This window comes from Dermacentor variabilis, unplaced genomic scaffold (genome assembly GCF_050947875.1).
Source record: "Dermacentor variabilis isolate Ectoservices unplaced genomic scaffold, ASM5094787v1 scaffold_12, whole genome shotgun sequence".
Classification (NCBI taxonomy): domain Eukaryota; kingdom Metazoa; phylum Arthropoda; class Arachnida; order Ixodida; family Ixodidae; genus Dermacentor; species Dermacentor variabilis.
The window spans coordinates 38,508,874-38,634,850 of NW_027460280.1; the positions used below are offsets into that span (position 1 = coordinate 38,508,874).

The 125,977-nt window shown below is 44.6% G+C and overlaps 1 protein-coding gene and 1 non-coding gene across 6 annotated transcripts; one reads left to right on the forward strand and one right to left on the reverse strand.

Moving 5' to 3' along the window:
• Positions 1-1,443: 1,443 nt before the first annotated feature.
• Positions 1,444-66,614, reverse strand: LOC142566150 (DNA polymerase lambda-like). Of its 5 annotated transcripts, XR_012824985.1 has the most exons (10): positions 65,883-66,614; positions 65,716-65,790; positions 65,545-65,652; positions 59,725-59,904; positions 53,959-54,087; positions 53,725-53,893; positions 44,069-44,160; positions 28,542-28,703; positions 19,881-20,034; positions 2,308-2,407 (listed from the first exon to the last, which is right to left on the reverse strand). XR_012824985.1 is itself a non-coding variant. In XM_075676976.1 (9 exons), exons 1-9 carry the CDS (start codon positions 66,318-66,320, stop codon positions 2,300-2,302), a joined length of 1,407 nt encoding a protein of 468 aa, XP_075533091.1. In that variant the 5' UTR covers positions 66,321-66,614; the 3' UTR covers positions 1,444-2,299. The 5 variants fall into 5 exon arrangements, 4 of the variants coding, with proteins under 4 accessions (XP_075533091.1, XP_075533090.1, XP_075533092.1 ...); XM_075676976.1 differs by lacking the exon at positions 19,881-20,034 and having other exon boundaries at positions 1,444-2,407; positions 53,779-53,893; XM_075676975.1 differs by lacking the exon at positions 19,881-20,034 and having other exon boundaries at positions 1,444-2,407.
• Positions 66,615-118,455: 51,841 nt separating this feature from the next.
• TRNAS-GGA (transfer RNA serine (anticodon GGA)) lies at positions 118,456-118,530 on the forward strand. Its single transcript has one exon. It is a non-coding gene; the product is annotated as a tRNA-Ser (tRNA).
• Positions 118,531-125,977: the final 7,447 nt, after the last annotated feature.

Sequence of the window (125,977 nt, forward strand, 5' to 3'; positions counted from 1 at the left end):
GGCCCTCGCAATAATAGTCGACCTTTGAATCTAGAGGTTCGGTATTTCGAACAGTCTCCAAGAAAGAAAAACTTACGTTTTCTGATACGTTCAAATTAAGCTATAACATCTCAAGCTCATACACCTACTATAGTTTGCGGATAGTTTAAGAAACCAATTACGAATTAATTAACATAATACTTGTCTAAAAAAAACTTCCTAGTTTTTTTCTACGTGCCAGAAATAGACGTCAGCAATCTGTTGGAATTTTCTTTGATGTATAACTGTGTTTGGGCATTACAACACCTAGCCTAATCGCTAATAAACAGTCAATAGTAGTGCTTGTGTCCATGTCTGACATAGATGTATGTTTCATTAGTGCTAGTTCATCTAAAAAATTATGCAAGACCTATAAACAGCCAGCCTTTTGCAGGACTTTTGCAGAAGGCATAAATTTAGTGTTTTGGTGTATTGCTTTCAACGCTGTTAGGGTTGGCGTCTGACACCACGTGGCGACAGGTCATTCACCCGACCTTCCCTGAACCGGAGCCCACGTGCACCGGAGGGGTCATTCACCCGACCTTCCCTGAACCGAAGCCCACGTGCACCGGAGGGGTCATTCACCCGACCTTCCCTGAACCGAAGCCCACGTGCACCGGAGGGGTCATTCACCCGATCTTCTCTGAACCGGAGCCCACGTGCACCGGAGGGGTCATTCACCCGACCGGATTCGTCGATGAGAGGATCGACCTCTCCTTCCCGTGCTTGGTATTGCTGGAGGAGGGGCCCTCTCTCCGTGCCTGTCACGTGTCATCAATGGAAGCAAGATCCCGCCCACACTTGTAGAGAGCTATTTAAGGGGCTCCGAAATGTACTTTGAAATACTTACTTGAGACTTCATACTTCATGCTTTTCTTATTTTCTTTCAACTACTTTGAATAAACCGTGCAAGTTTCGCACTAGCAAATCGTCTCGCCCCTGCTTGGTCGCCATGATCTACCGGATGCCTGCAGCCCGCCGACAACGCCACGCTACCCAATAAGTGATGTCGGTCGAGTTTCGTTAGGCAGGCGCCGCTACTTCTCGGCAGCAGTATGGTACGCTACCCTGGAGTACGCAACAACGCACATGTACTGAATGACCATTCTTCAGTTGCAGGATTCCCACAATTGGCATTGTCTAGCCTGGCAAATTTTAGTGATACCAACTTTTGTTTTGGCAGATGCCTCAGAGATGGTGGTAGCAGCCAAGCAGTTAATATACTGCTGTTGTGTCTAACATATGGCGCGTGTGTGAGTGTGTTAGGTTGCTGCACGCAGATCTTGCCTTGCCTACTGCTGGAACCTGCCTCACCACCATATGTGCCTCCACCATACTCCTGTGACTAGTCAGTGACCACATATGTGCTTCCACTTGATAGTTGAAACAACCTCTGCAGTAGCAGCATGGACATCAAAGAGCCAGTGCAAGCCCATCATGATTTAATGAGACCGACAACAAGATGCACACAACAATTAACACGCATACAACAAGCCTTTCATGTTATTAGGTCAACTTCTGAAATTGGAATGAAATTCTGTGTTCCTTGATGACTTCTTGATGTACAGCAGTGAACAGAGGAGAAACATTTCTAATTAAGAGAGGATAAAAATAACTGTTCACACTTCTGGGGGTGTATTCTGTAAGTTTTTACCTAGTGGACAAGTCCATTTTGTCGGCTTCTGATGTGCTGATTGGGTGGGGGCGCCTGTCTCCTTCGCATGCCCAGCCGATCGGCCTCGCCAATCCGAACTTCAGCTGCAGACAAAATTGACATGTCGACCTACAGAATACCCACTCATGTGGAGCAGTCTGGTGCACATGAATGTGTACCATGCTGCCATGCATTCAAGCACGCACACACTCATTTGCTAACTCACTCACATGCACGCATACACACAAGAGCCATTCAATACAAGTGAATAGGAATTACTGCAACACCCAGTAAATCTTTTCTCACCATGCTGAGATCATGCATCTTTTCACATTCATTTGGCTTTTTACATGCTATCACGGCATTAATTGTGATGCAATAGCACAAATGTGTTCATTCAAGTGTTTTCTTGCAAATAATAGCTCTCCGACTGAACTTTAACATCTACTGACAGACGCATATACTTGCGTGCTCTCTCAATACATAATATATAAATCTTCTGTATTTTATAAAGGCTCATTGATAAACAAATCACACATTCTTTCAGAAATCCACTTCTAAGAATATAAATTTGCAAGTGAATAAATAATAAATTTTAAAGACATAGACTCTATAAAATCTATATAGCTAGTGGTCTCGCTCTTCAGGAGGTCGGTATTCAAGCCCAAGGTGTTCAAAAATAGATTCCTCTGTTGGCGTGGGAAGCCGTTTTCCACGACTTATCTTTTCTTCCCCCTGAAAAAAGACATTTGTAATAATTTAAATCCTCTCAGATAATTCTGCATGCATCCTTTAATTTATCTAGTTCCAATCTGCATAGAAGTACATGTAAATACTATAAAAACCAACCAAAATGTAAAAGACATAAATATGTGTCATTCTTACAAACTGCATAATAGCACACACATGAGAAAGTTGAAATTTCAATGAGCATGCATCTAGTTACCTTTACAGCTGATTGTGTCCTGTGCTAATCGATGCAAGTAGTAGAATATGCAGCCACAATATACCACCTTACTGCAGTCTTGCTCGCTCACAAGGACATGATCAGTTAAATTTAGATCACCAGAGAACAAGCTTTCTTTTTTTTTTCCAGTTGGATGTAGCAAACACTGTGGAGGTAACTGTACTACTTACCTCACTGCATAAGTTAAGAAACACAATTAATTTAAAGAGACAGCAGTCACATCATTTCTCACACACACCACGTAAATACTTGTTATATAATTACTCAGTTTATGTGCTTATGTATTACGTCCCTTTTAATTAACACGCAAGTTGTGTCATGTAAAGAGCTCTTAAACAAGCAAACTGAACATGAAATTTGTCACTTTTTATCCCATCCATTCCAAGCGGCACAACATATTTTTGGCCATCACATAATTATGTGGTAGAAAGAAGCCAATCAGGAGGGCTGAATCAGTCAATGAATTCTCAAACACAAAAAACTTAAAGCTAGACTTCAATTGATGTTTTACTGCTCCAAAAGTGTACACAAGCCTGACAAGACGTGTTTGTTGGGTGAGTTGGTTCTTAATCATAGAGAAATTAAAAGAGCACAAAAGAAACATGAGCAAAGACACACACATGGACAAATTAACACTACTGCCTATCTTGTCTGGATTTCTTTTTCTGCTCGTTTAGTTTTATTAGGATATGCAAGTCATGGGATGCAAAAGCCCTCTTACAAAAACAGGACTCACAACCTGATAACGCCACCAAAAGCACTGGTATAAAAACGAAAACACAAACAACAGCAACAACAAATCACCACCCGCTTGCCCGTGTACCATGACCACCACATAAAGTATGATATATAAGGTGTGAGGAATTCACTTATACATGCTATGTGTGTAGCACAAGTAAGCATCGGAGGTCATCCCTGAATTTTCTTTTTGGAGAGATGCAAGAAAGCATACAATTATTTTCTGTTGTTTGACATACTTGAGTATATTAAACACAATCTATTTGTACAGTTACAAAAATGCACAGGCAGTTTACTATTTTGAAAAGTTAAGCTATGGAAGCAAGAGGGAACCTGCTGCAGTAGCTATGTGGCTAGGGAGCTGTGCTGCTTAGCTCGAGGTCATGGGTTCAATCCGTGCTGTGTTGGCAGCATTATGATGGTGGTGGAATGCAAAAACGCTTGTGTGCTTAGACTTATGTGCATTTTAAAGAACCCCAGGTAATAAAGTTAACCAGAGAGTCCTACTACAGTGTATTTTATAATCAGATCATGGTTTTGGCCCGCAAAAACCCCATAATGTTTTTATGCAGGAGGACAATTGTTCCAACAAACTGCAGGAAGGGAAAGAAAAGCCTTGCACCAAGAAAAGGAGGTAAGGTTGATGAGAGGACAAAGATGGATGAAATAAAGAGAGAGGGAAACCATCAAATATTGTGTAATAAAAAACTTGGTGATGGATAAAGAAAAAATATAAAAGAAGAACATAATTCATAGAAGACTTGAGCCCTAGGGAAAGAATGAGGACTAAAATGGCAAAATATGTAAGTGTGTATATATATATATATATATATATAAAATTGAGACTGAGATGCCGTAGAAGTCGCAAATCTGGGTAACATTGTTTTGGCCAGATGAAAGCCTTTGAACTTCAATGATTGCCTTATGTATTCTTGTTACTAGCATATTGTAAGGACTGCAGCCTTCTACTTCGTGCCCACTGACTATAATGTATTGTGTGTGAGATATATTCTTACTGCATTACACTTTCCCTCTGCCTGCATGTTAAAGAACCCCAGGTCGTCTAAATTTTCTGGAGTCTTCCGCTACGGTGTGCCTTATAATAAGACCATAGCTTTGGCACGTAAAACCCCATAATTTTTTTCTCCCTCTGCTACCTTTTCTTGAGTCTGACCTTCCTTTTCATTCCACCAGATCTGTCTGCATATTTTTTTACTTCTTGCTTCAACAACCTAACTTGTTGAAATAATAACTGGCCTCCACTACATGTGCATTTTCTTCCTGCCACAGTTCTCTCTCCTGTTTCAATGAAGCCAAATGGGCAAGGACCCTTGCTTGCAGAGCTACATTTTACCTTAATCGTCTCTTCATAAAGATACAATAATTGCCTCTACAGCAAACATTCCTACTTGTCCCTTTTACCGGTACCATCTGCACTCTCCAAGCCTGCCCTTCTATCAAGGTTGTAGAGAAAGCACAGCCCCGAAGTCCTGGCACCATTCCCCAGCCATGGCGGGAGCATTCCTTATGTTCCTCTACTACTTCCACTAGCCACGATCTCATCTGTCCTCTAGCGCAGATCACAGTAGCAGTTCCCACACTGCCTCTCTCTCAGTGGAGGCGGTATTACTGGCTTGTGATGACCTGAAGCAATGGCACGGTACCCCACCAGTGAAAAAAAAAAAAAGAAAAAAGAAATGTGGGCTTCTGGAACCTTGAATGTAAATGTGGCAGACCAAGCAATAGAGAATTCGAGCCACCAAGGCCATCCAAGAGTCTTAGGGCCCAAACTCTGTTCGCTTCTTAGACATACACTTAGGTTCCTTCCCAGACCTCGTACTACTGAAAAGTGCCCACAGCAGTTAGCTGGTACATGCAGCTGCTTACCTACATCCCTATCACCACTAGGAGACTAGCCAGCCGCCTTGGGGTAGAAGTTCCGTATACAAGCTATCACCAAGCCGTTGCCAAGCCAGAATTAAGATGAAGCTTCTCCCGGCAAGCGTTTTATTTCAAGAGCAGTGGCTCCTCGGAGTTATGAGGCGGGGCTATGCCATTGGCTGTGCCATTAGTATGTGTCTATGATGGCAGTGATACCTTGACAACTAGCTCTTGAGATCGTGGAACTTGATGTCCCAGGTCTAGCAGGAACACTGCTCACCGACGCTACCTGCTGTGGAACAGATGCCATGGCCTCCCCAAGTCCATCCATGGACAAAGCTGGGGCCCTACATTAGGCACCAATATGGAGAAGGTGCGGCCCTGAAGTCCTGACTAGCAGATACCTAGCCATGGCTGGAGCATGCCTTGTCTTCCTCTGCTGCTCCCGTTAGCCACAATGTCACTGTGTCTGTCCTCTAGCATGAATCAGGGCAGCAGTTCCCACAAGGTATAGCTTTTGAGGAAGGCGAGTTCTCTTCTTAAAATATTGGCACCAGAAAGAGGCATCCCCTTCCCCTGTTCTCCCATATTGCTTGTTCATTGATATGTGCAGTTTAATGGACATGTGTCACAGCTTACAGCCCATGATTAAGCCCAAACCCCACGAGAGAGATTTTGCGTCGACAGCTTCAAGCGGTGAAATGGGCAATTGCGTGAACAGAGCGCTCGTTCTTGTCGCTCAATTGCTTGGTTTTGAAAACCTAGAATTCATCACTCGTTGCCTGGAAATGCTATGAGTGACTAGTCATAGTAGCCAATAGCATAAAGCTGTAACAGGATGTACAACAGGTATACTACCAGTTGTCACACGAAACAAGAAAACTGAATTTTTACAGGCACAAGGATAAAAAAGCCTACTTTATACTGCTAAATACTTTATGCTGCTCTGTACAGCAAAACAAATCAACTTAAATTATTACAGCATGCATCACGCCAGTTTCAGCATGTATTTGCTGCCTTCATACCGGCAACACCAGGGAGATGTCGCTCAAAGTCGTTGCTCGCATGGGGTTAGATTTGTAGGCGATGAACGGACGCGACGGCCATCTCCGTTGCGTCGCTTGTCATCATTACGCACAAGATCGCTTGTATAGGGTTTATACTTTAATCAGTACCACTGGTGGTTTCTTATGTGCACTTTATTTGATGCAGAGGAGTTTTTGAACTTAGCCTCTAATGGAATGAGGCTGCCATGCCTATGAACTGAAGCTCCAGCCTTGTGAAAAGTAATGCAATATTTTGTCCACAGTGAGGCATAAAATGCAAGAGTGAACTAAAATGACTTTTGGATCAAAGTAAAGTGAGGTGCAAAGACCAGAAAGCAAGTAAGCCTGGGCTAAGAGATACTGAAGCCTCGTAACCTTATGCTGTTTTCTTTTAATTGTACCGAGAACAAGTTCATCGCCTATAATTTTCAAGGCATTGAACATGCTTAATAAAGGGAAAATCAGACATTCACCCGTTCTTAGCAATTGCTACAAAGCAAACCCATATGGGTTCCTCGAAAGAATCGCATTTGAAGAAAATTCGTCCTGGTCCGGGACAGCAGCTCGGATCAGGACGAATTTTTCTTCAACTGAGAGGCTTTTCTTCTGAGGAACCCTTATGGGTTTACTTTGTAGCAATTGCTATGAATGGGTGGATGTCTGATTTTCCCTTTATTAATTACTTCTCTCCACCTTGCGGATTTTCGCAGAGCTATTACGTCAAACCATTGAACATGCGCAGTGCACTATGGTCGAGTATATAAATGTAGCGCATACAATCAACTGCAATTTTTTCTTGTTCCGGATGTGAGAAGTGTATGGGTAAAAGTTTGTCATGGAAACTGATCACAAGCCACTCCTTTTGATGCTATCAAAAGGGATTTGTGGCATGCCATCTCACTCGCAAATATTTTTCCTATAGCTCACGAAATGCAACTATTCCTAGAAGTTCATTCCCACAAAGAATTTTGTCCTAGCAGATATGCTGTCATAGTCGTCTCCTACTTAGTACGGAAGCCGAGAATGCTGGGAATATGGGAGATGTTGACGTTCGTGTTTATAGCTAATGGGCTGCATCGTCACCAAAGCAACATACAACAAATTAGCCAAGTGGTTTGTGATGACTATCTGAAAGCAGTTACTACCAGCATGGCATCCATGTCTCTAACCGTTTTCCTGCCAACTTGGGTAGCTGGTTAGTCAATGGTCTAATGGGTAGAGCATCATGCTGCTGTGCTGAGGGAACCGGGTTGGGTTTGAAACCAACTGTCAAACCAACTTGGGTGACTGAGTATGTGACATTGGGCATGTGCCACTCCTTAAGCAACCTATTTCATTCGAACTTGGATTACTGGGTATGTGCCAATGAGTATGGATGCTCTTCAATGAACCTCCACGATACCAACTTAGGTCACTGAGTATGACACACTGGGTATACATGCTGCTCATCAATGAAACCATTTCACACCAACTTGGGTCACTGGCCGCCAATGGAAACTGACCCTGTAAACCTTTAACAGTCGAACTCTATCGAGTAAGGCTAGCTTAGCAGGACTCTTTGAGGAACTATTAGATGTTGCTTGGGATATTATCGGCCTTAGATTAGAAGAACTGGTGAGGCTTATACATTGCTGCCATTATCCATATGCTGCCCGGTTGCCATTATCCCTCAAGGGAAAAGTGCATAACAGCTGTGTCTTACCAGTACTCACTTACAGGGCAGAAACCTGGAGGCTTATGAAAAGGGTTCTACTTAATAAATTGAGGACGATGCAACGAGCTATGGAAAGCAGAATGATGGGTGTAACGTTAAGGGGATAAGAAGAGAGCGGATTAGGTGAGGGAACAAACGCGAGTTAATGAAACCTTAGTTGAAATCAAGAAAAAGAAATGGGCATGGGCAGGGCACGTAATGAGGAGGGAAGATAACCAATGGTCATCAAGGGTTATGGACTGGATTCCAAGAGAAGGGAAGCGTAGCAGGGGGCCGCAGAAAGTTAGGTGGGCGGATGAGATTAAGAAGTTTGCAGGGACAACATGGCCACAATTATCACTTGACCGGGGTAGTTGGAGAAGTATGGGAGAGGCCTTTGCACTGCAGTGGGCATAGCCAGGCTGATGATGATGATGATACATTGCTGAGTAATGGCCATGTCCTCTGGTCCTCTGTCCTGATAAGAAGCAATACGGCGTAGGATTCCTAATCCATAAGGACATAGCAGGCAACATTGATGAATTCTACAGCATTAATGAGAGGGTAGCAGTAGTCATAACCAAACTTAATAAGAGGTATAGATTAAAGGTAGTACAAGCCTACACTCCAACATGTCACGATGATGAGGAAGTAGATCAGTTTTATGAAGATGTTGAATTAGCGATGAAAAAAGTGCACACTCGGTATACAGTAGTAATGGGTGACTTCTACGCAAAAGTGGGGAAAAAGCGGACGGGTGAACAAGCAATTGGCAACTACGGCGTTGATTCTAGAAATGCTAGAAAGATGCTGGTAGAATTCACAGAAAGGAATAAGCTGAGAATAATAAACACCTTTTTCAGGAAGCGTAGCAACAAAAAGTAGACCTGGAAAAGCCCTAATGCTGATACAAGAAATGAAATTGGTTTCATACTTTCTGCCAATCCCAGCATAGCGCAGGATGTAGAAGTGATAGGTAGGGTAAAGTGCAGTGATCATAGGTTAGTGAGGGCTAGGATTCACCTCAATTTGAACAGAGAAAGAGTAAAATTGGTCAAGTAGAAACAGGTCAACTTAGAGGCAGTAAGGGTAAAAGCAGACAAATTTAGGCTGGTACTTGCAAACAAATATGCAGCCTTAGAACAGAGAGATGATGATGATGACATAGAGGTAATGAATGAAACCGTAATGAGGCTGGCTTCAGAGGCAGCAACTGAAGTGGGAGGCAAGGCACCAAGGCAACCAGTAGGCAAGCTCTCCCAAGTAACAAATAACCTAATAAAGAAACGACAAAGAATGAAAGTGTCCAACTCAAGAGATAAGATAGAATTTGCGGAACTGTCAAAACTGATCAACAAGGCAAAAATAAGTGATATTCAAAATTATAACATGAGAAAGACTGAAGAAGCCATAAAAAATGGACGCAGCCTGAAATCAGTGATAAGGAAACTTGGCATAGCACAAACCAAGATGTATTCACTGAAAGATAAGCAGGGTAATATCATCAGCAATCTCTGAGATATAGTAAAAGCAGTGGAAGAATTCTATACTGACCTGTACAGTACCCAGAGGACTCAGGAGAACTCCATTCGAAATAATAATGAACAGGATACAGAAACTCCTCCTATAACTAGAGATGAGGTCAGAAGGCCCTTGCAAGACACGAAACAGGGAAAAGCAGCAGAAGATGGAATAACAGTCGATTTAATCAAAGATGGAGGAGACATAATGCTTGAAAAACTGGCGGCTCTCTGTACGAAGTGTCTATCGGCTGCAAGGGTCCCAGAAAACTGGAAGAATGCAAATATACTAATCCACATAAAGGGAGAGGTTAAAGAATTGAAAAATTATAGACCCATTAGCTTACTCCCAGTGCTACATAAAATATTCATCAAGATAATCTCCAATAGAATAATGGCAACACTGGACTTTAGTCAACCAAGGGGAACAGGCAGATTTCAGGAAGAGATACTGTACAATGGATCATATCCATGTCATCAATCAGGTAACTGAGAAATCCGCAGAGTACAATCAGCCTCTTTATATCACTTTCATAGATCAAGGAGTACAGACCGCTTACGTAAATACTTTGGAAAATATCTACAGAGATTCCACAGCCACCTAAATTCCACACAAGAAAAGCAGGAAGATAGCTATAAAGAAAGGGGTCAGACAAGGAAACACAATCTCTCTAATGCTATTCACTGCGTGCTTGGAAGAAGTGTTCAAGCTGTTAAACTGGGAAGGCTTAGGACTAAGGATCGACGACGAATACTTCAGCAACCTTCGGTTTGCCGGTGACATTGTTTTATTCAGCAACACTGCAGACGAGTTACAACAAATGATTGAGGACCTTAACAGGGAGAGTGTAAGAATGGGGTTAAAGATTAATTTGCAGAAGACAAAGATAATGATGAATAACCGAGCAAAGGAACAAGAGTTCAGGATCGCCAGTCAGCTGTTAAGAGTCTGTGAAAGAGTACATTTACCTACGTCAATTAATCACAGGGAACCCTGATCATAAGAAGGAAATTAACAAAAGAATAAAAATGGGTTGGATCACATACGGCAGACATCGTAGGTTCCCGACTGGAAGCTTACCATTATCATTGAAAAGGAAGGCATACAATCAGTGCATTTTACTGGTGCTATCATATGGGGCAGAGACTTGGAGACTGACAAAGAAGCTTACGAACAAGTTAAGGACCACGCAAGCATTTCAGAGGACTTCTCTCCTAGAATCCAATCAATAAGAAAAAAGCTTTGGACCTGGACAAAGCAAAACTGAGACAGAGGCGACAAGGTATTTCTATCCTTCGACAAGGTTAGAATCAATGGCAATATGTTCAGATAGGACGAGGCATTGGACGGGGCAGTTCCCTCAGCAGCAAAGTGACATACCCGGTCTAATTCCAGTCAAAAACAGCACGAAAGTAAAACTAAATCTTATTTGTTAGAGTTACCCCACATCTTCAGTCCGCTAACTGTTTTAAATGTTAACGCCCGGAGCGTTGTGAACAAGTCTGATGACCTTGAAAGCCTACTTCTTAGTTACAATCCCGACATCACGCTTCTGACGGAAACATGGCTTCATGATGCTATCCCCGATTCTGACATAATACCCGGCTCGTACAACATAATTCACCACGACCGTGGCTCGAGAGGGGGTGGTGTCCCGACCATAATAAAAAAGGGCATCCCATTCACATCCATTCCACACAATACTTCTGCTGAAATGGTTTAGATTCTAGTGCCGTCTTTCAAATGGAAGGTTCTTATTGGTGTAGTATACAGGCCTCTGAATGCAGATATCTCAATTTTGAAATCGTTGCATGATTTTCTTTACGCCCACAGTAAACACTATACTCATATTATCTTATGCGGTGACTTTAATCTACCCATGATAAACTGGGACTTTTAATCTTAACTAATTAATTTAATTTTAACTTTTAATCTAAAACTAGTAGGAACACCTACACGTGTTACTTCAAGCTCAAGAACTATCTTCGACCTTGTTCTTATCTCTGAAGCAGTCAGTGAAACAGGATTTACTGTAGAAGTTTTACCAGGCATATCAGATCATGAAGCGATCCTGCTTAAAAACAATCTACAGCAAAAAATTATCCATTGTCCATACAAAGAAGTCTTGGATTTTGGGAGAGCAGCTGATGAAAATGTACTCGACTACTTAGAACAAGAGTTCGACACTTTTCTTCAAAAATCAATTCAAGGTGTAATTAGTGTCAATGATTTATGGTTGCATTTTAAGGACACAGTGCAGGAATGTATGCACAGGTACATTCCAACAAAATGCAAGAGAATGGCCCGCAATAACTCTTGGATCACTCATTACATACTGAAGCTAAAGCGCCGCTTAAAACGCCTGTCACGCTCCAATAGTTGTGTCGATCGTTCTGTGCTACCGTCAATGCGTACCGAACTTAGGAAAAAAATTTAAGACTCAAAGTATCATTTTTTTCAATGTTAAGCCACATAATTTTTTATTTAACGCCCCAAGAAAGTTTTGGATGCACATAACCGAGAAAAAGGACCCGGTCACGTAAATTAGATTGAATGATACCGAGACCAGTGATAACCAGAATATTGCGGAAGCGTTCAACGAGTACATTGCTTCAATATTTCTACGTGGTACTGAAGACGATAGTCTAGAATTTTCAGGTTCTGGCTGCAAACTTACGAACCTTTTTGTTTCCTAAGAAGGTATTCTTTCGTCCCTATTAAACACAGACATAAAGAAATCTGCTGGTCCTGATGACATACCAAATAATTTTCTTTATAGGTACGTGGAGTGGTGCGCAAAGTATCTGTTTATAATATTTAACGAAAGTCTAAAGCAAGGTGTCCTTCCTAACGATTGGAAAGCAGCAAAGATAATTCCCATTCATAAGTCCGGAGATAAACTCAGTATTACGAATTACAGACCCGTCTCGCTTCTCTGCACCACTAGTAAGGTGATGGAGCACTTCGTTTTTAAGCACTTGAGCAGCTTTCTGGAAACCAATAGTTTTTTCTCGGAAAAACAGCATGGATTTCGGTGTGACCTATCTACAATTACTCGGCTTCTACATATTACCAATGAAGTCATGGCAGCGTTGGACCGCGGCGGGCAGATAGATGTTTTTTTTTTATTTTCAGAAAGCAATTTGACTGTGTTTGCCACAAAAGACTAAAACTGAAGCTACAATGTGCGCTGAAAAATGAACAAATTCTTCGCTGGCTTGACTCTTATTTAACTAATCAAACACAATATGTCCATATAACAAACTCGATTTCTTCACCTGCTCCCGTACTTTCTGGTGTACCGCAAGGTTCAGCATTTGGATCTCTTTTCTTTTTTATTTATCTGAATGATTTGTCCTTTGATTCCCCGGTACGATGCCGGTTCTTTCGGTACGATGCCGGCATTGTGTACTACAACATTCAATCACTCCATGATTAGACTACTATACAGGATTACCTTAATGCAATCGATAATTGGTGTCAGTCCTGGCGTATCAACTTAAATGCCTCAAAATGTACTCAAATGATGATTACAAGAAAGAAAGCACCATCAATTTGTACATATAAAATCAATAATGTAGCAATTAAGACGGTTGACAAATTTAAGTATCTGGGTGTAGTCACTGACTCAAAACTAACCTGGAGCGCTCATGTCCAATACGTCGTTTCGGCGTCGCTAAGGAAGCTATGGCTAATTAAACACCGGCTCAAACATTGCACTAGTAGGACTAAACTCGCTGCCTACACGACACTCATTAGACCACTGCTTCAATATGCCAATGCTGTGTGGGATCCCCACACAAAGACTGGTGTCAACAACATTGAAAGAGTGCAAAAGAAAAAAATATCTCGTCTACTATAAAATTTATAGTAGACGAGCCTCGATCACTGATCTCAGAACATGGTCAGGCCTCCCATCGCAAGAATTTTGGCGCAGACTGCATCGCTTACAAACTTTGTATAATATTGTTAATAAACAAACACAAATGGATCCCAACATCTACATCAATTTTAATAAAACAAGAGAAACCAGACACAAGCACAGCAAAACGATTGTGATGCCACAGACTAAAACTACTGCTTATTGCTTCTCATTTTCCCCTCGAACTATAGCAGAGTGGAAGGCTCTATCGCAAGAAGTCGCTTGTATGTCCTCGGTCGAATCCTTTGTGTCTGCCGTGCAATCTTTGCAATGAAGCGTGTTAGATTTAGAATCACCAGTTTCCTATTTTTGTAATTTTGTACAAGCTGCCTTTACCGACGCAATAGTCTGTATCTTTAAGCATTTTTTTTTCATGGTTCCTTGTAACTCATGTTTTTGTTATTTTGACTTGCAGCGCCGACTTTGTACTCACTCGCTCCTGCCTGGACTGCCAAGAGGCAGTTGGCAGTATCTAATAAATAAAATAAATAAAGAGCAATGGAACAAAGAATGCTAGGCATAACTTTAAGAGACAGAAAGAGAGCGGTTTGGATCAGAGAGCAAATAGGTATAGACGATATTCTAACTGACATTAAGAGAAAAAAAAATGGCTGTGGGCAGGTCATGTAATGCGCAGATTAGATAACCGTTGGACCATTAGGGTGACAGAATGGCTACCAAGAGAAGGGAAGCACAGTAGAGGATGGCAGAAGACTAGGTGGTGCGACGAACTTAGGAAATTTGTGGGTGCTAGTTGGAATCGGTTGGCGCAGGACAAGGGTAATTGGGGATAGCAGGAAGAGGCATTTTTTCTGCAGGGACATAAAATAGGATGATGATGATGATGGATCACTGGTTACGTGCCACTGGGTGTATGCCACTCTTCAATGACAAAAAAATTCCTTTAAGATTTCTCAGGTGCTGGGCGGAATTGAACTCGTGTCATATATACTCAATCTTGTCTGCATGTTACTTTGTGGCACCGCTGCTAGATGTTGCAGTGTGTCCAGAGGGAAGCGTGAAAGAGGAGCCCAGCTGCATACATGCCTCAACATGACGCATTTCGCTGGCGACAATATGGTGTGTCGCTACAATGCTTCAATGCTAACCAAATTAATGTGAACCTTATAATGTCGACATAACAGGCAAAACATTTCAAGTTAAACTGAAACCCTTTTCCTTGGAACTGACAGTGGTGAATGGAGTCTTGCTTAAGGATACCAAAGTCGTCTTGCCAAGGAGCATGCGGTGGGAAATCCTCGCAAGGACTCCTGCCAGCCATTTTGGCTTGTGGAAATGCAATGAAGAGTCAGAAGTCTTGTTTTGTGGCCAGGGCTTAACGGAAGTATCACCACTTTTATTTAGAGCTGCCCCACATGCAAACAGTATATGTACCTAAAGCAATCGCAAGAGCCGTTTCTTATGCATACTGCTCCAGCATGTGCATGGCATCAGGTTGGTGTAGGTATCTTTCATTTTGGTGGAGAATTGTATATCATTGCATTTGATGCCCTCTCAAATTTTCCAGAAGCAGAGCAACTGCGTGACATGATAGGACCACAATTGGTCCTCTCGACACAATATATTCTCCTGCCATGGCATTCTAGTACAAGTTTGCATGGACAATGGGTCACAATTCTCCTGTAATGAGTTTTTGGTCTTTGCAAGGAAGTACTACGACTTCACGCAGATCGCATCAAGTCCCGCCTACTGATGGAGAAGGGTGTGCAAATAGTCAAATGCATAATGAAAAAATATGTGGGCCGAAGTGAGAACTTCTGGCTAGGTACTTAAGCCTACCACTCAACACCTTTGGAAGATGGACAGTCATCAGGAGAGCTCCTGCAAGGCAGGTAGCTTAGAAGCAATGTTCCAGACTTCAACAATGTTTCAAAACCAGAAGCGAAAAAGCACTGATAGCAAAGAAAAGCAGGGTGTCAAACCGAAACCGAACCCAAATTTTTGCCCGGAACCAGAACTGAACCAAACCCGTATTTTTTCTGCCATTTTGGAACAGAGCCTGAACCATAATGAACCGAAGGAATCATTCCGAACCGGTTCAGGGAATGGAGATTTAGAGCAGAGCAGTTTTATATGGGAGACGCTGCCGAGAGATAATGCGGCAGCATCAGCCGTCCACGCTCTGCACATCCTGATATAACCATCATAAGTCGTAATAAACAAGTTGATTTTTATCAAGTTATTAGCCTCTTATGGTCACCATTTGTCACAAGAACTCGGTGCACATATGAAAAAAACCTATGCGGCTCGAATAAACACACTGGCGCACACCGTAGAAGCCTTCAGAACAATGAAGAGAAATCGACTTGCGGCTCGCGGAGAGCGTGTAGCCTTTTAAACAGTGCTAAGTGGATCCATCTCCACTTTTTCTCATGGGTGGTGGCACCGCGTCGGAGAGAACCGATTCGAACCTTCTGGAACTTGTTTACATGCCTGACCAATAGTGACGTGCACCCCAGCGGGAGAGTGAGAACGCTGTTGTGCAGTGGATGCTATGTGTATGTGCATCACTGCTTTCGGATGAAGTGATGAACAGACGTGGCGCGCCGTATAAAAGGACAACTAGTGCTGTTGACCAGCCCGTGCCGAAGTCCTAACTTTAAGACTTTGAGAAAATGCTTCTGCTCAACTCCTTGGTCAATGCCGCTGTTGGGAGCCACAGACCTGCAGAAAGCGCGTGCCTGTTCTAAGTATGGCCACATCACAACCCTCCATACATCAGACTGACACAGTGCGCAGTGAGCAAATCATGTTGTTTATGTTTGCCTCTCTCGTGTAGCAGTGCGCTATTGTTGCAAGATCTTTCTGTGTATTGTGGTCTCTGTGAAGTGTTGTATTGCATGCGTTGCATTGTTTTGGAGAACATTGTGTGTATGTTGTTATGAGTTCAGTGAAATTCCTCTGTATCGTCTCTTTGCTGTAAGTAGCTTGTTTTTGTATGCGAGCTTTTCACTGTGATCCATTCTCTGGCTTGCGATCAGTGAATGTCGGGTACCATATGAGCACCCCTCTTTGTCACTTGGTAGCTTCGTTTCGGCTGAGCTTGTCACGCTAAGTTGAGGGCATCGCCTGAGAGACTGGAATCACTACCCCGACATGCTATAAGGGTGTCTGGGAGTACTACACTACAGCACGAACGGTTACACCATTGGAAACGTTACCCCTCACCATTTACAAGTGAAGGTGTACTTGCCGTGTACTCTAGTTTTGCTTTCCCCATCTCAAAGTCGCCCCCAACTAAGGCTGAAGTCTCAAGATTGTTTTGTGTATCTGTAAACTTTTCTCACTCCCAATAGGACCCCCTATAATATAGAAGTGTGGGTACACATGCCGCTTCTTTTGGCTGTGTCTCACTTCTCTGCTGTGAAGTCACCCTAATCAGAGCAGAAGCTCAAGAGTAGTTGTCTATTAATTTTTCTCAGCTGAAACATGGTGGTCATGCAGTGCAGAAGTGAACCAACTGTGTATGTGCCCGCTGTTTTGTGTGTGAATTGAACCATTTATTTTTCCAGTGTGCACGAGTGCCCTCTCTGTCGGTACTTTATAGCATTAAAAGAAGGCCGAATCGCCACCTGAGCTAGTCCGCTCCTCAGGGCTGCTGCTGAATTCTCCGTTGAACCCGAACCATCATCGATGCCGCATCTGCTCTTCGTGTGTTGTCTAGGTGAGCGAACTATCGATGCACTCGTGTCACTGTATATTACATTCTCACCTTTTGTATTCCTTTGGAGATTTATTGGGTTATGCTTGGGCGATAGAACCGATTTCTGTAATTGTAATCACTTGTTTTCAATTGCGTTTTTATGCACACCTCGCGAAGCTTTTAATGACTAATTATTATAGTAAATTAAATGGTTTCCTTGGTAATTATTTCCCTTCTACATTTGAATTTTAATATTTACGTTGTTGTTAATCGAACTTCATTGTTGTCTCATTACTCTCACTGAAAACGAACCTCGTAATATTTACAGAGCCCCTCTTCCCGCACTCCCCATCTAGATATTTTCTGAGGGAAGCAGCATTTGCTTTCATGTTTACAGCAAGAAATTTGAAGTGCATTGTTCAAATAGGCTTTTTTGTATAACAGAATGAACCAGTTTCTTAATGTCTCAATATAATCAGCGATGACTCTTTGTCAAAGCATGCTTTTGAGTGAAGGGCGAGAGAGGGATGTCGGGCAAGATAGCTAGTTCTGCATTTTAGTCTTTGCTTTTTGTGCACTCTTCCCTTCAAGTAGTGTTCTCTTCAAATGTCACTTCCCACTAACTTCCATTCGGGTCCTAGGGTCCTCATAAGCATTTGCACTCTCCTTTTTGTAGTATGCTATTGCGCTATGTCACAATTTTTAAGTGAGCTAGTGCACCTTGTTGCAGCCCAGACTTTAACAATAACAAGAAATGAAATGAAACTACAGACATTATGAAAGCACCTGCTTGAATATCTTTGTTTTTGTTAGGTAAAGAAAGAACAGCCAGAACGCATTATTTTAACACTGCCTGTGGGGCTCCATAATAGGAACCGATTGCTCATGCCTCGCGCCTATTTTAGACCCTGCAAAACAATTTTTTTTTTGCTTGTGCCCATAATATTTGGGGTCTTAGGCACAAGTGTTTCTACAAAGGTAGTCGTACAGCGACTAACTATTCCTGTATTTTATTTTTGTGTGCCACCGGTGCTGCTGATTCCGAAGATAGGTCACTTCATTCATCGTCCAGTCCACAAGCATTTCCAGTTTGATGTCAAGAAAGGACAGTCTATATGTCAGAATGGAGACTGTCAGACTAGGCTATTGGGACAGCATGCTGCTAACCTTAAACGTCATGTGCAGCAGCATCACAGCTCAGAATACCAAGCACTAGTCCTGCAGAAGCCGTCGTGTAGCAAATCCTCACAAGGGTCTGGCAGTGAGCAGGTTTTCCCTACTACGGAAGGGCAAGGAAATGAAGGTGAGCGTGGGTGTGAGCGTAAACATAACCGGAGAAGCCATCATGAATGCTTGCATCGAATTGGTCACTATGAATGACTGACGATTTTGCATGATTGATGACTCCAGGTTTCAAAAAATAACTGACCGTATATTGCAGGGCTTTAAGAAAAGAATGACTGCGAGTGCTAAGAGTGTTTGATTACGAGTGGCTCAAGAAGCAAAAAAAAAAAAAAAAAAGCAAGAAAATTGATATCACAGTCACTTCAAAATCATCTTGTTTTGCTAAAAATGGGCAGTGCTACAGGCCTTGATCGAGCAATCCTTGGCATCAATGTACAATTTATTGAAGATGGTAAGATCTGCCTGCAAACACTGGCTATGAAAGAACTTTTTGAGCGGTACACCGTGGAAAACTTAAAGCACGAAGTTCTTGGTGTGCTCTCTGAACATGGAGTAGCACTGGACCAAGTGTACAGTGTAACGACAGACAATGGAGTGAATATGGTTAGAGCGGTTGCTCTTCAACCTCATCCTGGCTAGTCATTGAATGAGGTTGAATGTGGCACGTGCCCACAGTCTAAGGATGAAGAGTGGGAAACGTCAGATAAAAATTTAAGCAAGTGGCCTTGAAATGAGTTGGAAGGAGACTTCATGTTTTTGGATTATGGACCACTCCTTCAAGGGATGAGGTGTGCCGTTCACACACTGCAATTTACAGTGCAGGATGCTCTGAAATATTCAGCAGTGAAGGACCTTGTTATCACAGCAAGCAACATAGTGAAAAAAATGTGGGCACCAGCAGTGATGTCCCTCCTTTGCGAGCTAAAATTGAAGAAACCAATTTGGACTGTCTGACACGGTGGATGTTGACAAGCGCCATGCTTAAACGGCTGCTGGAACTCCGAGAATTCTGCGATGACTTTTTTAGCCATGAAGGTGAGCTCTCTCTTACAGAAGACTGGCAGGGCATCGAAAATGCAGTGGCTGCACTGCCTCCCGCTGAGAAAGCCACTGTTTAACTGTAAAGGGCTGGCTTAACTGTCACCTAGAGGTTTCTAAAATGGACACCTCGATAGCCAGCAACACGGTAATTGCCATGAAAAGGCACGAGAAGCTGTTGCTAGGCTGCAACCTTTTCTGTGCAGCTATTTATCTAGATTCTTCTTACCACATAATGTTGATTAGTGAGGAAAGGCGCCGATCGAAACAGCATCTGGTGACCACATGGAGGCGGCTTTGTGGGATCGTAGGAGGTGATCAAGTACAATTAATAGCAGTAGCACAATCTCCCTCTAGGAGCTTATGAGCTGAGGATGAACTTGAGGCCTTCCTTATGGAATGAGAAGAGGACTGCCTGCATCCAGCTAGCGACAGTTCACTCAAAGTCGAAGAAGTACCCAGCCTACTCGATGCCTTCGAGAAGGTTCCTAGAATAAGCAAGGATTCGAATGTACTGGACTAGTGGGAGAAAGAAAAGTCAAGCTGTGCAGACCTGTATTCATTTGCCACAGTAGTGCTTGCCGTGCCAGCCTTACAAATTGGCATTGAAAGGGCATTTTCAGGACTTAAGTACATCCTGTCTAGTCAGTGAATGAGGTTGAATCCAACAACCCTTGACGATGTCCTCTTCCTTCACTCTTGTTAGTCTGCCAAATAAAAATTTGCATCATTCACTGGGCACATAATGAAATGTTGTTTGGAAGCGGCAAAGGTGTCACATTATGCTTATTGGTAATCATACAAGCCAACACTGCACTCTAACCTATGAGTCGTTGCGGGAGAAGATGCATTGGAAGATTGTTCTTGGAGCTTAAAAAAATCAGCATGGAATAAAATTGAAAAAGGTAATACCTGCGAGATCATTATGCCGTACATCTGATAAAATTCTGCAGGAAATTTTTACTCCTAGAAATGCCCATTGAAACATGCGAAAGATATGCAATGTGCCCATTCGAAGTAGAAGAAATGCACACAACTGATAAACGTAAAGCACTCAGTGAGCATGCGAATAAATTTTGTAAAGCCCTTGTATCTGGCTAAACAGGGTGGTAAATTCTCCCTAAAAAAGCTTTAAAATTTCTGAACATGGATAGAATGTAGCATGAGTGTCAATACTGAATTGCGCAGTTTGCTTTTATAACCCAGGTTTCCTAGCTGCGTTATTCCCGAGCATAGGTAAACCTTTAGCAGCTCTTCAAAACTGTAATTTCTAGTTTTTTATTATGGTGCTGTACCTTGCGCCTCAAGATATTTTTGCCACTCACCCGACAGCACCATCAAATATTATACATAGTCTGTAGTTCCACAGACCATCAGGTTCTCTTCTTATTATTAACCTCAATTTAATGTAAGGTTGTCCGCATATACTACCAGTTTGCGTTAAATACTGCCCATCTCCCCCAATTTTCTTTTGCATTTAGAGTACATTAAGTTAGAACGTATATTCCGAGGTAACATATCATGGTTTATTTTTCATTGTTTCTATATGCATACTGTTTACTATTGTGTAACATTTTCAATGTGTTGTTAATTTGAAGGCATCCCCGCCCCCTTGTGAAGGCCCCCGCCCCCTTGTGTGGACGTCACTAACAATAAATCCATATCTTCCACTTATTCTGGTTGAATAAACTGTTACATACAAACAGCAGTGAGACACCAACACTCACAGTCCTCTACGTCACTGGCACTTCTTCTTGTGCAGTGACATTGTGTCCTTTGTTTACTGCTCTAAGAGAGCATGATAACTAAAAAAACAACAACAAGCTCGACACCCTCATACGAGGGATCTACAAGCAAGCACTTGGCCTCCCGCATTGCACCAGCACTGAACTCTTCAACCAACTGGGAGTTCACAACAACCTTTCCGAACTCATTGAAGCCCAACAACGCTCTCAGCTTGAACGGCTCACCCTTACTGAAACGGGACGCTTTATTCTATCCATGCTTGGCTTCACCTACCATCAGCAACAGGGCCCCAAACAACCGATCCCGACCGACATCCGTAGCTGGATCTACATAGACCCTATCCCCAGAAACATGCACCCTGAATATAACAGGGCCCAGCGGCAAGCTCGGGCCGGAGCTATCATAAAAGCACTTGCTCACGTACCTGGCGTCACATTTGTTGATGCAGCCCAATACTCCCATGGCACGCGATTTGTGGCCGTCGCCACATGCGATAAAGTCCTACACCAAGCCTCCAGAGTCACTACCCTCCCTGCCGAGACGGCTGAAGAAGTGGCCATCGCCCTGGCCACTTTAGATCCCACCTGTCACACCATCGTGTGTGACTCTTGCTCAGCCGTCACTAACTTCAGCAAAGGCCATATTTCTCCCCAAGCTCTTCACATCCTCTGCCAGGCACCACACTCTAAAGACAGCATAATCTCCCTAACATGGATCCCGGCCCATGCGGGCCCTGTCCACCCACACCTCCCCAATCTCAACGAGGTCACCCACTCCATTGCGCGAGACCTAGTCAACCGCGTCGGAGTCACTGGAGATGAGTTGGACACCAGGGACAATCTGACAACTTATAACGATCTCGTTAAGGCCTTTTACCTCAGTTGCCGAACGTTCCCCCCGCCTCACCCCAAGTTCAGCCGGGCGCAGGCTACCACCCTGCATCTGCTACAAACAAACACGTACCCTTCACCCGCCCGCCTCCACTTTACATTTCCAGACGTCTACACTACCCCCAACTGCCGGTGCTAAAAGACATGATGGCCGGTGCTGTGGCATTCACCTGGCTACGCTTCCGCATATGCTGTGGGAGTGCCCAGCACAGCACATACAGACTAACACCACGACTCTCTCGTCGAGGTTGCATGAGGCTCTGCGGAGCTCTGCCCTCGACGACCAAACCTGGGCGATCCAGCACGCCCGCGAGGCGGCGGCGAGGCAAGCCCTCAACGTCCCTTCAAGGGAGGCTTAGGCCCGGCCATCATAAAGTGCTGGTTGTACAATAAAAGTTTATTCCGCCTCCTCGGGGCCTTCTTAACTCCACTTTTAAAGTAGACGCGACAGCATTTCCATATCATCTTGAATCTGCTCAACCTTAAAATTAAGGGGCGCATGGATTAAAGCTGATTAATGTAGATTAGCGGGTAGACTGGGATGGATTAGTGAGAGGAGTGGGTGAGATAATGTGAATCAGTGGGTTGGTGTGTTGATTAATTTGGATTAGAGGAATTAGCAGGTCGGTTAAGGTGGATTAGTGGGTCGGACCAACCTTAATATTTTTGGGGTCCTTGGCATTTGCAAATTTTGCGGCGCTATCACTCTTGACCAATCAGAAAATTTAGTTGTGCACAAAAAAGCCGCAATTTTTTTAGGTGACTACAACCTAAAGCTGCAAAATGTCTTTCTTTATGCCCACATTGTGTTGTTATGCTGTTTCTAGTGCAAGATTGACATCTTGCACTGAAGTTAATAAACGATTGCCTAATGCATATTTTGTAATCATCCAAGGGTTTTCAAAACAAGTATCTATATGAGGTAAGAGTGTAGGAGGCAAGTAAACTGAAAGAAAAAACATGAGGGGCGATCAACTGGTTTGATGCAAAGGATAAATCCGATAGCATTCTTCAATACCTTCTCTTCCTTTGTGCTACCGTTCTACAGCCTTGGAGTACCAGTGACCACTACTACTGCTTGTGACTTCACTAAGCTACTATTTTTACTAGAACCCCATTGCCGTTAACTATTATTGAAGCGTCATTAGCAAGTTGCTGTCGCTGGTGTTTCCCTAAAGTGAGTGAGTCATTATGGCCGTTCCTTCCTTCTAGCCGGTCTGTTAGCAGGTGGAAGGTGGAGAGAATGAAATCCCTCTAAACGCCACCTGCCACACTTGACAGGTGGAGGCTGACGCCGACACTGGACAGTTTTCGACTTCTAGCACTGCTAATGCTCTTGTGTTAAAGCTAAAACGTCATGAAAAAGTGCAGCAGACCAACCAATTTTCCTTTTTTCAAGTGTGTGCGCGTGCGCGCGCGTGTGTGTGTGTGTGTATGCGCATGCGCGCAGAGAAGTTGCTGCCCAGCAAAGAGGCTGCCCGCTTGCCAGTAGGCTGGCTGGCTGGCTGGCTGGCTGGCTGGCTGGCTGGCTGGCTGGCTGGCTGGCTGGCTGGTTGGCTGGCTGGCCGCCTGCCTGCCTGCCTGCCTGCCAGCCAGAAGATTCAGGTGAGGCCGCATGATTTGGGGAGGGGGCAGCACCGGGCCGCTGCCCACTGGCCAGAAGGCTACATGCCTGCCTGCCAGAAGATTGTGGTGAGGATGCATTATTTGGAGACAAAAGGTGTGGCCCGTCACTGATCGGAGAGGGGCGTGGAGCACAAGGCGGCACTGCGGTGGCTACGTAGAGCCATTGTTGTTCTTTTCCTCAAGAAAACTGTGGGGCATGAAACTGCAGGTTTGTGAACCAAGAATAAAATAAAATTTAGTTATATTAATGAATTAAATAAATTAATAAAGATAACCTTGTGGCCACAAAGAGTAATGCTTTCACATTCACACACGTAAGCAGCCTTAACTGTCCCTGTGAACTTTTATTTCGCTTCAGTTAGTGTTGTAATCGTTGGCCTCCCATAAAAAACATTTTGCAGTGGATTGTACAGCTAACTTGGCCAAGTCACAACATATACAAAAAGAAACCTACACTATGAATTTGTTTTTATACTGACGTGGCAGAGAAACAAAAACACAGCACTATAGAGTAAAAAAAAAAAAAAAAAAAAAAAACACTCCCGTCTTTTTTATTCTCCGAACCTGTTTGAACCCGTTCGAACGGGTTTGAACCGGAATTGAAATGGTGCTCTGGAACCGAACCCAGAACCGAACCCGAATGGCTTGAACCCGAAGCTGAACCGAATCTGAAAAAATTCCGGTTCGACACCCTGAAGATATATGTACAAACATTACCACCTTTGGCACAGGGTGCCGTAGTAAGCGTACATGGCTGGTCATCAACACAGATGGCTCAAAGTTGCACACTGTACAGGCACCATTGTGTCTTCAGAAGCAATAAAAGTCACCTATTTTGCCCGAAAAAGATATATATTTGTCGGTACAACGAGTACAGCATGCCTGCTACACCTAAACTCCTAATGCTGCTGCATGAAAGTGTTGTGCTGATTCAACACAAAGGACTTCTGTGCAACAACGTCAAGAGCAGTCCAACCTTGAACCTGGAGCATCAAATGTGCTTGCCTAATCATTGCAAGCTTGTACGTCAGACCAAGCTTCCAGAAGATTGGTCTGCATTGTCAGGCTAAATGCTTAACATGCACCGTATTTGCATGTAAATAATGTGACCACGAATATAATGTGAGGAGGGACTTTTAGCCTCTCAGAAAAAGACAAGATATATATTACGATTGTAGTGGGAAGTGATGTCGCAAAGAAACAGGCAACGACTTATAAAAGTGGATGCCCACATGGCGATTTATTCATCATTACTGTGAACTGCTGTAGTAAAACACGTGAAAGGACGAGTGCATGCATAATTTACTTGTCACTGCTGATGTATTTGTCACTGTCATTGAGAACGGCGCCGTCCTTGATGCCATCAAGGTTATTGGCCAGGCAGTACTTCAGAAGTGCCCGCGGCATAATCGAACATGGCAAAGGTGTGTTGGTTTATGTGTTCAAAAAAGGCTCCATACGTGGTAATGCCAAGTGAATTAGCTGACTATAGTTTGAAGTGGCAGGGAAAAACAAAAAAAACAAAAACATGCCATACATAGTATGCATGTACGTCATTCAACTATACTCCGCGACTTCCGGTTTACGGCAGCGCCATGTTGGGGAACCTATAGGCCTATGCGCGCGCCTGTTGATAAGGTACCCCAAGATGGCGGAAGGTAGCGGAAGCAGATGACAGCAGCGGATGTGACGTCATGTGCATACTATACCAAGAACCCGAATATAACATAAGGTGTGTCCTGAGGTCAGAAATGTAAGAAAAAAAAAGCATTATATATTCATGCAAATACAATAATGCTAATTTTCAGCAAATAGCATACAATTTTTTGGTTTACTTGTTGTATAATTCTTTCTCTACCCATTGAGAGATGTATCAGGCACTTGTCTGTCATCTAGAACTGACAAGGCATCGGACATGTGCAGTGCACCATGATCAAGTATGTAATTGTAGTGCACACAATAAACCATTGTTCTTTCTTGTTCTGGCCATCCCGCTGTCACCTCAGTCATGCCTTAGGTCGATGCAGTAATTACTCGTTACCCAGTCCCACACAATGTCCACAATACAATGATAGCTACACACAACCATGCTGTGCTTTTATTGTGATAACAATTATATATATGGACACTCCAAGCGAATTTTCACCATCATCGTTGCCATCGCTGTTGGCGTCAGCATATATCTAGGTATACGTATACTATAAGATTTTCCATGTGGTATATGAGTGTTATATTGCTACATTATTCTATTACTATCGTTGTTCATACCAGGTCTTATGCTCTTGACTAAATTATTTCTCAGAATTTAGAGAATGGTAGCTCGCAAACAAAACCCAGGAAACATAACATTCACAGTGCATAACCTTTATCTTAAATCTGTACTTTGCCCTTTGAGTGATACTGCCAATTTTTAAATGTTTTTCTTTCTTTTTCCTTTTTTCCCTTTCTGACGCATTTTTTCAAAGTGCATTGCTCTGTGACTCAAGAAGACCTGCCTGTTGCGCTTTCATGTTTAATGGTCTATATGCATGCGCTCTAATGTAATCATGAAGAATTAAAGAGGCTGGTTTCAGGAAAGGGCAAAGGAGTGTCAGGTTAGGATGCACTGTTATGGCTACTGCAGTGTTGTATTCTCAGTCCACTCTAAGTTTAGTTGTCATATGGCAGATATATGCCATGTGACAGCTGTTGTCCAGATAACAGTGATATCCACTAATGTTGAAGAATACCTACTTTAATGTAGGGGCGTGTGCAAATAATGAAAATTGTAATCTGAATTGAACACGAATATAGTTGATTTTCATTAGTTTGATCATGTCAACTTAATTCTTTGTGAACTCATTCGTACCACTTGCTGTTGCTATTGCTGATGGTAATCCATTTCAATGGGGCAAGTGTACCATCTATATAAATAATTGGGTTGGGTCACCCGACCTAGACTGACATCCATGCACACACCTGTAACACCCTGAGCAGCTGAACGTATATGCTGATCAGAGCGTCTGCTGTGATGCTTGATGTGATGTTTCTAGTCAAATGTCAAACAAAGTGGGGGAAAAAAAAAAAGACACCTAGAACGAATCCTGGCTTATCAATTATGCTGGACAAGCAAACAAGGAAGAGAGAGAGCCATTTCCACTGAAATACGCAATCAGTGAAAGTTCATCTGTACACCTGCAGCAGTCACTATTTTCTTTAAAAAAATTTAAATAAATCTGAATTTTTTAAGCAGAAGGAAGGGCCAGGAAGATGTGCAGGAGGTTCACTTGGAAAGGGTAGGACGAAAATGAAGTGTGCAGAAGGGTGAACAGTAGCAGGCAGCATATCTAGATGATACTAGGACATGCCACTAAAGAGATATCAATTTCTGTGGAAGACTCAAACTTTTGATCTCCTCTTGGCAGCTTCTCTTTTGAAGATTTTGTCAATGTCAACAGGGAAATGGAAGTCTGCAATACATATGACAAGCAATTCCGCTGAGCACACCATGAGTCGTTGCTGAAATGGAATTGATGGCAACAGCTGAAAGGATTGTAGTGAATGTAGTAGATAGATGTGTACAAGTGAAGCAGAAGCTGGACTCAGCACTGCAGTTCTCCCACAAGGCCAATGATGAACAGGTGCTTATGCAGGAAAGAATCCCCATGACATCACTTGACGGGTTCACCCGTGTCGGCTGCTGCCGGCTTGTAGATTAGGCTCAGTGAACACCTGCTGTACATTGCCGTGCAGTGCAACAAGGTATCTCAAGTGTTTCTTAACTGCAAATGATGGCAGCTGTTGATAGCAGGTTACTTTAGCAAATGAGATGATGGCGAGTTGAGATGTTTTGTTTTCTTGCCCTTCCTGATAAGCCAGGTATCTCGGCTGATTCTTGCAGTCCTGTCAAGTTTCAATTAATAAAAGCAAACTGTGCGATGGAATGCAGTAAAAAGTATGTTCAGCAAAAGAAAACCTTCATTTTAAATGAAAAAATATTTAATAGAAGACGCAGCTACTTTTTTCTGCACCTTTCGCCCGATAAAATGTGTGACTGCAGCTTGGCTACTTCCACCTTTCTTGGCTACTTTATGATTGCAAGTTGTGATACTGGTTCAGGTTGTAATCATGGATGTTATTGAAGTTAAAGCAACAGTTAATCTTAACATTAAATGAATTCCACATTCTGTTCTGTTGTCTTTTCGTGAGCTCTTCATCATACATAACATTCTTTTTTCACTTTGGCGCTGTCCAGAAGGACAGGACAGATAAGAACAAACAAACTGAACAGGCTTGAGGAGATTTGGACACTTGAAACTTGCATGTTTTGTTCAAGACGAGTGGATAGTGTGCCTGCACTGTGAAAGGACAATTTGCTTCTAAGTCTGACCAGGCATGAATTTGGGACAGACGCCCATTTCAGCACGGTCAAGTTGGGGCTCAGAACAATATAATGAAATAAGGAACAGTACTGTAAAATTTGCAATAGTTTGTAACTCCATATACAGCTCCTTTTTCATGCATGATTGCTCCTACGATTACAGCAAGCTCGTATATTCAGCCACAAATGAATACGAGAAAAAAAAAAGATCAAGTACAAAATTTTCAAATCAAATACTGTGACTTGAAATGGAAGTGTCTCAGCCATACTTGAAAGCTCAAATATGTATTTGCCCATTCCTCCTATTCTGTCATAGCTAGTACAGTCAAATTTCAATATTACAGGGCATAATCAATTATCGGACATAACGAAGTACATATTTTTCTCACATATATATCAGCATGTAAGGAATATATGCTTATAACGAATATCGGATGTAATGAAGTTATTTCAGTATCAGATGCAACTTCGTTATAACTAGGTTTAACTGTATAAGTGTCACTGTATTGAGGTTGTGCCTTGAATTACAGGTACTGGGAGCCCAGGAGTATTTTCATCAATATGCAAGGGCTCTGGCTTTTCCTGTACTCACTGTTCTGCAAACATCTGCATAAAGGCCATGGTCATTGAGGGACATGCTCTTGCGACGAGCCAGGAGGCGCATGGAACGATTAAAATGGGCAGAACCAGTGAAGGCTAGTAGAGAACAGGCAAATTCCTCCTGGGGCACCACAAAGATGTCCAGCCGACGATGCTGTTAAAAAAAAGAAGAAGAAAAAATTGAAGATGGAGTCAACTACAGGGGCAAAACTAAAAATGAAAGCTCGTTTTTCCATTCTCCTACCGATACCAGCAAGATTACTGCTTTGTTTATTTCATCACTCTATGTTAATTGGGACTATAGACCAATCTATGCATTGAGATTTAAGGCAGTTGAAAACAGTATCTCCAAGTGCCTGTTTTTATGAAACCTGTCTGGTGTGTCTGCAGAATCACTTGTCAATGGCTAGCCCACTAATGTTTCTGGCATACCAGTTTCTCTCATGGCTTTATGCTAATGAGCTGTCCATCCAAATAAACATTTACCACCATCATAAACCAAGCAATCATATTGAGGACCGCATATTGCAAGGTGGCGACATTGGATATATTTCGCTAACGAGGTAGTAGGAAAATATTTTGCTACTCCTACGCCTTTCATTTTTGCATCATTTTCAGCATACCAAGTCTCCTTTTACAGTATGAGTGACTTTCTTGCTATTGCAGAAGAATACTTAAATAATACAGCCAAACTTAATATTCCTTTTTAGTTTTAACAAGCCAAGGTCAGAAATTTTTCGAAGCGAGTGCACTTCTCAAATGATGGGAAAGGCAAAGCAATCATTCGTTTACTGCTATATATGTTTAGTCAGCACCAAACTTGAGTCAACTAATGAGTTCACAATCTATGGGCACAGGCACTCATTCATGTTAAACTCATGCCCACTCACACACACGACTACTGACTCACACTCATTTTGACTGATGATGATGATGAATTGGTGTTGTGGCAGAAGGGCCAAATATTGCCAAAGAGCGCCATGCTAGTGTTGAATGAGTTGGCAATGTTGTAGTGAACTGCAAGAGGTAGATGTGAGGGGGCTGTAAAGGGGCCTTAAAACAGTTGCTATGTAATAAGGTTATGGCAACTACTTATGTATACTATGAACATGAAAGATACATTCTAGGAGGGTAATACAATGCTAAATATGTCAGTGGTAGAAACTTGTAAGAAGCACTACTGCCTTGACAGAGTCCTTGCAAGCAAAGGGCTTGGAGGCATGTGCTGCTCGACGAAACGAAGACCAAGTCGCACCAAAGGGACAGACTCGCCAAGCTCATACATCGGGCGGTCTCAGCACACGGCGTCGACGAAGTCACCAGGCGCATTAACGACAAATACCTGCCGACTACACCTACCGAACAACACGCGCCGTACAGCGGCCTGCCTAACGCGAACCTCGATCGTGACATCGACGTCGAGGAGGTACGCGCGGCCCTGCACGACCTCAACAGCCGGTCGGCAGCCGGCCCGGACCTCGTCACGAACAAGGCGCTCAAGAACCTCGATGACGGCTCGATTGAAAAGCTCGCACAATACTACAACAAGTGCTGGAGAGCGGGAGCGCTGCCAAAGCTGTGGAAGACAGCCAAGACCATCCTGATCCCCAAGCCGGGGAAGCCGCCGGACACGGATAACCTCCGGCCCATCTCGCTCACGTCCTGCGTGGGCAAGGTGCTGGAGCACGTCCTGCTCAACAGGTGGCAAGACTACCTGGAACGAGAAGGGCTGTACCCGGCCACTTTGATCGGCTTCAGACAGCATCTCAGCACGCAGGACGCGATGCTGCAGCTCAAACACCAAATCATCGATGATGGCGGCAGCGCCCGCGACAACAAAGCCATCCTAGGGCTCGACCTGCAGAGCGCCTTCGATAAGGTGAAACACTCGGCGATTCTGTCCCAAGTCTCCAAGCTCAACATGGGGGAAAGATCCTACAACTACATCAAGGACTTCCTCACGGACAGGACTGTCGAGCTACGAGCAGGCGACCTACAGACGCAAGAGAAGAAGCTCGGGAGCACCGGAACACCACAGGGATCGGTCATTTCGCCAATGCTGTTCAACCTGGTAATGATCGGAGTGGCCGAAAAGCTCGGGTGCATCGAAGACGTCAGGCACACCATCTACGCGGACGATATCACGATATGGGTGACCGGTGGCAGCGACGCCCACATCGAGGGCGCGCTGCAAGCCGCCGTCGACGCAATAGAAGACCAGCTGGAAGGCACCGGACTGAGATGTTCGCCGAGCAAATCGGAGCTTCTCATACTCCCACCTACCAAATACAGCAGAGGCAAGACTAGACAACGCGAAAACGAAAAAATCAGAATCGTGACCAAATCCGGCAACGTAATCCCCGAGGTCGGCAAAATTAGGATCCTAGGCATGGTCATCGAAAAGCACGGAAGGAACGGCGAAACCATCACCCGTCTCAAGGCAAAAACAGCCAACGCGATTCGACTCCTCAAACGAGTCACTTCCAGAAAGGCTGGCATGAGAGAGGAGAGCCTAATTAGGCTCGTCCAATCTTTCATCATCGGCCACGTCGCGTACGTTGCAGCCTACCACAGATGGCTGCAACACGAACGAAACAAAATCAACGTGCTCATCAGAAGAGCGTACAAGACAGCGCTGGGCCTGTTCGAGTCCACAAGCACGGCCCGCTTGTTACAACTCGGGCTACACAATACGCTCGAAGAAATAGCCGAAGCGCAACGGACCTCTCAACTGGAGCGGCTGTCCATGACCAAAGCCGGGAGGAAGATACTGGACGATCTGGGAATAAGACGCTTGAACGAGGTGGAGATGAAGCTCCCCGTCCCCGAAGAGGTCCGACGCCAGACCAGAATCGACCCCATACCGAGGAACATGAATCCCGAGTTCAACAAGGGAAGAAGAGCGGCGAGGGCCAAGGCTCTCATCGACCAGCATGCCAACGACGAACACGCGCGGTACGTGGACGCGGCCGAATACCAACGGAACGCATTCGCAGCGGTCGTCATAGAGGCGTCAACCGGCGCCACGAGGACGGCAGCGAGCGTGAGAAGCACCGAAGCGGAGCAAGCGGAGGAGGTAGCCATCGCCCTGGCCATCGCCGACGCAGACTGCCACACGGTGCTGAGTGACTCAAGACAGGCGGTGCGAAACTTCGCCAAAGGGCGAATCTGCAGGGAGGCTGAGCGCGTACTGCGAGTGGTAAAACTAGACGAACGAAAAGTACGACTCAAGTGGTTCCCGGCGCACGCGGGCGACGCGTCGGAACGCAATGAGAACCATAACGAGACGGCACACGCCGCGGCGCGAGCGCTAACCAACCGCGCCCCGGCGACAGACCGTCCGACATGGTTCGGAACCAAGGACCGCATGACGGATTACAATGAAATCACGAAGGCCTACCGCTTGGCTCGCAGGACTCTTCCACCCCCGCACCCGAGACTGAGTCGAGCGGAGGCGGTAGTACTGAGACAGCTCCAGACCGGATCGCTACCGAGCCCGAAACTGTTAAATCGCATGTACCCCGAGACATATCCGACAGATATGTGCAGAGTCTGCCGGAGGGGGACCGCAGACTACACGCACATCTTGTGGGACTGCATTAAATATCCAGAAGACGCTAACTCAAGAACACTCCCACCGCGGCTCGAGGCAGCCGCGAAGAGCTACGACCGAGACGATCAGCTCTGGGCCGTCCAGCAGGTCCTCGAGGCGCTCGAAAGGCACGGACCCAGCGAGCCGGCAACGGCGAGCGGAGACCCGCGCCGAGTAACGGCACCTTCGAGGATGACGTAGGCCCTCGTCGGGGCGCGCGAGCGCCCAACTGCAGGCATGAATAAAGTTTCTCCAATCCAATCCAATGGAGGCATGTGCTATACAGAACACTACTATCACAGCAGCATCCTCTGGTGAGAGGATGTGCTACGAATTTCTTGGGATAATAACATGTAATACAATGTTACTCATGGAACCTAGAACTGCTCTGGTGTCAAAACACAGTTCTGCACCAAGAAACATTACCGGATGGAGTGGGGTGTGCTGGCAGTAGGCTAGAGGAAAGTGTTTCTTTCTCTAAGCTTCTGCTTCTCGGCACTCCAAGAGGACGTGGAGGATGGTCAGCCTCTCGCCACATCTACCACAGGTTGGAGGTTCATTACCAGTCAGGAGAAAGTTGTGGGAAAGCCATATGTGTGTCCTATCCTGAGTTGACAGAATAGGATATCACTTCCTTGTATTTTTGTTGCGGAGGGCCAGAAACCTACCTAACTGCGGCTTAATCACGTGAAGCTTATTGTCCGTTTCAGCGTCCTAAAAGCGTTGCCAGTGGCTTCACAGTTTTTTTCATAAGAAAGGTTTCAGATCTGTGGCAGGGGTAGCAGCGGTAAAATTAATACCTTGTGATGCTATTGCCGTGGCAGTTTCGGTGGCAAGTACATTACCCTCTATTCCTCTATGCCCAGAAACCTGGCATATTATACCATCTACGAGATGAATAAATATTGCACAAGAGTGAGTAAAGCTTAATAAATAACAGGATTTCTGTGCTTTCATATAGACATTAAACTTTTACAACACTTAACGAGTCTGTGATTATTATTGTCTTCTCTAGTTTTAATTTCTGTGTTTCATCGCAGAAATGTGTTTCATTTTATGAGTTTCATCACAAACAATACTGCATAGACTACTGCAGTAAAGATACTTGTCTGAGGGTTCAATATGTCAGATTCAGAGAAAAAGGGACCAACAGCTGCATAACATATGCCAGCATGTGACTTTGATGTGTCGATGTAGAATTCAGAGCAAGAGTACTTCGATCTTTTAGATTTCAAGCTATGGTGCATACTTTGTGACTTCTACAAAAGATATATCACGTTCTATCATCTGCCACTCCCAAGGCGGTAACAATTTAACTGGAGGCATTAAGCGACGTTCGAGGAGTGGGAAATCCATTTCTACGTTAAGCTTCCTCACACGCAGTGAGAAAGGCTGTCAGACGGAGGGTCGATTATGAAAAAGTGTAGCATACATCAAATTGTTAATGGGTTTAGAAAACTGATGTTCATGATTAGAGTGCACTTCGAGAAAATATGTGAAGCTGATGTATGCTCTCTGCAGGTAGACTGAGCACTCATTCGGTTCTACGTATTAACTTTCTATAGGGCTTTTACTGGATGCGCCAGTGGCCAGGTGGATACCTAGACGGTGGACAGGATCTAACGTCTTTAGCATGCTCAGGGTGGCAGAGTGATATACCACGCCACCATATTCTAATCGTGATTGAATGAGGCTTTTGTAAAGGTTCATTAAACACTTCCTGTTGCTGTGTTATGCTATGTGACATAAAATTTCCGGTAAGTTCATTGTTTTGAGGCATTTCGCCTTGACATATATTATGTGTGGAATGAAAGCAATTTTAGCATCAAGCATAATGCCTAAAAACTTGTGCTCTTTACTAAGCACTGTTTAAACACTGAGTTTACAACAACCACATAGAGACATGAGCAGGATTACCAACTGCCCGAATAGATTACCTACTAGCCCGAACCAGCGCTTTGCTTGTGCTCTTTGTTCACAGGTATTTGTTGCCCATACATTTCGATACTGGGATCTGCAATGAGCCCTTTCTTCCTTGTGGAAAAAAAAAAAAAAACTTTTGTGGGGATTAACTTTAAACTAGTTTTTATCTGACCACTTAGCCAACTTGTTCAAGCCCTATTGTATTTGTCTCTCGCACACTGTAAGGTTGGAGGATATGAAAACTATTTGTATATTGTCTACGTAGATGGAATGGAAAATGGCTGGAGGTAGTGAACAGCGGAGTGTGTTCATCTTTACAATAAATAGCGTACAGCTGAGTACACCTCCCTGGGGTACTTCAGTTTCTTGCATAAATGAATGTGAGAGTCTGTTACCTATTTTCACATGGAAAGTACATTTCATGAGGTAACTCTCAATAACGTGACAGGTCTCGGAGGATTCCATAGCCCTACGTGCTGTTGCATGGCCTTTTCCAAGTCAAGAAACACAGATAGAAAGAATTGTTTGCCAATAAAATCATCACGAATATTAGCCTCAACATGCATGAGATGGTCGGTTGTTGACCGGCCTTCTCGAAATCCACACTGATACGGATCAAGTATTTTGTTCAATTCAACATTACGTAGAAGGTGACGATTGATCATTTTTCCAAATAACCTGCAGAGGCAACTAGTAAGCACAACTGGGCAATAACTCGTTACTGAAGTGGGATCGTTAACCTGTTTGAAAACTGGGATGACAATAGCTTCTTTTCATGCGGATGGAAGCTGCCCAGCTGCCCAGATAGTATTAAAGAGTGTGAATAGTGTGCTGTGCGTGTCTGTGTGAAGGTGTCTAACTATGTCATACATAATTCTGTAGGGACCTAGTGCAGAGCTCTGACATGCATTCAAGGAAGCTCCCATATCAGCAAAGCTAAAAGGCCGGTTAAAAGGTTCATTTAGGCTACATTTATGGTCGAGTGGTTTCCATTCTTCCGTATCTTTGTATTTCAGAAAACAGTCGGAATAATGCATAGAGCTAGAAACGCACTCAAATAGCTCACCAAGAGCATTGGCCTGGCCCTTCAGACTGTTTTCTTGTTCATTCACCAAGGGCAACGAATGGATCTGCTGCTCCTACAGCCTTCTCAGCCCATCCCATACTTTGCCTCCTGTGTAGACCTCTCCGAGTGAAACTTCTCCCAGCTTGCCCTCCTTGCTTGCCTTCACATCCACCTTCCCAGCAATTTTATGTATTTGAATTCAGTAAGGTTCTTTGGATTTGGGTATTGACAGAGTATGCCCGAAGCCTTATTTTGCTTCTTTCGCACCTGTCTACAGTCATCATTTCACCAAGGGACTTGTCTTTTGAACAAGTTACCATTTGTCTGTGGAATGCACTTTACTGCTGCATCTATTATAAAAGTAGGAAAATATGCTACTGCGTTGTCTATGCTAAATCTACTGCTGAAATCTTATGATAAATAACATGATTCTTTGAAATGGTCCCAGTCTGTTGAGGCTAGTTTTCACTGAGGAACATGTGCAGGGCATCCATGCTGCTTTATCAATTTTAACGTTACAGGGAAGTGGTCCCTTCCAAGGAATTTTTTTATTACACCCCATTCTAAATATGGAAAGATGGCTGCAGTGTCAATTGCTAAATCTATTGAAGAATATGAATTATGTTGGACACTGTAATATGCGGGCTCTTTTTTATTATTAAAGAGGCACAGACCAGAGGATACAAGAAACTTTTCTATTAGGTGGCCTTTCATGTCACACCGGGAGTCTCTCCAAAGAGTGCTATGGGCCACAGTGATAACATATGGTTCTAGGAACTGGTAAACAAGGCTGTAGAATTCCGTTTTGAGCTGATAGTTTGGTGGTATATAAACGGAGTAAATGTTATCAGCTTGTTGAACAAAATTGCTTGCACAGATAAAGCCTTAAGGGGCGTCTGAAGGGCAAACTGTTGGTAAGCAACAGACTTATTTACAGCTACAGCTACACCTTTGAATGAGGCAGAAGCATTGTCATGGTCGTTACAAAAAATGGCATATTGTGTGAGAAAATTCGACTGTGTAGGCTTTAAGTGCATTTCTTGCACACACAGCACCTTTGGATTAAATTTATGTATCAGTTTTGTGATGCCACTGACGTTACGAAGAAGTCCTCTGACGTTCCACTGTAGTATCTGTGTATCCATATTGCAGAAGATGTTTGCGTGTATCTAGTATAAGAAGAATAACTTAACTTACAGAGCCCTTTTCGGGCCCTGCGATACAGGGTTTTTCTGTTTTGGAGCGATCATGAGAATCTCGTTGCTCCTTAGGCGCAGGCAGCGCCGTCTGGTCAGTTGTTATGTACATCACCTCTTGCGAGGCACTGGACATGCGCTCTTGCAAGCTGTTGGTTTGACGTGAAAGCCTTGTCTTGAAGGGCAAGACCCTTCCGAGGGCACTAACCCAGAGGTCAATGGCCCCTTTTTTTGGGATGGTGGAGCAGCTGCCAAGGGGGTGATCATGTTGCTGCCGGCTCACTATGTGTGGGCCAGACAGCCGCCGGAAGCCGTTGTGATGCTACCCTGACGTGCAACTTCGGTAAAGCTGTTCTTGGGCAGGTATTATACTCGCTTACTTGCCTCCTTGAATTGGATATTTTCTTTGACTTGGATTGCGCCAATTTCTTTCTCCTTCTTTCATGATTGGCGCAACCACAAGTATGCAGCGTGCTCCCCATCACAGTTGACTCAGTGTGGAGTGTTATTGCATGTTTTGAAGGAATGTTCATTGGTACTGCACTTGGTGCAAGTCAACCGGCCTCAACGATTCTGTGAACTGTGGCCGAACCTTTGGCATATGAAGCATCTGAGAGAGTTTGGCACGTATGGCCTAACACGAATCTTGATGTACCTGGCCTCAGCAGACTCGGGCAGAACACTTGAGCTGAAAGTAAGTACCAGATGTTTGGTATGGATTTCTTTTCCATGACGCCTCATTTTAATTCATTTAACACTGATAATGTTATGATCACTCCATGGATAGATACAACTCTACTGAACGTCCGGCAAAGTTTAACGTGAACCGGGCTTAGGTCTCCGACGGGGGAACATCAAGGCCCTGCCTCAGCCCTCCAGAAGTTCAGCCTCAGTCAGCTCCGACAGATCAGCATCGGAGACGACACTGCGGGTGGCATTCATGGTATGGTGTGGGGTCACTGTTACTGTAACATTCCCAAAGGACACTAAATTGGGCAGTTTTTCATGCTGTTTCTGATCGCGGAGCTCCAGAAGCAGATAACCGCTTGCCATTTTTGATGGTTTGTAACCTGGAGCGAAAACTTCACTTAAAGAGTTAGAGACGAGGAAGAGTGAGATCATTCTCACCTTCTCTTCAGGTTTATCAGAGTGGATAGTGTGAAACGGTGGAAAGTTTTGCCTTCAGTTGCCAAAAAATTGAAAGACATATTCAGTGAACCCTCGTTTTTGAGGGCAATCAGGGTGCTTAGGGAAATAACTATTCATAAGTGTATCTACAGATTTCGGCAGAAATGCCAGCTGCCCAGCGTGGAGCCCAACAAGGGGATGCACAGGACTTATAAAGAACAAGTCCTGCGGACGCCAACTGTATGTTTCCGGCACAACCAAATATGTACAACCAAGGTTGGTTGTTCCACACAATGCTAACCCTAGCTGCCGGGAAGATCAGAAGAAAACGGAAGAGAGGAAAATACAGGAAAGATTGGAAGCGAGAGAGAAAGACAAAGATTGGAAAGGAGGATAGGAAACTGTCACTCACTCACACCCATACTCGTGAGATGAGTGTAAGTGAATAGGAACGAGAGTACTCGTGAGTGAGTATGCTGGCTTATGCTGTCAGCGGCCTTTCACCCTGCACCAACAATCCCAGTTTGAAAATATGCCACCCAGAAATACTGATGGCTTCTTTGGCCAACAGTATGCCAACCAAAGAACATGTTCGGGGCATGTAAGTGCTAGTCAAAGCAGGAGTCCATTGGTTTGCTATTATTTGATTGTTGTGTCCAAAAGGTTACTTCTTTACACTCCATTACAAATTTTCTGTAATGAAATGCAGACATGAAAGATGCAGCTCCACCACAGAAAGATGAGGAGAACACTTGTGGGAGCAATATGCTTTACGAATATACAACAGTATGGGAGGACCACTCCGTGCCTTGTAGAGGCAGAATTTCTTTTTTTCCTGGTGGCAGAGAGTTCTGTAAAGAGGTAGTGTGATGTGGCAGGGATTCCTAGCAGGAACAATGAAAACGAAAAGCATGGTTTTATGGCATGCACCAAGTTGGTGTGCCTTGTCAATAACATAGAATGTACAAACACAGCACAAAAACTCCTAGTGCAGCCTCATTGGCTGCACTGAGAGATGAGTATGGAAGAAAAACATGAGAAGCAATATTTGACGAGAAAATAGTGATTACACCTGCAGTTCTCGCTGTTAATTTTTGTTGCTGTAAGCTGTGACATTGAGCAAACATGTTTCTACTGCCAACATAGATGTCGACAAATATGTTGAGAAATATGTTTTGCAGTGCAAAAAGGCTTTTAAGGCTCTGTCTTGGACATCTACTGCAGCAGAAACTACAGCCAAGATTTTGAGTTGCTCAGCATAAAATTTTAGCTTCAATCAGATCAGATACGAAAAGTCTCTGCACATTTGAGTGAAAACTGAAAAGCAATATAGAATCTAAGTGCATTAAAGGGAAACTGAAAGCTTTTCCAGAAAAAATGAGTGAAGAGCAGTACGTCGTGGTTTTCAACCCTCTGAATTCGAATATTGCATCGAAATTGAGCGAAAGAAAGTGCAAACATATTTTATTTTTACGAAAAGTGCAGCACCGGACACGCCCAGCTCGTGCGCCTCGTGACGTCAACAATGGTGTTCGTCCGGACTGACTGCTGCCGCTACACATGAAGCACGGTGCAAGGTAGTTTGGTGCTGTTTTGCTGAGACGGTCATCAAAAAATTTGTGAGCTTGCGTTTCTCAGAGGAGTTTGGCGTTAAGTCCAAACTCAATGAGAGCGATCTTGCGCGCGATGGTGACGGGTGATGGCTTCGAGCGACAAAACAGGCCGTCGCTTGAACAGATTGCTCGGTGTTGTCACTCGATCGCTCATTTCTAGAAATCTAGAACTCGTCGCTCGTCGCCCGGAAGTGCTATGAGCAACTAGCCAATAGTGCGAAGCCGGAACTGGATGTTCATAACTCAAATAGTACTGTTTGTCACACGGAGCGAGCAAACTATTGAATTTTACATGTGCAAGAATAAGAACCTAGTGCAAGACCTTCAGAAATATTTTATGCTCCTTTTTGAGTAAAATACATCAACTTAAATTGATAAAGCATGCGTCACGCTAGTTTCGGCACATATATTGCTGCCCTCATACCGGGAAATCGTCACTCAAAGCCGTCGCTAGCGTGGAGTTCGGCTTGCAGGCGACGAGTGAACGCGACAGCCATTGTCTTGCTTGTCGCGCTGTTGGTGTCGCGTGCAAGATCACTTGTAAGGGGTTTATACTTTACTCCCTACATGTACGAGCCGATTGCAAAGAGCCGGCCTCTCCAAGAAGCAAAAAATGCTGGTGCAAGCACTGCTTTCCACGCGAACGAAGGCGAAGTGTTAGCATCTCCTTGTGTTGGAAATGTTCTTTGGCGAGTATGTTTTTTGCTAAGCTGCATTCAGCGTTCCAGTGAGTACGTTTCCGGGCAAACAACTGCAGTGTTATGTTCCTGCATGCCTCCTCAAAGAACGTAAGCGGTGATGCGATTTTCGGCATTTGTGCGCTGCCCCAAAGCTGTCGGCAATCTACACAGACGGTTTAAACGCGGGAAAAGTTTACCGGCTGTTGTAGCACGTGTAGTATAGAACCTTCATCAGCGTGCCATCCGCACGCTACTCGTAACCAGCGAATTCCGTCGGCTACCTGAGATGGTCGGTTTCTCTATGTGTGTGAGAGAAGGGGGAGCGCAGCGTCCTGGCATGAGCCGGCTTTCCAACACATGAAAACTTTACGCTTGCACTGCGTTATGGTAGCTGCATGCAGGCAGTTTCACAACACACGTGCGAATAGAAAACTCGCAGCACTTGGCGATCAAACCTGCGTCAAGGGTGGGAGATAAACATGCACCTTCCGTTCACCGTGCTAACACGAAGGAGAAACCAAAGCATGCATTATTGATAAACTCCGGTAGTAATCGTCACGGAAGTGGTTATAGCACAACACTGTTGTTCTTGAGTGCTTGAAGTTGTTTCGCTTCACAGCAGCCTCCCACTTAGCTGAAAGCTTCTTGTCTTGCAGGAACTAATGGAACATCGGAACATTGTCGCGGCCGCTGGTGTTCGTGCAAGCATAGGCTGCACAGACGCCGGCATGATCAGCCTACAAGTTCAATAGATGCTGCGCACGTCAACTACCACTTCTATATACACACAAACAAAGGACTGTAGGGTCGAGCGAAGCAGATTAAGACGGCACGCACGCAGAAATAAGCCCGGTCAGGCACGGTCGCGGAGACTGCGAAGGAACGGAACACCAGTGCTGACGTCCCTATGCCGCGGTTTCCGGTCTCCGCTCGCATCGTCAGCGTCAGCAGCAGCGCACGGCGCTCAACGGGGGGCAGAGCTACAGCGCAATTTTAACTGACGATTGCGTCGCTCCTAAGTGAAAAATCCCCCCCAAAATTTTACCTGCATGGTTTATAAGGTTCCCGCATCCGTATATGAGCGTCTTATTGAATTCGACAGACTCTTCAGCTTCCCTTTAAGAACTCTCCATGCACAACAGTGATCAGAACGACAGGTAGAATGCATGTATCTTTTGTTGGTATATCATGTTCGCTCCAAGTAAGAGCACAAAGATCTTGGCTGAGGAAGAGCTTGTCGTAAAGAGCTCCACATTATTTTGTAGCAGTCACTCTTCTTATCAAGCTGCTTAACGTGGCAGAAAAGAAATCTGAACAGTTGTGGCAGCATTTCGTACTTTACAATGTCTTGTGCGGCACGTTGCAAATGAAGCAAAGCGTGGCATGACTGCCTCTCTAATCAGGAGATCGGGAGAGGCAGTGCGTGGGTGACACGTGGGCGCAATTCAAATTCAAATTCAAATTCAAGTTTATTACCAGACAATATGCTGGAAGGTCCGCTAGGCTAAAAGCCGTAAAAACGGCTTGACGGGGCCCAGGTAACCGTTACATGGCAGCGGCTATACAAGGTGCAGAGGAAAAGGAATAAGATACGCCGTTACAAAGGCAAAAATGAAAAAGATGCAGATTACAATGCATAATATAACATTCATAAATCACACAAATACACTTGAAATACGATGCACATGAAAATGCATATGCAAATTTCGACACATAGTACCGCATATTTACCACTCACACAAACACACTAAAAATGCTGCAAAAATAAATTTAATGTTTTTAATAACCGATTTGCAAGCAGCACATATATTATATATAGTAGATATTTATAGATACTGAATCTTTTACTAGCAAACAATAGAACAAAAGAATGAACGTAACTGTTTTTTACTGCAACTGGTTGTGTTTTCATATGTGTTTAGTGTTGTTGGGACATTGTATGCCAAAGCTTGATACTTATAAGTTGTACGAAATCGTGGTATAGACCATATATGGGTGTTTCTTGTAGGTACTGTAATAACACGACGCTTTAGACATGATAAGGCTGTAATAAAGTCCGAGAGTTCTCTGTTTGAAAAGAAGAGTGTGTTCAACAAGCGGTATGAGTAAATGTTGTCAACCCCAACTATACTGAACCTTTCAAATGATTTGCATGTGGTTCCTAGACGTTCAATGTTCCCAACGTAGTGAATTATCCTTTTTTGTAGAACAAGTATTTTATTTATGTTTCTTTTTGTTGTTGTGCCCCAAATCAACGTACAATAACCTAAATGTGAGTTAAATAATGCGTGATATATTTGAAGCTTGGCCTTGAGTGGCAGCAGACTACGGCAGCGAGACACGACTACTGTTACAGATGAGATTTTCCTACATAGGTAATTAACGTGAGCATCCCAACTTAAGTCACGTTAATTACCTATGTAGGAGGTCTGTCTGGCAGCAGCTGTCAGACAGACCTCTGCTCGTGCAACGCTTTGTTTCCATGTATGTTGTCAGTGGATGCGCCCGTTGCATGCCTTATCGATGGTGTCATCGGTGAACAGACGATGCATGCTACTCTGGCGCCATCTCGTAGCAATGATCGCTGCAGGACATGTCTTACACGGCACTACCGTAAAATCCTGAGAGATGTCCTAACCCCGTAAGGTAACCCACCCTTGTTTCTGGCACGATTTTCTAGTTTTATAAAAATAACATGTGCTAGTTCCTATAGGTACACTGAAAGTTAGCCCACCTCATAATTTGACTCGATTTTCTATCGATTTTCGGTGGGCCATCTCTTGGGATTTTACGGTAAGCTTTTATTCTCACGCTTTCGCCATATCCTCCTGCTCTGCTTTCTGCCTCATGGTTCCACTGCACCCTCCTCCTCTGCTTTTCTCCTCACGCTTTCTTTGCTCTTGCCATCTTTCATCCCCCGTTCTGCTCTGCGTTCACTCTTTCATCGTTCACTGTGCTCGTTCACTCGGTTATGCCGAGGTAAGCCGATGCCAATGCTCAATGCAGGATAGGGCACCTAAGAATTGCGATCTAAAACAAAACAAAACAAAACAAAAAAACCCCCCCACACACTCAAGACCAGTATTCTTAGTAATGGGACAGCAACTTTCAAAGGGTCGTTAAGGATGCATCAAGAATTTAAAAACTAGGCCAGAACTTAGCACCATTAACTCTGTCTAAGTGTGTGTGATCACGTACTTAGACTGTGATGATAGTGACATCTTGGCAACTGCACATCAATGTGACGTTTCTATAGCTTGCATTTTTTTTGCGATTTCATGCCCTCTGTGATGCAATTGCAGTTGCTCCAAACACCTAGAGTTTTCTGCTAGATACTTTCAAAATAGGTGAAATCTGCTTATAATTCTATAAAGAAATGTGTGACTGATGGTGGGATCGAACTTTTGTCTTCCAGCACAGCAGCCCAATACTCTAACCGTTAGGCCATGATTGCATGCATGCTTCACTCGTGTCAGTTTGCTCTTCCAAGATGTCTAGTGTGTGCGTCACATACCAGTTTCTCGCATTCTTTCCTCGTGACAGCTAGCACATTAAGAAGCTGTGTTAAACAGCACTGGCTTCATGATCGGCCCAAATTTTTAGACTGCACTGTTTTTACGATTGGCCCACATTTTTTGTCAGATGGACACCTACAAAGTGGTCCACCTATAATGCTATTGCATTAAAAGGCATCATTTCAACGCCAAAACTTCTGCAAATTGAATTATAAAATTCAAACATCAAACATGTTGGTTGACATACACCCAAGATCAAGCATCTAACAGATACTGCTGAGCGAATGGCATCATGGGAAGCTATGGCTCTATTTATTTTTGGATGCCAGTGTGATGACATATATTAAATTATGAGTCCTTGCAATCTCAGGAGGTGTTAATATGGTGTTTAAGAAGTTTCAATGTATTTTTCCAACTGTGTTACTAACTTGTACATTTATTTAGAATGTGTACATGATGTTTTTTTTCTAGCTCCATTTCACATCCCTAAAGCAGTCACCTCAGAGAAGCTACTTGAACTTCACAGACAAACATTGAATGCAAAGCACTTTCATGCACTATGTTCTCCGATTTCGACTCTCCTTCCTGCTTACATTTTCTCTTTTAGCCTTAACTTTTCAGCAAAAAAAAAAAAAAAAAAAAGAAAGCGTAAGTCCTGCCCAGAAAGTGCCCCCCCCCCCCCCCCCACTATCAGGATTACGTAACTACTACAGGGCACATGTTTTGTACATACTTAGAAAGAGGGTCAGTTTTCCTTCTGTTGTACAGCATAAGAATGATTTTCTAAAAAGAAGACATCATCTCACCTTACTGCCATCTTCTGGTATCCTGCAAACACCCATGTACTTCCTGGGACTGCCACCCTCATGTGGTACAGCGAGGTCGTCAGTTAGAAAGCCTGCGTAAGCACATACACAAGTTAATGTAACCTACAGATCACATAAAGGAGTCAACAAACGATTTTGAAGATTCCATAACCTATGTGTGCACAAACAAAGATAACAACACCAACAGCTTTTGTAACAGTACTTTATCAAAGTTTGTGGTAGAGCATGCACCTCGTATGTACTTTTGAATCTTTTTACTGCTGGGAACCAACTGTCTTTTCCTAATAAGTTGAAATTGTCTCCCAGCATAGCACTTGATCACTTGTAGAGATGTGTATCTTGGAAAAGGGCTCTGTTGGAATTTTTCTAGGATTGCTTTCTGGGTGCCCCGTCTCCAATCACAGACGGCCTTGCAGAACATCTGCTGTAGCTGTGGGAGGCAGACTACACCTGCAGTCAGGAACCCGTTAGTAAAATAGGTACAGTTCTCAGTGATTCAAATGCAATAATCAGCCAGCATGGAGGCCACCGGTAAATGCTGAGGGATTACTGGGGGGGGGGGGCTAAATGCAGTCACAATGCATCAGCTTGACATATCCAGTGGCCACTGGTGGCACAAAAAGCACTGGCCGCCATACGTGCCGATTATCGCATTTGAATGACTGAGCACTGTACAAGCACACTCCCAGCCTTGTAATCGGCCAATATGAAAGCTAAATACTTGGGAATGGGGCCATTTTACAAGCAATAGTGGCATCCCCACTTGATAGGTGAATAGATGCCACATGAGAAATAGCCCTTATGAAAACCACCAAGACTCCATGGACCACAGTTTTGATAGGCTTTTCTTTAAATGTACAGCCTTCTGCATGTTTAGCTATATCATGTGAGCATCCATCACGCATCATTTTAGGGCCTTAAAATGGCGGTAATCAGTGAGACCGGCAGAAGTACTCTCAGGCGCACTAAGCACTCTCCTGTGCAGGGGTCATCTAATACGATGTTCTCTTCAGGACGATGCACAAGAATATTAGTTTTCTTGCATGATATAGCTAAAAATGTGGGAGGCTGTGCATCTTTTCCTCATGCTGGAAGGCTCTTGAAGTGTTTTGACATATGAGGTCTGCCTGGAAAGTTGCGAACTTTTGACATGAAAGCGTCAAATGGCCCGCTGAGCGGAAAAGCCAGTGTCCGCCATCTGTAGCGGCCTAAATTTCCACGGCTGCAATGCCACGTCACGAGTGCGCCTTAGCGGAGTTCCCATTGGCTGTGCTGCCACGGCCTGAGCACGCCTCAATGGAGCAGAGTGAGAGAAACGGTATACCAGCACACCAGGTGTTGCATGAGGGGAGAGGGCATCGCAGTGATGCTACGTCACCATCGCTCTCAGAAGCCTGTGTTATCGGCATATTTCTTTCTACACAAGCTCTTACCTGTTTTCTAACTGCATCTCGGTAAGGTCAAATCAAAATATGCCAAGCGTCTCAACAGGCTCACTTGCCCGTGAGGAGTTCATGACTCGAAGGACCGCTCAGCAGTGTTCAAATGGACATTCATGCTTTCACATTCACCACTCATAAGAAGTGCTTAGGTGTCCTTGAAAATTTTGTCCAACAGAATTAAATTTCAATGCAACTTGTATTTCCTTAAAGTGGCACATTTAATGTACCAGGTGGTAACAGCAGCTCTGTATTCATACATCACTTGTTTTGTTACGAACATTTGTGTGAACCGATGTCGACTGCACTTGATGATTTTCTCCAAACAGAAATGAGTGAGTCAAGAAAGCAGCAGGTTTGCGCAAAATTCGGCATAAAACTCATGTAGATGCTACAAATAGGTTTTTGGACTACAGCTTTAGGGAAGACTACAACACACAAGTGGTGGAAATGTTTTAAAGAAGCTTGTACTTCTGTTCAAGATGATTGTCAAGGTAGGTCATTGACTTTGTCATAAACTTATTCCACTGTGTGGAAAGTGAAAGAAGTTATTTGTTTCAACCGTTGCCCGACAGTTTGAGAAGTAGCTGAAAAGGTTGGCATTTCAAAAACTGTTTCCCATGTGATTTTCATCAGCATGTAGGGAATGCGCTGCCTCATAACAAAAGTTGTGCCACCGCTTTCATCAGATGAACAAATGCAGACATGGCTGTAAGCGAGTAAAAAGCTTCTGAGACAAGCTACATCTGATGAAAAATTAAAAAAAGACCCTCATCACTAGGTACGAGACATGAGTTTACGGTCAAGATGGAGAAACCAAGCATATTGGTCATTGCAGTGGATGAGACAATTTATGCCAGGACCCAACAAGGTATGACAAGTTCAGTCAAACTTGGCGTTGCTCATGGTTTTCTTTTAAAATTCTGAAAGTGTCAATTACCATGATTACCAAGGAGAAGACAGCCAATAAGGGGTACACTGAAAGTTTTGAAATGTCTTCGCAAAGCAATGCAGAGGGAAAGACAATGCTTGGGAAAAACAGCACTGGAGGCTGCATCATATGCACCCCCACATCACTATTCATAAGAGAGTTTTCGGCCAAGAACTTCACACCACTTGTTCCCTAACTCTGTATTCACCAAACTTAGCCACAGCAGACTCTTTTTTTCTTCCATAAACTGAAGTGCGCTCTGAAATGACGACGTTTTGAATCCATTGACACTGTCAAGAAACATTCGCTATTCAAGCTACATAGCATCTCAAGAAAAGTGCTCCAGGAAGCATTACTTTCATAGCAGAAATGCTACGTTCAGTGCATGACTCAGAGGCAGACTACTTCAAAGGTGACAAACCTAACTAGCTGGTAGGTAAAGACAAGCAGATTTTTTTTTGCAAATTTAGTGAACTTTCTGAACAGACCTCGCAAGAACTGCGCAAGTTATTCCGTGGCTAACACAATAAGATATGGAATAGAACATGCAAACATATGCAACTGGTATATGGAGTGTTTCAGTGATGACTGCAGTTACCTCAATTAGGGGATTTTATTAAAAAATATTTTGTAGTCAGAATTTACAGAAGTGGTGAACATCAGAAATTGTACACTAACAGCCAAGAAGCTCTTTAAAAAATTTAGCTAACTTTTTATTGAGAACTTTAGGGCACAAGTTCCAATATCCAAATTGAAGCCAGTTACCGCTCAAGGCATGTTCACTTGACAGGAAATCCGAGACTAATGCCTAGTTGATAGTTATTCATCGCCAAAATCTGCCATGGAATACATTGGTGTTCCACACAACTTTGCATCACAGTGAGTAAGCAAGGCTTTTTCAGGAAATAGTAAGTAGAAAAATAACACATTTCACGCTAAATTTGGATGCATGCCTCAAATATGTTGCTATAGTCTCAAAATTTTGCCTTAATAATGGCGAGCTTTAATTTCTCCCTCGTGATGTATGCTAAAGCTACTTCCTTTAGAATATTAATTAATAAATTCTATTTAGTTAAAATGCCGACTGGCAATTATATTTTAGTTTCTAATGTCTTCCATAGATATGAATACTGACCAGCAAAAATTTATTCTTTCGAATAGCATATTTTTATATTTGGGTCATTCCATGTCACGTGTCTCCTCGTTGCACACTCAATACCACCAGCTAGCATGCCTCAAGGGGTGGGGGGGGGGGGGGGGTTCCCGTCTGGATTTGCGAGTGCTTCTATACAGCTACTACTCAATCCTTTAAAAGAAATATAGTGGTAGAACACATTGGTGGATGATGAAATTCACTACTACTGTATAACCAAAAATTTACGATAGGGCCTGGTGAAGGGCTTTCAAAGATATAGAAATTTTTGAAGTTGGTTCTTGCACCACATTCGCTGTTGTTTCATATAGCCCTTTTGCTGCACAGCACATTGGCTGTGTTGCTGCAGGCACCTGGTTGACACAGCATTGGTCAGCAACAGGAGTATTTTGTCAGTATGTGAGGGACTCAGTTGTGTTGCCCAATCGACAGAGCCATTAGGAAAATTGTCTTTGCCTTGTCTCATTGTCACACCTGGCCAAAACAGTAAGAATTTGCGAGACCAGGTGAGAGCTGTCCGAGTAGGCTTATTATTTTACCATTTCACCATCGGTACGTGCTACAACAGCAAGCTTACGTGCCTGTTCACATGACTGTCAGGGCATAGTAAATCTCACACTTGAGCATCTGTACATGGGGGTCCTTTATGAAAGGGAACACATGAGTGCGTGGTCTGTGCTCCGCAGCGGCTGCTTAGAGTGCCAGCAAATGGCAGCAAGAGGAAGCATGTCCACTTGTTAAGCAGGCACAGCCGATGGGCAACTGCTGCTAGCAAGCTATGCCATTTGCACAACTTTCTTGGGCAACGGGGGTCTAGCATGCATTTGTCCATCAGCCATGCCTGGTTATTTTGGTCACCAATAGATGATGCCACAAGTATGCTTCCTCTTGCTGCCATTTGCTAGTGCTCCATATAGTGAATGTGTGCTACATAGCCGCTGCAGAGCAGAGGCCACATGCTCGTGTGTTCCCTTTAATAGAGGACCCCCTTGTACATGACAATGCTAGTATATTGCAGTATTTATTCTTGATAAAGGAGCATAGAGTGATGAATAGGCACTGTTGAGCTCTTTCACAGGTGACAGTAAACAAAGCCTGATGAAATCATGCATAGTATGAGCAGTTAGATGGATGCTTCTAGCAACATGAGTGTATTAAAATGTAACGTTCAGGACAACCCTACAATGTATAAGTCGACTTTGATTTGAGAAACAGAAAACAATCTCCTGAAGCCACATCATAGTGAGACACAAGATTCATGCTTCAAAATGAGCAGTGTGATGCAATGGGAACCAAAGAAAGAACATGTGAACAGACAGAACAAATTGTGCTTACTTGTTATTTCTCTCGTGTCTATACTGTCATGCTGCCCAATTTTTAATCCTGAATACCCACCAACTATCCTACTTTTCATTGCTTCTACAGAGACTTAGATACATGGATAGTATAAATTCTTGTTTCACTGAGAACATCAGTACGGCACAGACAGAACATATGTTCAACACGGATCGAAATATTGTTTTCTCCTTATGGGAAGGTTTGTAACGAAGAGGTGCAAAAGATGAACACATGATGATGGGCCCCAATGGCATTCTGATGCCTTTGAAGTTTTCTGCAGACATAAATAGCTATCTTGACATCATAATCTGGTTGTTGTAGAAGCTCGAAAGACTGGCTTTTTCTATCACATTTTACAGTGCCCTTATTGCACATATACTCTTATGTTGTGTGAGGTCACGTCCTCTTTGATAAATCAGAAGTCAACTTACACATTTCATGGCTGCATTAAGCGCAACTTTTCAATAAATTCATGTTACCATAGGCCTCTATCTAATTGCCAATGTATGTCTTTTTATTAGGTTTCATTCAAAGTCAACACGAGGAGGTGCTCAACAGCCCTGCTTCAGCACACTCTATCCAGGATACAGAGAGAGAAAAGGGAAGAAAAGGCAGTAAGGGGGGCAACTAGATGCATGCCCAGTTTGCTACCCTACATAGGGAGATGGGGGTTAAGAGATGAAAAAAGTGAGAGAAAATAAGAGAAAACAATGAGGGTGTGTAGTCCAGATGTGCACATCAAGACTACAAGTGGTCACTGAGGTTGGTTATGTCAGAAACTGATGTATATGTTGCTTTCTGAGCTTCTGATGCATGTGGCCATGATCCAAGCACCTTTGTCACAGAGTATAGTTTTGAGTCCAGATTATCTAACATGGTGTGGAGAAAGTGCGAATCGTCATAGTGAGTTGAATACTGCAATGCACTGGTGTTTTGTAGTGCATGTTTTATGATGCTACGACAGTTGTGTGAATAGACACATACGCTTGCCATTGCTACACGCACCAATGGTGGAATGTTAAATAATAAGTCAACTCGGAGAGCTCTCCTCTAGTCTTGCAACTTGTGACTGGCTTGGCTAAATATGACAATGAGACAAGGCAAAGAAAATTTCCTTACTAACTTTGTTGACTGGCCAACACAATCAAGTCATCATGTGACAAGATATTCCTGTTATAATCCATAGCTGTGCATACTGACTGCCTGCTGCAAAAGAGCTGATGTGTGGCAAAACAGGTCTATAATACCAAACCCGAGTGCGGAGCAATGGGAAGGAATGCTCTCCAGCGACCGTCAGGATGTCCAACTAGGGCTGATCCGACGGGCCCAGCTAGCAGCGGCATCCAGCGGAGCCCTGGACTAGGGGCAGACGGCCATTGCTAAGAAGATGGAAGACACCATCTGACTCCGTGAAATTCATTAAATTTTCTAGAGCTCAAACGTTTTTCCTCCTCCTCCTCCTCTATGAAGTGATACCGCATATGGTGCAAAGATCAACTTCAAAAATTGATAGCCTGCCTAAAACAAATACTAAAATAAGGTAACTTCAGTATTAAACTACCGATAAACAAATCTATTTGTCTCCTACCTCTACTTGGACCACCTCAGTGCTCAAATTAACACTGAGTGTGTACGAAACTGAACATTTTGGCACAATGCTCGCTTTTTTTTTTTAATTATCTTGGCCCATGAAAATTTTCTTCAACAGAATCTCCGCAGCAATCTAGAAACATTATTGACAAATGCGAATGTATTTTTGGGTATAAAAAATTGTGTACAGTGATATCTCGATATAACGAACTTCAGGGGACCGCAGTAAATTGTTTGTTAATATGAAAGATCGTTATAGTGAAAGTCCCAAAATTAACCATTTCGTCCACCAACCCATCAGTTCATAAGCTGCCACAATATGAGCTATCTACGAAAACGTCGCTGTTGGCTCTCGGCACGCGCTGTTGCTGTCTTCCATAGATTCCGCCGCCATGTGCCACCTAAGCACCATATAAGAATGACGTGCGCAAAACAGATACCGACGGCGAGGAAACTACCGACAAAAAGGCAGCTCCATGTTGCCTCCAAAGCACAATGTTTCTTGCTTTTGTTTGTTTTTCACATTTCTTGCTGCGGAAACCGCAACTGTCGTGCTTGAGGCGGGCAACTGAACTATGTCAAAGCACAAGCACACGTAAACGACACCATCTGGAAAGTGCAAGGTGCGACCGTGTGGCATCCCCGCATGTACGGATGTTACAAGAGACATTTCACCGTGCGCGTGGCTGCAGAAAGAAGCATGAAAGAAGAGATGGGTGCAGAAAGAAGGGTGAAAGAAGGAAGAGATGTGCCTCCGTTGCTAGGCGACACTATGACACTTTTCTGGGCAGAGCATGCGCTCGCAAAACCTGATGCATCGTCGCCTCCGCTTGCCCGCATTCTTTTATTCTCAGGCGCCATCTCAGGTCTTCCGAACCCATGTGCCGTGACGTCCGATCCACGGTGTGGTCCATTCCATAGAGTTTCATACAATAATTACTAGAGGGAACTCTGGCACTAGTGTCTATGGGAGCTGCAATGAGAGCGGTTGTACCGGCATAGGAATTATGGGAAGTACATGGATTTGCCTAAACTTCGTCCTTTTGGCTTCAAACGGCTTTGCGACTTTGCAAACTCGTCATTTTCAACAATGTACTCCGTAATAAATAATTAAATGAACATCATTAAAATTGTCCAGCGGCAGGATTCGAACACAGGAACTCTAGCACAGAAGCCTGATATTTAAACCATTAAGCCATAGATGCATGCATCGACAAGCGAATGAAATGCCCTTATGAATTTATTGCGGGCATGCCAGTGCCTTGAGATACTTGCAGTGTTTCGATTTGGCCACCTGGACAAGCTCAATCATTGTAATTAATAGCAATTGTGCATGTTCGCGGGATCTTCTGCACTTCGAAGAGCACAGATTGTGCTGAAACTTACGCCAATAAGATTTATATAGCGTAATATACAAAGCCACAAGAACGTCTGAATCCACAAGCACGAAGATTAGATGGATCTATGTACTTCCCATTATTCCCATGTTGGTACAACAACTGCAGCACCAGAGTTCCCTCTAGTAATTACTGTAGGAAACTCTATGGTCCACTCTTTGCACCTTGTCGTCTGCTAGCCTACTATTTCGGCTGCCGTGAAGGACACACAAAAATCTGAGAATCCCTAGATTTCGGAACATTAGTTCGTAGTACTGAGGCATTGTTAACATCAAAGGGAAACTGAATAATGATCGTTATTCTGAAAAGTTCGGTATTCTGGAGTTCGTAGAACTGAAATATTTGTAAATTGAAACTATAAGTCAGCGAAGATTTATGAAAAGTTTGTTAATCTGAAAGGTTTCTTAATGTGGTGTTTGTAGTAACGAGGTTTCACAGTATTTAGCACATATTTGTCAACATTCGGTACTTTTAAATAACCGTGAACTACCAAAGTAACCAATAAATACTTCTACACATTTAAGAGTAATCTTTATAGTTTCTCTGGGCAAAATTGTGTAGCACCAACCACATTATTAACATTTTGATAAGTTTTCTTGTGACACCATACCTTACGTACCTGAGAAAATTTTGGAAGTATCTCACGTGACAAAAAAAATTATTTTTTTTTTTCACTGAATCCATTTCAGAAGACCCTGTGCACAGAATCAAAGAATGGTAATTCTTAAAATAATATCGGTGCTGGTCAAGCATGGGACAGTTACTGAGACAACTGATAAAATGAAAAGTGAATGACACAGCATGTGGTGTCATGTACCTCACTTACATTTGATGAAAGTATGAAATAAACATTGTTACTAAAGCTATACATGTATGCTTTAATGCTATTCCTATAGTGTGTTTTCCATGAATATATAATTCCCACACTGTGAAGAGTTGGAAAACGTTAAGTGTGACTAAATTGATAAAACATTAGAGCGCCTCTTCTTAAAGTGATGACAATGCAACAAATTGCTCTACCATATACTGGATGTTTCAGCAAACAATTTCAATAATTTTTAAAGGTTGCCTGTGGCAGATACAATTCTAGTTCATGAGGTGGCCTACTAGAAGAGGTGGACATTACTTGCACAAAAAATTGAAATGCATAATCGGCTAATTAGGTAACAAAGATTTACTAATTAAGTTTCTACCTAATTACCTTATGGCCCATACTGCAATTTACAAATTCTAGCTGTGGAGTTTGCAAGGCAGATCCACTTGGAACAAATTCTCAGGTTGACACCAGTTTCGAGATATTAATTCCCGAACTTTGCACAGAAATGAACTGGCGTTCCAGTTACTTTTGTGCTTCAATGCATTTCTCCACAACGTTCGGGAATTAATAAATTGAAAATGGTGTCATCCTGAGAATTCGTTCCAAGTGGATCCACCTCGCGAACTCCACTTCTAATTCATAAGGTAATTCATTAAAAACTTCATTAGTGAATTTTGTTAATTAGTCATATGCACTTCTTTTTTTTTTTTTTGAAGTAATGTCCGCCTTCTTGAGTAGGCCAGCTCATGAATTAGAATTGTGGTACCTGCCACAGGCAACCTTTAAAAAATTTGGAAGTGTTCGCTGAAACTCCCTGTATATTCCAGCTGCACTGCATTCCATGATGTCATGTTATGAATTTCTTTTGGCAAGCTGAAAAATGTCACATTTTGTTCTTCTGACTTCTTCATTATTAATGTGTGCATCCATTTTACATGGGTGGTTCAGGTTGTATATTGAAATAGCATACTGCTTTCATGAAGGATCTGTAGAATCTTGCAGAGCACACCCTCATGAGACTTGCCGTCGGGGTGTGTGATCAGAATGTCAACATCGCCACACATGGCTCTTCCTCTGCGATAGGAGCCACACGGAATCACCTCGAGTCCAGGCTGAATCGACAGGGCAGCTGTCTTCACCTGCAGTTAGCACATTGTTAAAACATTCGTGATTAAGATGTATCTCGCACTCCTCCTAGACCTACTGTGTCTGCAATCAGCCTTGCTTCAGCATAAGGCATCTTGTCAAGGAAGTCATGGAAGTGCTTGAGCCCAATCTTCTGTTGACTGCTCAGACTTCCCTTGGCGGCAAGTTCTTCCAGTGAACGAAAACCCTTGTAACATAAAAAGAAAGGGAAGAGAGAGTGTGAGTACAGCCACATTTCCAGGAAGCACAAGTTGGCTGCTAGCTAGCTTGATACAGCTTGAGCAGGCTAGAAGCAGCTAGAGCTATGTTAAGCATTAGTTTAGACATCTTCAAGATGGCTAGCACTTGATGTCTCCAAGCCATACGCTTCTAGCCATTGTGAAGACAATTACTTAGAAAAAGGGTCGACATTTTGAAGGCATCCAGGATACAGGGAACCCTCAATGACTTGGGGGTGGAAGGGGGGGTAGGGGGTGACGCGGTCAATTTTGTGAGCGTGGAAGCTGCCGGCATGCTTTGGAAAAGGTGAGGGGATAGTGGCGTTGATAGGGGATAGTTGCATTGGCAGGGCATATGAAACTCTTGTAGCGTAATCAGCACCACAAATGGAACATGCAGAAAGCGATTCTTTGTAGATTTTCTACGCACGTTCTGAAGTGCGCACCTTCCACCTTCGTTGGTTCAAATATGGCACCGCATTGATAGCACGCTCTGACTTGCAGCTTGCAAAGGGGGTGCGCAATTTAATATCAACATAAAGAGCGAGTAAAAAATAAAATGTATCCTGTTCAAAAAACGTAGCTGTCCATTAAGTTCTTTTAAAGTGAAAAGATGTTCGTATATGAGTTTTCAAGTGCAGAACTTCGGATTGTGTTTGCAAGAACGGCAGCAACAATGCCGCTTTATTTCGGTTCAGTAAGAGATTGTATTATATGATTGAAGGGTTCCTACCTTGTGGAAATATATGTTTCATGTTGAATGGCATGAACATCAGTTAATGTTTTGGATTGTCATGTTCAAGCAGTTATTGACAAAGCCTGTTTCATATTGCAAGTTTTTTTAGGCTTGTTACCAGCATTTCTTTCCTTTTGCCTCTTTGCAACTTGAATGTAGTAATGGCTTTCAGTATCGACATGTCTGCACAGTGCAGAAGACAAGGACTGAAGAAAGAATGCAACACAGGTGCTATGTTGTCTTTCTTCTGTCCTCATCTTTTGCGCTGTACAGCATGTTGGTATTGTACCACCAGATCGCCCAAGCTTCCACTTAATGGCTTTCAGGCTATGACGGAAGCTGTGTGTACCGACTTGATATGCGTTTGCGATACTGTATAATTATTATGCACTGTAATCAAACATGACTGCATAAATAACAGTCACAGGCTGCGACTACAGATGAAAAATAAACGAAACTACAAGAATATCGCATGAAAGTTGCCTCAACACCATATGTTGACCTTCCAAGTCGGGAAAAAAACTGCTAATGGCCCCAGATTTGGCTCATGGAAGTGTGTCCACTCCAGCATTAGACATGAAGGCAATGCAAATAACACAAACGGCAGGCAGCAAACAAGTGTCGTCACTGCAGGTAACAGCCGCCTGCAGCTGAGGTCTCTTTTGTACAATGATGACAGAAAGGAGCAGAAAATTATACTGCTTTTTCAAGGGAAGCCACGAGGGAGTAAAACAAGATCAGCAGCTCATAGGTGCACACACGCAACATTTCATGAAAATTGAACATTTAAAACAGTTCAAAAATTTGAAGGGCACCACATGCTAGTTTGAGTGCAAAAAAATTATCACTTTTACACATTAGCTAAATAAAGCTTGCCATTTCAATGTTCCTGTGTGCAATGTAAAAAGCCTATCAGCTAATCATGGTGAACTTTAAATTACTTTTGCATGTATTGTTTTGGTTGAATGAGTATAATTTATTTTTTAAAATTTATTTATATAGCTTAACTGTCAGCTGGCCTTTATTTTGTTTTTACTGAATAGTTTCTGCACTGCGCTATCCCATGTGACTGTCAAGACAGCTGTGTTGCTTGCAGTGTTGTCACAGAGTAGTGTGCAGTCAATATAGTCTAATTCTTTTTTCATTTTTGTCATTCCAAGCATATGCATCTTTTTTTCTTTAGGATCACCTGTTTTCACTCTGAGGTCGCATTTGAAATTCTGTGTAAGCTATCACTGTTCACATGACATTCTACCTTTCTCACTGCAAGAGGAAAACCTTGGATGAAGCATTCATAGCTATCATAGAATGTGAGCTTGAAGTAATGTACGGTTAATTTGGCTGCAGAGAGAATTCAATGACAATAAATGTGAGACAAGAAACCAGGCTAAAACACGGTCCATTTTGTTTGTTGTATAGTAAGCTATTACATTTAAACTGTTTCCTTTACTTAAGCCAGTGCAGCTTAAGGCTGTTAATAGCCAATGTGCTATTATTTTGCTATTCTAATTTAAGTTGTCGTTTGCGTTACCTAGATCAGCTGATCAATGTTTTCTGAATTTCAGAGGCAGCTAGGAACGACCCAACATGAGCTAATATGCTGTCACACTCCATCAAAACAGTGGCAGACTGGCTGACAACAGTGCTACTTGAGAGTCGTCTGCGCCTCAAAGGTAAATGTGATGCATTTTATAACCTTGATTACATAGAATTCTTACTGTGTTTTTTCGCATATGTATGAAAGTGAGCTATGTTTGCATTTATTGGCGGGGAACCTCTAGCTTTTTAATTTAGTTATAGATATGTCTGAACTCTAGCTTGCCAAATTGCAATGTTTAAATGCTGTCAGCATCTGGAAAGAGAGGCTTATGTGGGGTTATTTGCAAGCAAGGAAAATGGCCTTTCCCTTTAGAATTTACAATATCCAATGTGAATTTGACATCAAAGCAATCATGATAAGTTTGTGATTGTTTGTGCTTACGAGAGAGTACTTAGTTTTTTTTTTTTAGGAGTATACCACAAAATTATTGTCTCGTTTTTATAGTACCAAGAATGGAGAGCTGTGAACTCGGTAATTATGCTATGGACCCTCAATCACTTGTTTAAAAAGAGAAAAATATTAGTAATACATTACCTTTTAGTGTTACAGCTCAAAACATGCACTAAGTGTAATGTGGCTTTTGATGTGAAACAGAAGTCTATTCATGTCACCAATACTCGATGTGGCGGCATCATGGTACCAGACACAACTGACGCATACAAGTACACTCTGACCATGCTGCGAAAACAGAGACCATTCACCACTTAACAGGATAACAGGGCAAAGAGTCCTCCTGCATTTCAAAAAGAAACATGCAACTGGAAGGGTCAATCTGATGGCTCTTAGCGACAAGGTCATTATATCACTGTCAACTACTGTATTGAGCCAACTATCTCATGCTTGAGTTGTTTGTAACACCGCATGAATTCCAACTATGGTTTTGGTGATGTGAATAGTCTCCTGCTTGACGTACAAAATAGTGCTGCATTTGGAGTACATTTTAAACTAGCTGCTTAAACTGTGATGAAATAATTATTTGTGCTGCTCAAGGAATTGAGGCTCCATGTGATAATTATGGGGTTGGCAACTAACTAAAGAAGCAAAAAAGTGGGGCACAAAGTTTTTGCGCCAGTACTACCTTAATGACTTTCTTCTAGGTGCATTAACTGATTTTAAAAAAGTGTAATAATTTTGATGAACAATTTGTTTTACACTGTTAATGTCTTGATTTAACTCATGCAGAATAGTAGAAACCACTGAGCCTACCAATCAAGAGAGAGAGAGAGAGAGAGAGAGAGAGAGAGAGAGAGAGAGAGAGAGAGTGTTGCTTAGTTAACATTGGTTACTGGAGAGATATATACAAGAGAGCATTGCGAATGCCCCTTTGCTGGCTTTTAAGCTTACAATCCCGTCCAAGTCCGTGTTCTTTCTCTGCACTGTTTGACCCCCCCCCCCACCCCCCTTATTGGAAAATAAAGTCTTCTACATTTAGTGATGCTCTCAAAAAAGCTAATTGGTTCCTGTATCCATTTTAGAAACATTTGAATTACCATCTTAACAAGACAATTTTTTGTTTTTGGTGCATTGACGATTAAGATTTCTAAATTCTCTGCAAAGAAGTTGCATTTACTAAGGACCCACTCTATTAGTCATATCCATGGTAACCATACCGAATCACATTTGTATTTATCAAATAAACTGCATTTTTTTACTGCTCCCTTAAGCATCTATGAGCAATTATGTAAGGTTGTGTCAGTGTAGAGACAGGAAACAGCCTTTCTGCATGCTGTTTTATCTTGCTTAACATGCACTCACCACACAGTTCCACTCAGGTCTGCTGGCATTAGTACTATATGCAACTGTTTAGAGTACAGTTTACCTGAGGTGATAGTGGGATTTATTGGCTGTATTTGGTCATGAAAATGCTATATGTGGTTTTTGCATATGGATCCATGCATTTTCATGCCAGTGCAAGCCTACTGGTGCATAAGATGCACATGCAGTGGAACAAGGGAAATAGAATTGTAGATTTGCTGCACTATGTCAGACAGACACGCTTATTAAGTGCACTGCTATAGCCGGCATGCATGGTATGTTATAGTATGCTAATACTGATCCACTAGTATCACAAAACAATGGCCCTTTGTGACTCTGAAAATGGAGAACTATTTACAGGCATGGTGCTTGAACATTGAGAATGGCTGAACAAAATGAGTGGACTGCAATGCATTATGTGCACTCAGTGTGTACTTAGGCTGAACTACTAAACTTGTTTAAGCTGTATCTTAAGTCCTTAAAAATAAAGGGGCATAATGTAAAGTCACTTGTTCTGCTCCACATGTGTGTCGGCAGATGTCATATTTGTATGAAAACCTCCAATAATGTTTCGTTACCAACTTTGGTACACATTAAAGTTGGTTAGTGCTGATGCCATTGAATCATTAGAAATGCATATACTTGCACTAGCTTAGGCAAAAACTGTTGTCTTGCAGTTTACAAGGAGTGGGAGAACAATACATAGAGCACAAATACATTGCTTTGTGAACATTGGGATAACTATTTCGGTACTGGTGCTATGCCCTGACAAAAAGTATTTTGCTGTACTGTATTTATTACTTCTTTAAATGACTAGCAATTTGATATTTGTGCAATATTACAGTGGCATGGAATCAAGGGCTTGTCAACAGCTCATCTGGTTGGGAATTAACTTAGCAAAAGAAAGCCACTGACCAGTCAAAGTGAAAACTTTACTGTGGTTGTTGCCTTTGTCGCGCTTTTGTAGTGACATGTAAAATAAGAATTCAACCTTCCAGGATTGTAAAACATGGTAAGTAGAGCTAACTATAGCTATCACTCGCGAAGCTGAAACAAGCCTGGACATTGAATGTCTACACCGCAGCTACATTAGTGCTTCCCAAGGGGGCTACTAGCCGTAAGTGGAAGGAGCATTAGCTGAGCTGCCAGCTGGCTTGTAGAGGCTTGGGTGTAGCGTACAACTTACAAAAGACGGCTACTAGCTGTGGCCTTAGCTAGATCAAGCTGGAATGTATGTCTACTAGCTAGCTGCGTGCTTCCTGGGTTCTGATTAACATGTTTACCATTTGCAGGGACAAGATTATATGCAAATGCAGACAATTTATTAGGAGAGGTGGAGAATACACATGTGCAGACTGTAAAGCACTGCAGTGCACATTCAGCAAAACAAAATACTGCTGCTGACACAAGCTAACTAAAGCACAAGATGCATTACATTACAATGTACAGGGTATACTGTGCAAATTTAGCCATCAATTCATCCATTATGCTGCTATTTAAAAACTGTGAACTCACCTGCTGGACCCACTTTTGTGCTGTTGATGGTCCGGCACCCCAGACTTTTGTGAACAGGTTCTGTGCAACAAGATGCTCCTGGCTTTGGAATTCCTCCAGTTTTTGGAGCCTGCCTTGCTGAACAATCTCCCAAATTTTGTCTGCGAGCCTTTTCCCAACATTAGGCAGGGCCCTCGCTTCCTAAATGGAAGAGACGTTTCATCAGCTGAAACTTACGACTAGGTGTAGCAGTCTGCTTTAAATAGACATATACAGGCATACGGCCAGGAAATAAATGATGACATCAAATATTTTTAGCTGATACTAACATTATTTTATACATTAATGTACCGATAGTTGATGATGTCAGTGATTTCAAATTGGCACTAACAGTATTCAATAGTTTAGAGCACCCACACCAAGATGAACGTGGTTTCAATGCCTAAACATACACACGTGCTCAACATGTTCCTTAATAAAAATCATATATAAACATGATTAAGAAAAAAGAAAGCCTAGTGGGTCTCAAAAACCAAGAGCATACACCTAACAGTGCATATTAGGCATAAAGGGGACCAAGATAGGCATGTACTATAATATTGATGAAAGGAAAAATTGTCTTTCACCCAAGAGTAGCACAAAGCTTCAAAACAAATTCAAAATGGGTATCTCAAAAATAAAGCTTCATAGTGGAAGAAAAGTACGTACTGGTTCAGAGGTCAAACCCAGGACCAACTTTTTTTCGGGGCGCTTGCTCTACCATCTGAGCCGACCAGGAGGCTGGCAGATTGCAGAGTGAGGCTGAATTAATCAGCAACACGAAGCACAGTAACATAGATAATGGTAAGGCATTTTTGCAGAAATCATCATCCCCCCATGAGTAGGACAAAGCTACAAGAGAAACCCAAACTGGTCTGAAGATCGAACCCAGGACCAACATCTTTTTGTTGCAGTTGCTCTACCAGGACAAATTTTCTTCAACTTCAAAGCTTCTTTCCCAAGAATCCTGTATTGGGTTTATTTTGTGGCATTATGCTGCTCTTGGATGGATGACAATATTGCCTTTCATGAAACTTCCTCCACTTGCACATTTCTGCAGAATTCATTTGCACTACAATACTGTATCCAAGAAGAGGGTTAAACTTTATTAAAAATGGTGTTAGCTCTTCCAGTATCAATAAAATTGGGAAATTACTGAATTGTGGCACAGAATTGCGTGAACAAGTTTGCATCCTTAGTGACCAGTTGCCTTCACCCAAAAAGATCACGTTCTCATGACACCCTGCAGCAGAAAGGATGTTCCCCATTCGCCACCAAGGTCTGCGAGTGGTGGTGCTGGCTAACACTCCCAGGGCTCTACTAGGAAACATAAATACCCAAGAAAGTGGACAGGGAAGCGGCGCCGCGGTAGCTCAATTGGTAGAGCATCGCACGCGAAATGCGAAGGTTGTGGGATTGTTCCCAACCTGCGGAAAGTTGCTTTTTCATCCATTTTCATTTCCATTAATTTTTCGCTTCTTTATTTCATTTATTAGGCACAAGACATTTCTCCTATGTTGTCCTTGGTGTCAGTGTTTGTTTGCTTCTTACTACGAACATGTTTAAGTCATTCCTGCACCACTTGCCAACATGGTAGCCACATTCTTAGAGACTGGCCATTTCATTAGCAGGCATTTACTGTGTAGCAGACACACCTGCTAGCTCATAAGATCATACACAATAAGGTAAAGCAGTTGGGACAAAACTTTGAAGGACTTCCACTAAAGACGCAACAGCCTTTTAAGAAGGGCAACGCTGAACTGAGATAAGAGACTGCAAGAATATTCACAGTGGAACAAGCTTTAAAAGAAAAGAACAACAGAAGCTTCAGAGGACCCTCACACCTGCCACATAAGCAAGACATCTGAAGAAGGCGTTATCTCAAAGGAGCTGCGGCCGTCTCACACAGGCTGTTGAACACCTTTAAAGGGGCTCTGCAACATGTCTCCCTGATGTAGCAGTTACCTTGCTTTCACTCTGTTATCCTTCCTTTCATCAAACATGGTTGATAAGGCCTGGTGCAGAACACACATTTGCAATACCCAGCCAGTCATGTGAACATGCAATTTAAACATGCCAGTAACAACTTTCAAATTCAATGATATGACAGAACACATCCTTAGATCACACAGAAGACAAAATATCACAAAGGCTTAAAGGAACTCTAAAGAGAAAAATTATTTCATCATCACCATCATCAGCCTATATTATGTCCACTGAAGGAAAAGGCCTCTCCCTGTGATCTCCAATTACCCCTGTCCTGCGCCAACCGATTCCAACTAGCACCCGCGAATTTTCTAATTTCATCGTACCACCTAGTCTTTTGCAGTCTTCTACTGCACTTCCCTTCTCTTGATACCCATTCTGTAGCCCTAATGGTCCAACGGTTATCTAACCTACGCATTACATGACCTGCCCAGCGCCATTTTTTTCTCTTAATGTCAATTAGAATATTGGCTATACCCGTTTGCTCTCTGATCCAGACCGCTCTTTTCCTGTCTCTTAATGTTATGCCAGCATTCTTCTTTTCATCGCTCTTTATGTGGTCCTTAACTTGTTCTCAAGCCTCTTTGTCAGTCTCCTAGTCTCTGCCCCCTATGTCAGCACTGGTAAAAAGCACTGATTGTACAGCTTCCTTTTCAATGATAACGGTAAGCTTCCAACCAGGAGCTGACAATGTCTGCCGTATGCAATCCAACCTATTTTTATTCTTCTATGAATTTCCTTCTCATGATCAAGGTTCCCTGTGATTAATTGACCAAGGTAAACGTACTCCTTCACCGACTCTAGAGGCTAAATGGCCATCCTGAACTCTTGTTCCCTTGCCCGGTTATTCATCATTATCTTTGTCTTCAGCATATTAATCTTCAACCCCACTCTTACACTCTCTCTGTTAAGGTCCTCAATCATTTGTTGTAACTCGTCTGCAGTGTTGCTGAATAGAACAATGTCATCGGCAAACCGAAGGTTGCTGAGGTGTTCGCCGTCGATCCTTACTCCAAAGCCTTTTCAGTTTAATAGCTTGAATACTTCTTCCTAGCACGCAGTGAATAGCATTGGAGAGATTGTGTCTACCTGTCTGACCCCTTTCTTTATAGATATCTTCCTACTTTTCTTGTGAAGAATTAAGGTAGCTGTGGAATCTCTGCAGATACTTTCCAAGATATTTACGTAAGCGGTCTGTACTCCTTGATTACGTAATGCCTCTATGGCTGCTGGTATCACTACTGAATCAAAAGCCTTTTGGTAATCTGTAAAAGCGATACAGAAAGGCTGATTGTACTCTGCGGATTTCTCAATTACCTGATTGACGACATGGATGTGATCCATCGTAGAGTATCCCTTCCTGAAACCTGCCTGTTCCCTTGGTTGACTAAAGTCCAGTGTTGCCCTCATTCTATTGGAGATTATGTTGGTGAATATTTTATATAGTACTAGGAGTAAGCTAATGGGCATATAATTTTTCAATTCTTTAACGTCTCCCTGTTTGTGGATCAGTATAATGTTAGCATTCTTCCAGTTTTCCGGGACCCTTACAGTCGATAGACACTTTGTACAGAGAGTCGCCAGTTTTCCGAGCATTACGTCTCCTCCATCTTTGATTAAATTGACTGTTATTCCATCTTCTCCTGCCACTTCTCCCCGTTTCATGTCTTCCAAGGCCCTTCTGACCTCATCACTAAATATAGGAGGAGTTTCTGTATCCTGTTCATTACTGTTTTGAATGGAGTTAACCTGAGTCATCTGGGTACTGTATAGGTTAGCAAAGAATTCTTCCGCTGCTTTCAATATACCTTCCAGATTGCTGATGATATTAGCCTCCTTATTTTTCAGCGCATACACCTTGGTTTGTCCTATGCCAAGTTTTATTCTCACTGATTTCTGGCTGCATCCTTTTTTTTACAGCTTCTTCAGCCTTTCTCACATTATAATTTCGAATAGCACTTATTTTCGCCTTGTTGATCAGTTGTGACAGTTCCGCGAATTCCATCTTATGGACACTTTCAGTCTTTGTCATTTCTTTATTAGGTCCTTTGTTACTTGAGAGAGCTTGCCTACTGGTTGTCTTGGTGCCTTACCTCCCACTTCAATTGCTGCCTCTGAAGCCAGCTTAGTTACGGTTTCATTCATTTGAGGTGTAGTAATTAACTACTCCGCTAAAATACAAAATAAATTACTTTTACTGTAAGAAGAGGCACAAAGGCGAGACAGGTGGCAATGCCGTCTTGAAATTCTAGTACCAGCTGACCGTGGCATCATGAAATTAACTCGTTAACTCAAGTTAACGAGTTAACTATAGTTCACTCGTCCCAGGAAAGGTTGCACTACCTTAAAATTTTAACACATAAATAATACACAATGCATTTTGGTATTCTTATTCAACATTTGAGCAGTAAGAGCACTACAGGAATTCCTGGCACGATATTAAGAAGAAGAAAAGAAAATATATGGATATATTTTTTTAATCCACACTTATGATAAATTTTTTATCTTGGCAGTTAAGGGGTTAAATGGCACCAGTTTCCTAGAAAAGTTTCTGAGGGTGCAGTTGCTGGAAATGAAGCGGGAGTCTGGCTCCCCTGCAATTTAAATATGGTTGTGCAGAGTGAGGAGGCTGCAGCAATATGCCTGCCTTTTCAATTCCAGAATCACGGCATTTTTGGATGTTTCTGCATCTTAAGTAAACAACTAGACCTGGCAAGATCTAGTGAATCATGTTCAGAGCTTTAACTTAGTACTAACGATTGCGATGAAGATTTAGAACTTCTGCCAACCTCTCTTGCATGGATGTGGCTTGACAAATGCTTTGCCACCTGCTCCTCTGCCATTTGCTTTCCATACTGCGCCAGAAATGATGTGTTGCATGGAGGATAACAAAAGCGCGGTTGACTTTTCCGAAGAAATATTGTGCTTCATGTAGATTGTTTCTGTGGCATTGACTATTTGCAACTGAAAAACATAAATAATTGACAAGACATGAAAAATTAACAAATGAACTGCTTATACTGCATTAATTAAAGCTGTTCACAATGAACAAGTTAAAAAAAAATTCAGGAAATTTCAGTTTTCTGAAACAATAGGCACTTGGTACAGAAAGGGTTAATTTGCTCTATTTTTTAAAAATATGTTCTATGTTAAATTGTCCTGTATTTTTTTGTATTAACTATATAGTTTTCATATAAGTTCATGCTCATAGAAGATAAATATATGTTTATGACAGTGATCCCTTTAACAGACTTATGTTTCTGATATCGCTCATAACTTTACATTCCCACAAAGTATCTTCCTTGATGGTGTATTAAACCCTGTAGTTGAGAGTTTGGTGGAATACTGTCTGGTAGGGTAAGATAATTGTGAGAGAAGAAGCAGGTCACCAACCAGTCAAAACAAAATGCCGTTTTGAGATGCGTCTCGAAACATCATTTTGTTTTGGCTTTGGTAGGGGTGCTCTAGATCAATTTCCACTAACTGGGGTTCTTTTACGTGCACATAAATTGTAGTACACAAGCGTTTTTGCTTTCTGCCATCAGAATATACGACTGCCACAGTTGGGAATAGAACCTGTGTCCTTGTGTTCAAAAGCTGAACACCACAGCCATTAAGCCACATTTGCTATAATTTATGATTTTTGTGTCTCTGTTGTGGTTTAGTTAACAGTGTTTATTACAGATCAGGATGAACATGAGACTAGAAATGAATGAAGAAAACTATGCCTGGTATTCCGTAATACCATTTAATGATCTGATGCTTTTAGTTAAACAACAGTGCGTTGAGAAATCATACTCCTATATACTCCTTTACCTCCCATGTCGTGATCTCAGTAGCATGCCGCTTGAGCTGCATGATGGCTTTTTCGTAACCAAGGGCCCTCCAGTGGTCTTTAGTGCTTTGGTAGGTTTCAACCATGGCCTGGAATAAAATAACCTCGGTCTGTCAGGAGGCTTAACGCATAGTCTGTGCAGCACATATCACCTCCAATTGGTCAGTTATGTGGGAATTCTTATTCACAGGAACGTCTGTGGAGGCAACTGCGCACACCCACTTGTCCTGCATACAAAACGTCGGCAAAAAACGATATATATTTATTACGCATGCATTCTAAAACAGCATTTCACTTTAAAAGCGCGGGTTAAGCGTACCGAAACGGCTGTTTGATGCAGTATCGAGGATTCGGCGCTCCGAGAGACACCAGGCTGAGGTACACGATCTGCAGGCTCACGAAAAAGTCTTGGCCGTTTAGAAGGGACGCCGTTAGAATCTTGGCAGCAGATTGTGACAGCACTCGGAGATGGCTTGCAGTGCAGCTCGTACGTAGTTGTTTCGAGCAACGATCTACTCTTGAAGCACTCGCTTAACCACGTACATTTTACGATTTTCACGGATGTACGTAAGTTTGCTGTGTCCACTATTTTAGAAATACGGTCTCCGTCCAGCGACTCCGCCACGATTACGTGTGTGGCCAAGTTTTCGTCACTCACAACTGTGGCCCCGTGCTCCATCACTTTACTCTTATAAAGGTTCACCCGTGGGCCCCCAATGCCTGTAGGCACAATAAATATGCGAGCTCCTGAAAACATTGTAATGATATAACAACAACGATCAGACGCACACAGTCGGGCACATTCGCTTACGAACACATTGAAACCGATGCTGACAACAGCCGTTCACGCGAACAGTGACATGTCTCCACCGAATTTCAACTGTTTCCATTGCTGCTCCTCCTCAATGTCCCGTAAAGCCATCGCAAGCATGACTACAATATTAATTATGCCACGACGCCGAGCCCGAACGAACGAAACCGCGAACAAAACGGACGATACCATAAAATAAAGAACAAACTTCGACGATTCTCCACCCCATTTCACGTGATCATGTCCTAGGCATCTAGGGAGAGAATCATCTAGGGACTTTTTAGGGACCGCGGTGGCGTGTCGCCGAAGCGCGCTAACTACGATTTGTTTATCGCTGTTGCGTGATCTCTCTTCTGTGGGATCTATGTTCGGCAGAAAGCGGTGCAGTGGAGGTGGTCTCAAAACAGCCCTCGGCGACCTCCGGTAGCACAGAATCTACGTTGTATGACCTGTGCTTCTGTAGGATCCGGTGGTACTGAGGGTCGCCGTGTCATGGAATAAAGAACCAATTTTCTGCTGTGTCCTCTCTTACGTAACTATGCGCCTTTGCTTGACATGGGTTGACAGACGCTGAGGGAGAAGATATATGTGTGCTGCTAGCCACGACAAGTCATGAAAGGCTAATTAATGCTTGTGAAACAAAATGTTAGAAAGCTTAATTTTCTTTTGATTTAGGAAAAAACTGTCGGGCAGAGCGGACTCATCCAAATAGTTATGGCGGGCCATGCAGAGCGAAACGCGGTACACTATAGTGACCTAGTACCCTCTAGCAGTAGTGACCGCAGCAGAAACACCAGTACAAGTTGCTGTTTCCCTACGTGCTTATACTTGCTTTTAGCGACGAAGAGGCCTTTGTCGAGGTCTACTGCCAGTGGCGTAACAACTATTTTTCGAGTGGGGGGCAATAAATAAATAAATAAATAAATAATATATATATATATATATATATATATATATATATATATATATATCAGGGGCGTAGCCAAAGGGCTTATGGGGCTTCAGCCCCCCCCCCCCCCCCTAAATTTTCTGTGCTGTCATGCACCGCCGACCAAAACAACCCCCGGCGCCGGAAATCGCTCTGGATTTTGTCTAGAATGTATTTTTCACGCTCGAAAAGACATTTCGGCTCGAAGATTGTGAACTCGGGCTGGATTTCGTGGCAACGCCCACGCACCTGGAGTCACATAACGCAAAGAGCCCCATCCGAGCACAAAGCTTCAAGGGCGTTTTGATGGCGAGCGGGCTCGTTGCGGCATCTCGCGGATGCCGCGGAATCTACGGAGAGCATGGATTTCAATTCCGAAACTTCATGGGTATAAAGATCACATAAACTTTTGATGCTAAAGGTGCACTTACATTTCCAAAGTCGTGCTTTAAATTTTATTAATTATTAAATCATGGGGTTTTACGTGCCAAAACCACTTTCTGATTATGAGGCAAGCCGTAGCGGAAGACTCCGGAAATTTCGACCATTTGGGGTTCTTTAACGTGCACCTAAATCTAAGTACAGGGATGTTTCTTTAGATTTTCAATTCCGAATCATTGTGGGTTTAGTGTTGTCATAAACATTTGACGCCAAAGGTGCATTGACTTTTCTAAAGTCGTACATCGAACCGTACAAGACAAGCCAAATCAACACACTATCAGACAAGTTGACAAAGCATGCAGCGAGGTCCGACGAGACGAAGTGTTGTGATGGTTCATTTGTGCCGTCATGTCACAGAAAAGAATACCAACATTTTTTTCACCTGCACGAAAGCATCCATGTCGAGACACTATATAAAGCCAGCAAATAAGCTAACTACGTTCTTATTTATTTTTTCTACTTTGACTTTTATTCACGAGGACCACACTGAGCCTCTTCAATTTCCTTGTTCTCACTAACCGCGGGCTGGCAGAGTCAGCCAGAGGTCATGCATTTTTCACGTGTTGTCCTGACAACCACGCGGCGCACTTCGGTGCGCGATTGTTTTTCTCTGGCCGAGTGGATTTTGGCCTTACAGAGTTTTGGACGCTTACTGGCTAGCTGACGAGAAAAAGAAGCAATGGTCGCTCGCCGCCACCACTGCGGGGTCTCGACGGATTGCAACGCGTTCGCTTGAGGGCATCACCTTCATTTCGATGTTATCGCAACCTCTCCGGAAAGACTTTTGTCTCGTCAGTGTAGGATAATGAGCAGCATGCATACGGTTCTCTGTGGACCAAGCGTCTTCCGTTTTCTTCGATATTTCTTTGGTAGCCACATTAGGTGCCCAAAGTAGGCATTCGATTGTGGCCAACATGCTTTCATTTGCGTTTTTTCATTCCGGTGCCCGCGCCCCACAAAAGGAAAAAAAAAATGTTGTGTCGCAGCGAATCGTCGCATGCTGAAAGTTCGATTTTGTTACTTCTTTTGCGGAAAGGAATGGGCCACGGCACTCTTCAGTTGCTGGATACTCTATATTATTGCGATAGCAATCATATGGACACTCAAGGGGCATTCCTGTCGTCGCCGTCGCCGTCATGTTCCGTATGAAGTCCAAAGGCGATAACATCGTCACCGCGCGCCGCATGATTTGTGTGCGAGTGAAAGCGTAGGTGGGGGTGGGATGGGGTGAGCCGACGATGGTGGGTGGGCAACGGAGAAAAGTGGGGCGGAAGCGCGCCGCATCGGAGTGAGTGGAGGGAGGGGGGGGTTTAGGATTCTGTGATCTGTGAATCTGATTACGCAACATGTTTATTTGCCTTGTTTGACACACTATGGAATATGAACCTGGCAACGTTTAACGCTAGAACGTTATCTAGTGAGGCGAGTCTAGCAGTGCTATTGGAGGAATTAGAGGGCAGTAAATGGGATATAATAGGGCTCAGTGAAGTTAGGAGGCCGAAAGAAGCCTATACAGTGCTAAAAAGCGGGCACGTCCTGTGCTACCGGGGCTTAGCGGAGAGAAGAGAACTAGGAGTCGGATTCCTGATTAATAAGAATATAGCTGGTAACATACAGGAATTCTATAGCATTAACGAGAGGGTGGCAGGTCTTGTTGTGAAACTTAATAAGAGGTACAAATTGAAGGTCTTACAGGTCTACGCCCCTACATCCAGTCATGAACCAGGAAGTCGAAAGCTTCTATGAAGACGTGGAATTGGCGATGGGTAGAGTGAAAACAAAATCCACTATACTGATGGGCGACTTCACTGCCAAGGTAGACAAGAAGCAGGCTGGAGACAAGGCAGTGGGGGAATATGGCATAGGCACAAGGAATAGCAGAGGAGAGTTATTAGTAGACTTTTCGGAACAGAATAACATGAGGATAATGAATACCTTCTTCCGCAAGCGGGACAGCCGAAAGTGGACCTGGAGGAGCCCGAACGGCGAGACTAGAAATGAAATAGACTTCATACTCTGCGCTAACCCTGGCATCATACAAGATGTGGACGTGTTCGGCAAGGTGCGCTGCAGTGACCACAGGATGGTAAGAACTCGAATTAGCCTAGACCTGAGGAGGGAACGGAAGAAACTGGTACATAAGAAGCCGATTAATGAGTTAGCGGTAAGAGGGAAAATAGAGGAATTCCAGATCAAGCTACAGAACAGGTATTCGGCTTTTACTCCGGAAGAGGACCTTAGTGTTGAAGCAATGAACGACAATCTTGTGGGCATCATTAAGGAGTGTGCAATGGATGTCGGTGGTAACTCCGTTAGGCAGGATACCAGCAAACTATCGCAGGAGACGAAAGATCTGATCAAGAAACGCCAATGTATGAAAGCATCTAACCCTACAGCTAGAATAGAACTGGCAGAACTTTCGAAGTTAATCAACAAGCGTAAGACAGCTGACATAAGGAAGTATAATATGGATAGAATTGAACATGCTCTCAGGAAAGGAGGAAGCCTAAATACAGTGAAGAAGAAACTAGGAATTGGCAAGAATCAGATGTATGCGTTAAGAGACAAAGCCGGCAATATCATTACTAATATGGATGAGATAGTTCAAGTGGCTGAGGATTTCTATAGAGATTTATACAGTACCAGTGGCACCCTCGACGATAATGGAAGAGAAATTAGTCCAGAGGAATTCGAAATCCCAAAGGTAACGCCGGAAGAAGTAAAGAAAGCCTTGGGAGATATGCAAAGGGGGAAGGCAGCTAGGGAGGATCAGGTAACAACAGATTTGTTGAAGGATGGTGGACAGATTCTTCTAGAGAAACTGGCCACCCTGTATACGCAATGCCTCATGACCTCGAGCGTACCGGAATCTTGGAAGAACGCTAACATAATCCTAATCCATAAGAAAGGGGACGCCAAAGACTTGAAAAATTATAGCGATCCGCTTACTGTCCGTTGCCTACAAACTATTTACTAAGGTAATCGCAAATAGAATCAGGAACACCTTAGACTTCTGTCAAGCAAAAGACCAGGCAGGATTCCGTAAAGGCTACTCAACAATAGATCATATTCACACTATCAATCAGGTGATAGAGAAATGTGCGGAATATAACCAACCCTTATATATAGCTTTCATTGATTACGAGAAAGCGTTTGATTCTGTCGAAACCTCAGCAGTCATAGAGACATTACGGAATCAGGGTGTAGACGAGCCGTATGTAAAAATACTGAAAGATATCTATAGCGGCTCCACAGCCACCGTAGTCCTCCATAAAGCAAGCAACAAAATCCCAATAAAGAAAGGCGTCAGGCAGGGAGATACGATATCTCCAATGCTATTCACAGCGTGTTTACAGGAAGTATTCAGAGACCTGGATTGGGAAGAATTGGGGATAAAAGTTAATGGAGAATACCTTAGTAACTTGCGATTCGCTGATGATATTGCCTTGCTTAGTAACTCAGGGGACCAATTGCAATGCATGCTCACTGACCTGGAGAGGCAAAGCAGAAGAGTGGGTCTAAAAATTAATCTGCAGAAAACTAAAGTAATGCTTAACAGTCTCGGAAGAGAACACCAATTTACAATAGGCAGCGAGGCACTGGAAGTTGTAAGGGAATACACCTACTTGGGGCAGGTAGTGACGGCGGATCCGGATCATGAGACGGAAATAACCAGAAGAATAAGAATGGGCTGGGGTGCGTTTGGCAGGCATTCTCAGATCATAAACAGCAGGTTGCCATTATCCCTCAAGAGAAAAGTATATAATAGCTGAGTCTTACCAGTACTCACCTACGGGGCAGAAACCTGGAGGCTTACGAAAAGGGTTCTACTCAAATTGAGGACGACGCAACGAGCTATGGAAAGAAGAATGATAGGTGTAACGTTAAGGGATAAGAAAAGAGCAAATTGAGTGAGGGAACAAACGCGAGTTAATGACATCTTAGTTGAAATCAAGAAAAAGAAATGGGCATGGGCAGGACATGTAATGAGGAGGGAAGATAACCGATGGTCATTAAGGGTTACGGACTGGATCCCAAGGGAAGGGAAGCGTAGCAGGGGGCGGCAGAAAGTTAGGTGGGCGGATGAGATTAAGAAGTTTGCAGGCATGGCATGGCCACAATTAGTACATGACCGGGGTTGTTGGAGAAGTATGGGAGAGGCCTTTGCCCTGCAGTGGGCGTAACCAGGCTGATGATGATGATGACAGGGCGTTTCAGCGAACTTTAGGCAGAGTTTAAAAAATATGCCGATGCACTTTAAAGGGACACTAAAGCGCAACAATAAATCAGTTTAGACTAATGAAGCATTGTTTGAGAACCCTGCAGGCAGTCATTTTAAAAAAATTGTTTGATTATTAGATCAGAAAATGAAGGTCCAAGTATCAGCATTTGAATTTCGCGCCGAAACTCCAGCGCCGGTACGTCAGCGTGACGTCAGGGATTCCAAAGTATGTTTTCGCATTTGGGCCGCGTTGGCTGAATAAAGGTTCCCGAAACTTGCCATGTGTAATATCTGGTTCCTTTAGAACACAATGTATTCAATGTGTACCGCTATATATAATTAGTAGGCCCTAGAAGATGCCATCAAAATCCAAGACGTCACAGCCCCCAGGTGCGGGAACATAAGTAGGCGTCGCCACCCGTATTTCGTTTTTGAGCTTTTTCTGGCTGACCAAACGTCTTATCGTTGTAAGAGTGGTGTTTTTGGTGTTGTCATGCTATTTCTGTATATTGTTTAATTTGATAATTAGTCAAGATTAATTAACATATTTCTGAAGCAACGAAGCTAGGAAAAAAATTCCAATTAGAAAGTTGCAGAGCGGTTTGCAAAACGTTCGAATAAACAGTTTCTGTGTTTCTATTAGGTATAAGTTTTTTTCAGCTTGCTGCGGATGTCCGCGAAATACAAAAAAGAAAGAAGAAAAGAAAATACACAGCGTGGCATGCCCGCTTGCGCGTCGTGATTTCACTGCTTCCAAGCATTCTGCCATAGGTACGCTGCCGCTTAAAGGGTCCCTGAAATGGTTCGGACAAATTTTGTAGACGCGTTGTGTACAGTAGAACATTCGCACCACAATTTAGGTGAAGCGTTACGTATTAATGGAATTACAAGCAATTAGAAGTTACCCTCCTCCCTAGCCATGCTTTTCCTCCTCAACTCGTTCGCCGAGCGAGCGGGGCTAAGCTCCGCCTTCACTGGTACTGCGTCACGATGCGACGTCACATCGTCTACTTCCGTTTGTTTTGGAACCCGCCCGCGCGAGACCTCCCTGCTAGCCGCTTGGCCGTCGACCGAGAGCTATCAAAGCAGCGTGCGTTGCGAGCATTCTGTCGTAGCGCCGAACGTGTCTGGTATTCCGGTAACCACAGGCAAGCCGGTCATTTCGGCAAATGATTGGAGGCATAAACTCAAGCTGATGAAGGAACTTTAGCGTAGACGTACGTGAGCGGCCTGATCGGTCTGCACGGTCCAGACACTTGTTGGCGCAGCGCTTAACCAGCCAAACAAAGCGCTAATTTGCTCTAACCAAGTGTAAAACATTTTAAACATTTATAAAAACAACGTGTTGATGATTACACTTCTGCGAAAAATACATACCAGAAGCAAAGAAGAATACACTTCGTTGCTGATACTGTGTATGGTTGAGATCTGTGCCACCGTGCAGACCATTCACATTTGCCCTTCTGCTCATCTCATGGCTCATCCCGTTACGGCACAGTCAAGCGGCCAGACCCTGTCCCCCTTGTGCTTGCGTTTGCCCTAATACCGGACTCGCGAAACGCTATTGCGTTAGTGATCTTCCGGTATAAAGCGACGGCCACAAACGCGCAAATCCTGGCGCCGATGCGGCAGTCCGATGCGTAGCAGCCAGTTCGCTCGTATGCTGCCTTGTAGAGGGACACGATGTCGCAGCTTGACATATTGGCAGTCGCTACGTTTTGCAGTCCATAAGGCAACAAAGTCGAATCATAGTGCTCGCGAAAAGACTGAGACCGACTCTGACCGCGGAGTTCTCGTCAAAAATGGAGTACGTTGTAACACAAGCAGACGACACTTGCTGTGTGCCGGAAGTGCTTAAGTGTACTGAAAAAATTGTTCTTGTGCATTCTCTTTATGTTACTTTCTTTTTTATAAAAACAAATGAACTAACATTCCAAGTATTGAAGGAATTTTTTACCATAAGAATTTGTTTACCAAAGAATTTGTTTACCATACGGTTGGAAAAATTATCAATCACGCGCCCTGGTCAGCCAATCGGATAGCCCCACTGACGTCTTATGGGTGATTTCCGTAATATGGGTAGGGGCGGCTTAAAATTCCGCCGAGCAGTGTGCTGCGATCGGCAGCGATGTGCATTTTTAAAACCTTATAATAAATTACACGCTTTACGCGGAGCACTTAGATGTGTCAATTAATGATCAGAAGGACCTACTCTAACGACTCAGTACGTTCGTAGAAAATCGTCAAAATCGTTTCAGGGTCCCTTTAAGCGACAGGGAAGCGACGCAAGCGTTGGCTGTTCGATTTAAGCTAGCAACCGTTATCGCTCGCGCTGCGTAAATCGACTGACTGACGTGGAGGTGGGGGTAGGTGGTAGTTGCAGACAGCGATAGACAAACTATCGTGCATCGGCTGTTATAGCGCGAGAAATTTCGTGATACCGTTTTCCAACGAGGAAAAAGCAGACATAATGATTGTCCTAAGAGCTGCAAGCGGACAGAGACGGCAGGCTGCAAGAACATTTCGAAGCTGGCACCGCGGTACGCGACCGAGCCGGATGACAATATTCAGTACCTACGAGTCTCTGAAGCAAGCCAGAAGCTTCACAAGAAAGAGGCAGAGAGCTTCAGTCATAAATAATCAGATTCACTCCAACGTTTTGTCTTTCATGGCGGCTAATCCACACGCTAGCACGCGCAGCGTGGCGCACAGCTCGGTGTGTCCAACTCAACTACCTGGATGATATTTAAAACAGCTCGACTGCACCCCAATCATCTGCAGTTGCATGAATGCCTGGAGTCAAGAAATCTTCAAAAGAGACTAGACGTTGCGAATTGGATTTTGATTCAGGAGGAGCAGGATTCTGACTTTCTCACCAAGGTACTCTGGACTGATAAGGCGAACTTTTTCCAAAATTGCCAAGTAAACATCCAAAACGCACACTAGTCGAATGAGAAAAATCTCCACTGGTTAGGAATATCCCGCCACCCATATCAGTGGTCTTTTAAAGTTTGGCGCGGAATATATGACAGCGCAGTCATTGGCCCAGTGTTTTTTAACAACACTCTGACTGGCATTAGGTATCTAAGTGAGTTCCTCAAAGGGCCGGTTGAAGACTTCTGCTGCAATCTGCCCGGCTTGACGCAATGTGGTATCAGCGCGACAGGGCCCCAGCCCACAGCTGCAGTCAAGCACGAGCATGGCTTGATGTTACCTTTCCAGGGCAATGGATAGGGAGAAATGGGCCTGTCCTGTGGCCAGCAAGGTCACCCGGCCTCAGCCCTCTTGACTTTTTCTTGTGGGGCTATATTAAGGATCACGTAAACACGACGGCACTGACGACTCCAGAAGCCTTGCAGGAGAAGATAATTGAAGTCAGCCACATCGTTTCACAGACGGTATTCAAGGCAGCGACAGCGAGCCTTCTCAGAAGATCCCAGTGTTGTATCGCTGCAGAAGGTGACCTCTTCGACCACTTGCTGGGAAAGCGCATGAAAAATAAACGTAAATTCAGTGAAAGGCGGCGTCTGGTAATTTAAGATACTCTTATTCTACCATTTTTAGCCTTCTGAAAACTGAGTTCTCTTTATTTAGGGATGTTCAATTTCCTTACAGCTATGCGAAGTAACGGACTTGTTGCTTCCGGAAGCACAAGCGATAACCGTTTGGTTTGCTTATCGCTATAACGAACTGTCGCGAGGGGAGCACATCGCTGGGGTAAATGGGACAGCCAACACCTACGTCGCTGCCCTGTCGCCTTTTAAGCGGCAGCGCGCCTGTGGCTGTTTGTGCGCGGAACGTTTGGGAGCAGTGCAATCACGACGTGTAAGCGGCCATGCCACGTGGTGTTTTGTATTTCGCGGGCATTACCAGTAAGCTAAAATACACTAATACTAAATGGATAGAAAGACAGAAACTGTTTATTCGGACGTTTTGCAAACCACTCTGCAATTTTCTAATTGGAATTTTTTCCCTAGCTTCGTTACTTCAGAAGTTGTTTAATTAATCTTGACTAAAAATCTAATTAAGCAAAAATACAAAATATAGCGGGACACACTACATACATTTGGTCGCGTCGCCTTAGAGTGCATCGGCATATTTTTAAACTCTGGCTAAAGTTAGTTGAGACACCCTGTATACAGCGACTTTTGCTTAGATACGTAGATTTATTAGAGACTTATACGTATATTCAAATATATTGTTGCGAGGTTTTGTGGATACATGCAGTGAACTTTGTTCTCAGTGACACTTTTTTGCCCTTTATGAAGCTTTACCTTCGCATTTGTGTATTCCATTTCTAATGTGTATTTTGCAGAACTCCTGCTTTTTATATTTCATCTCCGTTGCGACTATAATTTCGGTGCAAGTACAATACACGACCGGTGACAGCTGCTCCTGCGCAACACATGGAAACGAAAGACAGTGTCATTGCGATTTTTCCCTGGCCGTTGCATATGTACACAAACGCAAACAAGGTTCTTGAATGACAAAGTTTCATTAAAATATCTGTCCTCAACTCGTTCATTTCACGGCCTTTACATTTATCATATCAGCGGCATGCACTGCTTTGCGGATTTCGAACTGATATAGTTCTAAAGTTCTTGTGATATTTTCTTTACTTATTAAATAGACAAAAACGTGGAAGCATTGATACCAGTTAATGGCACAATTTTTGGGACCATACCACTATATTCTTTAATGAAAAAATACATATTTTACTTGTCAGTGCGCAGCGTACAAGAATTCGTTTGCAGCATCTTCGGCAATGGCAATGCAGTTAACATTCGTGTATTTGATCCCTCGACAAATTCTGTAAGGAGCAGGCCGAACTCCAACGTGATATATATATATATATATATATATATATATATATATATATATATATATAAGAGAGAGAGAGATCTGAAGAAAATATGAGAATAACGATACTGCACACACTATAACACAAGTCACAAACGAACATAGTGTCATTACGGGCATCAGCATCGAAAGCGTGGTCTACGTAATTATTTGGTGCAGTCGCCACGTCACATCGGGAAAATCTCACGCAACTTTTAACAAATATAGACGACATCCAAAAATGTACACACTAAGCGGAATGCCATACCACTGAACTGTCACTCAAACAAAGCGGAACTGTCGATGACATGAAGTCGATAAAGGCGCTAACGACATGCCTCTGCTTATCAGGGGACGACCACAGTCCAAGCACTTGTCTTATATATAGAGGGCGGTTGTCAAGGAGGTTCAAACGGTCGTGCAGGCGAAACCTGTCGGATCATTTATATTGTGGGAATTCTGTATAAGTAGATGCTCCAGTCAAGCGTCGGGGTTATCGCAGAGACTATACTATCTGGGGACGTTCTTCTTTTAATGACTCAAGAAGGGAGACGTGCAGGCTACGTCGATCCAAGCATAGACGATGGGAAAGCGTGTCGAACGTGCTGGTCAACCTTTTGGCTTGGCAGGAACCGTAGGATTAGGTCAACTCAATCAGTAAATTATGCTCAACAACAACAACAACAACAACAACAACAACAACAACAACAACAACAACAACAACAACAACAACAACAACAACAACAACAACAACAACAACAACAACAACAACAACAACAACAACAACAACAACAACCTTTAGGAGGCATATAGTAAGCTTGAAAAGACGAAAAAAGACTCGTATCCAGCTTTTCTGGATGCCACCACATGGCGTACTGACCTTAAACTTTTCGAACTTCCCGCGGTGACGCGTTGATGACGTCAACAACACAAAAATAAAGTAATTAAAAGCAATCCCTGCTCATTGAACTTCGCCACAATGCTTGTCCCGCCGGCGTTATCAGTGTCCTCGATAAAGCGTAGCCGCTCGTCGGCTGGAAATGACCTATCATCCTAAGAGCGTTTAGTCGCGACGAGCGATGATTGATTCTGGGCTTTTGATACGGTTCTTCTTTTTTCTTTTTTTCCTTTTTTCGATGATACTGAGTAAACAAGCTAGGGTAATCGTCGGAAGCACTCCGTGGCAGCCTTTCTTCGATCGGCTCACATTCTTAATGTCTGAACATCGCACAGCGTCAACGAGAGACGCCGTCGTGGAAGGCTTTTGATTTAGACCTATCGATTTCGTTAAAGGGACACTAAAGGTTACTATTAAGTCAACGTGGACTGTTGAAATACCATCCCAGAAACCTCGAAACGCTTGTTTCGTGCCAAGGAGAGACTTATTTTAAGAGAAAATGTGTTCTGAAGCGTCCGCGTACCTCTAGCGCAGTTCAAATCGCCCGCCCTCCGATCGAGGAGAACTGACATCATGGTCTCAGTGACGTTGCGCCATCGGTGAGTAGAACGGCGTCCGCAGACGGCGCTACGGCTTTTCTGCGCAAAACGCGAACGCGCGGCCAGAAACAGAGCCAAGACAGAGCCGACAGCAGAGCGAAAGCGGGAGTATGGTGGCTAGCGGAAGGAGAAACGAATTACGTCCCACGTTACGTCCCACGGCACACGGAGAGTCCGTTTTCGTTAAACTATAGGCTGCAGCGAGCTCGCAGCGTGGTCGGCGTGGTCTATGAGAAGCGACGAGCCTTTTCGCACTCGCAACAGGGCATAAAAATGTGCGAATCGACGCAAAACTCGGCCTAGAAACGTGCTTCGCCACAGCCAGGGCTCAATACGACCCAAGCTGGCACGACCCAGATGTCGTTTCCCGCACCGCCACCAGGCGCCGCTACTATACCTCACACTCCAGCGCAAAACGCCCATAAGCTGGTACTTCATTCTATGACGCTAACTTCGACGCTCGTCGCAATGGACCCTGACACCGACAGATTGGCTCGCGATGGTGGGCTCAACTTCAGCGATTTGAGCACCGACGAGCGCGACCTGCTTCTGAGGGCTCGCACTGCCGGCGTCGTTGCGTACTACGACGGCGGCCTCGACACCGGCTCTCCGGAGCGGGAAAGCAACGAGGGCTTCCCACGACATCACATGGACGTGGCATTCTCGCTGCTTGTTCCAAATGAAAGTTTCGCGAGCAGAACCCTCACAGCACGACGCGATAACGAAACTACTGAAACTCCAAAGCGTGCGCGGCGCAGAGTCGAGCGAAAACGAAACCTTTCGAACACCCATATTACTGAAGGGTAACGTCAAAATGTTATTTTTTCCTAGAATCGAATAGACGTAGACAAGTAGCATTTTTTCCGGCTTATAATCGAATGAAATGATATTTTTAATACGAGTAGTTGAGTATTAGTAACACAAATTATGAGGAGACCTTTCGTCATCGGGCTAGTACCGGAATGTCGCTGGGGGGTCTCAAATCGTGTCATGCATTTACCTCAATTTCTCGGTTACTAAAGCTCTGTTCGCGATTATATTGACGCCTTAGACGTTCTAGAACATTGCTCTACCACTTTAACTTGAGTTTCTGGTAACCTTTAGTGTCCCTTTAAGGTGTCCCCAATTATTTCCCTAGCGACTTTGCTATCCGCACTCATGGGCTACCGCAGAAGCTGCAAATCTAGATGTGCTTAAGTATTAAGATATATACATCGATATGTTAGTTTCGCACCTTGAGGCAAAAGGCATGGCAAAAGAATTGAGCAAACTGTCTCTGTCGTCGTCCGTTAGCATGCTTTGGCCGAAGCTGCCCGCAATATTGCTTCATATTTGCTGGTCGCCGGACCAGGTACACCTTTGGATATGACATATATAGTACTTGTAGTTAGTTACCAAAGTAGTCTCCAGTCACGGTTATCCACGTGCGTGAAGGAAGATCGCTATTTAAAATTATTGTGCAGTAATATATGCGGGATTTGTCTCTTCTCCATAGTGTCTACAATGTTGCCGTTCCGCCTTTATAATATAGCTGCAATGTATGTACACTAGCAGATATCGAACGTCATAAAGGCTACCCATATACTCAAAGACCTTGCGCACAACTCCTGACACTTGTATCAAGAGTTGTGCAACTGCCAAGGACATCCATAAAAAATGTTAAATAATGAATTATGAGATTTTACGTGCCAAGACCACAATCTTATTATGAGGCACGCCGTAGTGGGGGGTTCCGGAATAATTTGGACCACCTGGGGATCTTTAACGTACACCTAACACTAAGTCGGATAATGGCTGACGATGATGGTGAAACCTAACTACACGGGTGTTTTCGCATTTCAATCCATCTAAATACGGCTGCCGGGGCTGGGATTCGATCCCGCGACCTCGTGCTTAGCAGCCCAACACCATAGCCACTCAGTAACTACGGCGGGTAAGGAATGTTGGTAGTTCGAGGAAGGCGACAGTCGGCACGTGAGACAATTTGTTCTCATGCTCACTGCGCGAGAATCGGTACGAGCCGTCGGAGAATGACACCTTAGAGTGCATTGTCCTTAATGTAATGGAGTCCGCGTCCACAATTCAGACCCGAATCCCCCTGTAACGACTGGCGACCAGGCATCTCGCTTATACGTGCAGTCGCCTGACAGCTGCCGGGCACTGGCGTCGGCCACAGGACTTACTTGACCTCTCTTCAACACTTGGCGACATTCTCACTTTATTTCGCACCATCGGGTTTCAGCTGAATTGCTTCAACAGCCAACTTATTAGTCCCAAAATTTGGCCGCTTTGTCAACGTTATGGTTTCTTTATTTTTCGATCATCTTAAGCTAGTGCTGTCCAGACATTCCCAGCGGTTTAACCTTTCCCAAAATGCCCGCACTTTTGTCGGCCTCTGTTCATATTTTGGGGGATATTAAATAGACGTTGAAACCATAGCACGGCTCCCTGACCACGCTGCTCAAAAAGTGATTGTATTTTCCTGAGGTTTTGTGCAAGCTTCTGCGTTCTTGCCGTTCATCAACCTCCTGATTTTCCTGTCACTTGTATCCTATTTTTACGACTACGATCCTGGGGAAGTTGGCAATGATGTAATGGCCATGGGATAGAAACCGTTTAAATCAATTCTACCGTGGACACGACAGCCGCTTTTGCTCCCTGCGAATGAAAGTATTGCATTCATGAGCGCCATTCTTACGCATATAAATTCACAGTCTAAAAAATTATGCGGATCCCACGCACTGAGCGAATCGATGTAAGCAAAGCTTTGTATTGTTTTCTTTGATTGACGGTAATTAACGGTAATGCTGACTACGAATGTACAAGTTCTTCAGCGTTTAGTGCAATACGAGGGTAAGCGAGTTGATGGCAAATGTTACCTTGCGTGCACTACTGCTGTTTGTCTGCGTAGTACACAGCATACAGCGAGCCGTGTTTGCTTGAGGCGTTGTTGTGCGCATTGTTTGTAACCTATGAGAGGGTTGAGCATTATCATTGTTTCACATGGCACATCGCATAGCGGCAGCCGTGTTGGCAGAATTACGGGGCTCTACGTGCAAACCCACAATCGGATGATGAGGCACGCCGTAGCAGTGTACTCCAGATTAACTTTGATACCCTGGTGTTCTTTAACGTGCTCCTAAATCAACGTGCCCGACCGTATTTCTATTTCGCTCCCGTCGAAATCCGGCTCCCGCGGCGGGGATCGAACCCGCGACCTCTAGCAATGCCATAGCCGTCAATGCCACCGCGGCGGCCACAGAAGTGTTGATTTGACGTGCGACCGCTTCAGTTGTGTCATCTACGGGGATTAATTGCGGCTTTGCGTGTGCACGTCCTGCGTCAGCTTCCCACTTGACAAATTTGCATGGTGTTTATTTTTAAGAAATAACGGGAACATGAAGTACCGTGCCTTCAGTTTGCCCGCAACCGCTGTCGTGTCTATAGTAGTAGCGTTTCGTTATCTTCCCTTTTCCCTGTTCCGTCCTTTCCCCTATATGGTAACTGCGAACGAAGAATGGCAAGGCTCTTATTCACTCGTTTCTCGAATACCCCGGTTCTACCCCCATTCTGTGCCTCCTTCTCCCTGCCCCCTCTCTACCATTCTATCTACCTTTCTTTAGGACTTGCATGTTAGGATAGGGGTAAGCGTTGCAGTTTCTGCGATGCTTTTGTGGAGGGTCCGGATAATTCCAGCTGTCAAGACGCTAATGTGACGACACCCAGGGAGCTCCAGAGGGCGCTGTGCACATGTGACACGATTGAAAGGTCCAAACGAGTTTCTTGCGCCACCATGAGTTTCACGCTCCTTCCATGTATATGCACGCTCTGAACCTCCCTTCGACACGGCGCGCAAGACAGCAACAGCATCAGTGGAAAAGTCGATGGAAGAAGCAAAGAAAGCTTAACTTTAAAAAAGTTGTCTTTATCGCTGGCGTACAGTGGGCGTGTCGTCGTGGCGTCATCGCTTCCTTTACGGGATTTCTAAGCGCCGAGTCAACTGGCCGACTTAATTGCCCACTAGACTTCCTGCCTTCAGGAGCAAGCTTATCCTGTTGGAAAGACGCGAATGGTCTATCCAGTTTACTACAGACCTACAAGACTTTCTTTGTTCAGCCTATTCATTATTTGCGTCCTCCACAGCTATACTGTGGAGGTACTTTCTTTTTACTACACTGTGACTGCACTAACAAGTGAACTTGTTTTCGAACTACATTCTCTAATAATATTGTATTCTTGCTATCAGCGTCGTACGTAATTTACACAGAGTACTCAGGCACCCCCTAAAGAAACGTTTTCAATTTTTGCCTGAGGACGCCCGCAATTGTGATGCAAATAAACGTAACTTGAACTCATTTTCTGAGAAATAAACGCTGAATGAAACGCTGGCGTCTTCCTGAACAAGATCAGCAGGCGCCGTAATACTCGATCTTCTGATGCCCCTATTCGCAAGCTTATCTCTTTTCGCGATGTGATCTTGTACCGTAGAAACGTTCCTCGGACGTCTCTGATGTGCTCGTTTTTATTCACAAGCACCGAATGTAAACTGTCATCGCCGCGGCTCCATGATGTCCTGGTGGCAGGCCACCATGGCGTGAAGCGCAAGTATGACCACGCTGATTCATTTAGGTTGGCATTAGCTATTTTGTGCGTCATACTTCGCCACACTCATTTTTCAAACTATGCCAGAGCTCGAAAATGCCGTCCATCTATTCTGATTGTCTTCTTCAGTCTCCTGATATACCACACGAGTTCTTTCATTCTTCTATTTTTCAACTCACTCGGCTCTTTTCCTCTGTTTATTTCCGAAAAGTGTGTGTTCATCGCTGTGGTTACCAAATACACACAACGGTATGATACCACTCAAGCCTTTCTGGCGACCTGAGCAACTGAAGTCGCAGGCTTTCTCCAACACGGCATTGACGTTCAATATGGCTATCCTCAAGTACTTTTCGCAGACTTCGCTCACTCCTTTCTCTACAGTGTCATCGCTTACACTACTCGCTCGTGCTAGACACAACACAAACACGCAACGACCTTGATGGAGAATCAGTTACACGCTAGTTAAAATGCTGTCGAAATTACATTTACGTTGATCACTGGGACAGGAACGTGGCCCTGTCTTTGGTGACATTATCGGTCTACAGCCTCGCTCAACAACACCGCTCGTTATTCATCACTTTTTTTTGGCGACAGGAGCATACTGTATTTCCTTTGAATACACTTACGGTTTTAGGTGTGACCTTGCACGCCCGCTTATTCTGTTAGGCTGACAGCGACCGTTGTCGTCGGGCCGCCGCCTCATTCTGAGCTTCGCCGTCACCAGAGAGCAGAGAAAGCTGTCTTCACAAACAAGCCACTGGGATTCGAGCCCATGTATTTGCAGCATTTTGCATTTGGGAACTGGGCATGCTAACCATTATGCTACCGCCTACCCCCACCAATTGTTGTTGTTGTCCTGAGTGGCTGTGGGGGATTGGCACCCATGGTGGGGGTTGGCTATGAATCGGGTGGTTAAATTAGGTGTATAAAAAAACAAAAACAAGGGAGTAAACAATTTGAACGTTGGAGCTTAAAAAATAAACTTTTTGTGTGCGGGAACAAATCAGAGGAAAACCATGTATAAAGAATCTAATAATAGATAAATAAAAGAAATCTATGGTGGGGAGGGAGGACGATCAGTCTAACATGGTAATTGATTGGTTTCAATTAGGTAATTTTGAATTGCCAAGCAAGCATTTCTGTGATTGAACCCAATAATGGAGTCTCCAAAAGATAGGATCACAGGCAATGATAAATTTAGGCCAATATTGCGAAGCGGGATTCCGAGTAGTCGTTTTCTTATAACATAAAAACGCCTGCAAGACAACAAGAAATGGTCTATTGACTCCGCTTCGCCACAGAATGAGCATAATGGTTAGGGGACCAGACCAGACCTGTGTAGATGCAAGTTCAACGTAGGTATACGGCAGCGCAGCCTCGTGATGAACACTTCAATTTTTCGTGTTTGGCAAAAATCGCTGTGCCAAGGGTATAGAAGATGTTGGTAATCCAGAGAGTTTGTTATTGCAGAGCCTGATACTGCCTGCATAATGACGCTCCTGCGAAATATAGCAGCAGTAACATAAGTAGTCAAAGGGCAAAAAGGGAGAATCAGGCCACTTACCGATGACTTGGCTAGAGAATCTGCAATTTCATTTATAATTAGTCCTTTATGGCCAGGCACCCAAATCAAACTCACGCTTCTCAAGTACCTAGGTACCAATGAATGAAACGTCCTCATTACACGAGAATCACGAGAAGCAGTAAGGATTCATTATGCAAAAAAAGGTGAGGCGTGCAGACAGGACACAAGAGAAGAGAAGTGGACAAGACGAACGCCGGCTATCAACTGAAGGGAGCACTGAGGCGAAAAAAGAAAGAAGACACAAAACTCCTCTGCGCAAGCTCTGGGATGGTATTACCACGTGTCAGTCGGATACATGTGCCGGTATACGTGAGAGATAGTCGTTAAGACACTTAATCTCTTCATTATGTAAAGTAATTGAAGGCTGACTCACGCACGCACTCCCACCATTGTAGATATGCCATGCCCCTACGATAAGACGCGTATCTTCATTTTTGGGCCTGTACATATCGCGCATTCATCTAACTCTGGCATGCAGTTACAATCTTGGCAATGTAGGGAAAGATTAGAAGGCGATCCACCGGTTAACGACCTTTTAAGTTCCATTAGCCTCCGATTGATACACCGCCCCGTTTGCCCTACGTAGAACTGGCCACAGCTTAAGGGAACCTTATAAACCACACCCATACGACAGTCAGTAAAACTGTTGTTCTTATTGTGCTTCACTGAACAAATACCTGTTCTTTTTTTGCCTTTTACCTGCTCCTTCTTCCTCTGCACGGCAGCCCCTATCTTACCTAGCTTATTGGGAGCAGTGAAAGCAACATTAACATCATATCTACTTGTAACTATTTTAAGCCTGTGCTATACTGAATGAATGTACGGAATAGCCATTACTCTTTTTTTGCTGTTACTGCTTTCTGTAATCACGTCCGTCCCCCTCGAAATTGACTTCTTTAGGCGTTCAGCCACAGTCACCACTGCTACGCTAGGATAACCTGCTTCTAATAGGCGCCGGACCTAGGCATTAAAACTGGCGATCATATTGTGAATGCAGGATCTGGTGAGAGAAGATTTAAGGCACGACATGGCAATTCCGTTTTTCACTACTTTGGAATGCTTGGATTGAAAGTTTAACAACGGCTTCGAAGATCTTGGAGAGTACTGCCAACAAACGTGATTTTGTTCGAAGACCAAGGAAATGTCTAGAAACTGAATTACGCGTCGCTGAGGAAATTCCTTGGTAAACTTTAATCCTCCTCCATAAAGTTTAAATTGCTCACTTACTGAGGTAGCAGCGGAATAGAATTCTTCCCTATTGCAGAAAATCAGATAATCATCAACGTAACGAAATATCTTGATAACGCAATCACCTAAGGCTTTCTCTAAGCAGCTGTCAACCTTACTCAGGTAAATATCGCTAAGAATAGGGACAACTTTCGAGCCAATACAAATGCCTGATTTTTGCAGAAACACGCCATCTCTCCTCCCAATCGGCGTCGACTTTAAGTACATTGAAAGAATTTCTAGAAAAGCGCCCGTGGAAACACCGCATCTGTCAATAAAAGCCGACTCTTGCACTTGTTCTTTAATGCATTCATTTACGGTATGTAGTAACTCGTCATGCGGCAAGGAGTAATACAGGTCTTTGATATCCATACTAAAAGCTGCACAATCACCAGTATTTTCCTCTCTCAAATACTGAACTAGTGCCTGAGAATTACGCAAGCAAAAGGGGTCTGAAAAAACTAGTGAACCTAAGCAGTTCTGTAGGTAACTAGCGACACAAACCTGCCACGTCCCTTTCTCTGACACTATAGCACGAAAAAAGGAATTTCTTGCTTATGGGTCTTCGCCGAGAAATATAGTTCTAAGGTGAGGGATTTTGCTTTCTTGACACTAGAGACAGGCCTATCAAGATTATGTCTTGACAGGAGGTCAACCGCACGTTGCTTAACTGCCGAGGGCTTGAGTTTTACTGGCTGTAAATTCTTTTCTATGGCTGAAATCGATTTTTCTGAAAACATGTCATCTGGCATAATTACTAAATAACCTTCCTTGTCAGATATTACTGGTCTAAGGTTATGCTCCACAAGGTAATTAACTAACGGTTGGACAGGGTCAGACGTCTTAAAATGAGAATTTGATTGTTTAATGCTTGCAATGCAATCTCAAGTACAGTGCGAGCGTTCTTCTTCCGAGACGTACCTGGTTATGCAGCGCGGCATGCTTAAAACGTCAACGGTTTTTATGTTAGGCTTAAAACAGTGCTTAGGACCTAAAGCAAGGGTTTTTCTATGGGTATCACTTACGATAGCGTCTCCAAGAACCAGTACATTATTTGACGGTGAATTATTAGAAAGGTGTTTCCTCTTACTTTGTTGAAGCTCAGGGAATTTTCATCCTCCACAGGAAGTCCGCGTGTTGCTCGGCTAACCTGTTCCAATCGGCGTAAAGGCGGTTCCAATGGCGACCGTCTCCCAGGGCCTCGCAACGGACCTTTAAACACTCCTGGTAGAACCTAACTTGGCGCCATGATTTTGCGGAAAGAATAGCTCCAATCCTCCTGGCATGTCCAGTTGATGGTTGAAGGAAGCCGCACATCACTTGAACTTCCAAAGGGACTACACGATTACGAGTAAACCACGACATGGTTCTAGCGCGGAAGATACATATCGCAACTAAGGAAGCTAACGAAGCAGGATTGTGCAGATAAGTAGGGGAACATGGAAAAGGGCTCAGAGTACTAGAAATGAAGCTTAGAACGACTGAAAGCTGAGCTAGTTGGTAAGGATTCATTATGCAAAAAAGGTGAGTCGTGCAGACAGGACACAGGAGAAGAGAAGTGGCCAACACGAACGCCGACTATCAACTGAAGGGAGCACTGAGGCGAAAAAAAGAAAGGAGACACAAAACTCATCTGCACAAGCTCTGGAATGGTATAACCACGTGTCAGTCGGGTACATCTGCCGGTCTACGTGACAGATAGCTGTTAAGGCACTTAATCTCTTCCTTATGTAAAGTAATCGAAGGCTGACTCACGCACGCACTTCCACCATTATAGATATGCCATGCCTCTATCATAAGCAGATGAGTTTTGTGTCTTCTTTCTTTTTTTCGCCTCAGTGCTCCCTTCAGTTGATAGTCGGCGTTGGTGTTGTCCACTTCTCTTCTCTTGTGTCCTGTCTGCACGCTTCACCTTTTTTGCATAATGAATCCTTATAAGGATTCATTATGCAAAAAAGAAGAGAAGTGAGTTGGTACACCAACTAGCTCAGCCTTCTGTCGTTCTAAGCAGTAAGGGATGAGCACAATGACAATGAATCAGTGATTATCACGGCTGACGGAATTGATGGTCATAATTTGCGTAATGCCAACACCACTGCGATGAATTCGGCTAAAAAGATCGGTTTGAAATCTGGCAGCTGAAGAGAAAATGTCCAATAAAGAATCGGGGAAAATATTCCTACACCTGACTTCACATTGTGAAGCATCTGTCGCGATTACAATGTTTGTTTGAAGGTTCTTCAGATGGATGTTGTAATATACCGTCTAGAATGCGATGTGGAAATAATTTTGCATTATTAGGAAAAAATGCCATCGAAGGGAATACCCTTGGTAACAACTCTGTCAGGAATAGGAAGCACATCGCATACGCGCACGTCCAAAGAATCAAGTAATTTTGGCACGAATGTAAATTGCGGAGTATGTCATCGCGGCCAGTTGACACCGAAAAGCAACGCAGGCTGTGAAATAAATATTTTTTGGGGATGTCGCAGCGGTGATTCATAAATCCTCAAGAGCGTCTGCACTGTCAGAAGCCGGAACCTGCGCGAAAGAAGTTGATTCGTTTAAATATCTGGGCGTCATATTTGACCAGCATATACATTGGCAAGCACATATTCATAATGTATGCAAGAACGTCGCATACGGTTGTTGCTCCCTAACTAAAGCAAATCAATATTTCCCTCGCGAAGTACTCAAATCCCTTCAATATGCGTTTTGCCATAGCCATATTAGTTATTGTTTAGAATCATGGGGCGTGACATACATGACATACTTACAACCTTTACAAAAACTACAGAAAAGGGCCCTGAAAATAATTAGCGCTTCAAATTATACCAGTGATACATTTAATGATGTTTTCCACACACAACACTTGTTACCCGTTAATGCACTATGTAATAACAAGATCTCAATTTCGGTTAATAATATTTTATGCCCTAACTTTCCTATTCCTCGAAACATCTTTTCATTTCCAACTCGCAGTACTAGACATACTTTAAAAGGTAACCTCAACTTATCAAAGTGTTACAATGTATACGGCGAAAGGTTAATTGAATTCAGTGGCACAAAAATCTGGAATATTTTACCCCTAGAAGTTACAACCGCACGTAATTTCAAGCAGTGTAGCAAATTATTTTTTCTCGATAACCAGAATCTCTAACTTACTTGAATTCATTATGTACGAGTATTTTCAGAATGTTTCTTGTCTGTACAACTCATGACGTGTTCCGGAATACTGTGCTGTTAAAATCTGCGCCTGACCTGTCTTTTGTAATTTGTCACTGGACCGCAACTAGCCTTCCCTGGCTATCGGTCTAGATATCTGTATAACCGTGATTATGTGAAGAAAAATAAAGCACTTGCACTTGCAAAAAAAAAAGAGGAGGAACATGGGATTCTAGATAAAGAACAGAATTTGCAACAAATTTAGGAAGACCTAAACACAAACGTAATCTTTCTAAGAGGATTAAGCCTTTCTAAGAGGATTAGCGGACGGGACTTATAGGCAGGAGCTCCAGAGAAGAGCACGCAACCAAATTCTAATACAGGGCGAACGCACATACGATATCGTTAGGAATCCTATTCACTATCCTATTCGACGACTGCTCAGCCTACGGAATATGGCAATTGCACGGGTACCTTTTCTAGTCATATGATCTATGTGTGGGCGCCAGTTGAGAGAGGCGTTATAAATATCAAAGTGGAAAGTTGGGCGAGTTGGTATACATTAATAATGCGAACAAGACGACGACAGCGTTCGTCCTGTGTTCTTTCACTCCGTCGTCGTCTTGTTCGCGCTGTTCCCATTATGAATTATAAATCTTCTTAAGGTATTTAACAGAGTCTACCTGTGGTATGTCTTGAAGGTGGTAAGACAATGAGATGTGCACTGTGTCATGTATCGGAAAACAAGAATAGCACATTTGCTGGCATTGAGTATAAAGTGATTAACATCTAACTACCTCTCCAGAGCACAAAGGTAAGTTTGCAGTCGTTGGTACAGCGTGTGGATGTCGTTTGCAGAGGCGAAAAACGCAATATCGTCTGCATAAACATAAGGAGTTACTTTTTGATGACAGGGTAGTGCGCTCATCAGAATATTAAAAGTCACCGGGGAAATGACAGCCTCGCGGTACGCCTCTCATTTGTTTGTACTTAGGAGAAGAAAAGCCGCTTTTGTAGCGATATAATTCTCTTCACCTAAAAATAACTGAATCCACGCTACTATATACCCAGGAACACCACAGGATGTTAACCGATTTAGCAATACAGTGTGCTTCACGATATCGTATGCTTTAGCGATATCGAGCGCTACAAAGGCAGAGTATTGCTTGTGACGTCGAGCGAGTTGTATTCGGCTTTCTAAGTTGACGTGGGCATGCCAGATGGAGCAGCCGGGCCTGAAACCAATCAACAGCTAGGGACTAAGAATAGAATTATCATTAATAAATTCCATGATACGAAGGTGAAGAAGCCTCTCAAATAATTTTACTACGTTTGATGTAAGCGCAATGGGCCTAATGTTCTCGAATACATACCCTCCCCCTTGTTCCTTAAGCATCATTATTAATTTGGCAAGCTTCCAATGCAACGGAATCCAAGCATATTTAATTGAATAATTTACCAGGTCTAAAAGAACGTTAGACAATTCCTGTAACAATACTTTTAACATTGCATTTGTGACACCGTCAGGGCCAGGGGCTGTATTCGGCAAGCACAGTGCAGTCTCATTTAGCTCAGATAGGGAAATTGGAGTAAAGCCATCCGAAGGATCTAACGCATAATGAATAGCTGGAAGCCGGGCCGTAAATCGATTTTCTAAGCCTTTGTCAATCTTTTCTATAGGGAGGCGCTCAATTCTTGCGGGGTCAAAGCAATCGAGTCTAATACCAAGGGCGTTGGTAGAACCTTCCTTGCACGAAGAAATGCGAGTAAAGCAAGCTTATTTTTTGAATTTGATAGATAATCGTAATGCCTAATATAATATTGATCTTTGGCTCGATTAACAGTACGCTTAAGTACACCAGCGTGAAACTGATAATTTTCCCAATTTGTCGGGCACTGATTATGCAGAGGCATTTTCCAAGCGGCTTTTCCTTTCATATACTCCCGCGAACACTCATCATTCCACCAACGACAAGCGCTGCCTTTAGCCGAAAGGATGACGAATTCAGCTTGCTTCCGGGAACCCTCTAGAATTGAGCAAATGGTTGAAGCGATTTCCTTATCATTGGCATTGGCAAGTTTCGAAACGGCTGAACGCAATGAAGTCTTAAATTTCTTACGGTTCACAAATGTGCATGCCTGGTATTCTAAAGATGTTATTGGACAAATGACTTCGAATGACACAGGAAGATGATCACTGTTGGTTGCTGAGTCAACCGCTACCCACGACGAAACCTTGATGCCAGCGCTACAAAATGTTAAATCTAACCCCGAACAAAAGTGACCTCTAGCAAACGTTACTTGTCCTGTGTTCTGACATGAAAGGCGACTATCAAAAGTCTACTCCCATAGTCGGTTACCACACAAATCTATTTTTAGCCCCCACGACATGTGATGCGAGTTAAAATTCCCTGCAAACAAAATTTCTTTTCTACAGGCAGCCACAGCCGTATCAAGTTGACGCTTACTTTCCAGACCAATGGGGAAATAAGAATTTATAATTGGAAATAAATGGTATCCTAGGAGATATAGATCTATTGCCAAAATTTTGCAGTCGGAATCCATGATTTGAAAAGGAATTTTTGCCTTGTGACGAATTTTACTGGAAACAAGTATAAGTAATTTTCCACCTTGCGAGTTTCGATCTAATCGGAAAGGCCGAAAACCTTTCAAATAAACATTTTTCCCTGGTGAAAGTCAAGTTGCTTGAATTATGACATCTGGATTAAGTTGAATAAATAGACAAGATAAATCTGTTAAAGCTGAGAATATAGAGTGACAGTTCCACTGCAGCACTTTCAAATGTCCAACGGTGTTGATCGCACAGCAGCAGCAACTGCCGCCTTTAGAATACTTTCTTTAATCGTAGGAGATGGTTGGATCTTTTTTCATTTTAGTTTCATAATAGCAGAAATTGAGGCTCCCATGCGTCTGGGAGCTCGATTGTCAATTTTCATATATGTGACACTAAGCGTGTCTGAATAAGAGGGCTCATCATCGCCTGGTTGGACTAACGGAGTAGTGCCTGTCGACTGATCTACAAACGTAGAAGGCGTCTCTACCTCGTTGCTAGGCATTCGAGGTGTGGCGTTAGATAATGAGGACTGCATCGGCGTCTTAGTGGTCTGCGTTATTTGCATCATCTGACTGGAAATTATTTGCGCTAAGCAGTCAGGTAGGCTGGATATCAATTTATCCATAGCTTTAGCCATTGCTTTTTCCACAGCAGAGTCAATTGCTTCTGAGAGATTAAGGTCCATGCTTGGAGTGTTGCGCGCTGTAACACCAGAGTATCCGAAGGCCCTGTCTTTGATAACTGAAATTGCATCTCTTTGGGAGCAGCGACGGCGGTCAATTATTTCAAGAATTTGTATTTCTTGAGCGCGAGCTGAGCACTTCGAATAGTCTGCTGGGTGTTCTCCCCCACAGAGGCAGCACTTTAGAGATTGAGTAGAGCATTCGCTTGGAGAATGACCATCCCCACAGGTGCGGCAACGCAAAACAAGACTTACATCCTCCTGCGCTGTGCCCGAATCTCCAACAATTCAGACATTGGATTCGACGAGACGCGATTGGTTCTACGCGGAACACAAGAGGCCACACTTTTATTTCTGACGGACATGATGAGCCCACGAACGTTGCAATGACTGATTCCGTCGGAATACTCTCGGTATTTACCAGTCGATTGTGACGGTAAATAGCAAAGACGCCTGCTGCGGAGAGCTTGTCCAGGGTTTCAGTTGGACTTAATCGGGAGTCCACGCCTCGTACGAGACCCTTAGTGCTCGCAAGGTGAGGCGGAGTAAAAGCACTCACCGCGGTGGAGGCGAATGTAGGTCTTCCACACAGGTCTGGTTGGGTGACCGACACACTCTACCTCCCCGTCCGAACATAGAGGGGAGATAGCGAGACCAGACCTGTGTAGGCAAAAATTTAGAGGCGGTATACGGCATCTCAATTTTGTAAAAGAAACTTCCAATTGCCTTGATGGACACCAATTATTATTCCATGGGAAGCCAAGATGGTGGAATTCACAAGACGGTGTTAGCATGGATATTGCAGTTTTGCGATATAGAGAAATTTCTGTACCTAGCCGCGTTGACATAAGCTGATGTCGGCAAAACAGATATGATAGGGCCATTGAGGGATGCTCGTGCGAGTGAATCAGCCATTTCGTTCAAGTGCAACCCACAACGTCCCGGTACCCAAAGCAAACATACTTTCCGTAAGTACGGAGGTACCATGGAACGACATGTTCGATGAATTCTTGAATTTAAAGATGCAGTAAGTGCTGCGCATACAGATAGCGAGTCGGTCGCAATAACAGCTAATGGGTCATTTTGGGGGAGTTTTCGTAATGCTAATATAGTCGCTAATAATTCTGCCTGAAATATGGGTGTGAAGTTGGGAAGGTGAAGGGGGTAAGACCATTGAAGAGATTCAGAGATGACCCCCCCTCCTGCCTTCTCATTGCACACAGAAGCGTCAGTAGCTAGATATTACATTGTCAGTGGTTAGCTGGTGTAGATGGCCGTGTAAGATATTAATTCTCTGCTTGGTAATAGTTTAGCATGATTTGGAAATATGTCCTCAAACTCAATTTTGAGGTCTGGTGAGGCATCATTTGAATGGCAAACTTGGCGTATGGACTCATCCAATTTTTGTAACTGTGCTTGCACAAATATTATCTGAGGACTATGTAACCTCGACCATGATACTTGAAAAAACTCAGACGGTTCAGTGATAAATACATATTGCGTACGTCTTTTTAAAAGTCATAAATTTCTAAAAATGTCTGAAGCGTAAGCATGCGGAATCTGCAATCTAGGGTGGGTATATATAAGCTTCCTGATATAAAACAGTGTTGGCAACAAATCTAGGTAGCCCGAGGCATAATCGTAGAGCTTCCCTTTCTGAAAGTATGAGAGGTTCAATTTTGTAGGCGGGACCACGGGAAAATCCTACGCAGTCGAATTCTAATATAGGCCGAACGTACATATGATATATCATCAGTAATGCATCCCTGCGCAGCCCAATGCGACGGTGGCTGAGCCGGCGGAGCATGGCTACGGCACGTTCTGCCTTTGTTTTAATATGTTCAATGTGACTGCGCCAGGTGAGTTTGTCATCGTAAATAACACCAAGGTACTTGATTGCGTCAACTTGAGCAATGATTTCCTGTCGGTATTGTGAAGATATTTGCGCCTGTGCAGTTAACGGGAAGACTAATACCATACATTTGCTAATATTTATCGACATACATAACCCCTCTAGCCATGCCTCCAGCATTCCTAAGTAATTCTGCAACGACTGGTGTAGTGAATGTAGTACATTATTTGCACATGTAAAAAAACGCGATATCGTCCACATAAACATAAACATGTACTTCCGGAGACAGAGGAATTGTGCTTAAGATAGGGGAAAGAACGGCACCCTGTGCTACACCTCTTGTCTGCTTGTGTTTAGACGTCGAAATACCGTGTTGGTAACAATAAAACTCTCTATCCCTTATAAAGTTATAGATCCAACCGGTTATATACTTCGGGAAATTCGTAGACTGAAGCTTATCGAATAGAATACAATATCCTAGAGAGTCGCATGCTTTTGCTACATCTAGCGTCACCAAAGCTGCGTACTCTCGTTCGCGGCGAGCAAGTTTAATGCGGCTCTCTAAATCTACATGGGTGCACCATATGGAGTGGCCAGGACGAAATCCAATCTGACGAGGACTGAGAAGGGTATCATCCTGCATCAAATTTGTTATACGGCCATGAACAACCCTTTGTATTAATTTGACGACATCGGAAGTAAGAGAAATTAGTCTTATGTTGTGTAAATCAAGTCCAGCTGATTTTTTTCTTCAACAGTGGGAGAATTTTAGCTACTCTCCACTCTCTTGGAACTCCTGAATTTTTCAGAGAGAAATTTATTATACTGAGCAGGTCCTGAAGCGCATAATCAAACAAAACTTTTAGCATTCCAGTTGTAATGCCATCTGTACCTGGGGCTGACACCGGTAACGAACTAATAATGCCCTCAAGCTCTGTCGCTGTTACTTTTACAAAGCCGTCTCCCAAGGGAGGTTTCTTTAGTCCTATCGGCAATTTATGTTTGCAACGTCGCGCAAGTCTTTGAGCAATTTTCTCAAGTGATTCTGATAATTATTTTGTTGATAGAACGACAGAGTCGTTATTCACGGGCGCCTGTATAACTTTACGGAATCGAATACATTTAAACAGGTTTTTTTTTATTGCTAGGCTTCGAAAGATATGTGTAGTGCTTGGAATATTAATCCTCCTTAGCCTTTGAGACTGTTCGTTTAAATGTAGTAGCTATAGATGTATAATCAGCCCAATTAAGAAGGCATTGGTTATATAAAAGTTTTTCCACGCAGTTTTTTTACGTCTAAAAGCTCGTTCGCAGTCAGAATTCCACCAGGGACAATACGATTCACCCTTAGCAGATTGCACAACAAATTGAGCTTTTTTTGATGATTATATTAGAATTGAACACAGGCTCATTGCTTTAATATCCCTCTCCATGCCCTCCTGAGCGTTTAAAGCTGATATTAACGCATTTTTAAATTTTGCGTAATTAACAAAAGTGCGCACATGACTATCTAAATTGTGTTATTTATCGCACTGTTGCCAATGCCTCTGATCAATTAACCCTTCAAAGTGATCTTAACCATGTAAAGCAATGGTGCGATGATTGGCTAATGGAACTTAACCCTCACAAATGCAAAAACTTATCTTTCAACCGCCGCCGCTTTCCACTTGTTTTTTCATATGCGATTAACAGCGTTCCTGTCGAAGCAGTTCAATCGTTTAAGTATCTGGGAGTCACTTTCTGCCATGACCTTTCTTGGGCTTTGCACGTCACTAACGTCATATCATCTGCAAATAAAACACTTGGATTTTTGCGACATAATCTACTGTTGTAATCGCACCGCTGGTACGAGTTGTTGGGAACTCGGAGCTGACGCCCGTTGTTGCACCTGGGTCGCAAGCCCCAAGGGTAGCGTTGGCCTGGCGGCCTGGGGTACAACTGGAAGCATCCGAAGGTCCCGGCAAAGCATGAGTCGACTGGTAACAACAAAACAACTTGTTTATTCTAACATCGCAAAGAGTTGGCGGTCAGGTTGACCGAAGTAGAGAGACGGGAGTGCACTTTTCTCAACAGAAGAAATCAGAGCCCTCCTTTTGGCGTCCGGGGGCAGCTGCTTTTATACTCTCGCAGTTGAGGGCAAGAAGGAACCCCTCTATAGACGAGCACGTGACGGTGCCGCTCGGGAACAATGGAATAAGGTGGCGCAGCGTCGTGTCGGCGCCACTCGGACCCCCCCTTGCTTCACAGTTGTTGGGAGCTCCTCTCCCCGGCTGCCGCGCTTCGACAAGCGTGGGCACAATGGGAAGAGAAGGAGGAGCAGCCGTCGTGTCGGCGCCGCTCGGACCCCCTTGCTTCACAGTTGTTGGGAGCTCCTCTCCCCGGCTGCCGCGCTTCGACAAGCGTGGGCACAATGGGAAGAGAAGGAGGAGCAGCCGTCGTGTCGGCGCCGCTCGGACCCCCTTGCTTCACAGTTGTTGGGAGCTCCTCTCCCCGTCTGCCGCGCTTCGACAAGCGTGTGCACCAATATGCACATACACTCACACACGCACATGAAGACACGTGGCATCGGAACATGCCTGGACGCGCTTGGCGGGGAGGCGTAGCGGCGGCGCCGAACGGGCCAAAATGTCTGCCGCTTTGTTGCAGCCGCGCCGGCTAAACCGCGCGTCGTAGGCGAAACGTAACAGACCGCCCCGCCGGGGGAAGGAGATCCCGATGGTCAGGGGACTGCATCCGCTGTCCGGAGGGATGTCGCTCGATGATGCTCATAACCGAAGTCGGGCGTCCCTCGACGTTTCTTGAGCGCAGCGCACAGAGAAGGCCTCGTTCTCTCGTTCAGGTTCGCACAGGACACTGCAAAGTGACTTCGGGAGAGTTCACATTTTTGTTCTCGTTCCCGGCAAGCGTTAGAACTACGCTGAAACTCAACCGCTCAGTCAGCAAGCACGGCACAACCCTCACTAAGCCCTGCCAGGCTCTTTCCCCTTTTATACCACTGCCTAGTTCCTTACAGTAGTCTAGCAGCACTCAGAACGCGTCCACAAATTGGAAAATTGCACTAGAAAGCATATCATCACTTTGAAACACCAAACAAAAGCAATATGTTAAAATCCTGCCTCAGGAAGAAAAACATCAGTAACAAACAATTTTGAGGCTGATTCCTACGTTAGGGGCTTCGACTTAAGCCATCGGCGTTACCGTTGAGACTCCCCTTTTTGTAACGCACCTCAAAGGAATATTGTTGCAAAGCGAGGCTCCAGCGCAGGAGGCGGCCATTTTTGGGAGAGATGGTCTGCAGCCATTGGAGAGGGCAGTGATCCGTCTCAATGATAAACCTCGAGCCGGCTAGATAGCATGACAATTTCTGAACGGCCCACACGAGACACGCACACTCTTTCTCGGTGGCGCTGTACGCCTGCTCACGACTGGTCAGCTTACGACTAGCATACAGGACGGGGTGTTCTACTTCTCCATTTTCCCGTTGGCACAGTACAACGCCCATGCCTCGCTCACTAGCATCGCACTGAACTACGAACCCTTTTGTGTAGTCTGGCGATCGTAGCACAGGCTGGCTTGTTAGGGCACTCTTTAGGGCGCTAAAAGCTCTTTCCTTTGTCTCGTCCCAGATGACTGTTTGGGGCTCTGTCTTTCTTAGAGCATCCGTCAGGGGAGCCGCGATATCAGAGTACCTGGGGATGTACCTCTGATAGTAGCCGGCGACACCTAAGAACGACCGAATATCGGTCTTCGTGCGCGGTTGCGGGAAGTCTCGCACAGCGGCCACCTTTATTTCAGAGGGGCGGCGACGACCCTGACCAATCACGTGACCGAGGTAGACAACCTCGGCCTGTGCTAACTGGCACTTGGGAGCCTTGACTGTCAAGCCCGCTTCGCGCAGGCGGGTTAATACTGCCCGCAAGTGTGCCATATGCTCAGACCAGGATGCGGAGAATATCACTACGTCGTCTAAATACGGTAAAGCGAATTCTTGCTGTCCCCGCAACACTTTATCCATGAGGCTTGAAAAACAGTATGGCGCGTTCTTCAAACCAAAACTCAACACTTTAGGACGGAATGTTCCCATTGGTGAAATGAACGCCGCATACCTACTAGCCTCTTCTGTAAGTGGAACCTGCCAATAACCCCTGACAAGATCTAGGGTGGAAATAAACTGAGCGCTACTAACTTTCTCAAGGCGCTCCTCGATGTTAGGGATCGGATAAATTTGATCCTTAGTGATGGAATTAAGCCTGCGGTAGTCGACGCAAGGACGAGGTTCCTTGCCCGGTACCTCAACTAAAATCAAAGGGGAGGTATAATCACTCTCACCTGCCTCAATAACACCGAGCTGTAGCATTTTCTTTACCTCAGCCTCCATAATATCGTTCTGGCGGGGTGACACCCGATACGCCTTGGATCGTACTGGCTCTGGGGAGGTAAGTTCTATGTCATGAGTAAGGACAGAAGTCCTACCAGGCCTCTCAGAGAACAGACCTTGAAACTCTTGTAAGAGCTGGTGTAGTTCGGTTTTCTGCTCAGGCGACAGCGATGCTTTACTGATTAAGTCACTAATGACTTGACCGGTGTCTTCCCCGTTCGTCACTGAGCCTAGTCCCGGAAGCTCGACCGGAAGCTCTTCAGGAACGTTTACCATCATGCACACCACTGCTTCCCTTTGTCTATAAGGTTTGAGCAGATTACAGTGGTAAACTTGCTGTGCTTTCCGCTTTCCTGGCAGACTCACCACGTAGTTAACGTCCGACAGTTTCTGAATAATTGGTGCTGGGCCCTCCCACTGCACGTCTAGTTTGTTGTTTAGCGATGTGCGCAATATCATGACCTCATCGCCCACCTCAAAACGACGGGCCCTGGCTGTCCGATCATAATAAACCTTGGCCCTCTGCTGGGCCTTTGCCATTGCTTCACCTGACAACTCCTGTGCCCTTCTTAAGCGTTCGAGGAGCTTAAGCACGTACTCCACCACGACTGGGTCGTCGCCCCTGCCTTCCCACGATTCTCGAAGCATGCGAAGCGGAGATCGCAGCGAGCGACCGTACACCAGTTCAGCTGGCGAAAACCCCGTAGCCGCATGCGGCGCGGTCCGTAATGCAAACATCACCCCAGGCAGACACAGCTCCCAGTCAGTTTGATGTTCAAAACACAAGGCTCTCAACACGCGCTTCATGACGGAGTGGAGCTTCTCAACGGAATTCGACTGTGGGTGGTACACTGAGCTGTGTAACAGCTTTACCCCACACCTTTCGAGAAAAGTTGTCGTCAAAGCGCTAGTAAACACTGTGCCCTGATCTGATTGGATTTCCGCAGGAAAACCAACTCGCGCAAATATGGACAGTAGTGCATTGACTATCTCAACTGAGCTGAGTTCTTTAAGCGGCACTGCTTCAGGGAACTTTGTCGCTGGGCAGATCACAGTCAAAATGTGTCTGTACCCCGTGGCTGTTACCGGCAGAGGTCCCACTGTATCAATAACGAGCCGTCTAAAAGGCTCCGTAATGATAGGTACCAATTTCAACGGCGCCCTGGATTTGTCCCCTGGTTTGCCCACCCGCTGACAAGTGTCACATGTCCTCACGAAATGGTCTGCGTCCCGAAAACACCCTGGCCAATAGTACTCTTGCAAGAGACGGGCCTTAGTTTTCTTAACTCCTAGGTGTCCGGACCACGAACCCCCGTGCGACAAGCGCAACAGATCCTGACGATAGCATTGAGGCACGATCAGCTGATCGAACTCCACTCCTCTGCGGTCTAGATACTTCCGGTACAGGACTCCACCTCTTTCCACAAAGCGAGCATTTTTCTTGGCGATACCTTCCTTGACATTGCAGCGTATGTTTTCTAGGCTGCCATCCTTTTTTTGCTCGGCTATCAAAGCCGACCGGCTGACTTTTAGCAACCTATTAAGTCCGTCTGACGTAGGCGCGATGAGCAAATCTGCAGATAGCTCTTCTAACTTTCCCGCATCGGGAATTTCCTCTCCAGTATCTGGTGCCTTTAACGTTACAGACTCAATTTTATTCAATTCGGGCGTGCTCTGAATATCAGCTTGCTGCGCCTCTGACCCTTTTTCATAGTTTGATAACGTCGGCCCCGCAACTACCGCCTTTGCAGCGAGCTCCCGAACCTTCGATCTGGTTAAGGCCTGAACGCTAGCCTCCCCAAACAAAAGCCCCTTCTCGCGCAGGAGGTGATCGGACCTGTTCGAAAATAGGTACGGGTACTGGGGGGGCAGCATAGATGACACTGCCGCCTCCGTCTCAAGCGCTCCGAAAGGTCCTTCAATAAGCACTTTTGCTACCGGCAGACACACGCTATGAGCTTCCACGGCTTGCTTGATCCATGCGCACTCGCCCGTGAACATATGGGGTTCTACGTAAGACGGGTGAACTACATCCATTGTAGCTGCGGAATCGCGAAGCACTCGGCACTCTTTCCCGTTCACGAGGAGGTCTCGCATGTAAGGCTCGAGAAGCTTCATGTTCTCGTCAGTGCTGCATATTGACAAAACCACAACTTTTGGTTTTGTTTCCGGACACTGCGCCGAAAAGTGACCCGGCTTCTGGCACGTATAACACAAGCGCGCTTGCCTCGTCTCGAACCTCTTTCTGCGTTCGGCTTCGGCTGCCTCCGTCTCTTTACGTTCGGTCGCACTGCTTTCACTCGCCTCCGCACTACGTGTGTTCCCCTTTGCTCTCATGGGTGTGAACTTTGGCCTCTCAAACTTGGAGCCAAATTCACCCTTTTGACCGTCCTTAGCTCCGCGAGCCCGACGCGTCACAAACTCCTCGGCTAGCTCGGCGGCTTTAGCCACCGTACAAACGTCTGGCCTATCCAAGACCCAGTACCGCACGTTCTCAGGTAACCGACTATAAAACTGTTCTAGCCCGAAACACTGCAGAACTTTCTCGTGGTCACCAAACGCTTTCTCTTCTTTGAGCCTCTCCTGCATGTTTGACATAAGCCTGTAGGCAAACTCTGTATATGACTCACTTCTGCCTTTCTCATTTTCCCGAAACTTCCGACGGAACGCCTCCGCTGACAGCCGGTACTTTTTTAGCAGACTCGATTTCTCTTTGTCGAAATCCTCCGCCTCCTCTCTATCCAAGCGAGCGACTACGTCGGCCGCCTCGCCGGGTAACAAAGTGAGCAAGCGCTGTGGCCACGTTTCCCGAGAGAACCCCTGCTTCTCGCACGTTCGCTCAAAGTTAACCAGGAACAAACCAATGTCCTCTCCAAGCTTAAACGGCCGCATCAGGTCAGTCATTTTGAACAATACGCGTTCTCCTGCACCGTGTGCCTGACTTCCATTACGAGCGCGTTCCATCTCTACCTCAAGACGCTTCATTTCCAAAGCGTGTTGACGCTCTTCTTTTTCTTTCTCTTCTTTACGTTCACGCTCTTCTTTCTCTTTCTGTTCTTTAAGTTCGCGCTCCTGTCTTTTTGCAGTCTCCCTCTCCTCAATGGTCTCAAGGCATTCCGACAGCTCGTCATCCTCAGCTTCTAACTCAAGAACAGCCTTTAGCAGTTCAGGTTTTCTGAGTTTGTCTGAGACATCCAGACCCAACTCTCTTGCAAGCTCCAGCAATTTCGGTTTGCGCAACGACTTCAAATCCATGGCTGCTCTGAATGCTGCTTTCTCTACTGCTTACTATTGTCTTGCCGCAAACTAACCCGGCAGCAACGACAACCACAATTACCAGCTCTGTTTCTGACACTAACAAAAGCCTGGCAAAGCTCAGAAGAAGAAAGTCCCGCACTCACCAAACCTCGCAGCCAAGAATTCAGCGCAGTCGTTCCGCTGCAGGCAACCAGTCATCACACAGGGCTCGTTGCACTGCTCCCGGATCGTCGTTGAGCTGCTCAGCATACAGTCAACTGCATATCTTCGCTGCTGGCCTCCGTTGTCGCGATCCCACCGCTGGCAGACAGTTGTTGTAATCGCACCGCTGGTACGAGTTGTTGGGAACTCGGAGCTGACGCCCGTTGTTGCACCTGGGTCGCAAGCCCCAAGGGTAGCGTTGGCCTGGCGGCCTGGGGTACAACTGGAAGCATCCGAAGGTCCCGGCAAAGCATGAGTCGACTGGTAACAACAAAACAATTTGTTTATTCTAACATCGCAAAGAGTTGGCGGTCAGGTTGACCGAAGTAGAGAGACGGCAGTGCACTTTTCTCAACAGAAGAAATCGGAGCCCTCCTTTTGGCGTCCGGGGGCAGCTGCTTTTATACTCTCGCAGTTGAGGGCAAGAAGGAACCCCTCTATAGACGAGCACGTGACGGTGCCGCTCGGGCACAATGGGATAAGGTGGCGCAGCGTCGTGTCGGCGCCACTCGGACCCCCCCTTGCTTCACAGTTGTTGGGAGCTCCTCTCCCCGGCTGCCGCGCTTCGACAAGCGTGGGCACAATGGGAAGAGAAGGAGGAGCAGCCGTCGTGTCGGCGCCGCTCGGACCCCCTTGCTTCACAGTTGTTGGGAGCTCCTCTCCCCGGCTGCCGCGCTTCGACAAGCGTGGGCACAATGGGAAGAGAAGGAGGAGCAGCCGTCGTGTCGGCGCCGCTCGGACCCCCTTGCTTCACAGTTGTTGGGAGCACCTCTCCCCGGCTGCCGCGCTTCGACAAGCGTGGGCACCAATATGCACATACACTCACACACGCACATGAAGACACGTGGCATCGGAACATGCCTGGACGCGCTTGGCGGGGAGGCGTAGCGGCGGCGCCGAACGGGCCAAAATGTCTGCCGCTTTGTTGCAGCCGCGCCGGCTAAACCGCGCGTCGTAGGCGAAACGTAACACTACATAACGCAACTAAGCACGTAAAATTGTGAGCTTATAAAACTCTCGTGCGAACAAAATTGGAATATGCTCCACCAATTTGGAACCCGCGACAAGCTTATATTGAAGACGCCCTCGAGTCACTTCAAAACCGTGCCACTAGATTCATTCATCGTTCGTATTCTTATGATGTGAGTGTGTCATCACTAAAATTAGAATATAATTTACCCCGTCTCTCATGTCGCCGCCGTATCGCCAGTCTGTCTTTATTCTATAAACTTTTTCATAGCTCGATGAGTATCCCGCCATACATTGTTCCACCAACACGCATATCTAATCGCACTAGTCATCCTCTTCAAGTCGCGCGCCCACGTGCACGCACCGTTACCTTTTCTACGTCATTTTTTCCTCGCACAGCTGCTGACTGGAATGGCCTTCCGGGCGACACCGCTGCCATCCCTTGTCCATCCACCTTCATAGAAAGCGTCACCAATCACCTTTCACCATAGATTAACACATGGTTTCTGCTTATTTCTGTGTAACCCACCCCTTATGTAATACCCCGTTACGGAGTCTTTAAGGAATAAAAATGAAATGAAATTAGTTAACAGGGTAATCAGTTCAAAAATTATAGGGAGGTGATCACTGCTGGTTCCGGAATCTACAGTCTTCAAGAGGTGACACACATGCTCGAGGTAGCACACGTAAGATCTAGGGCAGACCGTGACTGACCCCGAACAAAAGTATATGCTCTCGAATTTAAGCAAGAGAAATGATTTGATAAGACCCAATCCCACAAGCGTTTGCTACAAGTGTCCGTTCGGAAACCCCAGAATACATGATGAGAATTAAAATTGCCCGCTAGTATTATGTTCTTCTGACTGCAGGCAATAGAGGTGTCGAGATAACGGGCATCTTGCACTCCAGCAGGGAAGTGCGTGTTAATTATAGAAAAAGGCGTACAACCAGGAAGTATTATATCCAGAGATAAGATTTCAGTCTGGGGGACATTCTCTGGTATGCTATAGTAACTCTATGGCAGATGTTTGATGCGATAAAGAAACAACTAAACCACCGCCTCGGCATAGGCGATCCAATCGAAAACATCGGAAATTTTTAGATGAAAAGTCTGACCAGCAGTTTCCTGTAAAATAATAATATCTGGAGAATGTTTAGAGGTAGCATATAATAAATCTGTTGCAGCGGAAAGTATGGAACGAGAGTTCCATTGAATTACTGTTAAAGTTCCCATGGTGAATAAATCCGACCAGCAGAGACTGCTTGGTCTAAAACGCTCTCTTTTAAGAAGTTCTTCTTAGTCGAAATCTCTCTAACGTACTTTTTTGCCTTGGAGTTGGTGGGAGAGCTAGACTTTTTCTCTATTGGTGACCTTGTTCGTTTAAGAGATCGGGGGTCCATACCTACATGGTGATTTTCCATTCCATCTATGTCAGAGAGACAGATCTGGTGAACTTTCTCAGAAGTAGGTGGCTTTGATGAATCATTATTAGTCAATGGCTGCGCGGTCGATATTTGAATAGGTGGATTCCACGGTAGACCCGACACCTGATCCGCAATGTTGGCTTTATTGGTCAGTTGAAGTCACGGAGCTAGTTGTGAGGACAGCACCTGAAAATGGGAGTTGGTGAGATTTGTCACAATGCGCGCCATTGATTTCTCCAGCGCCTTTTCTACGGAAGCTGACACAGCCTCATAGATTGAGTTTTCCATACACAGTGTTTGACGGGCCGTTATACAAGCATACCCTTGAGTCCTGCTCTGAATTTCTCTAATAGCCTCACGACGAGAGCATCGACGTCTATCAATTACTTCAAGGATTTACACTTCTTTTGACCTTGCAGGGCAGTTAGGCTCATCTGTAGGGTGAGGACCACTGTAAAGCCAGCAGGACTCATTTCGGGAAAAACAGTAGTTTGAATTATGGCCTTCTCCACAAATTCCGCATTGTGTGTTGGACCTGTAACCTTTTATGGTGTGCCCAAAACGCCAGCACTTTAAACACTGAAGGACGCGGGGTGATAGATGCTCAACTCGGTATGTAAGTGGCCATGCCTTGATTTCCGATGGGCGGTTCATTCCAGCAAAAGTAGCAATGACTGTTTCTGTGGGCATGCGCTTATTATCAACGACACGGCTGCAACGATACACAGAAACCACGCCTGCCGCTGAAAACATTTCAAAAATTTCTGCGGGACATAGACTTATGTCGACACCGCGGACTATGCCTTTGGTGCATGCTAGGTGATGAGGTATAAAACTGCTCACCGAATGTGTCGCAATAACATCGCACTTCAGTAAATCTTGAACACAAGTCTGGTCTGACGAACAGCAAAGAATGCCCCCTCGGCCAAACTGTCGAACCTCGACGATTTGCTGGAAATTGGCCGAGGCCATCCGGAGTTCGGTTTTAATTGCTTTGGGATTCTTCATGGGAATCACCCCGCCATCACTCGGAACCAAAGCCACAGGTACGCTGCTCGTCCCACTGCGTAAGAAAAGCTCCACCGGCAAATCAGAGTTAGGAACAGAAGCCGACCAGGAGGAAACCTCCTGGCCTGGCGATGTGAGAGACATTGCCAAGAAATAGGAAATTACTCTGGCAAGTTAAGATATATTGGAACAAAAACTCAAAAAAAATTACCGACGATTACGTTACTTCCTAATGCGAAATTTGAGCGCAGCAAATAAGCTGTTTCACCTTTTCGATAGATTGAGGCAAAGAAATCGAGCAACACATGTATGCGCTATCACAGAATTTTTTTTTTATATTTCCCGTACTCCTGGATCATCTCGACGGCGGCGACGGTAAGCTTCTGCTTCGGCGGCACGCACCTCTGGATTCTGACGGCGACGGCGCTGGGCCTCTGCTCTGGCAGCTCGTTTAGCAGCAGCAGCAGCAGCAGCAGACGGAGGACTTCCATCGGTCGTCTCGCTCATGGCTCAGAAAGAACTGGCAGATAATTTCGCAGTGGCGAACGGCAGCGGCAATTTCGGCTCGGGCAGTGCACATATACAGATCCGCCGCCACCGATCTGGCTCTCTGATTGCCACCGCACAGGGCGAACGGCAGCGGCAATTTCGGCTCGGGCGGTGCACATATACAGATCCGCCGCCACCGATGTGGCTCTCTGATTGCCACCGCACAGGGGTTGCATTGGAGGAGGAGCGAAGAAAGGAATTAAGTTCGAGCCGGCGCTTTGACAACCGGAGACTCGCAGGAAGAGGGGGGAGGGGGGCGGCGTGTACACCCAGCGGCAAACGATGGGGGCAGAAGCGCGCGCAGCAAGCGGACAACACGATAAAGGGAGGAGGGAAGAGATAGCAGCGACTGACTGATGCCGCTGACGCCGATACAGGGGGGGAACCCTTTCCTCCTCTTTCTGCATGGCGGCGACGGTGTTCTATGCAGTCACGTTATCTTGACTCTCTAGCGGCGTCAGCGGCATCCAGCGGTATCAGTCGGTCGCTGCTAGCGCTGGGGGGATGAAAGGGGGGCGGAGCTGGTTACGAGGCCGACGACGACGCGAAACCCAGGAACGGACGCCAAAGAGCTGCGCTCTAAAACAATTAGGTAAAAGACACAGAGAATAAGGAAACCGCCAGCTACATGACCAGAACCAGCGTCGCGAGACCCTCGGTGGGGGATCACTCGTGCAGCATCGAACGCTGAAGCCGCCGTCCGCTTTCTTCTTTGTCTGCCTTCCCACTTCTCGTTCTCGTCGCAGACGCAGGCAGAACTGACGCAGAAAGGAAAAAAAAACCTAAAGATTGCTTCAGCCGCTAGCCGACACATGCCCTTAACTTTGGCAGGCTACTCTCATGGAGCGCATGTGGGCTTGCGGCTGCATGCAGATCGTGGCCTTAGCTTTATTGTAAATTTCCTTTCACTGACTCTTTCCGGTTAAAAATGATACGCTGGACAAAAATGAGACCTATCATGTTTTTTTCTTGCTTTCTAGGTTTAAACCAAAAACGCTCATTTCAAGTAGCAACAGCTTCATCATCACCGAATTGAACGCTCGCTCACACAAATAATGATTTTTTAAAGAAATGGCATAAGGATATCAACCCCCGGAAGGCGAATGCTAGTTTCGTTTTCAAGGAACATGCGCGCTCCAAGCGGTTGCCGGATATCATAACTTTTTTATTTCTCTTTTTGTGAATTTTAAATCGGGCGAAGCGTGGAAGTGGCTGTTTTCGTGCGTCCGTCGAGCTTACCTCCGCCGACCCTTGCCAACTCGCTCAGCTATATCACAAGTCGGACCGCGCTTGGTCATAAGCTTCAGTTGTCGTCCCAAGTGTGAAGATGGGAAAGATAAGAGAGATAAGCTTCATCAGGCGTGCAACGAGTGGAAGACGCAGGAAAGCAGGTCAACCAAGCATTAGACGAAGATGGCAAAATCGGGGCATTACATGTGTTGCGCGGCTCTGTGATGTTCTAACACCGGGAATTCCAGTTCTGCGAACTTCTTCAGGTTGCCTAATGATAGCAGGTAAACACAAGTATTTAACTGCATTTTCTGAGCAGGTATTAACTCTGCATGAGTAAACTAATTCTGTGCAAGCTTCAGTGGACTGACATAGGAGCAGCGTCGCTCGACCCATTGGTCATGACGGCCGCCCATCTACTGTAGGTGAAATACTTGTACTGAAGGGCTCGAGTGCGTGTTTGTTGGACCATACATTGTGTGCACTCTTTGTCAACATATGCGGGTAAGGCTAGTAAATAAAAATAGACACAGCCATGTTGTTTTATCAAACTTCAAGAGCAACGACGGCAAAAGGATGCACCCACGTAATTTCTTGATGCATTTTGATGCACCACTACTAAAATATTCTACTGAATATGGTTTAAGCTCTCTACTTTATCTGAATTTTGAAGGGTAGACGGTATCATACGCTCAGTTACCTTGCTTTTGGAACAGCTTCGGTGTGTACAAGTTCTTGAGCACGTGCATTATACACGGTGTTTCAACGAACACTTTCAAATTTTTTTAAAGACTGCCTGTGGCAGATAGCTCAATTCTAGTTTATGAGCCGGTCTACTCAAAGCGGCGGACACTACTTGGACAAAAAATTGAAATGCGAAATTGAATAATTAATAAAATTCACTAATTATGTTTTTAACTAATGCCATCATGGCCCATATTGCAATTTACAAATTCTAGCCGGGGAGTTCGCAAGGCGGATCCACTTGGAACGAATGTTCAAGATGACACCAGTTTCGAGATATAAATTCCCGAACTTTGCAGAGAAATGCATTGACGTTCCAGTTGTGTGCTTCAGTGGATGAAACGACGTTCTGTTAACAAATTAACTGGAACGTTAACGCATTTCTCCGCAAAGTTTCGGAATTTACATCTCGAAACTGTTGTCATCTTGAACATTCGTTCCAAGTGGATCCGCCTTGCGAACTCCACGGCTAGAATTTGTAAATTGCAATATGGGCCATAATGTAATTAGTTCAAACTTAATTAGTGAATTTTTATTAATTAGGCGAGTTTGCAACTCAATTTCTGTGCAAGTATTCTCCGCCGCTTCGAGTAGACCAGCACATGAACTGGAATTGTTCTAAAATTGAAAGAGGCAACTTTTAAAGATTTTGAAAGTGATCGCTGAAACACCCTGTAGACGAAGCGCAATGTTATTTGTTTCGCCAGCAAAATGTATTTAATAATACCAGTAGTACAAATATATAGTATTTAATGCTAATTAAGTACAAACTGGTAATCCCCCTTGCGATGAAGAGTGCTGTTAAGTTTTTTTTATGAATGGTTGGTTTCTTGCTTTGCTGTTGTGTCAAAAGAATGTCCTAATACTCGTGCTTTTTTGTGTATATGAACAGGACGCAAAGTATAAAGACAGGCTGATTATTTGCGCTTGTCAGCGATGTAGAAATATGCTACCTCATCCGGCACGTAGTTCAAACAATGAGAGCATTTATAGGCTACTTCCTGTTCATGCAGATGCAGGTAGCCAGTTTAAGATTTTGTGGGTCTTTACTTTTCATACTGTCAATGAAATGCGTGTAATATACTTCACCTTCTTTCTGTAAGCGACAAAATGTGTCGCCATCATAACATACGTGATAGTAAAGTTCCGTGTGACCAGCCCGCGATGGTTAATTTTCGCATTGGTTAGGGTCTTCTGGAAAATATGTTCGCCCATTATGTACAAAGTTCAATGGTGAATGAAAATTGCTTCTGCAGATTGGCACTTTTGCACTGTGTGGAGGTCAGTCTTTTTCCAGCACGGAATGTGTGAATAAAAATAGAAACGTTCAACTTTTACTTGCGTTGAGTTTTGGCTGGCTGAGAAATCGGCCAGCTTTAGTTGATGCACTTCACAACGCACGAAGAAATTTAAAGGTTGATGGTACCCGGAAGTTATTTTCTTTACACTAGCCCCCCCACTATATCTGCGGACTAGTTGAATTGTAGCCCAAAACTTAACCACAAGTTAGGAATTTGAAAGATGCTACTTACACGAAATGACGAAATGTAATATATTACTTGCGAATATTGGTAGTTAACGACGGGAAAAAAAAGCGCTTCGTGAACACGGCACACTTCCAGCGGGTTCTGCTCCCTGATTTTGCCAATGTTGCCGCGCGTCCAGCGGACCTGCAAGAGAGCACGAACATAGCCCGCTTGCAAGCGATGTGGGAAAGGAGGGCTTCGCGGCTACTCCTCCTTCCGGCGGCGCGCCCTCTTCCTCTACCTTCTGACCTCATCAGTGATGTCACGGAAGCATTGTTTTGTCGTAAATTATTTCTATTTTGACATCCGGCAACCGCCAGTGGTGGAAGTGGCGCTGCCGCCGCGTATCGGTATGGGACCGAGTGTGCCAAGGGAGGTATAGGGAATTTCAGCCCTCTGAGGATACTATATTTCGAGATAATGTCGCTGCCAATACACTCTTAGAAAAATTTACACCATTTGGCGCTTATCTCGTCCCACAACAATAATCATCTCTCTCGCCCGCGTTTCCTTTCTTTAACGCTGCGAGCCCGGTACTTCCCAGTCACAAACGGCATGCGCGTTATCAGTGTGACGTAGCATTCTCGACAGGAAAGTAGCGAGCGCCGAGTTTTCAAGAAAGGAAACGCAAGCTAGGCAGATGCAAAAAAAATTAAATTATGGGGTTTTACGTGCCAAAACCACTTCGTGATTATGAGGCACGCCGTAGTGGAGGACTCCGGAAATTTCGACCACCTGGGGTTCTTTACCTATAGGCAGATGACGATTATCGTTGTGGGACAAATATACACCCCAAAGGGTGCAACCGTTTTAAGAGCGTACGGGCCGACACCACGTATCGACGAAAGGGCATCACACTGCCGATGCACGCAGCAGGTTACTGAATGATGAAAACAGGAAATACGACTGTATTTTAGTGCTCGCAACTTATTATACACAGAACACAAGGCACCCGCCAACATGACACATTTTTTCGACAACAGCGAAACCCAACGGCGAATTGATATACTTCTTAAAGGGGCTTAATTTTATTTTTCATCGCGGAACCGCAAGGGCAGGGAGCGCCGCGCGTAACCGCCGCCACGTACTGTAGTCGCGCTTTTTTTATGGCTGCCGGCGGCTTCACGCGCTCCCGTTGGCGGCGGTATATGGGACTGTCCCTCGAGAAGTTTAAGTATACATATAACCTCCTTGCATAGAAACGACATCATGGTTGCTAATTGATTGTTGGCTTGGGTATGTTTGGCACGAAGCCCAAGACGGCACACTGTCTTCTAACGCGTTCTTATGTCTGCGTTCGCATCTTTCTTGAAGGGACGTGCGCCGTAAGAGGCTGCAGTGGTGCTTGCGTCGAGCGTATGTAAGGCGAGAAACGCTATTCCGAAATGTCTGTTCTCTAACTTGTGAAGTAAACCCATGTTTATAGTATTCCCGCAATCGCAAGAGTCACGAGCATAGTAACCGTAGCCGTAAGCGTCACGGTATGGTCGTAACTTGTCGCGACAGCGCCGTTGTAATCCTCAGAGCCTGCCACTAAGGAATATGCGGCGAGATATGTCCGATGAATAAGTAATTGCCAAGATTAGTATTCAGTAAACGTTTATTACGAAGAACGGCGGGTGCTTATACTACCGCAAAGGACGAATGCTGGGCTGTGACCAGTGGCGTAGCTAGGTCGTTTGGCACCCGGGGTCGACAGCTCTTCTGTCACCCCCCCCCCCCCCCCCCCTGGGTGTAGTCGAGGAAGGCGAGGATATCGACAATTTTCGGGTGTCTTCAGACGTATATGACACCCCCCCCCCCTACTGGCCCCGAGCTGTCATCTGTATATTTTTCTATTAATGCCTAGCATTAGGATTGTCAAATTCGAAAAAAGTGTAAGTGTGTGAAGTTTGGCAAGCTGGCCACATGTGAGAGGTAGAGAGGGGATGGGACCGCTTAGGAAAGCGTGTATATATATATATATATATATATATATATATATATATATATATATATATATATATATATATATATATATATATATATGCACGTCTACTGTCGGCGATTTGTGCGACCAAGACAGGCAGGCGGCTGATATGCTGCAATCGCTAATTAATACAATGCGCATTATACTGAACAAGTTGCAAACACCAGCAGCTCGAAGCGCTCTGCAAATACTGGATGCACTAAATCCAGTGCTTGCTAGCATCGTTTAAACATCATGGCTCGACCAATAGTCCCCTTCCGCACTGAACCTAAAAGTGCGTCGATCTTTCAGTGGAATGCCAGGGGTAAGGACCCGTATATCAGACTTTCGGCAAGTCATTTTTACAAATCGCTTCCCCATACTGGTCATTTGCGAACCAAATACATCAACTCCACTCAGACTGTCCGGTTATGAATCTTTCGTCTCGTCCACATGCGGTGCGAGCACTAAAGTGATCATCTACATCCGCACGGACTTAACATATGTCGCTAACGCAATAGAGCCTCATGATGACAACCAATATGTCTGCCTAAATGTCCAAAAGAAGAATGTGTCATTTACACTAATTGGAGCCTACATATCCCCAGCGGGTCACTTAGATGGCGAACGACTTAAGAAAATATTACTAATGAACAATGGCCCCTGGGTTATCACAGGTGACTTCAACGCGCATCACCAGCTATGGGGAAGCACTAAAATTGACTCCAAAGGAAGGAGTCTTGCCTCCTTTGCTGCCGACCATGATTTGTGCTTTGTGAATGACGGCAGCCCTACATTTCTGCGAGGCACGACCTATAGTAGCTGCTTGGACTTAACTTTAGTGTCACGGCGCTTTGCCTCGAGCGTCCAATGGTTTGCGGACATAGAAACACATGGAAGCGACCATATTCCAACATACATAAAGATTAGAGGAGTTGAGCAACGCTCCTCTACTGTCTTGCGTACAGTTGATTCGTCAAAGTTTAAGAAGGATATGGATGACACATGTCGGGAAGGCCTTTCCCACACTATCGAAGAAGCAATCGCAGAGGCATTGAAAACATCCATCTGCTCGCTTACAAGGTCAGCAAGGCGAACAGACTTGGACATGGAACTGGAGAGGCTGCGTGCGGCACGCCGACAGGCGGAGAGGAGGTATGGGCGCACGAAGTCCGTCTTGGATCTGAGAGCTTCACGACGCATACAAAAGAAAGTCCAGCGTCGCATGGATAAATTGGAAGATAAGCGATGGAAAACTTTCTGTCAGTCGCTTGATCCCCGAAAATGGCTCTCGCACATATGGAGAACGGTTAGGGGTCTTCGCTCATCTCCGCATCAAAGGAAGCCCTTCGCTGCTCTGGCCCTCTACCAACTCCGCTCGGAACTTCAAGTGGCTGAAGTGTTCTGTGCACGGGTTGCTGGGTCCGTGGCCATCATTACTGACGCAGCATTAAATGACATCCCTGAGGCACATGTACCAGAAATGAACGTGCTATTTTCACTCGAAGAGCTCGATGCTGCGTTGGCGACCTGCAGGCGCCACCAGGACCTGATGACATCACGTATGCTGCCCTATGCCGCCTTGGACGTGACGCACATGATGAGCTGCTCAACTACTACAATGAGTCTTGGCAGAACGGCGCCGTTCCTAGACAACGGAAAACGAGCCGCTTGATCCCCATTCTGAAACCTGGAAAGTCTCCGCTTGAGCTCTCACCATATCGTCCGATTGCGCTTTCGAGCTGCATCGGCAAAGTGATGAAAAGAATGATTCTTGCTCGCTTGGAATGGTACCTAGAACGATTCAACATCTATCCGGACGCCATGACAGGCTTTCGTCGAGGTCGCACGTCCATCGACAACGTCATTGACATCGTAACATGGGTCCAAAATCAAAAAAGCCTCAAGCGCCGGTCTGCGGCACTTTTTCTGGATATAAAAGGAGCATACGACAACGTCGCCCATGAGGCCATACTGAACTAACTTGAGGCTGTTGGAGTTGGTGGCCGGATATATAAATGGATTCGGGACTATTTGACTGAGAGGCGTTTTTTCTTACAGACCGAAGACGGCCCAACTTCAGACCATTACATCTGCCGTGGTGTGCCGCAGGGTGGAATGTTGAGCCATATTTTTTTCAACCTCGTCCTGGTAGGACTGGCGGATTACCTACCGCAGACAGTACATGTCTCAATATACGCTGACGACATTAGAATCTGGGCCTCTGCGGTGACTCACCCTCAGCTAAGAGCCAGGCTTCAGCGGGCGGCTACCATGACGGCGTCTTATCTCCGAGAACAAGGCCTCAGTGTGTCTACTGAAAAGTGCGCATTACTTGGTTTTACGCGCAAACAAATGTCATTGTATCCTGTTACCATCAATGGTCAAGCTGTATCCTATGTTAAGACGCATCGCTTTCTGGGCGTCATCATTGACCGCAACCTCTCGCGGAGCCCTCACTGCGTCTATCTGAAGAAGAAGTTAGCCGCCATTGCTCAGGTATTCAAATTTCTCTGCGGGAAAAACTGGGGTACACCAGTCCATTCTATGTTGCAGCTGTACAGGGTTTTGTTTCTCAGACTCCTACGTTACAGCCTACCAGTGTTGTCAAATGCATGCAAGACGAACTTTCGCGCCTTGGAGAGCATACAAGGTCAAGCCCTACGCACGTGTTTAGGGCTGCCTCGGTGCACCTCAACAGCAGCAACAATCGCCATCGCGGGAGAACATATAATCCAGACACATGTAGCTGTCGACTCTCTCAGAGCGCACATTCGCCATCTGTCAAGGATCCCAGACCATCATTTGGCCTCCCTACCAGCCGAGAGACCTCAAGCAACCTTTTCAAGAGTGATTAGCGCTCATCAAGAGTGCATACCGGCATCTTTTACACCGGCGGCGAAGCCTTCCTCTCCCCTGTGGTGCCTGCGACAGCCTCAAGTAAATTTTGTTATTCCTGGAATTACAAAAAAGTCCAATCATCCAGCGCCGGCTCTGAAGCAACTTACGCTCCTATTACTGCACCAGAGCTATCATGACCACATTCATATATATACTGATGGTTCAACCTCACCTACCAGCTCAACTGCCGCATTTGTCGTTCCAGCCAAGAACGTTACAGTTAAATTCAAATTGTCGCACACGACTACATCTACATCGGCAGAACTTTGATGTACATCACCGAAGAGCCAAAGAGAAATGGGTCGTATTTTGTGACTCTAAGGTAATAATAATATAATAATATTTGGGGTTTTACGTGCCAAAACCACTTTCTGATTATGAGGCACGCCGTAGTGGAGGACTCCGGAAATTTTGACCACCTGGGGTTCTTTAACGTGCACCTAAATCTAAGCACACGGGTGTTTTCGCATTTCGCCCCCATCGAAACGCGGCCGCCGTGGCCGGGATTCGATCCCGCGACCTCGTGCTCAGCAGCCCAATGACTCTAAGGTAGTCCTCCACAGCATCAAGTCTGCATTACGTCACAGAACTTACGAGCAGATGACATCTGACATCAGGGAACTGCACCACCATGCTCTGGAAAGAGGACACCACATTATATTTCAGTGGATTCCTGCTCACTGTGGCATCGTCGGCAACAACGTAGCTGACAAGGCTGCCCGGTGTGCCCACGAAGATACCAAGACGCGTCCAACACCTTTGGCGAGGTCGGACGCTGCCCGAGAACTTCGCCTACTCGCACGCAAGAAGTCACAAGATCTCTGGATTTCAAGTGCCTTCAATTACAGATTACGTAAACTGGACCCCACGCTACGGCTACAACTGCCATCTAGCCTTTCCCGCGGCGAAACAACCTTGTTGTGTCGCTTGTGGCTGGGAGTGGCTTTAACGAACGCATACTCCTACCGTATGGGAATTGCCGAGAGCCCGATGTGCGACTCCTGTGGGTGCGAGGAGACCATCGAGCACCTACTGTGTACCTGCCCTCGTTACGATGTCCAACGCCTCTCTCTGCTGGCAACTTTACGCCGACTGGACTCGAGACCGTTCACCGAGTCAAAGGTACTCGGACCGTGGCCACACCCGTCACTGGCTCGAAAAGCGATTCGTGCACTAGTGCAGTACTTGAAGTGCACGGGCTTAAGAGACCGTTTATAGTGTCCTTGTGTATGGTGTCCCTCCCACACGTACTCAGTGCTTACTCTCTCCCTTTCTTCATCTTTCTATTCCCCTTTCCCCCAACCCCAGTGTATACGGTAGCAAACCGGATGCTGTTCTGGTTGACCTCCCTGCCTTTTGCCTTTCCTACCCTTGTTTTATCTCTCTCTCTCTCTCATATATGTATATATATATATATATATATATATATATATATCAGGTGTCCCAGCTAACTTGGACCAAGATTTTGAAAAAAACCTATGCATTCTTCAGAACAGAAATCGCGTGGACGTTGTTATTAGCCGAGATAAATTAATTAACTTTTGAAGTATAGCTTGAAGCGTTGAGGTGTCAATAGGAAAGTTGTGGAGCTTCACAAATATTGCCCAACCCAGGTACTTCCAAAGAGATAGACTTGGCGTGGCAGCTTTTATTGGGGAAATACGAAAGCCAGCGGAGTTTAAAAAAATACCACCTGACAGCGCGAATGCGCCGCGATTACAGCGCTCTCATGAGTGATTTGTAAAAACATCGCCAGCGCCGCGCCTTCCCTTGAGTTACGAGAAAGGGCTTCAACCTTTGCTCGGCTCTGACATTACCGGCAGCGGCTGGCGACGGCGCTCCGAAAAAGCGCTTCGTAGCAGCCGCTCGCGCCTGTCGCCAAGAACGCGCCGTCATCAGCCGTTTATTCCGATATGACGAGAAGAGCAATGTTTATTCTGACGTTCAAGTCGATGCGGAATAGATAAAATACACACAAAACATACATCTGGAACCTGAACCTGTGCGAGAGAGAGCATCATTTGTTACAACGCCGCTTTTCTTCCAAGCTGTGCCAGCGGCTAGATGCTTGTGAGCTCGACTGTCTATTACGGTCGTGCCGCGCAACCGTGTCGAATAATTTGTTTGCGGTGCCTAAAGCATGCCGTACTCTAGCGAGCAGAAGGCGAACATGGTCTTAGCCTTGGGAGCGGCCCGAGGCGACAAGAGGAAAGCTGCCAAGGTATACCGAAATTGATAATGTGGGGGAAAACCTAGCGCGAACACAATTATGAGGAGTTACTTGACGCTGAAAAAAACAGGTAGCTTCAAGGAGACGCAGCACAGAAAGGGGACCATCAGTAAAGAGGCTGAAGGAGGCATTTTGGCTTTCCTGAATGCAAACCCTCATTCCAGCGTGCGTGATATGAGTGGTGAGGTCGGCATTTCAAAGTCTTCAGTATCAAGAAAATTAAATTATTGGGTTTTACGTGCCAAAACCATTTTCTGATTATGAGGCACGCCGTAGTGGAGGACTCCGGAAATTTCGACCACCTGGGGATCTTTAACGTGCACCTAAATCTAAGTACATCAGTATCAAGAGTTCGTAGGAAAGCTGAAATGCACCTGTATCACATCCAACTGCATCAAAAGCTGCAAGAAAGAGTCTTTCAATGGCGATTTGATATTTCAAATTGGATCCTTGTGAACAGTGACGAAATACCGGATTTTGTTGAAAAGATGCTCTGGACAGATGAGGCAACCTTCTCCAGAAATTCTCAAGTCAGCATCCATAATGCACATTACTGGAGCGATACGAACCCGCATTGGGTGGCGCAGACCAGACCAATGGCCATTCAGTGTGTGGTGCGGTACCTTTGACGGAAGAATAATTGGCCCCATATTTTTGGCCACATGCTCACTGCTCAGCGGTACGTGAACAACATCTTGGAAGGCCCAGTCGAAGATTTTTGCTGTGATCTTCCTCTTGCGTTTTTAAAGCGAACTTGGTATCAGTACGACGGTGCACCAGCTCACAGCAGTAGCCTTGCCCAAGCCTGGCTTGACGAAGCCTTGAAACTCCAGTGGGTTGGGCGGCATGGACCAGTGGCATGGCCTGCAAGGTTACCGGACTTGACACCTCTTGACTTCTTGTGGGGACATGTGAAAGACCGAGTGTACCGCAAACCTACAACTACACCAGAAGCGCTAAAGGCAGAGATTGCTGAGGCCTGCAGCGAGATACCGTCTTGCGTCATCAAAAAAGCTACATCAGACGTGCTGAAAAGGTGCCAATACTGCAATGTGGCAGAGGGCGACTTGTTTGAACACATTCTTTAAACAGACATCACAGCGAATAAATCTCTACAACCGTTATCCATGAAAAGAGCCATCTGTGTGAAACTTTCGTAGGACGTGGAAAAGGCACGTAAGTAATATGAAATTACAAATTCTCTGCCGACGGACAGGAAGCTAAAAAGCAACCTTCTGTGTCAGTTTACAATTCTTCATTTTGTGACAACCAACGTAATTCACACGACGTTATCAAGTTTGTTATAATGCGTGTTTGCTTGTTGGGGTCTTGCTCCCAAATTCGAATTCATGAGCTTGTCATTTTTCCTCCGCATGTATTCTGCTAGCGTGAGAGTGCAATTATCGTCGCAGAAACGGGAGCCGCGCTGTATTTCAACTGCCGCCTGAGCCCACTAGCGTTTATCTCGGAACCAAGCACAACGCGAAGCTCTGTCGTGGGCAGCGCGAAAGGCAAGAAGCGAGCGATGTTTTTTACAAAGCACGATTGAGAGCGCTGTAATCGTGGCGCATTCTGGCGCACAGAGCGCGCTGTCACGTGGTTATTTTAAACTCCGCGGGTTTTAGTTTTTCCCGAATCAAAACGGCCACGCTAAGTCTATCTCGTTGGAAGGGCCTGGGTTGGGCAATATTTGTGGAGCTCCACAACTTTCCTATTGACGCCTGAACGTTTGAAGCTATATTTAAAAAGTTAAGTAATGTATCTCGGCTAATTGCTAAAAAAAGACGAGAAACAAATGGTACTGTAAGTTTAGATAAACGCTAACAAGATCCGTGGATGTTGTTAGCGTTCATCTATTGCAATACCATTCTTGCTCGTCCTTATATATATATATATATATATATATATATATATATATATAAAGCGAAAATGAGACATCCACCCGTTCGTAGCAATTGCTACGAACGGGTGGATGTCTCATTTTCCCTTTATTCATTACTTCTCTCCACCTTGCGGGTTTCCGCAGAACTACTACGTCAAACTCTTGCCTTTGCTTCGTGTTGTCGACAAATTCGACTTCGCTCTGCCATCTGCTAGCCGCCTGGTTAGCTCAGATGGTAGAGCGGCTGCCCCGGAAAGGCGGTGGTCCCGGGTTCGAGTCCCGGACCAGGACGAATTTTTCTTCAACTATGAGGCTTTTCTTTCGAGGAACCCGTATGGGTTTCCTTTGTAGCAATTGCTACGAACGGGTGGATGTCTCATTTTCCCTTTATTCATTACTTCTCTCCACCTTGCGGGTTTCCGCAGAACTACTACGTCATATATGTATGTATATATATATATATATATATATATATATATATATGGGAACTCCGGCATCGGAGCCAGCACTGGAAGAAGTGGAGGATAAAGGGACTCGTGAGCGCGAGCGTTGGTGCGAGGCTCGGCTCGGAGCTCTTGGGCGCGGCCAGCCAGGACTGGGGCCTGGAAAAATTTCGTTCTGGAAAAAGAACGGCTGCAAACTGCAGCTCACCTCATCCAAGAATACGTCAGCCAACGGAGTCGTCAGCCAAGGAGTCTGGCAAGGCCGGGGTAACTACACAGTCCCCACAGAACCAACAAGAAAACTCGAGGTACACTCTCAACGGGGGCCTCGTACCAGAGAAGCCATTGCTCAGGGTGCCGGGCATGTGGCTGCAGGTCAACCAGCGGGCCACACACACCCTTACACTCGTCAAAACCAGTGTCAAGGCGATATCACGCATGATCTCCCGCGTAACATCCAAGAACAGAGGCATGAAGGAAGGGGACACCCTCTGACTGGTCAGAAGCCTGGTGGTGAGCAGAATCACATAGAGCCTGCCCTACTACCATCTCACACAGTCGGAGACGAAGCAGGCCGACACGCTCTTTAGGATGGCTTTCAAGACCACTTTCCGCCTACCGATGATGCATCGATTGAAAAATTATTGGCGCTAGGCTTACACAACACCCTCAGCGAACTGACAGAAGCACTTCAGGTCTTGAAACAACAGAGACTTGCGGACTCGCACGCGCGGGCAGGTGCTACAAACCTTGGGCTTCCAAGCTATAACAACACAAACCCAAGAAACCTGCTTGATGCCTCGTCATGTCCAGGACAGGTATCACGTTGCCCCGATACCATGCAGCATGGAACCTAACGTACTTTTCGTTAGGAGGAGAGCAAGGCCCCAGTACACGGAGAAATAATTCAGGTTCCATACCACGGCCCGTTTGCGGACGCCGCCACGAAGAACAAGGGCGCAATGGCAGTGGTATGCGACCGCCGAGGCCACGTCACCTCCGCTGCATCGACCCGCCCCTGCACGATCACAGAAGCCGAAGAGCTGGCCATCGCGTTAGCCATCCGCGAAGGTCAACACGCAAACAAACCACTGACGATCCTCACGGATTCGCAGCAGGCCTACCGCAACTTCCTACAGGGAAGAGTTGGAAGACCTGCTGCACAAGTCCTAGCACAAATACTCAAGGAGGACCCTGAGGGCATCACCACCTAAACCATCATCTGGATACCAGGCCACACTGGCATCACGGGCAACCTCCAAGCCGACAGAGCAGCTCGAGGATTTGTGCATAACCGAGCACTCATCACGCCGGCTGCAGAAGTCCCGGGCCCTGTCGACCTCGAGTATTCATCCATCGTGAACTACCACAGAGGGAGTCGCTTGCTATATGCCACACCATCGAAATCTAAAGACAGAGGATGCCGCTGCCTGGCGTAGGCTCCAGACAGACAATTACATGAACCCACACATTACATCGCATACATCCCACAGCTTACAGGGACGAATGACCGTGGTGCGGGGCCACACCAACCCTATACCAAATTACGTGGGAGTGCGCGCTACACAACATAGGAAACCACGACACGAACACCACGAAGGAGCAATGAGAGGCACTGCTGTCCAGCTCGGCTTTCGACGACCAGCTCAAGCTGATCCAGAGAGCTGAGAATATGGCAAGAGCCAGCGGAGCCCTGGACTAGGGGCCCCGACCATTAGCAATTATTCTGATTATTCTATTAATAAAGCTTATCTATCTAACTGAAAATGAGCGTAGCGGATGATGACCACCGTAGCGGACGCCCTGAGAGCTTTCGCGTAAAGACGTGTAATAATTCGTATCCTCGTGAAAACGCCAAAGCGGATGCGGTGACCGCCCATCGCGATGTCATTCGACTGCGTTGATTGTATATGCTCGAAGCCACGCGCCGCGCACCCTTGTTCACCCTATAACCGTGATTATCATTGTAGCACATGCGGTAGTTTAAAGAGACAACAAAGAGAAAAAAAATATTTTTTTTCTGTATCAGTTAACTAATTTTGTACAATTTCACAAACATCCCTCTTACCACGATCAGACGTAAGCCAGAAAAAGCGCAATCACAAAAGACAGGTGGCGACGCCTCCTTCAAGTTCCCGCACAAGCTCGCTGTGTGACGTCGAAGGTTTTGCTAGCGTCTTCTAGGCTAGCCTAGTTGATTCTTTAGCGGTAAAGATTTATTTATTTATTTATGTATTTATTTATTGACAGATACTGGTGGGGGGGGGGTCGAACATTGCGCAGGAATATTACAGGAGTGAAACAAATAGAAATGCATAACAGCTAGCGTTGTGTAAAACAGTCATTACAGATATCTTTTTTTTCATTTAGACATATAACAGGCGAAGGGACAAATTAGTAGCGCTAAATAACATATAAGCAAATTATTAGCAAATAAAAGCACCAAGTCAAATATAGGCAAAATAAGTTCTATTAGCAGTCAGAAATCAGGATGTCAGCGATGTGTTTTATGAATGAATCCGCCGATGAGGATGAGACGGCGTTTTCGGGGAGAGAATTCCATTCGCTGACAGCTCTTGGAAGAAGCTATACTTAAAACAATTAGTACGAATTGCAAGAGTACAAATAAACATTGGATGGCGGTGCCTAGAGGTCTCACTGCGAAGAACTTTAACATAGTCGACGTACTTTATATGAACACAATGATTAATAATAAGATAAAAATATTTCAGCTTTTCGTATTTAGTCCTAGCCTGTAATGTTGGTGGGTCTGCGAGTACACACAGTTGAGAAGGGAGTTCGACTGCCGGTATTGAATATAAATCTGAGTGCTAGACGCTGGACTTTTTCGATTCTTGATATGCTTGTAGCAGAGAAAGGATCCCAGACAACCTTTGCACATTAAATCATTGGCCTACTTGGTGTTTTATAGACGGAAAACTTTGTTTAATGCGTCGCAAACGGGGAATTACGCCTGAGACACCAGAGAGACTTGCTAGCCTTAGAGCACAGGTAATCTATGTGATCGTTCCAGCGAAGATCATTTCTGAAAAATCAAGCCAAGTTACTTATGGTGCTCAGCGTGTTTAAATTCATAATAATAAATGTAAGAAGAGTCGCTTAAATGATGTTTCTTTCTATGGACTGTCATGACTACGGCTTTTAGTGGATTTAGCTCCATTCAATTGCCATTCATCATACCATTTCTTTATATTCTGCAAGTTTTCATGTAATTTTTCCTGGTCCGCTACTGTTTCTACTTCATTGTATACACTGCAGTCATCTGCAAAGAACCTGATGGGAATGTCTATCTCATTCGAGAGGTCCTTAATATATAAAAAAAATAAAAATAAAAGGGGCCCATAACGCTACCTTGAGGTACTCCTGACTCAACAGATGAAACTCGAGGTTTCGTGTGTCTAGTCTCGACATATTACTCGCGAGAATTAAAATAAGGTGGAAACTAATTTGTAATAGTATCATTTTTGAACATTAACTCAATTTTTCTTAGTGATTTACGGTGAGACATTTCATCGAAAGCCTTTGCGAAGTCTATGAAGATCATTTCTGTCTGCCCGCAAAAGCTTATGGTTTCAGAAAGATGGTGTTCTAATTCGATAAGCTGAGATGTACTAGATAAGCCTGGTCGAAAGCCGTGTTGGCATTTAGATCACAAATTGTGTTCCGTTCATATAACTTAAAAGATGTTTCCAGATAATGTGTTCAAGCAGCTTTGAACAAGTACTAGTAATCGAGACAGGGCTGACAATTTGCTAAATTGTCAGGGCTGCTGCTTTTGAGAATAGGAAAAAATTTAGCTTGCTTTCACACCTTTGGGAAACAACCGTTACAAAGCGACGAGCGAAAAATTATTGCGACATATTTTGAATTCCATTCAGCGTACCGGTACAGGAACTCATTCAAGATACCATCGGGTCCGGGGATTTTTTTTAGGTTCAAATTTAGCAACAGATTGAGCATTCCTTGTTCGAAAATATTTCGACGTCTCTAATAGGTGGCCTGTCAGATGGAGACTCAATACTCGACATAATACCGTTATCCGTTATCATCTGTGAACACAGAAGCAAAATCCCAGCGCTCCCAGCGCTGGGATTTTGGGAAACTCTCAGCGGCTGGATGCTTCTTAAACTGTGTCGATGAGCGAGCATTCGACGATGGGTTGACATATCTCCAAAATTTGTCAGGTGCCTCTCTTAGAAACCTCGGGAATGTGATGCCGAAGAACTTTTGTTTGGATTATTTCGCAAGTTGTTTGAGTTCCTGCCGAAACGCTGAATGGTGAATCGAAGCTAAGCGCTAGGATTATTCTTACAGCTCTTACGTTTTCTTTACCTTTTTGTGTGTATTATTTATCCAGTTATCCAAGGACTTATATTACTAGTTTTCTGAATACACTTAGGTATATACTGTACTGTACAAGACAACAAGACAAGACCAAAAAAAAAGTACTCCCAGAGATAATCTGGGATCTGGTTAAGCTGACAAAGTTCAGAGAATATCTCACGAGAATCCTCTAACAGCTCTAATACCCCAACATTATCAGCACTAGCATAGTTTAAAACGGATTTCTCCAGGGGAGGCGCATGGTGCTGGGGGAAAGGTTTAAAGACAGCACTGCATACTAGCTTATGGTTAGACATACCATCTCTGGTTTCACAGTCAAGTAGAAAGGGCATCATGTGATTAGACACAAAAACAAGGTAGAGGCCAGACGAAGTACGTGCACTGATTCTTATATAGTCGCTCACCACGTGGTTAAAAAAAATGAAGTTCCAGTAGTTGTTCACAACTTGGAAGTTGCTCCAGGAGAGTAGTCATTCCAGTTCATTCCAGGTAGGTTTAAATCACCCAGAAGTATCACCATGTTGCATATTGCAACCCATAAACCGTCGCAGGCTTAAGCCTTCTTGGACAGCTGAATTTGGTGGATTATATAGGGTGTTTCAACGAACACTTACACAAATTTTTAAGGGTTGCCTGCGGCATAAAGCACAACTCTAGTTTATGAGCTGGTCTACTCGAAGAGGCGGACATGTACAAAAATTGAAATGCATAATCGACTAACTAGCAAAATCCGCTAAATAACTTTTTACCTAATTACCTTATGGCCCATATTGCAATTTACAAATTCTAGCCGTGGAGTTTGCAAGGCTTGGAACGAATTCTCACGATGACACCGGTGTGAAGATAATAATAATTCCCGAACTTTGCGGAGAAATGCATTGGGGTTCCAGTTACTTTATTAACAAAACGTCGTTTTGTGCATTGAAGCACAAGATTAACTTGAACGCCAATGCTTTTTTCCGCAAAGTTCGGGAATTAATATCTTGAAACTGATGTCATCCTGAGAATTCGCTCCAAATCCGCCTAGCGAACTCCGCGGCTACAACTTGTAAAGCGCAATATGGGCCACAATTAAGGTAGCTAGTTAAAAGTTAATTAGCGTTTATGGTTATTTAGTCGATTATGCATTACAATTTTTGTGCAAGTCATGCCCGCCAGTAGACCAGCTCATGAACTAGAGTTGGGCTATCTGCCACAGGGAACCTTGAAAAATGGGAAAATTTTAGTTGAAACACCCTGTATATAACGCCAATGTGGACGGCGTGGCTATGAAAAATTTCCCTAATTCACACAGCCTGAATATCAGCTGGAACCATGGAGTACGAAAAAATCGATATTATCGCGAATCCTTAGCGCAACCCCGCCACCTCTTCTATCTCTGTCTTCCCTAACCATTACATAAGAATTAGGTTTCACTTCGCTATCAAATACATCTTCATGAAGCCATGTCTCAGTAACCATTGCAATGTCCGGTTCATGTTCTAGAATCATTGCTTCGATATCCTCGATCTTATTTAGCATGCGTCTTGCATTCACATTCAATATCTTAAAGATTTACCTTTCCTAAATTCGCGCAGTCATTATGTGGGAACGTATGACACGTAGAGCTCTTTCGTGCGTACATTCTATGCCTAAATGGCATTGCTGACTGATTTTATCATGTACAAGATTAATCTTGGCTCCCTCTGCCCTTTCCTCCTCTGAAGAAGCCCATAGACTTTTTTTGCATTTCTACGATTCTTTTGGAATAATCCTCACTGACGCTTATATTCGTTCCCTTAAGCATATAACAATGACGTAAAATTTTAGATTTATCCCTAAAGTCAGCAACCCTTAGGATGATGGGACAGTCTCTACCTTCAGTCTTTTTACCTACAGATGATGTATTCTTTTAATTGTAGTTATTTTGTTTCAAATGCCACTAAACACATCGCCATTCACCTTTTTCATCAAAATGTGTTCAGTTTCTCGCCCGTCTTCTTTAGTCCCTTTTCTTATCAAGCTATTTCGCCCGGACAAATTTTCTAGTTCATCAGCCCCCTTCGGTTGAGAGCATTCATTGGCAAGCATGGTATCGACAGCATCGAAGTCCTCGTATCCTTCTTCTGTGGTAGAAGACCGGCTATTCATTTGAAGTAAGCTTGCTTCAGAAGAGGTCTGCTTTTCTTGAATTTCAGAAAGTTTACGTAAGATTACCTTACGCGTTTCAAGAAGTTCCATATTAATTTCCCCATTAGTAGGCCCAGGATTTTATTCTACGTCGTCCGACAGTGACATTTCTGCCAAAGAAAAAAATTCGCCAATACAATTCACAATGGTACGTGGACACGGTAGCACGACTAGACAAAGGTAATCGCTACGAAAACCGTATTTCATTTCACTAACCTGCACGAATAATGGTACGTGAGGCGACATTGTCAGGGCCGTGCCGCCGTGACTACTAAAGACCGTTGCCGCCGCAGCCTCTTTTAAGCCCAAGAACCTGGCATGCCGGTATCGTCCTGGCGACGTCAAGGTGCTCGCAAATGGTGCCTCGTACACGCTGTCCACGTGCAGATCCAACCGCGGCTTGCTGAAAATGGAGCTTGCGCTGTGAAGACGGCTTGGTTCGATGAAGGAAGGCGAGATTAGCGGCGTTTTCACGGAGTGGCGCCCGCCATCCGCCTGTCCCACGGATCCGCATTCGATGCAGCAGCACCCAAGCACAACCAGCACGAATAACGGTACGTGAGGCGTCACTATCACGGCCGTGCCGCCGTGTCCACTCCATCGACTACATTATGTTCAAAACGCAGACTACATTGTGTTCTAAAGGAGCCGAAGGTGGAACATGACGAGTTTCGGGAACTTCTGCTGAGGCAACACGGCCTAAATACGACAAAACACTGAAATCAGAGACTTTACAGCGACGTACCGGGCGATGGGAATTCG

Bases quoted from the DNA above. Each gene is read 5' to 3' on its own strand.
- LOC142566150 (XM_075676975.1), bottom strand. From the start codon at position 66,320: ATGTTTTCAGGAGCTCGCATATTTATTGTGCCTACAGGCATTGGGGGC. The intron at 65,791-65,882 runs GTACGCTTAACC...TTTTGTATGCAG, and splicing joins TGCATCAAACAGCCGTTTCG to GACAAGTGGGTGTGCGCAGT. The intron at 53,894-53,958 runs GTAGGTCTAGGA...TGCTAACTGCAG, and splicing joins CAAGGCTGATTGCAGACACA to GTGAAGACAGCTGCCCTGTC.